The 144,179-nt window shown below is 43.7% G+C and overlaps 1 protein-coding gene and 1 long non-coding RNA gene across 2 annotated transcripts; one reads left to right on the top strand and one right to left on the bottom strand.

Annotated features, from left to right (window-relative positions):
- The first annotated feature begins 43,131 nt into the window (after positions 1-43,131).
- On the top strand, positions 43,132-116,366 carry MMRN2 (multimerin 2). Its single transcript, XM_073685892.1, has 7 exons — positions 43,132-43,744; positions 77,694-77,816; positions 80,254-80,360; positions 82,039-82,113; positions 109,337-109,492; positions 109,780-111,666; positions 112,601-116,366. Exons 1-7 carry the CDS (start codon positions 43,461-43,463, stop codon positions 112,978-112,980), a joined length of 3,012 nt encoding a protein of 1,003 aa, XP_073541993.1. The 5' UTR covers positions 43,132-43,460; the 3' UTR covers positions 112,981-116,366.
- Positions 116,367-126,731: 10,365 nt separating this feature from the next.
- On the bottom strand, positions 126,732-133,431 carry LOC141271339 (uncharacterized). The gene is made up of 3 exons (XR_012321901.1): positions 133,321-133,431; positions 130,395-130,438; positions 126,732-128,224 (listed from the first exon to the last, which is right to left on the bottom strand). It is a non-coding gene; the product is annotated as an uncharacterized lncRNA (long non-coding RNA).
- Positions 133,432-144,179: the final 10,748 nt, after the last annotated feature.

The following is a 144,179-nucleotide window of genomic DNA, read 5'->3' as shown; positions in this document are numbered from 1 at the left end:
GTCCTTCATTGGAGTCCAGCTGTGTTTAATTAAACTGATAGGACTTGATTTGGAAAGGCACATGTGGCGCCCCTGAGGGTTCGGTCGCCACAGAAGTACTGCATCTCACCCAGAGGTGTGGTATCTCACTCTCAGATAAGGATGGAGTACAGCTAAGGACCCTAACACCTGCATCCAACACACCACTCCAGGCCAGCGGGAGGGGCAAGATGCCTCCCACGTAATTGCTGAGCCCCTTCCCTTGCTGGAGTGGGGGGGGAACCTAGTAAAGGGGAACCTAGTAAAGGGGAACCATGTAGTGGGTGTGGGTGGAGGACGTAGTTAAGGGGAGCACATAGAAGAAAGATATAAAATTAGACACCATCTTAGATCAGGGTGTTCAGTCAGAGGAGGAGAAGTGACAGGAGCAGAGGCTCTGTATGAGCTCTGCTCCAGAGGCAGGCATGGACAGTGAGGCTCAAGTCTGAGAGGAGAAAGAGAAGAGAGGAGAGGGAGCGGAGAAGCTCCAGAAACGGAAGTAGGAACCCTAGGGGTACGGGCCGTGCAGAAGGCCACCCGTACGCCCGCATCTACCGGGAGGTGGAGGGGTCAGGCTGCATACAGGGTACCGGATCCCTCAACTAGCAAAAGATTGCACATCTTAACTAGAAACCAGATGCTGCGGAATTTCATGTCCTGTAGCCAACATTCCATGCCAGTCTCACCAGGAAGGTAGCTACATAGGACCCAGGGGACAGAACAGATGTCGCCCGCCAAGGCCCGCAGATACTGGACTGGGACACTTGGTATGAGGTTAAGGGGAGACAGCCAGAGAGAAGATACAGAAGGGGGTCCTGCTAAGTACTCCAGAGATATCTGAGGGTGAACTGAACCCCTCACTGAGTAAACGCAACACGACGTGGGCAGTTATACTGAGCTCTGTAACTTGGACTGCAATAACCGTGAGTAAAGAGCCTGAGGACTGCACCACACTGACTCTGTGTTTCTTGCTGCACCATCACTCCCTGCACTACAATGCCCAGCACAACCTGCATATCATCTACACTGCCCTGGAGCTAGCTCTTCCTGTGGAGAGCCACACCATCCCTGCTGCAGTAACATCAGCTTCATAGGACTGCTCCGCAGCGGCGGCTCCCTTTAGCTATATTCCACAGGTGGCGTAGTCGGACTCTTTAATAAAACCTATACATATAATTTCCCTTGGATTGACCGCCCTGGGTCACGGACCGGGTCACCGCCACTGTGACTACAACCCCCAGCATCAACCCGCCCGGCACCAGGTACCCCACGGCCCAGGGGGCACGTCACACACACCTGTCTATATAAGTCTTCACAGCTCACAATGCATGTCAGACCAAATGAGAATCATGAGCTCAAAGGAACTGCCCAAGATGCTCAGAGACAGAATTGTGGCAAGGCACAGATCTGGCCAAGGTTACAAAAGAATTTCTGTATTACTCAAAGTTCCTAAGAGTACACTGGCCTCCATAATCCTTAAATGGAAGATGTTTGGAGCCACCAGAAGTCTTCCTAGACCTGGCCATCCAGCCAAACTTAGCAATCGTTGGAGAAGAGCCTTGGTGAGAGAGGTAAAGAAGAACCCCAAGATCACTTGGGCTGAGCTCCAGAGATGCAGTAGGGAGATGAGAGAAAGTTTCACAAAGTCTACTATCACTGCAGCCCTCAACCAGTCTGACCTTTATGGCAGAGTGTCCCGACAGAAGCCTCTTCTCAATGAAAGACATATGAAAGCCTGCATGGAGTTTGCTAAAAAACACACAAAGGACTCCCAGACTATGAGAAATAATATTCTCTGGTCTGATGAGACAAAGATAGATCTTTTTGGTGATAATTCTAAGCGGTATGTGTGGAGAAAACCAGGCACTGCTCATCACCTGCCCAATACAATCCCAACAGTGAAACATGGTGGTGGCAGCCTCATGCTAAGGGGGTGTTTTTCAGCTGCAGGGACAGGACGATTGGTGCAATTGAAGGAAACATGAATACAGCGAAGTACAGAGATATCCTGGATGAAAACCTCTTCCAGAGTGCTCTGGACCTCAGACTTGGCCGAAGGTTCACCATCCAACAAGACAATGACCCTAAGCACACAGCTAAAATAATAAAGGAGTGGCTTCAGAACAACTCTGTGACCATTCTTGACTGGCCCAGCAAGAGCCCTGACCTAAACCCAAATGAGCATCTCTGGAGAGACTTGAAAATGGCTGTCCACCAACGTTCACCATCCAACCTGACGGAACTGAAGAAGATCTGCAAGGAAGAATGGCAGAGGATTCCCAAATCCAGGTGTGAAAAACTTGTTGCGTCATTCCCAAGAAGACTCATGGCTGTACTAGCTCAAAAGGGTGCTTCTACTCAATACTGAGCAAAGGGTCTGAATACTTATGACCATGTGATATTTCAGTTTTTCTTTTTTAATAAATTTGCAAAAATTTCTCTCTCTGTTTTTTTCAGTCAAGATGGGATGCAGAATGTACTTTAATGAGGAAAAAAAATTAACTTTTTCGAATTTACCAAATGGCTGCAATGAAACAAAGAGTGAAAAATTTAAAGCGGTCTGAATACTTTCCGTACCCACTGTATATGAGTTTTTATTCTTTTCCTCTGTAGAAATGCACTAAAAATGCATATGCATTTTTTGCCTGCATATTTTATGCATGTAATGCAATTCTATGGGGCAAATCAACACATAAAACTGAATTTACTTGCAACAGAAATTGACATGTTGCGCGTTTCAAAAAATGCACCGCAGGTCAGTTCACGTAGCATAAAACAAATCACAGAGGGCATGAGATTTCTGTAAATCCCATTCACTGTACTGGAACTGTAAAACCCTGCGTGTTTTGTGCAGCTCAAATTCTCAGAATAAAAAACTCTCCAAAAACTGTTCGTGGGAACTTAACGTTAAGGCTATGTGCCTATAATGCAGGAACACTCCGGATTTTTCCTAAGCGTTTCTGCATTTCCCTGGCAGAAAAAACGCATGCGGATTTTACATGTGTTTTTTCAGCCAGGGACAAGCGTTTGTCACGCATTTTGCACATGCGATTTCACATGCAGGTTGTCAAGCGCTTTCCAAGCGATTTTAGCATCGCTTGCAAAATTGCTTGACAACTTGGTCACGCCGGTTGCATGGATTTATATAGTGTGACCAAGTTAGTTAAAAAAAGAATAAAAATGGTAAAAAATTTAAAAAAACATTATACTCACCTTCCAATGGCCCCCGGTCTCCTTCTCCAGTCTCCCCGGTAGCTCGCGGTGGTGTAAAAGGACCTTCCATGACGCCATTTAGTCATGTGACAGGTCACGCCACCACCGACGTCAGTGGTCGCTTGACCCGTCACATGACTAAATGACATCATGGAAGATCCTTTTAGACCATCGCGAGCCGCCGGGGAGCCAGGACGCATCACTAAGGAGACCGGGGGCCATCAGAAGGTAAGTATAATGTTTTTTTTTATTTTAAATTATTTTTTATACAGGTACTATGGTACCCGGGTCTGGATGAGTGTCTCCTCTTCTCCAGACCAGGGTACCATCCACACATTGAATCGCTTAATATCCGCATGTGCACATGTAGTCATGCGGATATTAAGCGATTCAATGCAAGTGAATGGCGGCAAAATAATTGGTAGTTCTGCGGATTTTTCCGCAATGATAATCTGCAGCGGAAATTTTCGCAGCATGTGCACAGCACATGCAGATTATCACTGGGGAACATTGCAGACCTTCTACCAAGCATTTTTTAAGTGTTTCTGCGGCGGAATTGTCGCTGCGGAAACGCTTGAAAAATGAATAGTGTGTACACAGCCTAAGAGTTGCCATGAATCAATGGATAACCCTCCTCCCCTCTCACCCATATTACAAGACATTGTCCCAAATGTTAAAATAATATAAGATGTTTCCCTAATATAGTGGCATGTAAAAGTTTGCTCACCCCTGGTCAAAATTACTGTTATTGTGAACAGTTAAGCAAGTTGATGAAATAATCTCTAAAAGGCCTAAAGTTAAAGATGACACATTTCCTTTGTATTTTAGGCAAAAAATATATATATAAATATTTTCATCTTTTACAGTTAAAAATGAAAAAATTACAAAAAGGAAAATGGGCCAATGCAAAAGTTTGAGCACCCTGCATGGTTAGTACCTAGTAGCACCCTGTTTTGAAAGTATCACAGCTAGTAATTGCTGTTTCTAGTCAGCCAAGAGTCTTTCAATTCTTGTTTGAGGGATTTTCATCCAGTCTTCATTGGAAAATTCTTCCAGTTCTGTGAGATTCCTGGGTCATCTTGCATACACTGCTATTTTGAGGTCTAGCCACAGATTTTCAATAATGTTCAGATCAGGGGACTGTGAGGGCCATTGTAAAACCTTCAGCTTGCGCCTTTTGAGGTAGTCTATCGTGGATTCTTCCGGGTGTTTAGGAACATTACTAGTGATGAGCGAACGTGCTTGCCACTGCTCGGTGCTCGCCCTAGCATCACTGTGCTCGATGAGCTTGGTGCTCAGCGAGTATTTCCGGGTTGATTGGGCGGGAACTTGGGTCTGCTCCCTGCATGTTTGGCACTCTTTAGAGAGCCAATGAACATGCAGGGATTGCCTGCCATGCACTGTAATGCCGTAGCCATGTTGGTTGTGGGCATTACAGTGATTGGCTGGCCGCACAGCATCATCAGGTGTATATAAGACCAGGCGCCGCCATGCTCATCACAGTCTACCCCGGAATCAGGCAGATTAGGGAGAGCTGCTGCTGCGTCAGGGAGAGAGTTGCTTCTTCATAGTTAGTATAGGTATTCCACAACATTACAGAGTAATTTATTATTTTTTCCCCCTCCCCTTATCTCCACCCACAGGGACTCTACATTTTCATTAGATTCACATATATTCTCACGCTATATATATATTCTTCAGCCTCCATCTCCGAAATTAACACATCAGTCACAAGCTGGAAGCACTGAAGCACTGCTTCAGCCAAGTTGCAACAGGCTGTGCTGAAGCTAATATGCTTAGGTGGCAAACCTCACAACGCTGCAGAATTGTGGACAGCAGAAGGCAGAACTGTGGCTGACACTGCTGAACCTATAGCCAGGCATGGTCGTGTGTGACAATGGCCGGAACCTGGTGGCGGCTCTGAGGTGAGGCGAGCTCACACACGCACCATGCCTGGCCCATGTACTCGTGTTTCAGCGGTTTCTCAAAACCTACCCTAATCTGTCGGATCTGCTTGTCAAAGTACGCCGCCTGTGTGCCCATTTTAGAAAGTCAGCTACAGCTTCTGCCGCCCTTGCCGTGCTTCAGCAGCGTTTGAAGCTTCCAACTGATCTGCGATGTCCCCACGTGTTGGAACTCTACATTGCAGATGTTGGGAAGGATTTGTGAGCAGAAGAGGGCAGTTGTTGACTACCAGCATCAACAAGGCCATCGGTATTCAGTTCAGACTCCACTAATAAGACCTCAGGAGTGGACCTGGATGTCAGACATATGTATCATCCTCCACAACTTTGAGGATGCCACCAAGATGGTGAGCGGTGATGACGCTATAATTAGTGTCACCATCCCGCTTCTCTGTCTTCTGAAACGCTCTCTACTCATAATTAAAGAGGATGCAGTGTAGGCGGAGCACGATGAGATGGAGCCTCATCTCATCCCAACGTGCAATGTGGATTGGGTGACAATGAGGAAGAGGAGGAAGAAAAGGAGCTAGTTTCCTGCGCTATAGACAGTACTACCTGCACAACTGTTATACCGTCTGTTCAGCGTGGATGGCCTGAGGAAAAGGAGGAGGAGGAAGAGGAGGAGGATGAGGAGAGCATGGTCAGTTGTCTTCTTGGTGAGGACATGGAAGTCTTGCCTCTTTGCAGTCTGGCACACATGGCTGAGTTTATGTTATGCTGCCCTTCCCGTGACCCTCGCATTATCCCACTTTGGTGACAGTCATTATTGGTTGGTGAAACTTCTAGACCCACGCTACAAGGAGCACTTTCTGTCTCTTATTCCTTTGCAGAACAGGCCTAATAAAAAGGCCTAATAAAATGGTGCAGTACGAGAAGGCCCTTGTTGCGGAATTCTTAAAAAAATTCCCATCTGAAAACGCTGGCGGCAGAGGTCACAGTTTATTGGACAACCAAGTAGTACAGGCGAGAGACACAAATTGCAATCGAGCTGAGGCAGAGGAACACTGTCAAAGTTCTGGGACAGTTTTCTCAGACCCTCCCATTGCACAAGCCCTGATGCGCAGGGTACTCTCTCAAGAAAGGAAAAGTTTCAGAAGATAGTGAGTGAGTACCTTGCTGACCATACCAATGACCTCCGTGATTCCTCTGTGCCTTATAATTATTGGATATCCAAGATGGACACGAGGCATGAACTGGCTTGGAGGTCCTGGCATGCCCTAGCGTTTGTCAGAGCGGGTTTTTTGTGCCGCCGGTGGAATTATAACCGATAGGCACATTCGCCTGTCAGGCTGACTCTTATAAAAATGAACAAGGGTTGGATTGGGCCAGACTTCTCAATACCACCGAATAATAGCAGTGTAACATAAATTCAAATACAGGTTCTTTTTTGGGAGGTCTAACTCTATTCCCATGCACCTCTGTCTCCACACCCAGACATGGGTATACGCTTCCTGATTTTGTCTATTTGCTCTTGTCCTCCATCCTCATCCTGCACCACTACATGTACCATATCAACATATCAGTACCTCCAAATTTTTGGCAGCCGTTGCTTCACTGCATATGCAAACAGTATGGGAGACACACTCACTAATAATGGGAGAATTTTTTCAGGAGGCCCTCCAACTTCTCCATCTCTTGTAAGGGGCATTGGAGTTCCTCCAAATTTTTGGCAGCTGTTGCTTCACTGCATATGCAAACAGTGTGGGAGACACACTTCCTAATAATGGGAACATTGATTTCAGGAGGCCCTCCGACCTCTACATCTCTTGCAAGGGGCATTGGAGTTCCTCAAAATTGTTGGCAGCCGTTGATTCACTGCATAGGCAAACAGAATGGGAGACCCACTTACTAATAATGGGAGCATTTTTTGCAGGAGGCCCTCCGACCTCTACGTCTATTGCAAGGTGCATTGGAGTTCCTCCAAATTTTTGGCTGCCATTGCAGTCACTGTATATGCATTAACAGTATAGGAGACCCACTCGTTAATTATGGGAACAACAAAGCATAGCCAGCTCATGGCTCTCTAACAATAGCAAGGGCCAACTGCTGGCCCTTTAAGAATAGTAAGGGCCGCCTGATGGCCCTATAAAAATTTGCTTTGTGACTTTCAGAATCCCTCCATCATAAATGAAACATGATGTGTCTGATGATGTGTCACACACCACATGGCCAGATAAGGTTGTAAAATGTTAAAATGACATTTCCTGGTGAATGCATTTGTCTTGGTTGAAAGCAATGTAAAAGTGCAAAAACACATCAAAAATGCTGTGTGGAGGAGCATTTTTGTTTTTGTATATTTATTTTGCCTTATATACAAGTCATTCCCTTGGAATGGATGTTCCTTAACATATTTCCCTTGAAAATCCATTTTGGTTTTGTTTTTGCATGTTTTATTGTGAGTCCGTAAAAGTGGCATAATATCTCTGACAACGTTGTTGACGGCAGTGACCTGGGAGTCAGAAATGCTTCCAAGGATCTTCCCCATGCTGTTCCCATGTCATTTTAGCACTGTTCCCATCGATTAGGGCAATTTTTAGGCCCTCTGCAGACCGCCGGGGGGAGCTACCGGAAAAATGCTCGAGTTTCCCATAGACTTACATTGGGCTCGTTACTCAGTCTGAGCACTTCAGTTTGCTTGACTCGACCAATGAGTACCCGAGCATTTTAATGCTTGCTCATCACTAATCATTAGTCATTTGTAGATGCCATCCTCTTTTCAACTTCAGATTTTTTCAGATGGTGTAATGTTTGCATCAATAATTTGTTGAAATTTCATTGAATCCATTCTTCCCTCTACCAGTGAAATGTTCCCTGTGCCATTGACTGCAACACAACACTAAAGCATGATTGGTCTACCCCCATGCTTAATGGTTGGCGAGATGTTCTTTTCCTGCAATTCTGTGTCTTTTTTGCTCCAGACAAACCTTTGATTATTGTGGCCAAAGAGTTCTATTTTAACCTCACAGGACTAGTTTCTAAAATGCATCAAGCTTGTTTAGATGATCTTTTGCATACTTCTGGCGCCAAATTTTATGGTGAGAACGCAGGAGAGATTTTCTCCTGATGACTCTTCCATGAAGGCCCTATTTATGCAGGTGTCTCTGAACTGTAGAACAATGTACCACAACTCCAGAGTCTGCTAAATCTTTCTGAAGGTCTTTTGCAGTTAAGTGGGGGTTCTGATTTGCCTGTCTGGCAATCCTACAAGCAGCTCTCACTGAAATTTTGCTTGGTCTTCCAGACCTTATCTTGACCTCCACTGTTCCTGTTAACTGCCATTTCTTAATTACATTTCAAACTTAGGAAACGGTAACTTGAAAGCACTTTTCTATCTTCTTATAGACTTCTTCTACTGTGTGGGCCTCTAATATTTTCATTTTCAGAGTGCTAGGCAGCTGCATAGAAATTTTCATTGCTGCTGCTTTTTGGCACAAGGTTAGATGAGGCTTGGTTTTTTTTAAAGCTGGGAAATTTGCATCACCTGGCCTTTCCAGTCTATGATAGTGAGCAAGCCATAACAATAACAGGCTAATTAAGTTCTGAAACATTGGTCAAAGTTATTTGATCACACAAATCTCCAAGGGTGCCCAAACTTTTGCATCGGCCCGATTCCCTTTTTGTAATTTGTAAAATGAAAAAAAATACAATATTTTTTTTTTTGCCTAAAATACAAAGGAAATGTGTCATCTTTAACTTTAGGCCTTTTAGAGATAATTTCATCTTCAACTTGCTTAACTGTTCACAATAACAGTAATTTTGACCTGGGGTGCCCAAACTTTTACATGCCATTATATCTACATCAAAGTCTTCCTTAAAGAGGTTGTTCCACTCTACCAGTGACTATGGACAACATAGAGAGAAGTTTACCCTCTTAAGCAGGCAGCTAGCATGTAACGTATACATGACCGGAAAAATCCAATCTTTGTCAGGGGTTTTGGAGCTGATGGCCATAGGAGCTGAGACAGCATCTTTAAATTACCACAAAATCAGGGGAATGTCAGGGTTAAATGTAAGCTAGATTTTTTCTTAAATACCCACATAGTGTATTTTTTTTTTCTCATAGTTTTCCTGCTGATCGCCTATACTTTTTAGCCACAAACGTCCACATCCTTTCCTTAGTATTCCTTGAAAACTATAATATTGAGCAGCCTTTTCCTGTGGGAGTTGTAGGTTTAGTCTCTGGTCAGCCCCCTGTGAGTTTGTTGGTGAAATCCAATGCTGTAGACTTCCTTATTTGTATACATGGTCTTTTAAGTATATAATAATAGGTTCCTCTTCCTCTGACTCATATTATTTTCTTTTCATGAAGTCATACATGAGAACGCCAACTGTTTTCCTCTATTTTGTTGCTTTAGATGCTACCATATTGAAAACTGTCTTCATTTCGTGTTCAATTTCAAATTATTTGAAAGATATTAGTACCCAAAACTTCAAACATAGAGTGAAAAATCAGAAATAATACAGCTATGCCGGGGATTGGAGAATCAAAAAGACATTACAAAATTAATCAACCCAAAACTAACATGTTGATACATAGTGGAGATTCACTTTAAGCTAATTGAGAATATAAAAACGTAGTAACGATCAAAAAAAGTTACGATTTTGTGTTCTAGTGAATCAGATCAGTTGCCAAGAGTTGCCGTAAATTAAATGTTTTTTCATAGGTTTACATAAATTATCTCAAATCCACTGAATAGGTGATAATATTTAGATCACTGTGGATTCCACAGCTGGGACCACCATTGATCCACTGAACAGGAGACTTGAGTTCCATGGTTTTCTCCTGGCCAAAAAACTCTGACAAAGAGGAGTTGGAGCTTCTGATCATTAGTGTTGAGCCAACGCCTTAGTGTTCGAGTTCGGTTCGGTTCGTCGAACACCCGTATGTTCGCCGAATTGTTCGTCGTACTGTTCGTCGAACACCTTCGAACACCGTTAAAACCAATGGCAGGCAAACAAAAACACATAGAAACACATAGAAAACACATAGCAAACACTTCAAAGGTGTCCAAAAGCTGACAAACTGCTCAGAAGACACAACTAACACATGGAAAAGTGACAAGTACATATAGCCATGTGAAAAGAAAAGAGGTGGAGGAGTAAAAGGAGGGGGAGACACAGATATAGGCATGTCATGCCCTTCTAAAATCAAGAAAGGCTGGAGTAAAAATCTAAAATCAGCCTACCAACACCCAGACGTCGTGACAAGAAAATTAAAAAAAGAAATATCTTTAGGTAGAATGGCGGTTCCATTCAGAACACTTTCCTTACAAGACATAGTGGTATCCCCGTTGTGAGTTGTGCAAAAAACGGAACCCAATACATTCGGACTAATCCACCATTTGTCATATCCAAGGGGCAGGTCCGTAAACGACAACATCGACGCGGAACCAAGTACAGTAGTATATACTGTACATCCTTTGACAAGGTAATCAGGCAGATCAAGAAGTTGGGAAGGGTCACCCTAATGGCCAAAACAGACATTGATGCGGCGTTCCGGTTACTTACTACCTGTGCCTCCGAATAGTGTCCACCTATTGGGCTGCTTCTGGGAAGGAGCATACTATATAGATCGCTGTTTGCCCATGGGGTGCTCCAGATCCTGCTCACTATTTGAGGGGTTTAGTTGCTTCCTCGAATGGGTTGTAATGGACGTTTCTAAGGGGGCACATATTATCCATTACCTCGACAACTTCTTATGCCTGGGCCCAAAAGATTCGCCACAGTGTGAATACACACGGTAGTCCACCTGTGAGAAGGAGAGAGCTGGAGGGAGAGCGGACACCACAGAGCCGAGGGGTTAGATGAAGAACGGAAGAAGGAAAGAGGGCGAGGGAGGTAAGGGAGTACAGTGGAAGGCCGACCTGAGCTCCCCCACGTTCCTGCTGGGTGGGAAACAGCCCTGGGAAGAAAAGCCGCTTGCGCATCCCTTTGAGGTTACGTGCGCGAGCGGGCAGAGGGACTACGCTGGAGTGCCAAGCCGACACGGCCAGTCCGTTCCTGCCTGTGCGACCTCCGTGTCGCCGGGTTTGTGCCAGAGCCACGGTGGACCCTGACGGCCAGCCCCCCTCTCCCAATACTGGTGCCTGTCCGCTGGTGAGTCGAGCCCCCCTGCGGTGGGGGGGAGTAACATCTGCAGAAGAAAGACCATCTTCCAGCCAAACTAAGATGTCTACTTATTTTCGTGGACAATGTGATACGATCCCTTTCTTACGGACACGCCCATCGCTGCAAATTCCAGATGAGGCACAAAAACAGCAGGTGCTTCAACGGATATCAAGTGCTCCTTCAAGTGGGCTCTCCTCCACCTCAACTTCAACATCACAAATACTCCAGTCCTCAGAGGTGTCACCCCAATCGCACTTGCTTCCTCACATCTCCCAAGTCTCCAGCTGCCCGTCTGAGTATGGGGTAACACAAATGGTTGAGTCTGCACAGCTGTTTACTCATACTATAGCCTGGGAAACGGAGGTCTGCTCCAGAGCTTCTGTTAATCCAGACGAGGAAATGATCTGCACTGATGCCCAGAATCTTTATGAGTCGGATCCAAGACCAGATGAAGAAGGTTTTGAGCATAATGTAGACCCTCGTTCCCAAACTGTAACTCCTGTTCATGGAGACAATGATGATGACGATGATGAGACTCAAATACCTGATTGGAGCGACAACTTGACTTTTCGGTCAGGGCAGGAAGAGGTTGGCTCTGAGGATGACGGGTGTGAGAACACACAGGGTGATGATGGCGAGGTTGGAGATCCCACTTACTGTCAACCCACAGTCAGCCAGTCGATGAGGTCAGCAGAGGAGGTGGAGGAGGATGTGACTAGCCCAGGGGATGGGGATGACTCGGTACCCAGTCCTTTGCATGGCCTTTGGGATGTCGCGGTGGTCGGCTCCCAGGCCCGTACCCTGGGGTCACTCTTTAAAAGGGTGGATAATTGTTAATTTTATAAGAGTTCGTGACGCCACCTGTGGTATCTGGTGAGAAGCACCAGCGCTGCAGCAGTCCACTGAGGCCGGTGATAAGGCAGCTCGATGGTATAGCTCCCCACAGGTGGAGCTAGGCCTCAGAAAAGCGTATGCAGGGGGAATGCAGGACAGGCGAGACCCAGCTGGGTCAGAGCAAGAACGGGAACAGACACGGTAGTCACTTCAGTACCTTTTACTGGTGGAAATTCAGGCACATCCCGGAGCACTGTAGGGTGAAGGGTGCATATCAGGATCCTCCCCAATGAGCGGGTGTAGGGCCTCCTGTTTCTTGCCTCTGCGTAGTAAGTTTCTGACCTGCCTGGAGCTAGGCCTAACTTTCTCTCTGCCTCTGCCCTGCGCTGGCTGATCTTGTGGTAGGGCCTTGTCTTGGAGTTCACGCTCCCAGTATGCGGGGCCTAAGCGTCTCCTGGCTCTGTTACGTATCAGCACCTTAGCGATCCTGGGACTTGTAGTTCTCCAGGGATTCCTGTTATGCCTTACTGTGTCATAGAGATCCCAGTAAGCTCGGATCCGGTGTCCGGTAAATGCTTCGGAGTGAGCTGGTTAAGCTCCTCTGCCCCCTATATACTAACTCTTCACTCGCCTTCGGCCTACTCGGGCCCTCACTAGGCTATACACACTAATGGCAGCTTGCCGCGCTTCACCGATCTTATGGCACCGGCACACCTTAAGCTCTAACTGGGCTCCCTGAATCTAGCTAACAGGAGCCTCGTGCTCCACTGCTGAACTATTAACTGAGTTCTCTAGACTAGACTGAGCTCCACTGCAGACTGACCTCTCTTAGGCTTCTCTACTGCAGGAACTCTTCAGAGGAACTGAACTGCCTAGCTCCTCCATCACTATTTATATCCCTAACGGGCTCCCTCTGCTGGTCTGAGGAAGAAGGTAGAGATGTGTGAATGTTTATGGGGGCCTCTTGTGGAGGATTCCATCAATGCACTCTTGTAGGATCTGTGATACCAAGAGCAGCTGGGCGTCACAGATGCTATTGACGAAGAGGTTTGGTTGCGCCTTCCTGGACAGAGACGGAGTACTGGAAGCACGTCAACAACTGCATCCTCAACCACAACTCTGCTTCTGACCACAAGTCGTAGTGGCTCTTCAGGTCACATGGGCTCTAAGCCTTGCATAGCCTGGGCATTTTTTCAGATCGATAAGGATGACCCAACTTGTGTTATCTGTAATATTTGTCACCAAAAGCTAAGTAGAGGCCAAAAAATCCATAGTTTGCGTACTTCATGCATGAACCGTCACATGGATATGAAGCATAAGTTGCAGTGGGAAGCTCACTGTGCTACAATGCGGCCTAGCGGGCCGGGCCAACCACCGTCTGCCCCATCTTGTGCATCCGCGGCCTCTTCATCCTCTGTGACTGGGGGGACAGCAGTCACACATGTTTTTGGACGCAGACCTGCCACCTCTTTACCCGCAACAGCCTGTGTGATTGGCAGGTCATCATTTCATTTGGAAGTGGAAACACCAGCTGGTGTTGAGCGCTCTCCGACATCGAGAGCACCACCTTTGGATCAAGGCAACCTAAATTTTCCACCTGCATCTTCCTCACAGACCGGCAAGTTTGCCAGGGACACACCACTCAACCCCGTCTAAGCACAACAGCCAGCCCTCGGTCCCTCAGATGTGGACAAGTAAAAGACCATTTCCTCCTAGCCATGACAAAGCTAAGAGGTTGAAATTCACCATCTGTAAGCTGTTGGCTACAGAAATGCTGCCTTTCCGCCTGGTGGACACAGAGGATTTTCGAGACCTTATGTCCGTCGCAGTGCCCCAGTACCAGATGCCCAGTCGGCACTACTTCTCAAAGAAAGGTGTGCCTGCGCTTCACCAGCATGTCGCACACAACATCACCGCTTCTTTGAGAAACTCTGTGTGTGACAGGGTGCATTTCACCACAGACACTTGGGCGAGTAGGCATGGACAGGGGCGTTACATGTTGCTGACTGGGCACTGGCTAACTATGGTGACAGCAGGACAAGGGGCTGCTGTCCAAGTCTTGCCGCCCCCTCGAGTTGTACGTCAATCCTCTTTATCTAGAAGTTCCTCCACTGCTTCTGCCTTCTCACCCTCCTCTCAGTCCTCCACCTGCACCCAAAGCCTGTCTGGAAATGCCACCCGCTTTCTAACTGCGCAGAAGGAATCCTGCACACCTCCTTACTATGCTGGCAGCAGGGCTCAACTGCATCAGGCAGTGTTTACTTTGAAATGTCTGGGAAATGTGAGTCACACAGCTGAGAAGTTGTGGTCAGCTCTGGAGACCCAGTTTCATGAATGGTTGTCTCCACTGGACCTGCAACCAGGGAAGGCCATGTGCGACAATGCTGCAAACCTGGGTGCGGCCCTTAGCCAGGGCAATGTCACACACGTGCCTTGTATGGCTCACGTGTTGAACCTGGTTTTCCAGCAATTTTTAGCCCACTATCCCGGACTAGATGGCCTTCGGCAGAGGGCACGGTTGCTGTGTGCTCACTTCCGCCGTTCGCATCCCGCAGCTCAACGACTTACATCTCTACAGAAGTCGTTGGGCCTGCCAGTTCACCGGCTGAAATGCGATGTGCCGACACGGTGGAATTCAACTCTGCACATGTTGCAGCGACTGTGGCAGCACCGACAAGCCCTGGTGCAATACGTTCTGACGTATAGCCTGGGCCAACGAGATCCAGAGGTGGGGCAAATCACGCTGCAGGAGTGGTCTCAGATCAGGGACCTATGAAGTTGACGCGCCCCCTGGGCCGTGGGGTACCCAGAGCCGGGCCGGTAGACGCTAGGGGTTGTAGTCACTGTGGCGGCGACCCAGTCCGTGACCCAGGGCGGTCAATCCAAGGGTAATTTGTATATATGGGTTTTATAATGCCCGACTACGCCACCTGTGGAGTGTGGCCAAAAGGGCTGCCGCTGCGGAACAGTCCTCTGAAGCTGGTGGTTTTGCAGCAATGGTATTATTACTCCCCACAGGAAGAGTGTAGCTTCAGGGCAGTGTGGGTGGATGATGGTGGTTGTAGTGCAGGGAGTCAGTAATGAACACAGAGTCCGTGTGATGCAGCCCCAAGATCTTTACTCACAATTGTTGCAGTCCAGATTACAGGTACCAGAGCAATCTCCCCCGTCGTGCTGTGCATACTCAGTGAGGGGCTCAGTCCACCCCCAGATAGCTCCGGAGTACTTAGCAGGACCCCCTTCTGTGTGTCCTTTCTCTGGCCTTCTCCCTGTACCTCACACCCAGTGACACTTCTATCCGGTATCCTCGGGCCTTGGCGGGCGACGTGTGTTCCGTCCCCTGGGTCCTATGTGGCTATCTTCTTAGTGAGACTGGTGTGGACTTTGGCCTGCAGTACATGAAATGCTGCAGCCTCCGGTTTCTAGTTGAGCCTTGCTGTTTCTCCGCTAGTTGAGGGACCGGTTCCCCTTATCTGGCCTGACTCCTCTACCTCCTGGTAGCAGCGGGCATACGGGTGGCCTTCTGCACGGCCCGTGCCCCTAGGGTCCCTTCGGTTCCTGGAGCCTTCCTGCTCCCACTCCTCTCTTCTCTCCTTCAGTCCTGGGCCTCCCAGGCTAGGCCCGACTCCGGAGCAGAGCTCATGCAGAGCCTCTGCTCCTGTCACTTCTCCTCTGACTGGCTTGCTCTTTCTAAGATGGCTTCCTATTTATACTCTCCCTGTCATGTGCTCCCCTAAGCTGCTTTCTCCACCCACACCCACTACATAGGACCCTCCCACCAGCTAGGGACCTGGGACTGTGCTCTCCCTTAGGAGCAATCTCGCCCTACCCCACTGCGGGTATGTGTTGGATGCAGGTGTTAGGGTCCCGAGCCATACTCCTTCCTTACCTGAGGGTGAGATACCACACCTCTGGGTGAGATGCAGTACCTCTGTGGCGACTGAACCCTCAGGGGTGCAACACACCCTTCTGCACAGTTTTGAAATGGCGATGAAGATGTTAGTGCTGACGACGATGCCATTATCAGCATGACTATTCTGGTGATTTACATGCTGAAGCACACGTTAAACAGAATTCAGAGTCAGGTGGTGGGACAAGAGGAGGTGGAGGAAGTAGAGGAGGAGTCGTATGCAGAAGGGATAATATCTCCAAGGTCCAGACGGTTGGCAGCACCAAGGCGGCAGGCATGGGAGGGTGGGGGAGAGGGATTAACCAGGGCGCATGGTATCAGCCAAACTGTTGAGGAAGGTGCAGGAGCCGAGGAAGAAGTGGAGGACGAACTGGCGATGGGCATGTAAGACTCATCAGATGAGGGAGACCTTGATCACATTTCTGTTGTGTGAGGTTGGGGTGAGAGGGCAGAGGAAGGAAGCATGATTCTTACCTCGCTACCAACACAACAAGGACTTGGTCCTTCTGGATGCGCAAGACACATGAGTGTCTTCTTGCTGCACTACCTGCAACATGACCCTCGGATTGTTAGAATTCTAAGTAATCCCGACTACTGGGTTGCCACACTCTTAGATCCCCGGTGCAAAAGTAAATTTGCTGAAATAATACCTGCCATAAAAAGGGATTCACGCATGCAGGAGTTTCAGCAGAGGCTGTTGCAGAATTTTACATGTGCTTTTCCACAAAACACCAGTGGTACACGTAGTGAATCTCACAGTTCTAACTTGCAAACCATGGAACTGTCGAGTCTTCATCACTCAAACCGTAACAGTAACACAGTATCTGCTGGTAATAGCAATTTTGTGGAATCGTTTCACCACTTTTTTAGACCATCCTTTGCAAGGCCACAGGAGACAAGAAGTCTGACACATAGTCAACGCCTAGAGAGGATGGTACAGGAGTATCTCCAAGTGAACATCGAAGCTATGACTGTGTCACTGGACCCTTACTCATTTTGGGCTTCCAATCTGGAAAAATGGCTGGAGCTCGCCACTCACGCCTTGGAGATCTTGTCATGCCCTGTAGCCAGTGTTCTCTCTGAACGTGTGTTTAGCGCTGCTGGTGGTGTGCTGACAGATAAGCGCACGCGGCTGTCCACTGAGAATGTAGACAGACTCACGTTCATAAAGATGAACAAATCATGGATCCGCAAGGACTTTTCTACCCCTGTGTCATCCTGGGGAGACTAAAAGCTTGAGGATTTGGTAAAATCACCTCACCAACCGTTTTAAGCAACTGTGGGGCAATTGATGCCACTTAAGTGGTGTCTGTGCCACAATTTTTGGAAAAAATGGAGACTCTTTTTGGAGTCCCCTTGCTGTGTTTTACGTGATGTTGGCATCGTCAATTCCAGGTGGGTTGGGTCGCTCCCCCCACCTTTTAACTGTAAGAAACTACATACACTATGGCTTGGGGTAACTCAGATGGTTGAGTCTGAAGAGCTGTTTACTCAGAGGTCTGCTCCAAAGCTTCAGTGTCTGCTAGTCAGCGTAGAATTTTTAACTGCATCTAGCCTAGGCAATACTTTGGGCGTAGTAGCCCAGCTGCGAAGCAAGCTGCATCGCCTGTGTATCTAATAAGAATTTTTAAATGTATCAAGCCTAGGCAAATTGTGGGGACCCCCAACCAAACCCAGACGCTCAGCCCCCCTACCGCCCCCCTTTCCTTGACAATACAATAATGTAACTCTTACAACTGGATGGGTGAGGATCGGTCACAGCTTTATTAACTCTTTATACTCATTCCATTAGAAAGGCATTTTATTTCTAAAATAATTCAGCTTGTTGCAGCATGCCCTGGGTCTCCACACCTGCAAGTTGGCCAACAAGTGTAACTCTCTAACATGTCCTTTCTATTTCCAGGCCACGGAGGATACTGCGTACTCGTATGCAGGACTCTGACCCCCATCCATCACTCTTAACGCTTGTTCCACTCTGTCCTGGAGTAGTGACAGGAATATGTCCAGTCCAATATCCATTAAGTGAACACCGTCGGGCCGTATGAGGCCTGCTTTATCTCCTTCCAGTTGTCGTTGTTGTATCACTACACCACCTCTGTCTCTTCTAAATATTGCCATCCGAATATTTATTACCCGCCTTGTCCGTTCGATGGCCGTGATGTCTCGCGCACCTTGCCATACCGCTATCGGTACAATCTCTGACCATACTATAGTTAGTTTTGTGAAAAATTCTCTGAAGCGCTCAGATGTCTAGTTTCATTATTGCCATTAGTCATGCGCTCTTGTGATGACCTAGGTCGTTTCCCCCGGCCTGTATAACTAAGATGACCGGACCTCTTGCCTCTCTCCCTACCTTGATTACCTCCATTAGTACCTGTGGCCATAGCAGGCCTCTAATACCTCTCCAGTTGAAATATGTGTTATGAAACTCTAATTTCCTCCCACCTGGGTGGACTTTCGCCCTTTTTTCTGCCCAATATATATACGAGTGGCCTATCACCCACACTGTTGGCTTAGCGTCACCTGAAAAAGAAACAAACCACGTTAGGATAACAAGTCCGGTCTTATGTATCTCGCCAAACACGTGGATCGCCATCTCCCTATCCTCTGAACTTCCGTTTCTGACATTCCTGCTCTTGCTGCTTCCGTGGCCGTGCCTATGCGGAATGAGTGTGTCCCGTAATCTTTGGGGTGGTTCCCTGCCGATGTTATGCATTTATTAAATATAGCTTGGAACTGGTATCTTGATAATGGCGTTCCATCAATGTGTGATAGGAAGAAATTACTTTGTGATCTGATGGTTATATATGTTTTTACTATTGTTACCCGACTCAGTGTACCATTTGTGGGTTGTAGAAGTACCCAAGTGCCCCTGCCCGCTGGAACCATTTTCGATTGGCGTATGCGTAGACGTATTGCATTATTGGCTATGACTACGTCCTGGTGTAATAAGCCTCCACTGGTGGTAATTTTGGATTGAGGGACTATTTCGCTTATGCATAGCGCCCCGAAGAAGGCGATCGCAAATGCAGTAGACAGTAGTGTTGCTTCAAATTGTGAGTGTCATGTTAATGGTGTTAGGGATATGATGTGAGAAATCAGTTTTAGTGACACGGGACGGGACGTCTACACTCCTGACTTGGCTGACCCCTTTTCCACCCTTTTATGGATTGTCTGATGATGAATCTCTTTGTCACATCTCCCCAATTCAGTAGTTGGAAGTGTAATGCTACTCCGGTCAGACACCGCTGCGCTGACGCCCCTGATATGCCCCTCATCATTAGCTGGTGGAGAAATTCTATGGTGACTTGTAATCTGGCTTGTTCACATTGGTCAACCCATCTGCCTGCTACTAGTCGTGTCCACTCTTCCCATGCCTTACCATATGCTTGACACGTCGACGGGGCAACTGACGCTCTGATTAATGGCATCAACTATTCGCCACTAGATCCCATAGGGAGGGTGGGCAACTGTTGCCCGATGGGTGGGCGTTGGGGAGGAGCTCTGTGAAAATCTGCCAATTGAATTGTGATAAAGCGTTAGCAGCAGCTTTAGACCCCTCAACATCGTGGCTAGCGCGGACCCATACATTGTGTTTTAGGCACAGGAATGCTAGCCGGCATAGTAGGCCTAGCACTGGGAGAGATGATGATGCCATCTTATTAATGCAGTGCGCTAGGCTGGTGTTTTTTGTTATGAAGCGTATATTTTTGTTAGCCAGGTGCGCGCCACATATTTCTATTGCTACCACTATTGGGAAGAAAAATTATTTTCTGAGCTAGATGCAGCTAAAAATTATTATTTATTTCAAAGCTGGTGGAGCTTGGTATAGATGGCCTAATACAATGAGTACCACACACTGCTACTATGCCCAAAATTATTTTCCAGGCAAGATGCAGCTAAAAATTATTAGTAATTTGAAAGCTGGTGGAGCTTAGTATAGATGGCCTAATAGAATGAGTACCACACACTGCTAATATGCCCAAAATTAGTTTAGAGGCAAGATGCAGCTAAAAATTATTAGTAATTTGAAAGCTGGTGGAGCTTAGTATAGATGGCCTAATAGAATGAGTACCACACACTGCTAATATGCCCAAAATTATTTTACAGGCAAGATGCAGCTAAAAATTATTATTAATTTCAAAGCTGGTGGAGCTTGGTATAGATGGCCTAATACAATGAGTACCACACACTGCTACAAGCCAAAATATTTTTTTCAGAGCTAGATGCAGATAAAAATTATTTTGAATTTGCAACCTGGTGGAGGTTAGTATAGATGGACTAATAGAACAAGTCCCACACACTGCTACAAGCCCAAATATTTTTTCAGAGCTAGATGCAGATAAAACTTATTTTGAATTTGCAACCTGGTGGAGGTTAGTATAGATGGACTAATAGAATGATGCTATGCCCCAAAGGTTTTACTTCACTAGGTGCAGTAAAAAAATTTGTATTCTATACACAGATGGTGTAGCTTGCAACACAGATAGGCTACTCCACTGACTAACACACACTGCAAGAGGCCAAAAAGGATTTGCTTTGCTAGATTTAGCCAAATGCTGTGAAAAAAACTTGCACAGCACTGGCACAGACCTGCCTGGCAAAAAGTGATAGGAACTGATGTAACCTAGCCCTCAAAAGGACTGCAATTACAATTAGTCTTTACTCCCAACCTATCTATTTAAGAGCACAGACCTGCCTGATAAAAGTCGTAGGAAATGATGAACCTAGTCCTCAAAAGGACTGCAATCACAACTATTCCCTACTCCCAAGCTATCTGTAGATTTGTGCGAAAATTGGCTTGAAATTAGCACTCAAAGTATAGCGCACACAGCAACAGCGGTGCCGTCTAACACGCAGCTGCAGCAGTGAGAAAATGGTGGCTACGTGGAAAATGGCTGGGTCTTATAGGGCAAGGACTTGTGACATACACTGCCAATGACACATGCCCTTGCTTGTGTGAAAAAAAGCAGTTCGCTCCGTGTGTGCGCTGCTGATAGGCTGACAGATTGCACCTCCCCACTGCAAATGCGGGAAAGAGAAAAAAAAATGGAGATCTTCATTATTTATGCAGCCCCTGCCCCTCCCCCCGCCCCGCTGTACACTCAAACTGCGTATTAACATTAATTTTCAGCATTACTGAGAAAAAATCCAGTTATGATTTTGGTGCACGAACAGTTATCGAACATAACCTCGAACAGCCGAATTTTTTTCAAATTGTTTGTGTTCGCCGAACGGCTCGAACACCGCCCAAAACAGCTCGAATTTGAGATTGGCGAACAGTTCGAGTCGAACACCGCTCATCTCTACTGCTCATGCATGTACCATGTCGCTTCATTCTAAGTGTATGGCACTGACAAAGGCAGTCAAGAACGGCAACACACTTGGCTATCTTTGGATATTAAAAGCTGTAGACATAGTATTAGAGATGATAAAATCTTTTAAATTTCAAATTTACCAAGTTTTACGATTTTTTTTTTTTTTTAAATCTGATTTGTGTTGAATAAATTTGTCATGAAATAAGGTACTCCAATTTCCCTGAAAGGATATGTGTAACACTCTGAGGTCTCCTAAGACTGTATCCAACTGATTTCAATCTCTTTAATGCAAACACAGCCTTAGTAATGTTAAAGTGACTTCACCATAGAAACGGATGGTAACCAAGTAGTAACCAACGCCCATTTAATAACACAGTTCTTTAAAATAAAATAACAAAATTAAAAAAAACTGTTAGAAAAATATTCTTCTTAATCATTTTTGATCAGGCAGAATGCTATGTGCAGAACACTGATTTAACCCCTTACTGATATATGACATACAATTAAGTCATATGTCGACTCCTTGACTTTGATGCGGACTTGCATCTTTTGCCGGCAGATGATGGCTAAATTATCCAGCCATCATCTTCCTCTAACAGTGGGTGGAGTTTGCTTCATTGCGGCTGTTAACCTGTTGAATACTTCTGTCAATCTCTGATGCAAACTGGCTGGGCAGTGCGCCGTTCTATGCACCTGTGACATGATCGCTAGGTGCTGATGGGTTGACATGACAGTGAGGAGTCTGCTGAAGACTCCTTGCCTGCCATTACAGTACTCCTCTGAAAGCCAGCCTATACCTGGCGTTCATAGGAGACCAGGATATTCGCCATACATAGCAGTGCTGTAGCACTGCTGTGCATAGTACAAGTGATTGGATGATCACAAGTTCAAGTCCCCTGAGGGGATTAACAAATACAGTAGAAAGTGAAAAAAAATGTTTTTAAAAATATTTTAAAAGTTCAAATCACCCCCTTTTGCCCCATTAAAAATAAAACAATTAAAAAAAATACAAAATACAGATAATTGGTATTGCTGCATCTGTAAAAGTCCGCTCTATCAAAATATAAAATAAATTGATCCGACTGGTAAACGTCATAACGTGCAAAAAATAAAAACACTAAAATTATGTTTTATTTGCCGCCACAACATTGCAATAAGGCTATGTTCACACACGTTGGCTTTTGCAGCGTATTTTGCTGCAGATTTTTATGCAAATTTTCAGCTGTTTTGCAGTACCAGCAAAGTCTATGAGAAACCAGAATTCTCTGTTGCACATGTTGTTTTGTTTTTGCTACGTATTTTGTGACTTGGTTGTATTTTTGGAAAATAGAGCATGTCACTTCTTTCAGCGTTTTTGCAGCAGAAAACGCACCTGCGTTTCTACAATCTTTATTGTGCACATCGATTTACACCATTGAAATAAGTGTTTTTTCAAATACATTCTTTTTTTTCATATTTGCCTGTGAGTGGCGCTATCTCTGCTCGCTCAGTGCCGATCACGTGACCTCTGGCTGCAGCCAGCACTGATATCCGGTGATGTCATGTCAAATTCAAGACTTTGGAAGTTGAGATTGCATCACCGAGGCGTGACCCAGTCTCACAGACTGCTGCCTCTCCCCCTGATTGACTGGGCCCTGGGCTGCGTTTCACCGCACATCACAGCCCAGTATTGAACGCGCTGTGGAAGATTTTCCTCTCTACTTCTCTGCTTTCAGTGGCACATGATAGCGGGGCTCTGCCAATGAAAGCAGAGAAGGAGAGAGTAAAATATTCCACAGCGCGTTCAATACTGGACTGTGATGTGCGGTGAAACACTGCCCACAGCTCATCAATCAAGGGGAGTGTCCACAGTCTGTGTGAGATTGGGTCACGCCTCGGTGATGTAACCTCAACTTCCAGAGTTTCCGGATCAGCCAGTGTAGGGTCAGTTCTGCTGAGCTAGGGAGTGATTTATACTCCGAAATAGTTAGTGTAGGGTCTCTAAAGCCTGCCAAATCAAACAAACAGTCCTTCTCAGGTCTAATATCCATCCCAGATATCAGGCAGGCAGGCTGTATAGGAGACGCAGTGGTTATACCAACAAACGCTGCATTACAGTCCTGTGTGCTCCTGCTGGTCAAATTGCTAGATTTATTCCCCGGTCTCAGGGGCCAGGAAAAATCCTTTGTTTTTCATCTAAATCCTGTATTTTTTTTTTTCCTCAGTCAGACTGTACAAATACGCGTCTTATTAACCTGTTGGTTAAAAAATTGAGTGTGTCTGTGACTGTTCAGACACCAATATATCTGTTTAAAAGAGTCTGGTGTAGGCCTGATAACTAGAACTGTGGTTTGCAGTTCCACGGTTCAAATCTCTGTATTATCCTGCTTTTGCCATTTTTTCCGGAAAAAAAAACAGTAATAGTGTCTCCCTGACTGTTCAGACACAAATATATTTGTTTAAAAGAGTCTGGTGCAGGCCAGATAACTAGAACTGTGGTTTTGCAGTTCCATGGTTCAAATCTCTGTATTATCCTGCTTTTGGCCCTTTTTGCATAAAAAAATAAAAAAATTGAGTGTCTCGCTCAGTGGTTAGACACAAATATATCTGTTTAAAAGATTCTGGTGTAGGCCAGAGAAATAGAACTGTGGTTTTCCTCTTCCACGGTTCTAATCTCCTTTTTATTACCCTTTTGCCATGGATAGTGCGAGTGTAAGCTATTTTACTTCATTTACAATGGGCAAGGCGCGTGGCAAGGGACATGGAACTGGACGTTCTGGTGATGGTGCATGTAGAGGACAGGGCCGTGGCCAAGATGAAAATGTGCCACAACCAACAGCCACATTTTCTCGCTCCCACTTCTTGACCGAATTACTAGGGAAGCACACTACAACACCAGTATTGCGAACTGATCAGTGTGAACAGGTTATTAATTGAATAGCAGATAATACTTCCAGTTATCTGGACACCACCACCTCCAGTCTGTCTTCCACATGGTCAAGTTTTACTAGCCGTGAGTCTCGACCGCATACTCCTCCTCACCCTGATGCTCCATCCTCCCACCATGCCGAGTGTTGTCAGACAGCAACTGATCCCACACTTGGACACTCTGAAGAGCTGTTCATTGGTCCATTTCCATATTTGTGCCCCTCGGTTGCTCCGCTTGAAGTGGTGGAAGAGGAGATCCCATGTAGCGATGCCCAAATATTTGAACAGCCACGGCCAGAGGAAGTCGACGCTGGCAATTTGTCACGAGAGGTGGACGATGACGAGACACAATTGCCAGGAAGTGAGGAGGAGGATCGTGGGGCGCAAGTGGAAGAGGTGGTGGATGATCTAGTAACTGACCCAACATGGCAGGAGGACACGCAGAGCGAGGCCAGCAGCACACAGGGGGGAGGGAGGCAGAGTACCCCAACAGGCAGGAAGAAGCAGTGTGGTGGCTGCACACAGAAGGCGGGCAACAGTTCCCCTTAACACCAACACGAGGGACGTTGCCAGTACAACCGGTAGGTCTTCTAGAGTCTGGAATTTTTTTAAAGACTCTGCTGATAACCCCATTTGTACCACCTGCCATGCCAATGTGGCGCCCCTGAGGGTTCAGTCGCCACAGAGGTACTGCACCTCACCCAGAGGTGTGGTGTCTCCCTTAACTCAGATAAGATAGGAGTGCTGCGCGGAACCCCAAAACACCTGCATCCAACACTACACTGCTCCAGGCCGGCTGGAGGGGCAAGACGCAATGTATGTTTCTGCTGAGTCCTGACCCTGGCTGGAGTGGAGGGAACCCAAAGGTAGGGGGAACCAGTAGTGGGTGTGGGTGGAGGAAGTAGTAAGAGGGAGCACTTTAGTAGGAGTATAAATATGGAAGCCATCTTATGGTGGCGAGTTGAGTAGAAGTGTGAGTTCTAGGGAGCTGTTCAGAAGAACAGCTCGGGACTGTTCAGAAGAACAGTCCGGGAGCAGAGTCTCATTAGGGTCAAGATCTGCTCCACCAGTAGGGCCAGGTCAGAAGGCCCCGAAGGGGAGCAGGGAATAGGCTCCGTTCTACAGAAAGGATCCCAGGGGGTACGGCGCGTGCAGGACGGCACCTGTACGCCCCGCATCTGTCAGAAGACAGAGGGATCGCTGCAGCATTCTATTCCCCAGGAGGGTCAAGTAGGTCCCGGATCCGACGTACAGGAACGGTCTTCAGAGCACCCGAGCGGGATTGAGAGTGGGTAGCGTAGAGAAGGAGGGAGAAGGACCAGAGTAAAGACGGTCAAAATAGGAACACGAGAAAGTGGGGTTCTGCCAGGACAGGTGGACAAGTGCTTGTGGCCAGGGACGGTACATCTCCTTGACAGCACACTGGGTGAACATAGTGGAAGCCGTGACCCAGTCAGACCTTGGGACGGAACACATCCTCCCCACACCGAGGATTGCGGGCCCTATGTCAGTCAGAGTTGCCCCCACAGTGTACAGCTTCTGCGCATCCTCCTCCTCCTCCTCATGTTCAGCCTCCATCTCAGATATCACCACATCAGTTACAATCTGGAAGCACTGCAGTACTGCCTCCGCCAAGCGGCAACAGGCTGTGCTGAAATTCATAAGCTTAGGTGATAAACCTCACACTGCTTGTGAGTTGTGGACAGCTATGAAAGAGCAGGCAGATCTGTGGCTGAGACCGCTGAATCTACATCCAGGCATGGTCGTGTGTGCCAATGGCCGTAACCTGGTGGCGGCTCTGAGGCGAGGCGAGATCACACACGTACCATGCCTGGCTCATGTGCTTAACCTCGTGGTTCAGTGGTTTCTTAAATCGTACCCCAAGTTGCCAGATCTGCTCGTCAAAGTACGCCGCCTGTCAGCTCATTTTCGGCAGTCGGCTACAGCTTCCGCCGCCCTTACTGTGTTGCAGCAGTGTTTGCAGCTTCCGGCACACCGACTGGTGTGTGTAATCCCCACACGTTGGAACTCTACCCTCCACATGTTGCAAGGGATTTGTGAGCAGAAGAGAGCAGTTGTGGAGTACCAGCTGCAACTAGGCCGTAGATATTCAGGTCAGACTCCACACATAAGACCTCAGGAGTGGACCTGGATGTCTGACATATGTACCATCTTGACAAACTTTGAGGAGTCCACCAAGATGGTGAGTGGCAATGATGCCATCATTAGTGTCAGCATTCCACTTGTCTGTCTTTTGCAACGCTCTCTGCAGAGAATTAAAGAGGAGGCATTGCAGCCAGAGTATGATGAGAAGGATCAAGAAGCCGTAGCGGGCGATTACACACAGCCCAGCCTCATCTCGTCCCAACGTGCATTGGGGGACAATGAGGGAGAGGACGAGGAGGAGGAGGAAGAACAGGAACTGGTATCATGCGCTGTAGACGGTAGTACCTGTACAACTGTCATACCGTCGGTTCAGAGTGGGTGGCCTGAGGACAGGGGGGAAGAGGAGGAGAGCATCGTCAGTCGTCATCTTGGTGAGGACACAGAAGTCTTGCCCGTTACCAGTCTGGCACGCATGGCTGACTTTATGTTACACTGCCTTAACCGTGACCCTCGCATTGTCAAAATGTTGGGTGACAGTCATTACTGGTTGGTGACACTTTTAGACCCCCGCTACAAGGAGAACTTTCACTCTCTTATTCCTGAGGTGGAGAGGTCTACAAAAATGTGGCAGTACCAGAAGGCCCTTGCTGCAGAACTGTTAAAAAAATTCCCATCTGAACACGCTAGTGGCAGAGGTCACAGTTCGTTGACCAACCAAGGCGTACATGCGAGAGAGACGCAACTCCAATCCAGCAGAGGCAGGGGAACACTGTCAACATTCTGGGACAGTTTTCTGAGACTCGCCCAGCTTACAGGTCCTGAGGCTCGGAGTACTCTCATAAGGAGTGGAAAGTTTCAAAAGATGGTGAGGGAGTACCTTGCCGACCGTACCAGCGTCCTCCGTGATTCCTCTGTGCCTTGTAATTATTGGGTATCCAAGCTGGACACTTGGAATGAACTTGCTCTGTACGTCTTGGAGGTCCTGGCCTGCCCTGCCGCTAGCGTGTTATCGGAGCGTGTTTTTAGTGCCGCTGGGGGAATTATAACTGATAAGCGCACTCGCCTGTCAACTGACAATGCTGACAAGCTGACCCTTATCAAAATGAACAAGGGCTGGATTGGGCCAGACTTCTCATCACCACAAAATGACAGCAGAGTAACATAAAGTCAAATCCACTGTGTTATTTCGGGAGGTGTATTCCCATGCACCGCTTCACACCCACACATGGGTATACGCTTCCTCATTTCAGCTGATTTTTGCTCTTCTCCTTATCCTCAGCCTCCACCACCACTATACCACCAGGGTGACCGTGGTCCTTGTTGCCAGCATTGCAAGTTCTTCCGTCCTAATTTTTGGCAGCTTTTGCTTTGAAGACATAGGCAAAGACTATGGGAGACCTACTCCCCAATAATAGGAATAATGTTTTTAATATGCTGTACTGCATGGCTCTTGTAAGGGGCATTGCAAGTTCCTCCTTCCTAATTTTTGGCAGCTTTTGCTTTGAAGACAAAGGCAAAGACTATGGGAGACCCACTCCCTAATAATGGGAATAATGTTTTTAATATGCTGTACTGCATGGCTCTTGTAAGGGGCATTAAAACCATCTTGTTAAGCTACTGCGACCTCCACCACTTTTCCAAGGGGCATTAAAACCATCTTGTTAAGCTACTGCGACCTCCACCACTCTCCCAAGGGGCATTAAAACCATCTTGTTAAGCTACTGCGACCTCCACCACTTTTCCAAGGGGCATTAAAACCATCTTGTTAAGCTACTGCGACCTCCACCGCTATTCCAAGGGGCATTAAAATTGACTTGTTAAGCTACTGCGACCTCCACCACTCTTCCAAGGGGCATTAAAACCGTCTTGTTAAGCTACTGCGACCTCCACCACTTTTCCAAGGGGCATTAAAACCGTCTTGTTAAGCTACTGTGACCTCCACCACTCTTCCAAGGGGTATTAAAACCGTCTTTTTATTCCACTGAAGACAAAGGCAAAGACTATGGGAGACCCACTCCCTAATAATGGGAATAATGTTTTTAATATGCTGTACTGCATGGCTCTTGTAAGGGGCAATAAAATCATCTTGTTAAGCTACTGCGACCTCCACCACTCTTCCAAGGGGCATTAAAACCGTCTTGTTAAGCTACTGCAACCTCCACAACTTTTCCAAGGGGCATTAAAACAGTCTTGTTAAGATACTGCGACCTCCACCACTCTTCCAAGGGGCATTAAAATCGTCTTGTTAAGCTACTGTGACCTCCACCACTCTTCCAAGGGGCATTAAAACCGTCTTGTTAAGCTACTGTGACCTCCATCGCTCTTCCAAGGGGCATTAAAACCGTCTTGTTAAGCTACTGCGACCTCCACGTCTCTTCCAAGGGGCATTGATATTGTCTTTTTATTCCACTGCGACCTCCACCACTCTTCCAAGGGGCATTGAAATCGTCTTGTTAAGCTACTGCGACCTCCACCACTCTTCCAAAGGGCATTAAAATCGTCTTGTTAAACCACTCTGAACTCTACTTCTCTTCCAAGGAGCATTAAAATCATCTTGTTAAGCTACTGTGACCTCCACGTCTCTTCCAAGGGGCATTATATCCGTCTTGTTAAACCACTCTGAACTCCACAGCTCTTCCAAGGGGCATTGAAATGTTGTTTTTAATTACCTCTAACCTCCACGACTCTTCCAACAGGCATTTCATTTCCTCCTAATTTTAGTCAGCTTTTGCTTTTCAATGCATAGGCGAACACTAACGGAGACCCACTCCCCAATAATGGTTAGAAGGTTTTTAGTATGCTGTAATCCACGTCTGTTTCACGGGGCATTGCAGGTCCTCATAATTTTTGGAAAGCCTTCCATTCACTGCTTAGGCCAACAGTGTACAGGAGACCCAGTTGCTATAAATGGAAAAAATGGTTTAGTTAAGGCCCTCTGACCTCCATGTCACTTCCAAGGGGCATTGGAGTGCCTCGAAATTTTTGGTAGGCATTGCTCTCACTATATGCCCTATAACTGTGTAGCCGAACCACTCCTTTTGGTACAGAAATATATCTTACAAGACTTGTGTGGTTGACTGGCCTGATATTGATGTGAATGGTCCCTGTTCCTCCTGCTCTTTCTCCTTTGCCACCACCTCATCCATCATTCATCACCTGAAGCTTTGTTTTAACGGCAGTCATAGAACTGGGATTGTAGCAGGAAAACATCCAGCAATCCTCGGAGGAGGTAGGATATGCGCCAAAACGCTGACCACCTCAGGCCTAGCCGCTACTACTTACATGCGCTTGCATTCCAGGGAACAGAAAGCTAAGGAGATGGATTGTCTCATGATCATGAATAATTTACTCGTTGTGTAGGAGGCCGACCACTGCTGCTGTCTACCTTCTGAACTTTGTGTTGAAGCCTGATTGACCCAGGACCCGCAATCCTCTATGTCTGGAAGACGTGTTGCATCCCAGTGTCCAACTGTGTCCCGGCTTCCACAATATTAACCCAGTGTGAAGCGTCAGTGAGATGGACCATCCCTGGCCACATTCACTTGTCCACGTGTTTGTGGTTAGGCTGTCCTTCAAATAGGGGCGGCTGGGGACCGTTTATGGACACCCGGCCGCCCCCTGGTGGCTGGGGACCAAGCGTGGACACCCGGCCCCCTGACGGCTGGGGACCGAGTGTGGACACGCGGCCGCGGCTGGGGACCGAGTATGGAGTATGGCAGGCTGCAAACTTACGCTTGCATTCCAAGAAAACAAAGCAGATGCTAACTTCTATCATCATCATTCTCCTCACCTTGGCACTCTCAACTCCCCTGATGGAGAAGCCAGGGCCCACCGGAGGAGTCTGGTTGTCTGGTGTGCTCGGCAAATGCTTCGCTAAAGCAGGCCAGGCTAAGAAAAGTGTGGGGAAGATTACCAGGACAAATAGGGGCGGTTGGGGACCGTTTATGGACACCCGGCCGCACCCTGGCGGCTGGGGACGAAGCGTTGACACCCGGCCGCCGGGCGGCTGGAGACTGAGTATGGATACCAGGCCGCCAATGCAGTCATGACGTGGTGGCCAGATTCCGCCTCCACATGCCTAAAAGGCCCAATTTCAAGTGCAAGCAAGCTAGCAGTATGGTATTGCAGCCTGGGGGTGGGTGGGTGGGTGGGTGGCAGGCTGCACACTTACGCTTGCATTCCAAGAAAACAAAGCAGATGCTAACTTCTATCATCCTCATCATGCTCCTCACCTTGGCACTCTCAACTCCCCTGATGGAGAAGCCAGGGCCCACTGGAGGAGTCTGGTTGTCTGGTGTGCTCGGCCAATGCTGCCCTAAAGCAGGCCAGGCTAAGAAAAGTGTAGGAAAGATTACCGGGACAAATAAGGGCGGCTGGGAACCTTTTATGGACACCCGGCCGCCCCCTGGCGGTTGGGGACCAAGCGTGGACACCAGGCCGCCCCCTGGCGGTTGGGGACCAAGCGTGGACACCCGGCCGCCTGGCGGCCGGGGACTGAGTATGGATACCAGGCCGCCGACGCAGCCATGACGGGGTGGCCAGATTCCACTTTCACATGCCTAAAAGGCCCAATTTCAAGTGCAAGCAAGCAGTATGGTATTGCAGCCTGGGGGTGGGTGGGTGGCAGGCTGCATACTTGCGCTTGCATTGCAAGAAATGGGGGAGGTACAATTGAACACTGCCCTGGGACAAGGATTTGCAAGTCTGTTGCGGCAAGAATCACGTCTAATGGACACACTTTTAGGCAGTGACCTGGGTGTCAGAGATGCTTCCAGGGGTCTTCCCCATGCTGTTCCCATGTCTTTTCAGCACTGTATGCATGTGTCACAGAGCACATGACCAGATAAGGTTGTAAAATGTTAAAATTACATTTCCCAGTGAATGCATTTGTCACGGTTGAAAGCAATACAAAAGTGCAAAAACGCATAAAAAATGCTATTTGTGAACATAGCCCAAGGTGTGGAGGAGTATTTTTGTTTTGGTTATTTATTTTACCTTATACACAAGTCTTTACCCTGGAAAGGATGTTCCTTAACATATTTCACAGGAAAGCACTTTCAGTTTCATTTTTGAACTTTTTATTGTGAGCCCGTAAAAGTGGCTTAATACCTCTGATCACGTTGTTGACAGCAGTGACCTGGGGGTCAGAAATGCTTCCTGGGGCGATCCCCATGCTGTCCCCATGTCATTTGAGCACTGTCACTATCGTTTTGGGCACTTTTTAGGCTTTCTACAGACTGCCGGGGGTGCCGCCGCAAAAATGCTCGGGTCTCCCATAGACTAACATTGGGCTCGTTGCTCGGGTCGAGCACCCGAGTATCACGGTGAGCTCAGCCCGAGCTTAGAGCACTCGAGCATTTTAGTGCTCGCTCAACACTAATACTTACTGTACCTTCTGATGGCCCCCTGAGTCTTTATCCGATGCGTCCTGGCTTGCCGGCAGCTCGCGGTTCACTGAAAGGACCTGCCGACGTGAGCGGTCGCGTGACCCGTCACATGACTAAATGACGCCATGGCAGGTCCTTGAGTCCACCGCGATCTGCCGGCAAGCCAGGACAAAGACACCGGGGGCCATCAGAAGGTAAGTATAATGTTTATTTTTTATTTTATTCTTTGTTTTACAGGTTCTATGGTACCCGGGTCCGGAGGAGAGTCTCCTCTTCCCCAGACCCGGGTACCATCCGCACATTGAACGCATGTATTCCGCATGTGCTTATCTAGTGAAGCGGAATACATGCGCTCTAATGCAAGTCAATGGCGGCGAAAACGCAGCGCTTCCGCAAAATGATTGGCCGTGCTGCGTTTTTTTCCGCAATGATTATCCGCGGCGGAAATTTCCGCAGCATGTGTACAGCGCATGCAGATTATCATTGGGGAACATGGCAGACCTTCTACCAAGCGTTTTTTAAGCGTTTCTGCAGCGGAATTGCCTCTGCGGAAACGCTTAAAAAACGCATCGTGGGCACACAGCCTAACTTTTGACAATCTTTTCAACCCTAGTTATTTAACGCTTGCCAAAAAGGACATAATAAGAAATTCTAGGTTGCTAGGTACGTATACAGAAAGCAAAATGTGGTAGCAAGCCACAGTATAGATGTGGTGTGTATGGTGGTCAAATTTTACTAGCAAAACAGGTGTGAAAAAAACAGACATGCATAGTTAAATGTCTACATTTTTAAAACAAATGTTTCTATTTTTGTTTAATAAAATTCAACCTCCTCAAAAATAGTAATAAAAAATGCTAGGTATGTACAGTACATGTCCATAAAGCCAGCACCTGCACCTGCATTGTATTAGTGTGTCTTTGACTAGTAAAACAGATGTGCAAAAAAAATTGCTTAATGTCTGGATTTTGGGGAATTTTCTTTTGTATTTTTAAAAACAATTATTCTCCCCTTACACAAGAAATACAAAAACTCAGTACTTGTGACTAGTAAGCACACCGTCTGACATTGATTTCAGATTTTTTTTTTTCCGTAAAAAGTATTGTGCTGCCTTTCTGCTGCTTTGTAGTGCATTAAGAATGAAGAAAAAAATGTATAATTGTAATTCAAATGCAGCAGGATAAAAGCCAGCTAAGCAATTGGACTAAATAACTGATCAATCACACTGAGTCTGGCACTGCTGACTCGCACCTCTCATGTAAAATAAAAAATAAATCTTTATTTTTATATAGCGCTAACATATTCCGCAGCGCTTTACAGACATCATCATCACTGTCCCGATTGGGGCTCACAATCTACGTTCCCTATCAGTATGTCTTTGGAGTGTGGGAGGAAACCCACTCAAACATGAGGAGAACATACAAACTCCTTGCAGATGTTGTCCTTGGTGGGATTTGAACCCAGGACCCCAGCGCTGCAAGACTGTCTCTCTCTACCCTATCAATTGAATCGCTGTATTATTTACAGACTTGTCATTGCTTGGTTTGGGAATTCGATCCAGTGACCTGTTGCTTCGTGGTTGGTTCTTCTGCTTGTTGAGCTATTGCTCTTTTCCTTCCCTGTCAAAATGCTGATTGTTCCTATGTCCTTATTCTCCCTTATTGGTTTGCTCCTTTTGGTGTTTTCCATTTTCCCATTTTGGTTAGCTCTATCATGTTCAGGGTGGGTTTTTTTATAGTATATCTTCTCTTCACTTCCTTGCTGGCCATATTTCCTGGTGGATATATATTTAGGAGTTCCAGCTCTTTATCTTAGGGGTTTACCTTGTTAGGTAAACTCGAGTGTTACACTTGCAGTAAGTTGGCTTGCATTCCCTCCCAGCACCTTTTCCTTTTACCAGTGTTAGGTTCTTGGGAGGTCTTTCTTGTTTCCTATATTCTTGTTACTCCTTAACCTTCACCCCAACACCTTATTTGAATGTGTATTAGTTTCTCACCTTGGGTTCTCGTATTTCTCCTCACATTTTCCTTTCTCCTTGTTGGTACTTTGTTTCAGCCTCCTCTCTGGTTCCTCAGGAGGTACGAGAAACTCCTCGATGAATTTTTAGGGAGCCAGGTGGTGTTTTTAGCTGTGTGGCTAGGGTCTTTCTAGTCTTTACAGGAACCAGTTGGGTGTCATCCCTGGTGTGAGTATGAACATGTTCATAACAAGACTATTTCTCTCCTCTTCTTCACAGGTGCAGTTGTACAACACATTACCGTCCAGAGTATTTGCCCAATGTTTTTGGGCTTTCCCTTTCCATTTCTATTGCTGAGCAGTGAGCTCTGACAAACGTACTATCCTAAAATAACCTTAAAATGGTTGCTGCATTCACTGCTTAGGATTTTACAGTCTACGACAGTCCCTCCTTATTGGCTGTGCTAAGCCATGTGATTTGATAGCTGTAAGGCATTATGGTTAAGCCTAAGTGGTTATGCCTGAGGTCATGTCTGCCTTCTCTGGCTGATTCAGTGTTATGTAATGCATAAAAAGGCAGTGAACAATTTTTGGGGGACAAATTGCGTATTGCTGGAATTTGCCAGAATGTGTGAATTTCATAAAATTTTACACTGATTCAATTTGCATTGAATCATTTCAATCATCTCTACTTAGTATGGGAAGGTAGGGGAGAACCATTCCGGTGATCTGAAATGGTCCCAGTGGTAGTTTAAATAACTTTAATATATATTGCCTGTATGAATTTTCTGAGACAATATTGGACTAAACAATACTATTATCACGCCTCCTGATGAAACGCGCGTCGAGGCTGCCACACATCCCCAGCATCTCAGACTATGCTGCCCCAGACCTTATCCACATGGCCCAAGGTAATGGAAACCTTATGAGGCTGCTACTCTAGATCTGACAATAAGGGCATTCTCATAGTGCAACTTTTGAACTTATAGCCTACTATTGCCCCTTTTTTCATGTTACATGCTATACCCTGCATCGTCATAGACTCACCTTATAAGGTTATTGTCTTGACGATGCGGGGATTTCTATAATGCTACTTTTGAGGTTATAACCTATTATTGTATTCTCTACATGTTACATGCTATATTTACCCATTGTCATTGATTCCTCTTATGTGAAGGTACCATCTGGTACGATCTACAGTACAGACCAAAAGTTTGGACACACCTTTTGATTTAAAAATTTTTCTGTATTTTCATGACTATGAAAATTGTACATTTACACTGAAGGCATCAAAACTATGAATTAACACATGTGGAATTATATACTTTACAAAAAAGTGTGAAACAACTGAAAATATGTCTTATATTCTAGGTACTTCAAAGTAGCCACCTTTTGCTTTGATGACTGCTTTGCACATTTTTGGCATTCTCTTGATGAGCTTCAAGAGGTAGTCACCGGAAATGGTCTTCCAACAATCTTGAAGGACTACCCAGAGATGCTTAGCACATGTTGGCCCTTTTGCCTTCACTCTGCGGTCCAGCTCACCCCCAAACCATCTCAATTGGGTTCAAGTCTGGTGACTGTGGAGGCCAGGTCATCTGGCGTAGCACCCCGTCACTCTCCATCTTGGTCAAATAGCCTTTACACAGCCTGGAGGTGTGTTTGGGGTCATTGTCCTGTGGAAAAATAAATGATGGTCCAACTAAACGCAAACCGGATGGAATAGCATGCCGCTGCAAGATGCTGTGGTAGCCATGCTGGTTCAGTATGCCTTCAATTTTGAATAAATCCCCAACAGTGTCAACAGCAAAGCACCCCCACACCATCACACCTCCTCCTCCATGCTTCACGGTGGGAACCAGGCATGTAGAGTCCATCCGTTCACCTTTTCTGCGTTGCACAAAGACACAGTGGTTGGAGCCAAAGATCTCAAATTTGGACTCATCAGACCACAGCACAGATTTCCACTGGTCTAATGTCCATTCCTTGTTTTCTTTAGCCCAAAAAAGTCTCTTTTGCTTGTTGCCTGTCCATAGCTGTGGTTTCCTAGCAGCTATTTTACCATGAAGGCCTGCTGCACAAAGTCTCCTCTTAACAGTTGTTGAAGAGATGTGTCTGCTGCTAGAACTCTGTGTGGCATTGACCTGGTCTCTAATCTGAGCTGCTGTTAACCTGCGATTTCTGAGGCTGGTGACTCAGATAAACTTATCCTCAGAAGCAGAGGTGACTCTTGGTCTTCCTTTCCTGGGACGGTCCTCATGTGAGCCAGTTTCTTTGTAGCACTTGATGGTTTTTGTAACTGCACTTGGGGACACTTTCAAAGTTTTCCCAAATTTTCGCACTGGCTGACCTTCATTTCTTAAAGTAATGATGGGCACTCGTTTTTATTTACTTAGCTGCTTTTTTCTTGCCATAATACAAATTTTAACAGTCTATTCAGTAGGAGTATCAGCTGTGTATCCACCAGACTTCTGCACAACACAACTGATGGTCCCAACCCCATTTATAAGGCAAGAAATCCAACTTATTAAACATGACAGGGCACACCTGTGAAGTGAAAACCATTTCCGGTGACTACCTCTTGAAGCTCATCAAGAGAATGCCAAGAGTGTGCAAAGCAGTCATCAAAGCAAAAGGTGGCTACTTTGAAGAACCTAGAATATAAGATATATTTTCAGTTGTTTCACACTTTTTTGTTAAGTATATAATACCACATGTGTTAATTCATAGTTTTGATGCCTTCAGTGTGAATGTACAATTTTCATAGTCATGAAAATACAGAAAAATCTTTAAATGAGAAGGTGTGTCCAAACTTTTGGTCTGTACTGTATGCTAGGACTTTTTACTATTATATTACCTAGCTAGCAGCTTATACTTACATCTGTTATATTATCTATGCTGGTCTTGGGATGTTAGTCTCTTTGCAGGACTTTTTTCCATCTTATCCTGCTTCTATAGCTGTCCTCTCCTCTTCCTACCCTCTCCTTTTCTTATTTATTGTTTTTGAGTAACTAAATAAACATTGTTTAATAAAATTGATATTTTATGATATAAAATCCCTTCTATGTCATTTTGGGCCTACCTATAGGCGGACTGAGGCATTATCTATAACTAGGGGAGTCTTTCCCTTTACATTTAACCTCCCTCTTCCCCAAAATAGATCACATGTCGGTTTTCTAAACAATACTATTGTCAGTATTTATCAGTACAATACAAAAAAAATTGTTAAAAGTTCTGAAAATCTTTTGGCTCAGTAACAATTTTCATGACATCTGCAACCAGCTTTAGTAAAATATTCTCTATACTAAAGAATTAAACTTATGATATGGATTAACTTATTCTTTATTAATTAGGGTATCCTTTCTATTTGTAAATGAGAGCATCTGGACAATGAGTTTTCAGAATAGTTGTATGGCGTGACACATCAAGAAGCTTTTAGTAAGTATAGATTTGAACTTTGCTAAAACAAGCTTCCTTTGAAAGATATTGTGAAAGTCTTTGATAGTGGTAGCATTTCGAGACATAAATTAAGATAGAGAAGCTGGCTAATGTTTATGTGGGCTAGATTTGTCTTTGTCTTGCTTTTGGCTTTGTGACGCCATTGATCATTTTGTTTAACACTAAGGCACTTATTACAAACATTCCTAATAGGCAACACAGAGATCATGTGTCTTTTAATGTGATTTTCAGGAGATAACATCAAAGTTACATAAAATGTATTTCAGCTCAAATGCTAACAGGTGTTAAGGTTCAGTAGAAGACATTAAAGTGCTAATGGCCTCTTCACCAACAACATCCTAGCAAAAAAAATGATGTAGCCTGAAGATGATGCTCTATACAAAGTACAAATGTCTTAAAGGATTGTGTCCATGTCAAATAAGCGTCATTGTTCTGTGGTTTACCTTCATAAATGGTAAAATGAGCTTGTCCCAATGGTTTCCTGATAAAGTAATCAGACGAGTGGTTTTTGAAACGTTCCTCAAATAATGGTATGAGTATTAGGTCTAATGCATCTGCATGGGGCCTCTACATCGGTGTACAGGACAGTTTGGCATAAGTTGCATAGTTTCCAAGTGCTTTTAGACAGGGTGCATTGGAGGCGATAAGTATTGAGAATACATCTACACATGCAACTTTTGGTGGTTGGTGAATATCACTGTGGGGGGCGGGTTGTTGGATTTCTCTGTTTATTTCTTTAACCCTCCGTTCGATAATTCTTTTGGGCTTTTTTCTAGCTTTTCCATAGAAACAAAATCATGTTACAATTCAGGCTAAATTAATATTGGAAGATGAGGTAGTAATGAATATAAGTAGACCTACATTACTTCACTACCATGTCTTTCCAAAACATATGTTTTTGATTATAACATTATTGGGTTTTGAGTGCTTATAATAAGCTGTATATATTGATTAGTTCTCACACACCCAAATGGCAGAACAAAATGTGTCTGCTATATGATGCACTGAATTCTCTGTGAGCGCTCATTGAGATTATGCTTCAGAATAAATCAGGACTGTCTGACTTCAACTCGCCCCTCATAAAGACCGATGTAAATAAGGGCCATAACCTCTTATGTAATATGGGTGTGATGCACCCCCTGGGCCATGGGATACTCAGTAGCCAGGCCGGTCGATGCTGGGGGATGTCACAGTGGCAGTGACCCGGTGCGTGACCCAGGGCGGTCAATAAAAGGGGAATTGTAAAAGGGAATAAAGTTTTTATGTTTAGTGTCTGCGTTACCAGCGCCCGGGGTAGATGGTTCCGGGTCCAGGAGCAGATCTGGGGCGTGAGCGCCCAGGGACGGAGGGGGGACCAGAAATGGAGCAGAGCCAGCCGCATCCGGGACAGGGACTTCACTCCTACCTGCTCCCGCGACTGCTTCAATTCGGCCTGACACCGAGAGGTCTTTACGCAGCTCCGCCGGGGTGCTGCCGGTCACTTGCAGTGACGACTGCTGCCGGGTCATCATCTTCTCCACGAGCTCCGCTCTCCAGGCAGCAATTGCAGCTTGCTGGGCCTCCTCCATTCTCCTGCCCAGCTCCTTCATCTTATCTCGGAGGAATCCAGTATCCTCCAGTGACAATTTCAATAGCGTTCCCTCCAAGGTGAGGGGTGATGCACTCCTTTGCAGGCCACAAGACTGAGCTTCAAGCTGACCTCTCTCCATCTTGCCTGCCGGGTGCGGTCTGTCTAGACTCCTGCAGACTCCGCCCTGCCTCCAAGGTTTCTTCTCTCCTCTCCCCTTTCTGGGGCGGTCCCATGGCTGTTTGCTGTCGGCCACACCTGGGGGTGGCTTTCCCAGACTGACAGACAGATCCAGGTATATGGCCACAGGCGCAAGGGGCGGGTTGCACTTTTGGCGTCATTCTGGGACCCGGCCCACAATGGGAGGTTCTTTGTTGTCCTTGATAACGCACATAATGGCGCCCGTTCTTCTGGGGCGGGCACCACATTCAGTATACAACACAGTCTCTAGGCGCACAATATCCGGTGATAACGGGTGGGTTCATATCCTGTTCGTGACGCCAAAGCAATGACGCGCCCCCTGGGCCGTGGGGTACTCGGTAGCCGGGCCAGTGGATGCTGGGGGATGTCACAGTGGCAGTGACCCGGTCCGTGACCTAGAGCGGTCATTAAAAGGGAATTGCAAAGGGGGAATAAAGTTTTTATGTTTAGTGTCTGCGTTACCAGCGCCCGGGGTAGATGGTTCCGGGTCCAGGAGCAGATCTGGGGCGTGAGCGCCCAGGGACAGAGGTTCCTGCAGGGGGACCAGGAATGGAGCAGCGCCAGCTGCATCCGGGACAGGGACTTCACTCCTACCTGCTCCCGCGACTGCTTCAGCTCAGCCTGACACCTCCAGGTCTTTACGCAGCTCCGTCGGGGCGCTGCCGGTCACTTGCAGTGATGACTGCTGCCGGGTCATCATCTTCTCCACGAGCTCCGCTCTCCAGGCAGCAATTGCAGCTTGCTGGGCCTCCTCCATTCTCCTGCCCAGCTCCTTCATCTCATCTCGGAGGAATCCAGTATCCTCCAGTGACAATTTCAATAGCGTTCCCTCCAAGGTGAGGGGTGATGCACTCCTTTGCAGGCCACAAGACCGTGCTTCAGGCTGACCTCTCTCCATCTTGCATGCCGGGTGCAGTCTGTCTAGACTCCTGGAGACTCCGCCCAGTCTCCAAGCTTTCTTCTCTCCTCTCCCCTTTCTGGGGCAGTCCCATGGCTGCTTGTTGTCGGCCACACCTGGGGGTGGCTTCCCCAGACTGACGGAGAGATCCAGGTATATGGCCACAGGCGCATGGGGCAAGTTGCACTTTTGGCGTCATTCTGGGACCCGGCCCACAATGGGAGGTTCTTTGTTGTCCTTGATAACGTACATAATGGTGCCCGTTCTTCTGGGGCGGGCGCCACATTCAGTATACAACACAGTCTCTAGGCGCACAATACCCGGTGATAACGGGTGGGTTCATATCCTGTTCGTGACGCCAAAGCAATGACGCGCCCCCTGGGCCGTGGGGTACTCGGTAGCCAGGTCAGTCGATGCTGGGGGATGTCACAGTGGCAATGACCCGGTCCATGACCTAGGGTGGTCAATAAAAGGGAATTTCAAAAGGGGAATAAAGTTTTTATGTTTAATGTTCGTGACGCCACCTGTGGTATGCGGCTAAAGGGAGCCGCCGCTGCAGAGCAGGTCCTCTGGAGTTGTTGGTAATGCAGCAGAGTTGGTTCAGCTCTCCATCTTCACAGGTAGAGCTAAGCTCCAGGGCATTGCTGTGGTGATTATAGATGAAGTAGATGTTGTTGTGCAGTGTGGTGCAGGGGATGATGGCGCAGCAATAATTCACAGAGACAGTGGGGTGCAGTCTTCTGGGTTTACTCACGATTTTCATGTTGCTCCTGGTTACAACTGCAGATTATAACCACCCACATCGTCCTGCGTTCACCACGGGAGGGGTTCAGCAATCCCTCAGGTAATTCAAGAGCACTTAACAGGACCCCTTTCTGTGTGCCTTTCTCAGTCGTCTTCCTGCGCTGGCTCTCACCCTCCTGCCCTGCGCCTCGCAATCCGTGTCCCAAGCCGGTAACCTCAGATCTTGGCGGGCAACCTGGCATTCACTGGATCCTGTGCGGCTACCTTTTTGACGATTAATTGAGGCTGTGGCAACTACACCCTGGAAATGTAGAAGCCTCCAGTTTCTAGCTGAACATTGCAATTCTCACTAGTTAGGGGCAGGTCCCCTCTGCGGCTTGATCCCTCCACGTCCTGGTAGATTCGGGCGTATGGGTGGCCTCCAGCACTTCCCGTACCCCTAAAATCCCTTATTTCCTTCTGGAGCCTTCCTTCTTGCTCCTCTCCTCTCTTAAGTCAGTCTCACCTCCTGGGCCTCTCTCACTCAGGCCTGCTCCTCCTGAGCAGAGCTCCTGCGGAGCTCCTGCTCCACACACTCTCTCCTCACTGTTCTGACCACTCCCAAGATGGCTTCCCTTTTTATACTACTCCTGAAGTGCTCCCATAAACTACTTCCTCCACCCACACCCACTACATGGTTCCCCCTCTCTTGGTTCCCCCCATTCCAGCCAGGGACAGGGCTCAGCAGCGGAGCAGTGCATCTTGCCTCTCCTGCTGGTCTGGAAGGGTGTAGTGTTGGATGCAGGTGTTTGGATCCCGGGCAGTACTCCATCCTTACCTGAGAGTGGGATACCACACCCCTGGGTGAGATGCAGTATCTCAGTGGTGACTGAACCCACAGGGGCACCACAGGTGTATGAGTTGAATCCCCCTCACCATACATACTATTACCACTATTACCATTGCTATTTAACCTTACAGGAGGACCATTAGCAGGAAGTCTTGTGTAACATGAAAAATGGAAATGAATCAGGCTAGTCAAGCAAGAAATAACAATTACCTTGTCTGAGGATGATTTACTGCATCATTTGGAGGATTTAGGGAGACCTCACTGAGGTGCTGCATATACTACATCATTTTGCATAGATGCTTAGTTATAAGAAGATTCAGCCAACTCTGACGTTCTGACGTTTAGAAATATCCAGTGAGAAACTTAAATATTTATCTATACATTTTTACACAGATATAAACCATATATATTATAGAAATTTTAATTCTCAAATGCTAAAAATAGAAAAAATATTTGGAGAAATGTGGAAGGAGGACTCTATCTATCTAAGACTATGTAAGGCAGTGTACAGCTGATTAAAATATCTCTAACCATATTTTATATCTAAAGCAAATGTCACAGTTTTTGTTTAAACATCAAGATATACTACATACTAGAGTAGTAATAGTAGTAGTAGTAGTAGTAGTAGTAGTAGTAGCAGTAGTAGTAGTAGCAGTAGCAGCAGTGGTAGTAGTAAAAGTAGTTAGAAGATTGTTTATGAATTAATAATTGGGTGGGTAGATCTTTTGGATTGAAAGATATCCAATTTAGCATGTATCAGTAAAGAGGAGGCTGTCTCAAAATTAAAGCCAAATTCTCGACCTCAAAATCAAGCTGCAGAGGATCAGTTTAACCTGTGTAAATGTCCCAAATAAGGTCCCAAAAATAGAGGACAATGGCCTCAACTGATTATAGTTTATTTTTTCTCCAAAAGAATATGCTTTACTAGGATTTTCCCAGATTAATCATTACTTAGACAGGAAGGATTTTTTTTCTCCTTTTTGGAGCGGATTTGTTCCTATCTTTGAGTTTTTCTGCCTACCTTTGGAAAAAGTTATATAAAGTACCCCCCTTTAATGCCAGGCTTCAATTGCCTTCTGAAGGTCAATAAAATGTAGCATACTGCCCTAGTCTATCCAGGGATAAAATGGATAACTAACAGACACCTTCTAAAGCCAAAATAAGTTAATGGGCCTAAAAATGGATTACAACTGTCCATAACTAATCCATTAAATTAGATTTTAGCGACATTTGAGAGATATCAGATCCTTGGTATGTATTTTGAAAAAAGAAACGACACCGTTGTGAGCAAAAATTGAATGTCTCTAGATCCAATCTGATATACAGACAGCGTCTCTTCTAGAAGTCATGCATGGAAAATTCCATATCCTTACAGCCCTGTATCTGTATTATCAGAACAGAACATCTAAATAATAACATAACACCTAAGAAATGTTCTCAGATTTGACCAGTTTGTCATATATATATTTAGTATTAATTACTATATGGGAATTCAGAACACACCAGTGTTATATAGTTATTTTACAGCAGATGTATATGCTCAGGATATTATTTTGAAGTACTTTAATGTGCAGTATGAATGTCAATATACAGTATATGTTCTGGTTTTAAGGAAACCTAATGTAAACTTTACAATATTTGCTCTGTCTTGAACTAACATCCTTTTCCTCCCACTTACAGCGCAGTTTTACACAGAGCAGGCATAGGGGCTCTGATAAGACTGTCTTCCTGAGTGCAGTAGCTCAGTTGAGGCTGCCAACCAGCAGCACAGCTTCCTTGAAAAAATATTCCTTCTTTTTTTCTTCTCCAGACTCTCCTCTCTAAGTTTTGTGCTCACCACATAGGAACAGGCCTTCACATTGTCTGATGACCTTTCACATTTCCACAGTAGCTGGGAGGGATTGTGCGTTTTTTCCGTTCTTTGTTAAAAAAGTTCCCCCACCCCTAGTTTTAAACTTCAAGGCAATTGAAAGGGGCTTCTCAAAGTCACGCAGTTTCAGCACTTAGAAGTTCAAGTGGGTTTGTAAGGAGAAGACAGCGAGCCATGGCAGAGAAGCTGCATGTTACGATATGCTGTCTTGGACTACTGATTTTGGCCTCTTGTACTTTGGTGAGGACACATATCTACTCAGCTGGATCTTCTCCTATAGGCTCTATTTTTGAGGTCCATGGGGTATCGTCCTTTGTTCACGGATTGCCTGGTCAAGAAGAATCAATTGAAAAGGGGAATGTTCTGCTTCATAAGCATATACAGAAACCAAAGCCAGTTTTATCGGACACCACGGGGACACAGTCACCAGAAACAGAACATCCTAAACCAAGAACAGGGTAAGTAACATCACCAAAAGTATGGCATGTAGTCAGGTAAATCTGTATAGTGTTGCAGGATTGTGTGATTCCATTGTTATAATGTACTGTATTTCACTCGTATCATAAAAAAACTCTAAAATTAATGAAGAAAACTATATATATATATATATATATATATATATATATATATGTATATTCTGTAATGTTATTTATTAGTTCTATTTGTTTCATTATACTCTGTTGCACTCTATCCTATATAATTCTAAAATTAGGCAAATTTGCCATTTGGGAGCAAGAGAAAGCTGGGTGATGAATGTATGAACTGCAATGATGGTCACACTTGCTGTCAAGGAAATGAATGAAATATTTGAAGAAAAGTAATTGAGAGGAGTGTTGTCATCAGATTTCACAAATGTAATTAGATGAAGCTGGTGTACTTACTTTTGAAAAATCATTGTCAAATTTTTCCTGCCTGATATCAATGATGAGTCTAACTAACATATTTATTTTAGGGGGAATTTTTAGGAAGATTTAACTGCAATTTATTGAAGTGATTCCTAAATTACAATGTATTTATGTAAAGAACAATAATACGTATAAACAGTCTAATAGTTTATTAAGCTGATTTATTAATTGATCATGTTTGCTACTATGACTGTGAATACATACCACATGGTTGATTTCCATTTATATTTCGGCCATGTCAGCTTGCCATTGGATGCTATTCTCTACCTTATCCCCACCTTTTCTGTATGATGCACCTGCTGGAAGAGATGTCCGACTTACACTTGTTAGTAATAGAATCGTGAACTGTATGACACATTTACCATATGCCACCGATACATCAGTGATATGTTGGCATATATTGTATTTATTGTCGAGAAATATATAACTAATGGAATTTACTACAATGGATGTATATATGAGATACCACAATTTGGATGTGCCATTCACGAAAAAAAAATTCCATTTAGCTATATTCTTCACAAATAACCATGGGTACGGGTGAATTATTCCTGTTGCTATGGTAGCTTGACACCTGCACCAGAGTTGAGCCCCCCCATTGCCAGTCATAACAAGCTCCTCTTTTATTACTGGTGCCCAGTCTGAATTTCAATTAACAAAGGAATATAGTGGGCAATTCAAAAAAACTGCAAATCAATCAATGCATTCTTCACAAGTCTACTTTGGATAGATGGGGATGAATCTTAGAATGGTGCAAACTTTGGTATAAAAAAAAAACCATTCATTTCCATAATTCTTTAACTCAAAGAAGAAAAATACAGGAAATAAGTGGCAGGGCTTCATGATCCAAAATGTTGTAAAACAACCTGCATCATGTTAACGTGTGAAAAGTGGCCTGTTTTTGATCATTTTATTCCTGTTGGTCCTCTGAGTATTCCACCATATGGTTCCTGAGATATGGGCCTTATATTTTGTGATAGTTTTTATGGTCTTTATGAGGTGGCATGGCTCACAGAGTATCAAAGCAGAGGAGCCTAAGACACACCCCAGAGAATCCTGGGAGCCACGTCTACTTGGTAAGGACCATAAAAATAAGCACTAAATAAAAAAGCCCAATGAATAAAAAAGAAACAACAAAGAAAAAACTCAGATTAGCAATAACGTAACAGCAAACACTGCCACTGATCTAGTGAGAGGTCTTCTTTAAAGGGGTTGTTTGTGCATACTTCCTCACAGATTGTAAGCTCTCCTGTCCACAAAATGGCCTCTGGTGTTCGAGCATATGACCCGATCTGTCCACCTGCCTTGTCCAATTGTAAAAAAAAACCTCACAGGAAAAAGATGCTTTACTATTGGAGGAGGCTTATGGCAGGCCTGGTCACATGCTCCTCCAGGGCAGCCATTGTATGGACAGAAGAGCCGTGTGGTTTGGGAGGGGAGCTGCACTAACAAGAGAAAGTGGCTGAACGATTTAATTTCTCAGATTATTACTTTCAACTAAACACATCTAGAGTTATGCATGAAACAGTAGGTATTTCCTAAAATGTTAAAGCTTTTGTTTAGTTTTGTTAATTGTGGGGGTCAAATCTGAGACCCTTCCTTAGTCCTTAAATGAAAGGTTAGAATGAAGTGTATGAACCCTAGACAAAGTCCAGAGGTCTGTATACTACATTGTTCACACTCAAGGATGAGCTGAGTCTGGTCCTTGGTTTGAGAGCTCAGTGGGTGTTTCAGGACCTTGAGTCCCCCACCATTCAACACTACTAAACAGGGGCTAGATTATAATTTCCTCTGTATATAGAGTTTAGAGTTTTATGAAGAGAATGAGGCTACCCTTATCCACCTGATAAACATATTTAGGTGAAAACTGAAGGCAAATAGCATTGCACACATTTATTGCTCTATCCATTCCACTATATGATAGTAACAACCAAGTCAACATACTGGGGTGTTTCCTTAACCTTAAAGGGTTTGTCCTCTACTAGGACAACCCCTTCTCAATCTGAGTGTTTGCCCCTGTTAAAATGAAAACTCCTATACTCACCTCCAGTGCCAGCACCTTTCCAGTGGTGTCGGCAATCACATTCCCGGGGCTAATGTGAGGTTGTTCATCACGTGAACCCTGTGCCCAATCAGCGCTGGCGTCACTGTAGCCGCCTTCAAACATATAATTAATCAATAGGAGGTGAGAGCTGCGTCTGGCTGCTCACTGCCTGTTAATTATAAGTCTGAAGGCAGGGAAAGTGATGCCAGCACTGATTGGGCACAGGGCTCACTTTACGTAACAACCTCAAGTAAGCCCCAAGAAGGTGAGTGTCGACACTGCTGGAACGGTGCTGGCACTGGAGGTGAGTATACAGTCAGAAAGTGTTGGAACACTTGAATTTTTTCCATAAAATTAAGTATTACTCACAGAAAATTTTTGCAATTGCACGTTTTGTCATACACATGTTTATTTCCTTTGTGTGTATTGAAACATCACAAAAACCAGATACAAAAAGGCAAATTAGACATCATTTCACACAAAATCCTAAAAATGGGCTGGACAAAATTGTTGGCACCTTTCCAAAATTGTGGGTAAAAAACTTTGTTTAGCCGCTTTACCCCCGAGGGTGGTTTGCACGTTAATGACCAGGCCAATTTTTACAATTCTGACCACTGTCACTTTATGAGGTAATACCTCTGGAACGCTTCAACAGATCCCGCTGATTCTGAGAATGTTTTTTCGTGACATATTGTACTTCATGATAGTGGTAACATTTCTTTGATATGACTTGCATTTATTTGTGAAAAAATCGGAAATTTAGCGAAAATTTAGAAAATTTCACAATTTTTAAAATTAGAATTTTTATGCCCTTAAATCAGAGAGATATATCGCACAAAATAGTTAATAAATAACATTTCCCACATGTCTACTTTACATCAGCACAATTTTGGAACCAACATTTTTTTTTTATTAGGGAGCTATAAGGGTTAAAAGTTGACGAGCGATTTCTCATTTTTACAACAAAATTTGCAAAACCATTTTTTTAGGGACCACATCACATTTGAAGTGACTTTGAAGTGCCTTTATGACAAAAAAATTTGTTGTGCAATTTCCCCTGAGCACGCAGATACCCCATACGTGGGGAAAAAGCACTGTTAGGGCTCAGAAGGGAAGGAGAGCCATTTGACGTTTTGAATGTAAAATTTGCTTGAATAATTAGCGGATGCCATGTTGCGTTTAGAGAGCCCCTGATGTGCCTAAACAGTGGAAACCCCCCATAAGTGATACCATTTTGGAAACTAGACCCCTCAGGGAACTTATCTAGATGTATGGTGAGCACATTGAATCCAAAGGTGCTTCACAGAAGTTTATAACATGGAGCCATGAAAATAAAATTTTCAAATTTTTCCCACAAAAATGTTTTTCAGACCCCAGTTTTGCATTTTCATAAAGGTTAACAGGAGAAATTGAACCATGCAACTTGTTGTGCAATCTCTTCTGAGTAAGCTGATACCCCATATGAGGGAAAAAAAACACTGCTTGGGCGTACGGCAGGGTTCAGAAGGGAAGGAGTGCCATTTGACTTTTTGAATGTAAAATTTGATTGAATAATAAGCGGATGTGCCCCTGATGTGCCTAAACAATGGAAAACCCCCACAAGTGACACCATTTTGGAAACTAGACCCCTCAGGAAACATATCTAGATGTGTGGTGAGCACCCTTAACCCCCAGGTGCGTCACAGAAGTTTAGAACATGAAGCCATGAAAATAAAAAAGTTAACTTTTTCCACAAAAATGATTTTTTAGCCCCAAATTTTTTAGTTTCATAAGGGTAAGAGGAGAAAATGGAACCTAAAAACTGTTCTGCAATTTCTCCTGAGTACGCCAATACCCCATATGTGGGGAAAATACACTGTTTGGGCACACGTCACTGTTCAGAAGGGAAGGAGCACTGTGTGACTTTTTGAACACAAAATTGGCTGGAATCAAGAGCGGACGCCATGTCGCATTTCGGGAGCCCCTGATGTGCCTAAATAGTGGAAACCCCCACAATTGACTCCATTTTGGAAACTAGACCCTTCAAGGATTTTATCAAGGGGTATAGTGTACATTTTGAACCCAGAGGTACGACAGAATTTGATAACATTAGGTCATCATATTGAATAAGTTGTCATTAGTCTTGAGCGCAAGTGCTCTTGAGTTTGCATCGGGTACTCGGGTATGCACCATGTATCACGGGTGCTCGAGTGAGATGCTCGAGTCTCTGCCCTGCATGTTTTACGGTTGTTAGACACCCAAAAAAAAACATGCGGGGATTGCTCGTGCATGGTAGGCAATCCCAGAAATGTTTTTCTTGTCCACGAAGCATATGGGGCAGAGACTCGAGCATGTCACTCGAACACCTGCGATACTCAGTGCATACACGAGCACCTGATGCAAACTCAAGTAGCAAGCACTTGCGCTCAACACTGATCGCCATATCATCATCATTTTTTTTTCTTTACTTTTGAAAAAATCCCAACCCTAATACAACCCCAACCCTAACCCCAATCCCAACCCTAACCCTAGCCCAACCCTATCCCTAACCCCAACCCTATCCCTAACCCCAACCCTAACCCCAACCCTAACACTAGCCCAACCCTAACCCCAACCCTAATACAACCCTAACCCTAGCACAACCCTAACTCTAGAGTTTATTTTTTTACATCATTCTTCTTATGGTATAAGTCATTAGATGACTTTATTCTTCAGGTTGGTGCGATTACAGCGATACCAGATTCATATCGGGTTTTTATGATTGACAGCCGTCACACACTAAAAGACGCTTTTTTTACAAAGACTAGTTTTTGCATCACCATATTTTGAGAATTTTTCCATATTTTGTCCGACAGAGTCATGTGATGGCTTGTTTTTTTGCGGGACAAGTTGACGTTTTTATTTGTACCATTTTCTGGCATGTAACATGTTTGGATCGCTTTCTATTCTGATATTTGGGAGGCAGAATAAACAAAAAACAGCAATTCCGGAATTGTCTTTATGGGTTTTTTTTTATGCTGTTCCGTATGTGGTAAAATTGATAAGGCAGCTTTATTCTTCGGGTCAGTACGTTTGCAGTGGTACCGCATTTATACAGTTTATTTATGTTTTGGCGCTTTTGCACAATAAAAACTATTTTCTAGAAAAAATATTTTTTTTGTATCGCTTTATTCTGAGAGCTATAACTTTTTTATATTTCGGATGATGGAGCTGTATGGCGGCTTGTTTTTGCGGGACAAGATAACGTTTTCAGCGGTACCATTTTTATTTACATTCGTCTTTTTGATCGCATGTTATTCCATTTTTTGTTTGGCGGTATGATGATTAAGCATTATTTTTTGCTTCATTTTTTATTTATTTTTACTATGTTCACTGAAGGGGTTAACTAGTGGGACAGTTTTATAGGTCAGGTCGTTCCAGACGCGGCAATACCAAATATGTGTACTTTTATTGTTTTTTTGTTTTTTGTTTCATAATAAATAAATATTATGGGTTCAATATATTTTTATTTTTGGGGGATTCTTTTTTTTTAATTTTTTTTTATATTTTTACATTTTTTTTTTATTTTATTTTTTTCAGTTTTCTACTTTTTTTTTTACTCTTACACATTGTCCCACTATGGGACTTTCACTTTTTACAACCTGATCGGCTGCATGGCATAGAGATCAGCAGCTCCCTATGCCATGCAGCCCGTCAGCGCTGCACACAGGGGAGACATTACTTTGGTCATGCACTGCGCATGACCAAAGTAACGACAACATCCGGGTCACCAGGAGGCAGGACATCGGGTCGTCATGACAACATCCGGAAGTCGCTGCAGACATCGCTGGACTCCGGCAGGAGAGGTGAGTATAGCGATCACCTCCCCCCTTGCCACCGCAATGCTGCGATCGACTTCGATCGCAGCATTGCGGGGGTTAATGTGCAGGGAGCGGTGTGAGACCGCTCCCTGCACATAGCACCGGGTGTCAGCTGTGACAATCAGCTGACACCTGGCAGCGATCACCCCACACCGCTTGTGTGCGGGCACGATCGCCGCACTCGTAATAGTACGTAGCTGGTCCATAATCCCCCGGGCGCTGCTACGTATTATTACTGACCTCGTCGGAAAGGGGTTAAAGCATGTGATGCTCGTTCAAACACACCTTTGGTGAGTAACAGGTGTGGGCAAAATGAAAATCACACCTGAAACCAGATTAAAAGGGGAGAATTTGACTCAGTCTTTGCATGGTGTGTCTGTGTGTGCCACACTAAACATGGAGAACAGAAAGAGAGGAAGAGAACTGTCTGAGGACTTGAGAACCAAAATTGTTAAACAATATCAACAATCTCAAGGTTACAAGTCCATCACCAGAGATCTTGATGTTCCTTTGTCCACGGTGTCCAACATAATCAATAAGTTTACAACCGATGGCACTGTAGCTAATCTCCCTGGACGTGGATGGCAGAGAAAAATTGTTGAAAGTTGCAACGCAGGACAGTCTACATGGTGAATAAGCAGAGTCAATCAATTTCCAAAGAAATTCAAGCTGTTCTGCAGGCTCAGGGTGCATCAGTGTCAGCGCGATCTATCTGTCGACATTTGAATGAAATGAAACGTTATGACAGGTGACACAGAGACATAAAAATGCTAAAATGAAGTTTGCCCAAATTTAGGTGAATAAGCCAAAATCCTTCTGGGAAAGCATCTTGTAGACAGATGAGACCAAAATAGAGCTGTTCGTAGACCTCATTCCGTTTTTGGTAAACATTAGAATGATGTTCTCTACCAAAGAAAAGAACACAGAACCTACAGTCAAATATGGTGGAATTTAAAGATGGTTTGGGGTTATTTTGCTGCCCCTAGCACTCGGTGCCTTGACTGTGTGTAAGGCATCATGAAATGTGAAGATTTTCAAAGGACTTTGGGTTGCAATGTAGTGCCCAGTGTCAGAAAGTTGGGTTTGAGTCCTAGGTCATGGGTCTTCCAGCAGGACAATGACCTCAAAAATGCTTCAAGAAGCACCCAGAAATGTATGGAAACAAAGTGCTGGAGAGTTCTGAAGTGGCCAGCAATGAGTCTGGATCTAAATCCCATTGAACACCTCTGGAGAGACCTTAAATTTGCTGTTGGGAGAAGGCACCCTTCAAATATGAGAGACCTGGAGCAGTTTGCAAAAGAAGAGTGGTCCAAAATTCCAGTTGAGAGGTGTAAGAAGCTTGTTGATGGTTATAGGAAGTGATTGATTGCAGTTATTTATTCCAAAGGATGTGCAACCAAAGGGGGAAGGGAAACCATGCAGGGCGAAGGCAATAGCATTACACACACAAAGGAAATAAACGTGTGTATAACAAAACATGTGCAATTGCAATAATATTCTGGGAGAAATACTTCATTTTCTGGAACAATTTCAAGGTTGCCAACACTTTCGGCCATAACTGTAAGTATTTTTATTTTACCGGGGACAAACATTCAGATTGAGAAAGAGTTGTCCTTGTAGTGGACAACCCCTTTAACTATTGTAACCTAAAACAGGATCCCACTAATCAGTCATTTCTGACATATCTTTTTGCTTGACCTTAAAAGTTTCTTATTGTAAAACCCATTGTGGTTCTCTTGGGTCCTCTTAAATCATGTGCTATTAATAATACTAATATATTTTTATGTCGCAGAGTGGCTGCTGGACTTCCTATGATACTATAATCTGTATGTGACTGTTAACCCTGTAGCTGCGCTTGCTGAGTAAAGTGAAGAACCTTATAACAATAATTTCAGAAAACACAGATTAAGGCCAGTTTAACAATGCCTTGAAACACAGACTGTTCTCCGGTCGGAAGACTTGGCCCGACCACAGGGTCTCTCCCGACCTAAGCTAAGTGCTTCATATATGTCTATGAAACCGGTCAGGAGACCCGATGTTTAGGCCCACTCTTTGATGTGAGAGCAATCTGTGTTTCACAGAAGTGTGAAGCTGGCCTAACTGTGCCATCATATGTCTATAGTACATTCACTATACTATGACCTCCCACAGATGTACTGGACCAAACTTAGCACCATAGGCTGGGACAGTTTTAGACAAAGTGGGGCCCTGGACAAAAGTTTAAAGTGGGGCCCCAAATGCTAACATATTGCACCACTGCGCTGAGTTCAAGCCATTAAATAAGCGTGATCGAGAATATTGAATTCATTCGATGCTTATTTCCCGACCTCTTTACACCGACTGATGAAGAATGATGGGGACAGAATGATCACTAGTAAATCAATCTGTCCCCATACAGTATCATGTTATCATCTGCAGTTTTCACCGGGTGATGTGCTGCTGAGAATGTCTTTTTTTCCTGTATAAACTATCCAATCACCCGATGAATAGACAGCATTTTGCTCATTTAGTATAATGCATATAGTATATATGTGCCCCATAGTCCTTCATATAGGATAATGTTCCCCATAGTCCTTCACATAGTATAATACACTCCTCATAGTCCTCCATATAGTATAATACACCCCCCATAGTCCTCCATACAGTATGATCCACGCCCCTTAGTCCTCCATTTAGTATAATACACTCTCCATAGTCCTCAATATAGTATAATGCATCCGATAGTCCTCCATATTGTATAATGTACCCCTCATAGTCCTGCATTTAGTACAATGCACTCTCCATAGTATAATGCACCCCATAGTCCTTCATATAGCATAATGCATTCGCTTTAGTCTTCCATATAGTATAATGCAGCCCCCATATAGTACATACAGTATAATACACAGCCTATAGTACTTGATAGAGTATAATGCAGCCCCCATATAGTATAATGCAGCCTCAATATAGTACATATAGTATAATGAACTCCCCATGGTCCTCGATACAGAATAATGCAGCCCCCATATAGTACAAAGAGCATAATGCACTCCCCATAGTCCTCCATACAATATAATGAAACCTCCATATAGTACATAGAGTATAATGCACTCTCCATAGTCCTCCATAGAGTATAATGCAGCCCGATAGAGTTTAATGCAGCCCCCATAGAGTATAATTCAGCCCCATAGAGTATAATTCAGCCCTCATAGAGTATAATAAAGCCCCCATAGATTTCAATGCAGCCCCCATGGAGCATAATGCAGCCCCTATAGAGTATAATGCAGCCATATAGTCCTCCAGTATTATGGCCAACACATTCTCACTGATTTAAAAAAAAAAAATACCACACTCACCTTTCCTCATTCTCCCGCTGCCCTGGTCTCTGCAGTGTGTCTACTCGGCAGCTGCATTGCCCAGCACAGCGCGGCTAGAGATGAAGTGACGTCATCACGCTCACTGCATCAGACACAGAGGGAATACTGGGAATGATGGGAGAGGACGCATCACCCTACTCTCTCTCCTTCATCATTGCTTTCAACAGTATCAGTATATTTGATGATGATACAGTTGAATGCGCAATGTGGGGGGCGGAGTCGGCGGTTGTACCTGGCCCCCCGTCTCATGGGCAACATAGTGGCCGCATGGTGTGCCGCTATTAGCGGCATGCCACAGGCTTTGAACTCCTGAAATAGTGGGGGACCTAGGCCTAGTTTGCCTGCCCCTATCGCCAGCCCTGACCATAGGTTAAGTTGTCAGACAGTCTCCATAGTGAATTCACATTACAACCATCTGAATTTAAAACAAATAATCTTTTCTCATACAATTTATTTTTTTACTAATAATTGCTACTTAATTTACTTATGCTGGGACAAAGACTTTTTCCAATCAAGTCTGCAAGTTAATGGTCATATTGTATCATATATGTTTTATCTATTTAGGAATCCGTCTGTTTCATTTGGTTGGAATTTCTATTATTATTAAGGGTTGGGTATGTCTTATTCTAAATCTGGAAGCTGATCAAACCATGTAACGTTCATGCCCTTGTCAGAAAAAGTAACGGGAAATGAGAACAATGCAGTCTTTTCTACATGATTGCAATATATTGCTTTAGCCGGAAATGGCTTCAAGATGTGATGAAGATTTTCCTACAGTGTATTTTTGGTCGTACTTTAACCTTCCATGAGATGAGCTAATTATTATACTTTTCATTACCCGGAAAGTAATGCCAAACAGTTGCACTTATGTGCAATAAATTATTCTGCCATTTACTATTAGAAAAGAAAAGTCAGAATAGTGTAAGCTATTTTAAGAAAATCGGGAATGCATAATTGCGTTTAGCATATTAATTAGGTAATGTAATTAAAATAAATGATGTTTTCATCTTTGTTATTCATCATGATTTAGTTACATAAAGGTAATTCCTGGATATTTAAACATGCAGTCTCCATCTGTATATCCTAGAATAATATGCATTGATTTGAATACTTTTTACAGACTTATCTTTTATACTTTCCAGGTACATGGTCCAAGCATCACGTTTGCCATCTTGTTATTTTCTGGTGACTTTGCTTAAAGGGAACCGGTCATCTCCAAAAATGCTATTTACCTGCAGAAATAGGGTTAACCTTCAGGTAAATATAGGTAAAATCCTGTCTGTCTGCCATAGTGGAGGACCGGCTACAAGGAAAAAATGAATTTATACTCTACTTGTAGCAGATCGCTTCCAGTTATAGGGGGCGGTCCATAGGTTACAGTGATTGTTAAAGCACCACTCCAGCGTTTCTTTCTTTTTTAAGCGCTAGAGTGGTGCTTTAAATGTAAGCCACCTGCCCCCATTCTTATACTCTCCTTCTGACGCATTACCGTTTATTGATGCTGCTCTGGTCCCGCGGCGCCATTTTGTGCCCAGAACTTCGTACTGGCCGGAAGTCAGTTACGTCACAAGAACTCAATGCAAATTTATGAGAGCCAGAACGAGGCCACAACGAGGCACTCCTAGACCACTATTGAAAAGTGACCTCCGGCGAGCTCCATGAAACACTGGAGTTGCCCACAGGTTACTTTTCGCCAGATACGAACGGACGCTGGAAAAGGATGAAGGCACTGGCAGGTGAGTATGAGACAGGAGAGGGGAATTACATTTAAAGCACACTCCAGTGGTGCAATAAAAAAGAAGCTGCAGTGGGGCTTTAAAAACACATTGAACACAGCTGTATTCATTACCCTGGCACAATGATTGACAGCCAGCATATGTGTGCATGTGCAGAGAAGGCTGTCAATCAAAGTGCCAAGGAGTGATTACATCGCACACTCAGGATAATGTGCACTGACTGTACCCACTTCATACTCATTACTATGACTGGAAGAGAGCAGCTACAGCGAGGGTATACGTTTATTTTCTCCCTGTACCCGTGCTTTCTGTAAGTCGGCTACACAGGATTTAATAGCTATTTACCTGCAGATTAACCCTATATCTGTAGTTAAATAGTGATTTTGGATACAATAGGTTTCCTTTAAAGCGCTTGTCTGGCAACTTTGAAAACTTTCTGTAATTGTGATTACTATAACGTACTATAATACATTTTTATTCTAAAAATTGTCTCAATTTCAGACTTTCTTTTTTTGGTCCCAAAAGTGTAACTTCTGCTATCATTCTAATTCAGGCAAAGAGGTTCTTAAAGGGAATCTGTCAGCAGATTTTACAACCACAAGCCAAACACATCTATGTTAGATCACTGTAATTCTGATGCAATCCATACATTTGTTTTTGAAATCCTTCTTTGCTTTCCAAAGTAATCATCTATTAAATTTTTATGCTAATGAGCTGTAAGTTCAGGGGGCTTTTGCCTGCACTTACAGCTCTCCTTTTTCCAATTTTGCCCTCTCACTGCTGTCCTTTGCTCCATGATTGACAGGTCACTCTTGTCTGGGTGGCCTGCCTTCCTGTCAGAAATCTTGCGTAGACACGTCACAGTGAATGAACAATAAATTCCTGATTGGAACTATGGATCCGCGCATGCATCACTCCCTTTGAGAAGATGACCAGTGTGGGGAGTGATGGCACCTGCACAAGATTTCCGGCAAGGGAGGCAGGTAACTTAGATAGGAGTGACCTGTCAATCAGGGAACAAAAGACGGCAGTGGATGGGGAAAATTGGAAAGAGGACTGATGGTTATAATTGCATGGCAAAGTCCCCTGGACTTGAATCTTTTAGCATAAAAATTTAACAGAGGATTACTTTGGAAAGCAAAGAAGTTTTACAAAAATGGATTGATTCTGGGTTGTAGTGACATAATATAGATATGTATGCTTTGTGGTAGTAAAATCTGCTTCCAATTTCCCTTTAAAGGGATGAAGGAGGCTGGCTATCTGGTTCACTTCACAGCTGGTGCAGTCAGACAAGGGGGCTGACTTAGCCAATAAACTGAGCCAGACAGACAGCCCTTAATACACATAACCGACAAACAGGTAGGGGGAGAAATCTATCTGCCTATGTCAGAATAACAGTGGAACCTACACTGTAAGGACCATAAAACCACGTCTGATTTTGATCATCTTATAGTGTTAAAGTATATTAGTAAGTTTTATCCATTTACATTTGCAAAATAAAGGACTTTGAATCCTACTTTTTCGAGACTAGCTTACAGTATCCAATCATACATACTTAGTGCCACCATTGGACCAATCAGAAGTCAAATATTACAGGCTGATTGCTCTACAGATATACAGATACTGTACTAAGGTTATGGAAATGGCTGGAAAGTGCATTATTATGTGTCATATTTTACGACTTGCAGACCATACATGACCAAACTGCCTGAATATAATCTCCATCTCATAAACTTCTCTCACTGCTGCCGTCATGTACTAATGAATCTTTTCCAGATGGCTTTTTCTAAGCCGAAAATTAAGTAAAATGCTTTTATTCTTTGTATGCCAGGAGAAGTTAAATGGCTGCTATTGGAGTATATGTAACCAGAAATGTATTTTTATTGTCTGGATATGGCAGACCACAAACTTGCTTCATTACACAAGAGGTTTTATATTAAATGAATCAAAACAGTCATTCCATGATTTTACATTGACTCTAGTAGTACACCAGTAATAATCGGGATAAAAAATAAAATACATAAATCTATATTTAGGGCTAATTGGTTATATGGCCTCAACTGTACCTTCTGTTCCATATGACTCTGCTTTGTTTTTAGGAAGGGGGGACATCTTTGTACATACAGTGGGAAAAATAAGTATTTTATACACTGTCGATTTTGCAAGTTTTCCCAAAGAGAGGTCTGTAATTTTTATCACAAGTACACTTCAACTGTGAGAGACAGAATCTTAAAAAAAATCAGAAAATCACATTGTATTTTTACATAATTAATTTGCATTTTATTACAAGAAATAAGTATTTGATACAATAGAAAAACAGAACTTAATATTTGGTACAGAAACCTTTGTCCTGTCCCCTTTGCAGAAAAGCGCCCACAAAGAATGATGCTTCCCCCACCATACTTCACAGTTGGGACTGTGTTCTTGGGGTTGTACTCATCCTTCTTCCTCCAAACACAGAGAAAAGGTTCTATTTTGGTCTCAACTGACCACATGACCATCTCCCATGCATCCCCTGGATCATCCAGATGGTCATTGGAGAACTTCAAACAAGCCTGGACATGTGCTGGCGTGAATATTTTTTTGAAAAAACACAATATGAACTGCACAAGTGCGGTATATAAAATAGAAGGCAGGTCACTGAAGGTTCAGTGACCTGTCATTTAAGCCCATAAGGATGAATATGAGAATAGAACACTAAGAAAAACTCCACCCACAGGCTGCCCGGAAGCACAAGAATCTAATTAACTCCAAACTGCAAATAAAGATTAAACCACAACCAAAGGATGGATTTCATCAACCCAGATATCATTTTAATCAGTGTAACAGCGCCAACCTGACACTGTATGTAGTTTACTTAGAAAAATCTTGATGGCGGGTTTGCTTTAACCCCTTTCTGGCCCAGGGCATACTAATACATATCTATTCCCTGGGCCTTCTGGGCCTGATACGTATTAGTACTCCCTGGCGATTTCGCCTGCACACAAGCGGTGCAGGCGAGATCACCGCCGGGTGTCAGCTGATTGTTACAGCTGACACCCGGTGCTATATGCAGGGAGCGGTCCCGCACCGCTCCCGGCAAATTAACTCCCGAAATGCTGCGATCGAAATCGATCACAGCATTTCGGTGTCAAGAGGAGGTAAGTGCTATACTTACCTTCTCTGCCGGCATCCCACGGCGTCTGAGTCCGGTCCCAGATATTGCCATGGTGAGGCAGGAGGCAGGAAGTTGCTTTGGTCATGCACAGTGCACGACCAAAGTAACTTCCCCTTGTGCAGCGCGGACAGGCTGCATAGCACAGGGATGGTTCTGCATTCCTGTGCTATACAGCCAATCAGGCTGCAAAAAGTGAAAGTCCCATAGTGGGACAAAGTGTAAAAGTAATAAAAATGTCAGAAAGTAAAAAAAAAAATTTAAATTTTTTTAAAAAATATTTTAAAAAATGAAAAAAAAAAAAAAAAAAAAAATATATATTGTACCCATAAATAAATAATTTTATGGAAAAAAAATAAACCAATAAAAGTACACATATTTGGTATCGCTGCGTCCGGAACGACCTGACCTATAAAACTGTCCCACTAGTTAACCCCTTTAGTGAACACGGTAAAAAATAAAAATAAAAAACGAAAAAATCATCATACCGCCAAACAAAAAATGGAATAAAACGCGATCAAAAAGACGAATGTAAATAAAAATGGTACCGCTGAAAACTTCATCTTGTCCTGCAAAAAACAAGCCACCATACAGCTCCAACAACAGAAAAATAAAAAAATTATAGCTCTCAGAATAAAGCGATGCAAAAACAATTCTTTTTTCTATATAATAGGTTTTTTGTGTAAAAGCGCCAAAATATAAAAAAAATATAAATGCAGTACCACTGTAAATATACTGACCCGAAAAATAAAGCTGCCTTATCAATTTTACCACACGCAGAACGGCATAAAAAAAAAAAAATTCCTGAATTGTTGGTTTTTGTTTATTCTGCCTTCTAAAAATCAGAATAGAAAGCGATCAAAAAATGTCACATGCCCGAAAATGGTACCAATAAAAACGTCAACTTGTCCCGCAAAAAAACAAGCCGTCACCTGACTCTGTCGGCCAAAATATGTAAAAATTATAGCTCTCAAAATATGGCGATGCAAAAACTAGTCCTTGCAATAAAATGCGTCTTTTAGTGTGTGACAACTGTCAATCATAAAAACCCGATATGAATCTGGCATCGCTGTAATTGCACCGACCCGAAAAATAAAGACGTCTAATCACTTATACGGCACGAGGAACGGCGTAAAAAATAAACTTTAGGGTTAGGGTTGTGTTAGGGTTAGGGTTCTGCTAGGGTTTGGGTTAGGGTTGTGCTAGGGTTAGGGTTGTGCTAGGGTTAGGGTTAGGGTTGGGCTAGGGTTAGGGTTGGGCTAGGGTTGTGTTAGGGTTAGGTTAGGGTTGGGCTAGGGTTAGGTTAGGGTTGGGCTAGGGTTAGGTTAGGGTTGGGCTAGGGTTAGGGTTGGGCTAGGGTTAGGGTTGGGCAAGGGTTAGGGTTGTGCTAGGGTTAGGGTTGAGCTAGGGTTAGGGTTGGGCTAGGGTTGTGCTAGGGTTAGGGTTGGGCTAGGGTTGTGCTAGGGTTAGGGTTAGGGTAGGGTTAGGGTTGGGCTAGGGTTAGGGTTGGGCTAGGGTTAGGGCTGGGCTAGGGTTAGGCTATTGTTAGGGTTAGGCTAAGTTTATGGTTAGGATAGGGTTAGGCTAGGGTTAGAGTTGTGCAAGGGTTGGGCTAGGGTTAGGGTTGGGCTAAGGTTAGGTTTGGGGTTGGGATTTTTTAAGACGTAAAGAAAAAAAAAGACAACGATATGGCGACTAATGTTGAACGCAAGTGCTCGCTACTTGAGTTTGCATCGGGTGCTCGGGTATGCACCGAGTATAGCGGGTGCTCGAGTGATATGCTCGAGTCTCCGCCTCAAATGTTTTACAGCTGTTATACAGCCAAAAAAAACTCACGGGGATTGCCTGCCATGCACAAGCGATGCCCGCATGTTTTTTTTTGGGTGTCTAATAACCGGGAAACATGCGGGGCAGGGATTCGAGCATGTCACTAGAGCACCCACGATACTTGGTGCATACCCGAGCACCCGATGCAGGTTCAAATAGCGAGCACTTGCACTAAAGACTAATGACAACTAATTCAATATGATGACCTAATGTTATCAAATTCTGTTTCGTACCTCTTGGTTCAAAATGTTCCCTATACCCCTTGATAAAATCCTGGAGGGGTGTAGTTTCCAAAATGGAGTCCCTGGGGGAAGAAGGGGTGGTTTCCAACATTTAGGCACATCAGGGACTCCCCAAATGCAACATGGCGTCCGCTAATTATTCAAGCAAATTTTACATTCAAAAAGTCAAATGGCGCTCCTTCCCTTCCGAACCCTGCCGCGCGCCAAAACACTGGTTTTCCCCCACATATGGAGTATCAGCTTACTCAGGAGAAATTGCACAACAAATTGCATGGTACAATTTCTCCTGTTACTCTTATGAAAATGCAAAATTGGGGACTGAAAAACATTTTTGTTGAAAAAATGTGAAAATTGTATTTTTACGGTTCAATGTTATAAACTTCTGTGAAGCAACTTGGGGTTCAGGGTGCTCACCACACATCTAGATAAGTTCCCTAAGGGGTCTAGTTTCCAAAATGGGGTCACTTGTGAGGGGTTTCCACTGTTTAGGCACATCAGGGGCTCCCCAAATGCAACATGGCATCCGCTAATGATTCAAGCAAATTTTACATTCAAAAAGTCAAATGGCGCTCCTTCCCTTCTGAACCCTGCCGTGCGCCCAAACAATGGTTTTCCCCCACATATGGGGTATCGGCTTACTCAGGAGCAATTGCACAACAAATTGCATGGTGCAATTTCTCCTGTTACCCTTATGAAAATGCAAAATTGGGGGCTGAAAAACATTTTTGTTGAAAAAATGTGAAAATTTCATTTTTACGGTTCAATGTTATAAACTTCTGTGGAGCACCTGGGGGTTCAGGGTGCTCACCATACATCTAGATAAGTTCCCTGGGGGGTCTAATTTCCAAAATGATGTCACTTGTGAGGGGGTTTCCACTGTTTAGGCACATCAGGGACTCCCCAAACGCAACATGGTGTCTGCTAATTATTCAAGCAAATTTTGCATTCAAAAAGTCAAATGGCGCTCCTTCCCTTCCGAGCCCTGTCGTGCGCCCAAACAGTGTTTTTTCCTCACATATGGGGTATCTGTGTGCTCAGGGGAAATTGCACAACAAATTTTGGGGTCCATTTTTTTCTGTTACCCCTGCGAAAATAAAAAAAAATTGGGTCTAAAGTAACATTTTTGTGAAAAAAGTTAAATGTTCATTTTTTTCTTCCACATTTCAAAAATTCCTGTGAAGCACCTGAAGGGTTAATAAACTTCTTGAATGTGGTTTTGAGCACCTTGAGGGGTTCAGCTTTTAGAATGGTGTCACTTTTGGGTATTTTCTGTCATAAAGGCCCCTCAAAGTCATGTCAAATGTGATATGGTCCCTAAAAAAATGGTTTTGTAAATTTTGCTGTAAAAATGAGAAATTGCTGGTCAACTTTTAACCCTTATTGCTCCTTACTAAAAAAAAAATTTGGATCCAAAATTGTGCTGATGTAATGTGGGAAATGTTATTTATTAACTATTTTGTGTAACATATCTCTCTGATTTAAGGGCATAAAAATTAAAATTTTGAAAATTGCAAAATTTTCAAAATTTTCTCCAAATTTCCAATTTTTTCACAAATAAACGCAAGTGATATCGAAGAAATGTTACCACTATCATGAAGTACAATATGTCATGGATAAACAGTCTCAGAATCGGCAGGATCCGTTGAAGCGTTCCAGAGTAATTACCGCATAAAGTGACAGTGGTCAGAATTGTAAAAATTGGCCTGGTCATTAACGTGCAAACTACCCTCGGGGTAAAGGGCTTAAATATGCTAACAAAATTTTCTATGAGATAGAGAACTAAATGGCAAGAGATTTGTGTCATCTACAGTAGGTAGCTATGATAATTATTTAATGATAAATTGGGAATCTATGATTATTGATTGAATTAAAGGGGTTATCCACTACTCAGTCAACCCCTTCTCAATTACTATATTCCCCCATGTAAAAATAAAAGACAGACTATACCCACCTTCAGCATTGTTATTTGCCCCTAGCCTTGCAGCCACTGATGGGTGGCTTCACTCTCACTTCATTCTGACAAAACTGAGATCCAGAAGTGAGAGCGTGCTGTTGCTCTCTGACTTTCTCCAGATGTCAGTTACATCCCAAGAAGTGAGAGTGATGCCACCCATTGGTGGCAATTGATTGACTGAAGGGCTCACGTTACATCAGATTGTCACATGAGCCTCGGCAGACCCAGCGCCAACATCGTTGGAATGGTGCCAAATTCTGAGTTGAGTACAGGCTGTTTTTTTGCACATGGAGGAATATAGTAATTGAGAAAGGGTTGTCCGAGTAATTGACAACCCCTTTAAACAGGAATGGTATTGAGTTGCAATACGACAGTGTCGATGGCGCTGTTTCGGCACAAAAAATAGACCTTTTTCCTAAGCTCAAACTTTGAAGGTACCTTAAAAATAAGAAAGTACTGTGTAATGGAGAGTACTCATAGTATATTTTCACGTATACATTTTAACAGTTTTAAACACTATTTCTAGTGTATATATAACAGATTTCCCCTTCAGAGTGTATTGTGAAATCCATAAGATTACTTTTTCTCCTAAAGAAAATAGTTCATTACAGAAATGTGGTTGTGACGTGAGGTTTTCTGTGTGGGAATTGGCACACAACCCAGTTTAAATAAAGTTCTTATGTCCACACACTGTACTGGTGAGCTTCTGGGAAATGTGAAGACATAGCTGTAATCATAAACACACAATGACCTCCAAAAAGTCCCCATTTCCTTACATTGTTCCTTGTCCAGGCATCAGCAATTCCTTAAAAGTTGTGAGTGGGTGGTTAGTTAAGTGCAATGCTTTTCTAAATGAACCTTCTTATCCAAGTTTTTAAGTATCCCATATGTCACTTTTCTTATAAAAGATTAACAAAAATTGTTAAATGAAACTTTGGAGCTTTTAAAAGCTTGGTTAAAAAATTATGCAATGCAATTATGGATCTCTCAGCTCCACAAGCAAAAATTAAGGAAAGCACTGAAAGTGCACACTAAGCAGCCCAACGAAAGACTGACTAATCCGTAAACTTTAATGTAAAGCAAAGGTCGTGCAAATGTAGAAATGACCTCCAATATCACACATTCTTATGTGCCCATGAATGTCTAATATATTGCTGACATGTTTTATTTGAAAGTTTATGTGATTTTTTATGTTTTCACATATATGTTGCACTGCATTTTGCTCTTTACCTCCTTGGTGAGTACTTTCCCAGTTATGTGACCATCACAGTAGTCTCTGAGTAGTATGATACATGGTACCTAGAAATCTAGCTAATTATCCCAAGGTGTTGGAGATTGCTAAGCGAGTCCTCTATAAGGAATCCAGTGTGGTGTGGCACAACTTTTATCATCACCATAGAGTGTTGGACATGCACTATATAAGAATCAGAAAGCGTTGGACAGGAGTCTGTAGTATGACATGACCCATTGTCGCTTATCAATTCTATGGGGATGCTAGAAAATATCTCATCAGGTAATAAGTAAATTACGTTTGGCAATTAGTTTGTGTGTGGATTACAGGTTGGATTGAAAGGCTCCATGGACATAGATTCTCTCCTGTGGAAACCTCCAGACTTTATCCTCTTAGTCCACTTATGCAGCACTCCTTAACTATCTGGGACCATGTAAATTATTCTAGAAAATTAATTTCTGCTGTAGTGATGATCGAGCACTAAAATGCTCGAGTGCTCGGTACTCGAATCGAGCAGGTCGGACGCTCGGATGGGCTCAACTTGAGTACCGAGTTGCCTTGTCACATCTCTGACTTCCAGGTCGCTGCTGGGAACAATGTTGTCAGAGTATTACTCCACTTTTACGGACTGACAATAAAACATCCAAAACCGAAGATAGAAATTTTTCCTGTAAAATCAGTTTTAGGAAACATTCTTTTCTTTATAATGACTTGTATATAAGGTGAAAAAAAAAGCCTCCTCTGCACCTTAATAGCCGGGCCATCTCTCACCGTATTTCCTCGTCACCTGACTACAGTAGAGGGGGGAAATAAAACTACACCCACCGGTAGTGACCGGTAAATATAATTTTAAAATTCTACTACCTTACCTGGGTATGTGGTGTGTGTGACATGGTCAGACACATCCTGTTTAATTTATGAAGTAGGGACTCTGAAAGTCACAAAGCCTATGCAGACAATGCAAGAACTGCCAAAAAATAGAAGGAAGAGGGACTCTGATACACCCTGTATTAGACATAAAGGAAGACATGCAGAGGAGGGCCTCAGAAAAGGGCTGAAAAACATTTACCCCTGGGGAGTATATATATATATATATATATATATATATATATATATATATATATACTGCTCAAAAAATAAAGGGAACACTCAAATAACACATCCTAGATCTGAATGACTGAAATATTCTCATTGAATACTTTGTTCTGTACAAAATTGGTTGTTCTGACAACAAAATCACACGAAAATCATCAATGGAAATCAAATTTATTAACCAATGGAGGCCTGGATTTGGAGTCACCCCCAAAATTAGAGTGGAAAACACACTACAGGCTGATCCAAATTTGATGTAATGTCCTTAAAACAAGAAGTGCCTGTATGACCTCCCAACAACGCCTGGGCATGCTCCTGATGAGGTTGAGGATGGTCTCCTGTGGGATCTTGAGACCTGGACTAAAGCATCCACCAACTCCTGGACAGTCTGTGGTGCAATGTGACGTTGGTGGATGAAGCGAGACATGATGTCCCAGATGTGCTCAATCGGATTCAGGTCTGGGGAACGGGTGGGCCAGTCCATAGCTTCAATGCCTTCATCTTGCAGGAACTGCTGACACACCCCAGCCACATGAGGTCTGGCATTGTCCTGCATTAGGAGGAACCCAGGGCCAACCGCACCAGCATATGGTCTCACAAGGGGTCTGAGGATCTCATCTCGGTACCTAATGGCAGTCAGGCTACCTCTGGCGAGCACATGGAGAGCTGTGCGGCCCTTCAAAGAAATGCCACCCCACACCATTACTGACCCACTGCCAAACCGGACATGCTGAAGGATGTTGCAGGCAGCAGATCGCTGTCCACGGAGTCTCCAGACTCTGTCATGTCTGTCACATGTGCTCAGTGTGAACCTGCTTTCATCTGTGAAGAGCACAGGGCGCCAGTGGCAACTTTGCCAATCCTAGTGTTCTGTGGCAAATGCCAAGTGTCCTGCACGGTGTTGGGCTGTGAGCACAACCCCCATCTGTGGACGTCGAGCCCTCATACCACCCTCATGGAGTCGGTTTCTAACCATTTGTGCAGACACATGCACATTTGTGGCCTGCTGGAGGTCATTTTGCAGGGCTCTGGCAGTGCTCCTCCTGTTCCTCCTTGCACAAAGGCGGAGGTAGCGGTCCTGCTGCTGGGTTGTTGCCTTTCTACGGCCCCCTCCACGTCTCCTGGTGTACTGGCCTGTCTCCTGGTAGCGCCTCCAGCTTCTGGACACTATGCTAACAGACAGAGCAAACCTTCTTGCCACAGCTCGCATTGATGTGCCATCCTGGATGAGCTGCACTACCTGAGCAACTTCTGTGGGTTGTAGAGTCCGTCTCATGCTACCACGAGTGTGAAAGCACAACCAACATTCAAAAGTGACTAAAACATCAGCCAGAAAGCATTGGTACAGAGATGTGGGGTGTGGTCCCCACCTGCAGAACCACTCCGTTATTGAGGGTGTCTTGATAATTGTGTCAATAATTTCCATCTATTGTCTATTCCATTTGCACAACTGCATGTGAAATTGATTGTCAGTCAGTGTTGCTTCCTAAGTGGACGGTTTGGTTTCACAGAAGTTTGATTTACCTGGAGTTATATTCTGTTGTTTAAGTGTTCCCTTTATTTTTTTGAGCAGTGTGTGTATATATATATATATATATATATATATATATATATATATATATGAGAATTGTAGAGGTAGGCCTCATACACATCTTGTAAAAATCCTGAAGGGGTGCATCATACACACCCTGGAAAAATTAAGAGGGAGGCTCGCATGATGACCCTCTAAAAATTATGAGTGAGGGCCACCTGATGAACCTCCAAAAATTATAAGTGAGGGCCCCTCAGGGCCGCCTGATGACTCTCTAAAAATATGAGAAAGAGCCGAATGATGACCCTCTAAAAATAGGGAGCGAGGGCCGCATGATGAGTTGTTGATATGGTGGAGGAGGAGGATAAGAAAAAAAAGAAACCAGGAACCGTATACCCTTTTTGGCTGGGAAGGGGTGCATAGGAATACACCAGAAAAAAAAAAGAACATTTGAATTCACTTTATGTTCCACTGCTGTCATCCGGCGGGTTTGAGAAGTCTGGGCCACTCCATACCTTGTTCATTTTGATAAGATTCAGCCTGTCGGCATTTTCAGTTGACTGGTGGCGCATCGCCTATCAGTTAATATAAAAAACAGGGAGAGGTCAGCTCACCGGTTCTGTGATTTGCGATGCAGTCTGGATGTCCACAGGGAGAGCCTGGAACTTGGCTGAAGATAAATATAATAGTAGAAGAATCCAGGGGATAAAAAAGTAAAAAAAAGCTTTATTGTATCAAGTTAAAAATAGCAGCAGTGCACAATAGAAAGTAGCGAAACCTACACGTCTCAAGCTAAAGAGGTCTTAATCACGGCTGTCAGACCTATAACTATAGAATCAGTGTATAATGTCCTTATTAGGTTATATGGTACCAACCTGAATCACCACGCAGTTCCAGGTTTCTTTCCCGCTTTGTTTCCAAGGGTGTTGCCTACAAAGAGACAAGTTACATATTTGATGGTCATGTCTTAGACTGACTCGGTTTTAGTCTAGAGTATATGGTTACTCTTCTATATTGATTTCCCTAACAAAAATTTGGAATCCCTTTTGCATTTTAGAACAACCAGAGTTATAATCGCTCAATTAAAATTTTGCTCCTGTGTGTTTATAACTGCTAAGCAAATCATTGCTAAAGTTTGGAATTAACTCGTCCCATTTAACAAAATAAAATCCAGACTGGATGGGTTTTTAATAAATGAAAAGCTATGCAGCATTCTTACAGATACCCATGGCAAATTCACCAAAATCTGGTGGCCATGGATCACATACCCTCATCTACAACTTGCAACTGAGGATAAATCAAAGAATCTCACGGAAATTCCCTGTGGAGTACAGACCTGTGTAGAGTGTGTTCAAATAAAGGTAAAGTCAAGTGAATGGTAGCATAGGGCAAGTATAGCATAGGACTAACATGAGGCAACACCATGAAAAAACACACATCCAAAAAGAAAGAAATGGTAATACACCTCACAAGTATAGGAAAACTATCAGAAAAACATTATTGAATAGCAACATATTACATGTCTTGGGAGGGGACATAGCAGTAAAATGGCTACATAAATAGCAGGAGAAGGTATCTAATAAAAATACAAATGTTTGAAAACTCAAATTAGGGGGTGGTGTATGAATTGTAAAAACACAGTCATGGTCGAAAGTGTTGGCACTCTTGAAATTGTTCCAGAAAATTAAGTATTTATTCCGGAAAATTATTGCAATTACATATGTTTTGCTATACACCTGTTTATTTCCTTTTGTGTGTATTGGAAAAAAAAAAAAAAAAACTGAGAAAAAAAAGGCATTTTGGACATCATTTCACACAAAATCCCCAAAATGGACAGGACAAATTTGTTGACACCTTTCCAAAATTGTGGTTAACCCTAGAACGCATACCTGGGGCCTCGCAGGCCCGCCCTGTTAATTGTTTTCTATTTTCTGCAAGATTACTTTAGTTAGAATTTTGAAACTCTAGGTATTCCTCAGGTATATAGTTGTTTGTCATTTTTGTTTGAGTTATTCCATGTCATTTGCACACGGTCCTAAAAGGCCCCAGGTATGTGAAAAAGTAGATTTTTATGGTCATGCGTTCTAGGGTTAAACTATTTAGTTTCAAGCATGCGATGCTCGATCAAACTCACCTGTGGAAAGTAACAGGTGTAGGAAATATGAAAATCACACCTGAAATCAGAAAAAAAGGTAAGAAGTTGACTCAATCTTTGGATTGTGTGTTTGTGTGTGCCACGCTAAGCATGGAGAAAAGAAAAAGAAGAGAACTGTCTGTGAGAACCAAAATTGTTGAAAAGTAGTGACAATCTCAAGGTTACAAGTCCATCTCCAGAGATCTTGATGTTCCTTTGTCCACGGGAACAAAGTGTACAACATAATCAAGAAGTTTTCAACACATGGCACTGTAGCTAATCTAGAAAAATTAATGAAAGGTTGCAACGCAGGATGGTCTGGATGGTGGATAAGCAGTCCCATTCAAGTTCCAAAGAAATTCAAGCCGTCCTGCAGGATCAAGGTGCATCAGTGTCAGTGTGAACTATCCATGGACATTTGAATGAAATGAAACGCTATGGCAGGTGACCCAGGAGGACCCCACTGCTCACAAAGAGACATAAAAAAGCTAGACTGAAGGTTGCCAAAATGTACGTAAGCCAAAATGCTTCTAAGAAAGCTTCTTATGGACAGATGAGACCAAAATAGAACTTTTTAGTAAAGCAGATCTTTCTACTGTTTACCGAAAACGGAATGAGCCCTACAAAAAAAAGTACACAGTACCTACAGTCAAATATGGTAGAGGTTCAAAGATGTTTTGGTGTTGTTTTGCTGCCTCTGGCACTAAGTGCCTTGACTGTGTGTAAGACATCATGAAATCTGAAGATTACCAAAGGATTTTGGATCGCAATGTAGTGCCCAGAATCAGAAAGGTGGGTTTGCGTCCTAGGTCGTGGGTCATCCAGCAGGACAATGACCACAAGCATATTTCAAGAAGTACCCAGAAATGTATGGAAACAAAGCACTGGGGAGTTCTGAAGTGGCCAGCAATGAGTCCGGATCTAAATCCCATTGAACACCTGTGGAGCGATCTTAAGACTGTTGTTGGGAGAAAGAAGATTGGTCCAAAATTCCAGTTGAGAGGTGTAAGAAGCTTGTTGATGGTTATAGGAAGCGATTGATTGCCGTTATTTATTCCAAAGGGTTTACAACTAAATATTAAATTGAGGGTGGCAACAATTTTGTCCGCACATTTTGGGGATTTTGTGTGAAATTATATCCAATTTGCCTTTTTTTCCTCTGTTTTTTTTATTAATGTTCCAATATACACAAAGGAAATAAACGTACATAACAAAACTGGAAGAAATACTTCATTTTCTGGAACAATTTTTAAGGTGCCACACATTCGGCCATGACTGTAAATATACAAAGCCAAAGATGGTAGACAATAACACTGATATAAGACATAAACATACCCATAAAGTAGCCTTTCCCACTGGAAGAGTGGTAGTTCGACGTGCGTCTCGGCACTATGCCTTCGAGTGGGGGTGGCATCATCCCAGTAGGAAGCTGTTTTTAACACAAGGCCTACCAATCTGAAAGCTGTACAGAAAAGGATAATCCTGCCCTGCCAGCCACATCATTAGGCATCATGTGACCAAGAGGTATCACATGACCCCCTGCAGTGCGCACAGTGGAGTCATGAGCCGCGAAGAGGGTGAGAGGCAAAAAAAGGACTCGTGTCCTCAAACTCAGTATTATGAAGTGTAAGACAAGAACATGTAGTGAGGAAAAGTGGCCACAAGATGGTGCTAATTAATAAAGATATATAGAAAATAAAGTGTAGAGGAATTAGTGAAAAATAAAAAAAAGATTAAATGAAAAGGAAAAAAGTGGGTGAGTGTTGTGTGCATGATGAAAAGAATAGGGACAAATGCTGGGGAAAAGGGAAGGGAAAGAAAACAAAAGGCGGGATTGTGTAAATGAATAAACGAAAAGAACAGACTGCAAGGAGTGTGAGACACCAGCCCTTCTTTAGACGTCCAGGGCTGCATTGAGAATCCCCATCTTTAACCAGTAGAGAAAAAACACTGACAACACCAATGCGGATTAAATGGATTGGCCACAGCTTTATTTAACCAAAATTGTAACATTACATAACCAATCTCAATCCATGCCCATTTATTGTTTTACTTTATCCTGTTCTCCTAGTGGGAAACCGAAAGGCTGACCGCTGTTATACAGCGGGCCTTGCAATGCTGCAATTTCTCCTCTTTTTCCACCGGCAACTTAAAGACCATCTGTTCTGAGTCAATCTATACGCAAAAAGCTCAGCCGCGTGCACGGGCCTTCTGTTTTGGTAACAGACAGAGGAACTCCCAATTCCGCCAGCAAACTACTAAATATATGTAATAGATCTTAACAAACATTGGAATCCCCTGGACCTACGAACAAGAAATCATCCAGATAATGGGTTGACGAAGATATGCCAGTCTCATATCTAAACTTCCACTCTAAAAAACAGCTAAACATTTTGAAAAAATAACACGAGATGGAGCATCCCAGCGGTAAACACATGTCTACAAAAAATTCACCCTCGAGTTGACAACCCAATAAATGGAAACACTCATGGTGTATAAATGAAAAGCCGCTTCTATGTCCGATTTTGCTAGGAAAGCTCTTCTACCCACTCGGCGTACCAGAAAAATTGCGCTATTGAAAGATGTATATTTTACTATGGACTTGTCTTTAGAAACATCATTGTTAACTGAAGATCCCGGTGGATAGGACAAACGTTGAATAAGGCTGTAGTATCGGCGTCTCTGCCCCCTGACAGGCAGAGACGCCGTCCCACTCACCGCCGCGCTCCCTGCCTGGCGTCCTCCTGCGCTCCTGCCTCTCTTGCTGCCGGCACGCGCAGCTCCCCGGGCACTGTGCTTAGGGCGTGGTCGGTCCCTCCCTCTTAAAGGGGCCGCACGCGCCATCCTAAAAAGTCCCCAGCCAATGGCCGGAGGACTTCCCCTATAAAAGGCACCTCCTCCAATATGGAGGTGCCCGTGCAAGGTTGTTGCTCTGTATGCTAAACTCTGCTTCAGCCCACAGGTCCTGCTGCCTGTCTGACTACCAGTCTAGTCCGTCTATCAGTCCAGTCTGCCAGCCTGATTACCAGTCCAGCCCGACAGTCTGCTTACAGCCCAGTCCGCAGTCTGTCTATGGGCTTGGCCAGTCCACTTATCCGGAGCCTTCACCTGCTACCTGTCTCCGCCTGACAAGGACACTCTCCAACCCGACGGTCTGCCTATGGTCAAACCCGCCAGTCTGTCTATGGGCTAGGCTAGCATGCCTACTTGGAGAACTTGCCTGTTACCTGGAGGCTCCTGCCTGCACCTGCCGTGTATACCTAACAGCCTACCTAGAGGCACCTGCCTGCACCTGCCGTGTATACCTGACAGCCTACCTAGAGGCTCCTGCCTGCACCTGCCGTGTATACCTGACAGCCTACCTAGAGGCTCCTGCCCGTCACTTGCCGTGACCACCTGACAGCCTACCTAGAGGCTCCTGCCTGTCACCCTGTCACTTGCCGTGACCACCTGACAGCCTACCCAGAGGTTCCTGCATGTCACTTGCCGTGACCACCAGACAGCCTACCTAGAGGCTTCTGCTAGTTACCTGCCGTGCCTGCCAGCCCATCTGCCCGGATCTCCCGTCAGCCTGCCTGCCGTGCTCATCTGCTGTACCGGTCAGTCTCTGCCTTCTGACCCTTGGGAGTCACCTGCTCTCATACAAGGTCGGTCCCCAGAGTAGCACCTGGTCCCTCTGCTCGGTCCTTCCCTGGTCACGGAGCCAACTGGGCCGCCGTACGGCTTTGGTCGGTCCGAGTTGATACCTTTTTGCGCCCCTCTGGTCCCTCCTTGCACCGCAGCACAGAGGTTCCACCACCCGGATCTGTAACAAAGGCGGAATTTGCCTGACTCCTTTTTTGCTATTAAACCTAACAATGAAAGTCTGAAAATATCAAAAGGTGGCAACTTGAAAGGAACCGCCATTCTTCCTAAGGCAACTTCTTTCATCAATTTATCCTTAACCTAAGTTGCATGATCGCGGACTGATTTCAAATTTGAAAAGGAAATGGAAGCAGATGAAAATTTAATAGGTATCCTAAAACCTTCACAAAACCCCTCCTGCAATGTCTATTCTTCCTTTTCCCAGAGGTTCTGCCCGACTTTTTACCAGCATGAACTGAGCCCTATTTACTGACAACGATAAACGATACTTCAGGTACCGACCAGTAAACATGCTATCCAAAATAATAGCTGTATGATCTGGGGGTATTCCTTCAAGTCCATCTGCCCCTGATCTATTCTGTGACTGCCCGTGTCTGTTTGTTAGCTCCACTTCCGTCTCTGCCCTGGTGCTTTAGCTAAGGAGCTAAAATCATCCTGCTTAGCCCTATACACCCCTTCCTGTGATCCCTTGCCTCTGTTGGCTCTATAACACCCCCCCCCCCCCCAATGAACTCTGTGTCTTCTGCACTCGAACTTCTGTGCTCTGAGCTGCTGTCTTTTCAAGGTGCCCATCCATTGCTCAGATGAGCCCACCGGAACTACACTTCTTCCGTGTTCCTGTTGTGTGCCAAGATGCGCACTATGATCCCTGCGCTGACTTCTGATGTCATCATCTTGCACCTGACGTCTGTCGGTCTAGGAAACTGGGCTGAGGCTCAGACACCATGGAGGTCTTGCTCGGTGACTCGGCCGGCCGCGAGGGGAGCAGCTCTGAATGGTACCTCCAGCTTCCTGCTGCGATCCGGTCAGGAACCTTTGGATCCAACTGATGCCCTCTTGGGCAACCCTCACTTGCACCTGCTCTTCCAGGCATCCATATCCTGTCACTGATGTCTGGTGCACCACGCTCCGGTTAAGATAGCCGAAAACTGGCCATAGGCACCTTTTTCACCCTAAAAAGTCACACCCCCAAAACTTGAGGCAGTCCCCTACATGTTCCCACATTTTTATTAACCCCTACCTCCTCCCTTACAGTCTTAGGACCTATTTAATTTTTTTTTTTTTATTTGTTTTATTGAAAACTGAAACACAGCAATTTTACATACATTTCCACAAGACATTTACATATGCTTAAAATCAGTATACATGTGTAGGTACAGATATATGAACTTCTTTCATACACAAAACATAGTGTAGTTATATTACAATAAAACATATGAAACTATATCTGCAGTGAGGTAACATAAATACATTTTTTATGCTCCATTACCAGTAGCATTACCAAAATGCAATTTCAGAAGCTGAAATACATAAAACATATAAACCTGCAATAACAACAAAAAACAAACAAAATAAAACTCTTTTTGCTGCCATCTATAAAGTACTCCTGTATGTCCTATCTGTTCCTAACGGCAGCTAATAATTCGTATAGTGTACCTCAATTGCAAAAGACCGTAGCCCCTGAAGAGTTCCTCTATTATGATACACTGTTTTCTCATATGTAATCATTGTGTTTACTGACTCAATCCATGACCTTAGTGTTGGAGGAGAATTCCCCATCCATCTCGTAGCTATCAATTTCCTGGCAAGAAATAACGTTTCCCTAAGAAAAATTCTAATGTGGTGGTTCCACTCTTCCTCCTCGAGTAACCCAAATAAACATAAAATCGGATTTAGGGGAATCGGAATAGAGATCAAATAAGACAGGAATGTGACTCTGCTTTGCCAAAAGGAGTTAATAATTGGACACAACCATATCATGTGCCAAAAATCTGTATATAGAGCATGACATCTTAAATATTCTGAAGAGGGCAGTCTACCCATACGGTGCAGTCTTAAAGAAGTTAGGTAAGCTTGGTGAATAACGTATAATTGAGTAATTTTATTGTTCACGGTTTGGGAAACATAGAGAGGGGATTCCAATATCTCCTCCCAGTCTTCGTCGCTGATAGTAGGAATCAGCAGCTCCCACTTGTCCTTCATCTTTAGAGAAGCAGAGCTCGTGCCCAGTGATAGCAAGTAAGTGTACAGGGCCGATATGAGACCTTGCGGTCCTTGTGATTTAAGGATACCTTTCAGCGGAAAGGTGGATATAATAAACAGAGCATCTTGTATATGCAATTGTGCTTGGAGAGCAGATCTCAATTGAAGATTGATGATAAAAATATATTCTGATCGTACAGGTCACCTAGTAAAAGGATTTTATGGGAAATCCAAAATTGGGAGGATGGATGAGTTACCAGAGGTGGAAAATAGGGATACCCCCACAGAGGCATGTCTGCCAGAATATGGGTGAAATTTGACATTTGTCTCTCCTGTCTCCACACCAGACGGGCCATCTTTTGCATAGACAACATTTTTGGAGTATCAGGTTTATTCATCTCTAAGAATCCTAGCAGACAGCCAGTATTAGCCGCTACTGCCAGGTGACTGAGTTTGGCAGTTGAGAGCCTGGCATCCAACTACTTATTGCCTTTAGTTGACCTGCTATGTAGTAGAGGAGAAAATCTGGTAGAGCTGTACCCCCTAGCTTTTTGAGTCTTTGAAGCGTGGTTAATTTCAGTTTAGGACACGACCTTCCCCACACAAATGAGGACATCAACGAGTTCAGTGTTGTAAAAAAGGATTTGGGAACTGGTACCGCACTATGCTGTAACATATAACTGAATTTTGCCAGCAGTATCATCTTAATTAGATTTATGCGGCCTGGCACTGATAGAGGCAGCTTCCCCCATAGATTAAATTAACGTTTAGCATAATCCAATAGAGGCAGAATATTAATAGGAAAATCCATTTTACTATCCCGGTTAATATTAATCCCTAAGTATTTAAAATGTGTAACCACAGGAAGATTTGACAAGGAATGAAGTTGGGTATGAGGCCCACTTGAGAGGGGCAACAGCGCTGACTTGTTCCAGTTTATTGTGACGGACCTATTCTTATACAATTCAGGGCTTGCAATGTGTGAAAGTGATGAACACAGTGGCATGTGTAAATAATGTAAGTATGGCTACACTGTGTATGAGAAAGAAGAACCATCCAATACAATTGTGGTGTAAAGATAGATATAAAATAATATCATTAACGGAGGAATCAATAAAGGAGAATCAATTTTAAATTTACTCACTGATGTGCCGGCTTAGTTTTTTACCCTTTTGTCTGATGTTCAAGCTTGCCAGTAGAGAAGCAGCACCCATCTAAATTAGCATTGGAGCAACTAAATCAATGTGGTGAGTCCAGCCTCTTTAGGAAAAGTAAAGATTGTTTTTTCAATGTCAAATGCAGCTATTAGCTGAAATCATCCACATCCCTGTGCTTGACCAAGCTAATAGCTATCTCAGCACTGACACTGTAATCGTATGGTGCTACACTGTAGCTGTGCTACCTCATTTACAGTTTTCGGAGGGTATTACACAAAGATGTCTGCAGAGTGTGTGTGAATGAGAAGACAATGACTGTACATGGCTATCCCACTAGCATCTAAGTTTTACAAGAAGACAGAACTCTTAAAAAATTATAAGCATACATGTAAAGTTTAGTGACCACAGTTACATAGAGAGTTTACACAGTATACACTGTGTTCCAAATTATTATGCAAATAATATTTTCTCAGATTTTCCTAAATTACCTATATGAATTGCAGTCATTGTAATTTTCCAGTCAAATAACTATTAGAGTTCAATTGAAAGGTTTTTGTACAAACTGCCTATGATAACAGTATATTTTTGAAAAAATAAAACACTCAAACTGCACTCAAAATGCATGTTCCAAATTATTATGCACAGCAGAGTTTTCAACCTTTTCATTTTAATAAAGAACAAAAAAATTGTCATTTTTGAAATTTTAAGCATTAGCAGGTTATTACAAACTGAAATCAAACAGTTTTCAACTCAAAACTTTATTCTAGGTGATGTTACATTTGCACATAGGACCCCTTGTTCGAAAGGAGCTTCTGAACTCTCTCGTCCATTGAATTTGTCAGGTTTTGGATGGTTTCTGCTTTAATTGTTTTGCATGAGGACAGAATACCCTCCCAGAGCTGTTGCTTAGATGTGAACTGCCTCCCGCTATCATAGACACTCCTTTTGATGATACTCCAGAGGTTCTCAATGGGGTTGAGGTCAGGGGAGCATGGGGGCCACACCATAAGTTTGTCCCCTTTTATGCCCATAGCAGCCAGAGATGCAAATGTGTTATGTGCAGCATGAGACGGGGCATTATCATGCATGAAATGATCTCGATGGTCCAGATGGATGGAGTGGAGGATGGCTGGTTGATGGACACCCCATGCAAACACGGCTACGGCGCTAACAAGGAGGAGGTGGAGTAATGTTTTGGGCTGGAATCATGGGGAGAGAGATTGTCGGCCCTTTTAGGATCCCTGAAGGTGTAAAGATGAACTCCATAATATATGTTGAGTTTCTCAAACAGCACTTCCTTCCATGGTTCAAGAAGAAGAACCGTGTATTGTGCAGCAAGATCATTTTCATGCATGATAATGCTCCGTCTCATGCTGCACATAACACATCTGCATCTCTGGCTAATATGGGCATAAAAGGGGAAAAACTTATGGTGTGGCACCCATGCTCCCCTGACCTCAACCCCATTGAGAACCTCTGGAGCATCATCAAAAGGAGTGTCTATGATGGCGGGAGGCAGTTCACATCTAAGCAACAGCTCTGGGAGGGTATTCTGTCCTCATGCAAAACAATTGAAGCAGAAACCTTCCAAAACCTGACACATTCAATGGACGAGAGAGTTCAGAAGCTCCTTTCGAACAAGCGGTCCTATGTGCAAATGTAACATCACCTAGAATAAAGTTTTGAGTTGAAAACTGTTTGATATCAGTTTGTAATAACCTGCTAATGCTTATAATTTCAAAAATGACCATTTTTTTGTTCTTTATTAAAATGAAAAGGTTGAAAACTCTGCTGTGCATAATAATTTGGAACATGCATTTTGAGTGCAGTTTGAGTTTTTTATTTTTTTAACAATATACTGTTATCATAGGCAGTTTGTACAAAAACCTTTCAATTGTACTCTAATAGTTATTTGACTGGAAGATTACAATGACTGCAATTCATATAGGTAATTTGGGAAAATCTGAGAAAATATTATTTGCATAATAATTTGGAACACAGTGTAAACATGGCCAACGAAATGCCACCTGGATGCCCTGTCCAAATGTGTTCTAATAGAATTATTCCTACCCACTGTTCATCTGTTATTTAGTTTGTGGCCAAATAATTTCAAGATAATTCGTCTAGATAATGTTATAAAGAAGAAGTAAACAAGTAAAGGGTATTTTAGCAACTCACTTAGGATAGCAGTCTCTTGGGCATCATACATCTCTGCAATTCCATAACTGGTCTTTTCTATTTGCTGACTAATCAACCAAACTGCATACATAAAATTCCAATCAATATGCAAATGATCACAAATGACCAAGAAGACGTGAAGCAAATATAAAACGTTACATGTATGCTGATCTTTTTTAGGAAATGGTGTTCTTTCGTGCGCAACCGAATTGTGACCTATGTGGATGTTTGCAAAACTGAGAAATACGTCATAAGGTCCCAGCAGCCATGTCCGCATGGAACACCTGATTGTCAGAAAACTATGTGAGTATGAAGAATATTGTTATTATGTTCTTCCATGTGTATAAAAAGAAAGCCAAAGTAAATTTTGTAGATAAAAATTTGATAGGGATATTTGATTTGATGATCTCCATTCACCGATTCACTGGTGTGCCCAGAGATTTTGTTGCTGTCCCACTGCCCCAATTTTATTAAGATATTGTACATTCCAGCAAAACAGAAAAGGGGGTATAATGTTAAACAACCACTTGATAGAAGTAGGTCAAAGCAAAAATAGTGGTTAAGGGGTTAAAACGTATCCTTTATTTACATATATGGGTAAAATAGATACTAAAAGGTCACATGGACCGTAAGTAAAGTAAGTGCCTGCCAATCGTAGAGAAAAAACTATCACGATTTATCTATTCTCACTCCAGACAGGGATAATGTGGCAAAGTACTTATGTACTGCCCACCTGCCCACCAGAAAAGATAATGGCAGAAGGTTATAGAGCCGTCCCTATGAGCATCATCACACATGAACCGTAACAGACAATCAGTGATTTACAATGAGGGTTCACACTTTACACATAACAATGGAATAGCCTCACCATCTACAATGTCAGTTCATGCTCCTGCTCGGGACAGTTCACTGTTCTGGGGCGTCAAAACATCATCAGCCACCAGCCACGTATGGAACTGTCCCGAGCAGGAGCATGAACTGACATTGTAGATGGTGAGGCTATTCCATTGTTATGTGTAAAGTGTGAACCCTCATTGTAAATCACTGATTGTCTGTTACGGTTCATGTGTGATGATGCTCGTAGGGACGGCTCTATAACCTTCTGCCATTATCTTTTCTGGTGGGCAGGTGGGCAGTACATAAGTACTTTGCCACATTATCCCTGTCTGGAGTGAGAATAGATAAATCGTGATAGTTTTTTCTCTACGATTGGCAGGCACTTACTTTACTTACGGTCCATGTGACCTTTTAGTATCTATTTTACCCATATATGTAAATAAAGGTTACGTTTTAACCCCTGAACCACTATTTTTGCTTTGACCTATTGTACATTCCAAAAGAAAATTGTTGCAGCAGGTGAATGCAGCTAGTGGAACCATTTCAAACACTAAGCATAGTTTGAATTCACGTTTTTTTTTTAAATAATTATTAATTGCCATTTTCAGATTCACTACCAGACATAATCTTATGGTTGGACTTCATTGCCCAGTACAGTACCTGCTCTGCTTTACAGTGGTTTTTACACAGGAGGTAGTCATAGAATAGATGGTTCAAATTTGTGCCCTAAGGATCTCAGTCATTGAGTGCATTAAAGGGAATCTATCAGATGGTTTTTGTTATGCAATCTGAGGACAGTATGAAGTTATGGCTGAGACATAGATTTCAGCAATGTGTCACTTATTAGGCTGTGTGCTGTTGTTTCCATACAGTGAAGGTTTTATCACAAGGAGGTTATCACTGCCTGGACTACTTGACACATGAGTCCTGGTCCAACCTCTACTCCTTCTGTGATAAGCAGCTCCCTGTCAGTAGACAATGTACATACAGAGCCTGGCGTGGGCTGGGTCAGCTTTCTGAGCTCTGCTTCATGCTGCATCTAAAAACGCTTATTGTGTCACAACTGCTGCACCCAGTAAGCTAAGTGATACATCGCTGGAGTAAGGAACTCTTTTCCTACATTAGGCTGCTATCAGATGAGATAACAAAAACCTCGTGACAGATTCCCTTTAAATAACCAAGCAGGCAATTATGAGTTAAAGGGGTATCCCCATCTCCAAGATCCTATCTCAATATGTAGTAGGTGTAATAATAATAATATTAGCAAATACCTCCAATTAGAAATGTAGTATAGTTTTCCGGTTTTTCGTTGTCTCTTTCCTCATGTGCAGGGCATTGCAGGACCTTAGGCATCCATGGTTACGGCCATCAGCAATGAGCTAACTCACTATATCAATGGTCGTAACCATGGATACCTAAGGTCCTGCAATGCCTGCACATGAGATAAGTGACACAGAGAATCAGAAAAACTATACTACATTTCTAATTGTAGATATTTGCTAATATTATTATTATTACACCTACTACGTATTGGTATAGGATCTTGGAGATGGGAATACCCATTTAAACAGTGTATGCTAGCAGGAGGGGGCAATAATGAATAACCCCATCATACACTAAGCCAGTATGATCAGCGTGGAAAGACTAATGGCTCATGTAAATACTCACTACTGCCAGCACTCCATTATGCTTAAAATATGCTATAGTAATTCTAATAATGTTATTATACTTTTTACTACTTATAAGAATACTACTACAAATATTTGAATTTTTTAGTTAAAAGAATTACATTATTATAAAAGTGTATTGTTATTATTTCTATCATTATATTATTATTATTATTATTATCATCAAATAAATATTGCATACAATATATTTGCCATGTTTCATTCTTTCCCTTCAGGTACCGGATAGCACAAAAGCCAATTTATGAACTTAAACGGAAATTTATAACCAGCTTAGAATGGAAATGTTGTCCTGGATATTCTGGCTCTACTTGTGAATATGCTGGTAAGATCTCCTTAGGCTGATGATGCTGGTCCCAGTAGTACACTATAAGGTTGAACTAACCACCAATGATCTCAAATTGTATCTACTTACACTATTAGGCCATGGCCCCACTATCAGTATTTGGTCAGTATTTTTTTTTCTCAGGAGTGACAGCCAAAACCAGATGAGGAACAATCAGAGGAAAGGTATAATAGAAACAAGTCACCAATTCTGCATTTATCACCCACTCCTGGTTTAGGCTCCCACTCCTGAGAAAAAATACTGACCAAATACTGATAGTGAGGCCTTGGTCTAACAGAAATAGTCCCATCTAATGTGATTACATCATTGTGCAATTAGAATAGCAGGTTAGTTCGCTTCTTCCCTGCCCATTATTTTAGAGGTCTGATACATCTAGCAAACTCTTTTTTTTACCCAATATCCTATACCACTGTTCCTGTTATAAAAGAAGGTCTATCAGCAAAGGCTTACATACAATAAAGATAATACATATGGCTGCTATGGGGCCCCTGTAGTTAGAGGGCTAAGGCCTTGCTGGGCAAGTCTTTCATATGGACATTTACAACCTGTGCAGGCATTTCTTCTTAAAGAATATACAGTGTTCAGAAAGAAGTATCAATGCATCCTGTCCAAAATGGTTAGCTGTGCGGTGGTGTCAACCAGTACTAGAAGTCAAGCTCCTTTTTAATCTATACAAGCAGTCCCTGAGATACGAACATCTGACATATGTATGGTGCACAAAAGTAGACTAATCTGATATGACACTTACTCCTGGTAACTGCTCTCCTGAAGAGATGTCCTCTGCAGCCATGTCCACAAGAACAATATCAGTCCCTCTGAGGTCTTTCTGCACTAATTTGCTTAGTGCAGAAAGACCTGAGAGGGACTGATATTGTACATGCGGATGCTGAGGACATCATTTTAGGAGAGGAGTTACCAGGAGTAAGTTCTTTATCAGTTTTCCCTGCCTTGGTGCACCGCTTTGGTGTCCATAACTGTTATACTGCCCTTTGCTGTGATCAGAGCAAAGACCAGTGTGGCAGTGATGGACACCGAGGCAGTGCACAGAGGCAAGAAACTCACGTCTAAGGAGATACAGTAACTCTGTCCCTGGAAACAATTTCACACCACAGCCCTGAACATGATGTCTCTGCTCTAATGAGTGAGGTCACTTCCAGGGTGTGAAATGATGTAGTGCCGCTCTGAATGCTGGGAGCTGGTGGCATCTTTCTCCAGATTGTGGTATTTCCATACCAATGTACGCAAATGTTTTCACCTAGCGATTTTTTTTATTAATTCTATTTAGAAAAGCTTTTAATTTTTTATGTGTAATATAGTAAAATAATAAAAAGGAGGGGTCATTTTTGGTGATAGGTACTCTTTAAGAACAAACCTACAGAACCTATTTTGTTCACAACTTAGGGACTACATGTCTGAATTACAACATTTTATAATATACACACAGTATATACCATTCAACATATTATACTATTACTATATAAATAGAAAAGTTTTAAAATGAAACACTGATATAAACTGGGATATGTATCATTCTACACTTAAGATATTTTTTTTTCATGATGGATAAGAGCTGTCCCATGGGGCCCATGGAAAAATAATTTCATAAAAACCATAGTGCTATCTAACCATCATTGTAATAGTGACTTTACATTTACAGATCCTAATGCTATTCAGGTTCCTTTGGACCACATATCCAGTTCTGAGAAAACTGAAGAATCTCCACATAGCGCAGGTAAGGTTTTAAAGTATGTTGCATAAGTAATATAAAAGAAGCAAATGTAAAATAATGTGGTATAATATTTGTGAAACTCGTTTCAATCCTAATTTAAAGCAAAATTAAAAGAGCATATATCTAAAACCACAATCACAGTTTCAATCAAAATTATTAAACCCTTATTGCCCATAAAGATTATTACTAGTGTTGAGCGAGCACTAAAATGCTCGGGTGCTCGAAGCTCGGGCCGAGCTCACCGTGATACTCGGGTGCTCGACCCGAGCAACGAGCCCAATTTTAGTTTATTGGAGACCCGAGCATTTTTGCGGTGGCACCCACGGCAGTCTTTTAAAAGCCTAACAAGTGCCCAAAACGATAGTGACAGTGCTCAAATGACATGGGGACAGCATGGGGATCGCCCCAGGAAGCATTTCTGACCCCCAGGTCACTGCTGTCAACAACGTGGTCAGAGGTATTAAGCCACTTTTACAGGCTCACAATAAAACGAAAGTGAAACTTTTTTCCTGTGAAATATGTTAAGGAACATCCTTTCCAGGGAAAAGACTTGTGTATAAGTTAAAATAAATGACCAAAAGCAAAAATACTCCTCCACACTTTCGGCTATGTTCACAAGTAGCATTTTTTATGCGTTTTTGCACTTTTGTATTGCTTTCAACTATGACAAATGCATTCACCGGGAAATGTCATTTTAACATTTTACAACCTTATCTGGCCATGTGCTGTGTGACACATGCATAAAGTGCTGAAAAGACATGGGAACAGCATGGGGAAGACCCCTGGAAGCATCTCTGACTCCCAGGTCACTGTCTAAAAGTGTGCCCATCATAAGTGATCCTTGCCGCATCAGAAGATGCAGACTTGCAACTATCCCCATGCAAGTTCTAGTCCCAGGGCAGTGTTCAATTGTACCTCCCCCATTCCTTGCAATACAAGCGCAAGTATGCAGCCTGCCACCCACCCACCCCCAGGCTGCAATACCATACTGCTTGCTTGCTTGAACTTGAAATTGGGCCTTTTAGGCATGTGGAGGCGGAATCTGGCCACCACGTCATGGCTGTGTTGGCGGCCTGGAATCCATACTCAATCCCCAGCCGCCCGGCGGCCGGGTGTCCATACTCAGTCCCCAGCCGCCCCGCGGCCGAGTGTCCACACGGTCCCCAGCCGCCTGGGGGCAGTCGGGTGTCCATAAACGGTCCCCAGCCGCCCCCATTTCTCCTTGGAACATCCCCCCACACACTTTTCTTAGCCCGGCCTGCTTTAGGCAGCATTGGACGAGCCCACCAGAGAACCAGACTCCTCCGGTGGGCCCTGACTTCTCCATCGGTGGAGTTGAGAGTGCCAAGGTGAGGAACATGATGATGATGACAGAAGTTAGCATCTGCTATGTTTTCTTTTAATGCAAGTGTAAGTGTGCAGCCTGCCACCCACCCACCCCCAGACTACAATTCCATACTGCTAGCTTGCACTTGAAATGGGGCCTTTTAGTTTAGAGAAGGCCGAAGCTGGCCACTACCTCATGGCTGCTTCGGCAGCGAGGTATCCATACTCAGTCCCCAGCCGCCGCTATTTGTCCTGGTGTGCCTTATACATAAGATTAAGCGCGTATACCAAAACATTACCTGTGCCCTCCCCAGTGCATTTAGTGGGAAGGAGAGCGTATTCCGCTGTAGTGTGTGCATGCCAAACCCCTGTTCATGGTACATGCGAAGATGCCTCCCACCTTGCACCTGTCATTGCAGACTTGCAACTATCCCCATTCAAGTCCTTGTCCCAGGGCAGTGCTCAATTGTACCTCTCCCATTCCTTGCAATGCAAGCGCAAGTATGCAGCCTGCCACCCACCCACCACCAGGCTGCAATACCATACTGCTTGCTTGCTTGCACTTTAAATTGGGCCTTTTAGGCATGTGGAGGCGGAATCTGGCCACCACGCCATGGCTGTGTCGGCGGCCTGGTATCCATACTCAGTCCCCAGCCGCCTGGTGGCCGGGTGTCCCCGCTTGCTCCCCAGCCTCCAGGGGGTGGCCGGGTGTCCATACTCGGTCCCCAGCTACCCCTATTTGTACCGGTAACCTTTCCCACACTTTTCTTAGCCTGGCCTGCTTTAGGGCAGCATTGGCCGAGCCCACCGGACTGTCAGACTCCTCCAGTGGGCCCTGGCTTCTCCATCAGGGGAGTTGAGAGTGCCAAGGTGAGGAGCATGATGAGGATGATAGAAGTTAGCATCTGCTTTGTTTTGTTGTAATGCAAGCGCATGTATGTAGTAGCGGCTAGGCCTGAGGAGGTCAGCGTTTTGGCGCATATCCTACCTCCTCCGAGGATTGCTGGATGTTTTCCTGCTACTATCCAAGTTCTATGACTCCCGTTAAAACAAAGCTTCAGGTGATAAATGATGGATGAGGTAGTGGCAAAGGAGAAAGAGCAGGAGGAACAGGGACCATTCACATCAATATCAGGCCAGTCAACCAGATATGTCTTGTAGGATATGTTTCTGTAACAAAAGGAGCGGTTCGGCTACACAGTTATAGGGCATACAGTGAGTGCAATGCCTACCAAAAATTTCGAGGCACTCCAATGCCCCTTAGAAATGACATGGAGGTCAGAGGGCGTTAACTAAACCTTTTTTTCCATTTATAGCAACTGGGTCTCCTGTGCACTGTTGGCCTAAGCAGTGAATGGAAGGCTTTCCAAAAATTATGAGGTACTGCAATGCCCCTTACAAGAGCCATGTGTGGCACCCCAGGGGTCTGGTCACCACAGTAATAGAGATTACGTCGGAGAGCAAGTGGGAGGTTTCCTGGTCAGGATCCCTTAAACATTCAACATCCTCCTGCCCCAGTCCTGGGAGGGGAGAATTCTGCCCTTATAAACTGGATCTGGGGTGGGGTTGAGTGAGTCAGAGAACAGAGAACAGTCAGAGTCAGAGTGAGAGCAAGGGAAAGTAACAGCAAGGAGCTCTGTAGGAGCTAGGAGCTAAAGACGAGGGGCTGGAAGCTGAGCAGAGCTCGCCCTGGCAGAAGACAATAGGAACCGGACACAGGAGTCCGAAGCTGTGAGGACTTATATATCCAGCAGCAGAAACCAGCCGGCAGGGGATTTCAGGTCCTCTGGCCATAGAAGCCCGGAGGCTCAGTCACAAGCAAGGGACCAGCACCGCCGTCATGGAGCAGAGGCTAACAGAAGGCCCCAAGTCACCAGCCATACGGGTGAGCACTACACGGTACACTCAGGGACGTGGGCTACTTCTACCCGCTTACAGCAAGGTAGCCAGGAAGAGTGCAGACAGACGGGGAGGCCTACAACTCCACCTGGCCAGGGGAACTCCTGCTTGCTCACAGACTGACCAGGCCTCTTATGCTAGCCAGTACTCCCGGGAGGGTCTACCTTATAATCATCAGTAAAGACCCTGAACTGCACTGCAAAGACTCTGAGTCATTCCTGCTGCGCTCGTGCACCATCACCCCCACCATCCACACTCACTGCCCTGAGGCTATACTCCTCCCGAGGGGAGTTATCCCATTTTATGCTGCGCACACACCAGCCTCAGCGGTCTGCCTCGCAGCGGTGGTACTCCCTGACCGCAATCCACGGGTGGCGCAGTCAGACAATTAACCTCAAAACCTAAGAAAGATTGCCACTGGTTTGACCAGCCTGAGCCACGGGACCGGGTCACCGCCACGGAGACTACAGACCCCAGAGACCCGGCACCGGGTATCCCACACACGTGTACACACGGCCCAGGGGGCGCGTCACATGCAGTACAGCATATTACAAACATAAGTCCCATTATTGGGGAGTGGGTGTCCCATAGTATTTGCTTATGCCTTGCAAGCAAAAGCTGCCAAAAATTAGGACGGAGCAACTTGCAATGCCCTTTACAAGAGCCATGCAGTACAGCATATTACAAACATAAGTCCCATTATTGGGGAGTGGGTCTCCCATAATATTTGCTTATGCTTTCCCAGCAAAAGCTGCCAAAAATTAGGACGGAGCAACTTGCAATGCCCCTTACAAGAGCCATGCAGTACCGCATATTACAAACATAAGTCCCATTATTGGGGAGTGGGTCTCCCATAGTATTTGCTTATGCTTTCCCAGCAAAAGCTGCCAAAAATTAGGACGGAGCAACTTGCAATGCCCCTTACAAGAGCCATGCAGTACAGCATATTACAAACATAAGTCCCATTATTGGGGAGTGGGTCTCCCATAGTATTTGCTTAAGCTTTCCCAGCAAAAGCTGCCAAAAATTAGGACGGAGGAACTTGCAATGCTGGCACCCTGGTGGTATAGTGGTGGAGGAGGCTGAGGATAAGGAGAAGAAGATTAAACAGCCGAAACGAGGAAGCGTATACCCATGTGTGGGTGTGAAGCGGTGCATGTGAATACACCTCCCGAAATAACACAGTGGATTTGACTTTATGTTACTCTGCTGTCATTTGGTGGTGATGAGAAGTCTGGCCCAATCCAGCCCTTGTTCATTTTGATAAGGGTCAGCTTGTCAGCATTGTCAGTTGACAGGCGAGTGCACTTATCAGTTATAATTCCCCCAGCGGCACTAAAAACACGCTCCGATAACACGCTAGCGGCAGGGCAGGCCAGGACCTCCAAGGCGTACAGAGCGAGTTCATTCCAAGTGTCCAGCTTGGATACCCAATAATTAAAAGGCACAGAGGAATCACGGAGGACGCTGGTACGATCGGCAAGGTACTCCCTCACCATCTTTTGAAACTTTCCACTCCTTGTGAGAGTACCCCGCGCCTCAGGGCCTGTAAGCTGGGCGGGTGTCAGAAAACTGTCCCAGAACATTGACAGTGTTCCCCTGCCTCTGCTGGATTGGAGTTGCATCTCTCTCGCCTGTACGCCTTGGTTGGGCAACGAACTGTGACCTCTGCCGCTAGCGTGTTCAGATGGGAATTTTTTTAAGAGTTCTGCAGCAAGGGCCTTCTGGTATTGCCCCATTTTTGTAGACCTCTCCACCTCAGGAATAAGAGAGTGAAAGTTCTCCTTGTAGCGGGGGTCTACAAGTGTCACCAACCAGTAATGCCTGTCACGCAACATTTTGACAACGCGAGGGTCACGGTTAAGGCAGCGTAACATAAAGTCAGCCATGCGTGCCAGACTGGTAACGGGCAAGATTTCCGTGTCCTCACCAAGATGACGACTGACCATGCTCTCCTCCTCCTCCTCCTCTTCCTCCTCCCCCCTGTCCTCAGGCCACCCACGCTGAACCGACGGTATGACACTTGTACAGGTACTACCGTCTACAACGCATGTTAGCAGCTCCTGTTCTTCCTCCTCCACCTCCTCCTCCTCTCTCTCATTGTCCCCCAATGCACGTTGGGATGAGATGAGGCTGGGCTGTGTGTAATTGCCCGCTATGGCTTCTTGATCCATCTCATCATACTCTGGCTGCAATGCCTCCTCTTTAATTCTCTGCAGAGAGCGTTGCAAAAGACAGACAAGTGGGATGCTGACACTAATGATGGCGTCATCGCCACTCACCATCTTGGTGGCCTCCTCAAAGTTTGTCAGGATGGTACATATGTCAGACATCCAGGTCCACTCCTGAGGTCTTATGTGTGGAGTCTGACCTGAATATCGATGGCCTTGTTGCAGCTGGTACTCCAAACTGCTCTCTTCTGCTCACAAATCCTTTGCAACATGTGGAGGGTAGAGTTCCAACGTGTGGGGACATCACACACCAGTCGGTGTGCCGGAAGCTGCAAACGCTGCTGCAACACAGCAAGGGCGGCGGAAGCTGTAGCCGACTTGCGAAAATGAGCTGACAGGCGGCGTACTTTCACGAGCAGATCTGGCAACTCGGGGTACGATTTAAGAAACCGCTGAACCACGAGGTTAAGCACATGAGCCAGGCATGGTACGTGTGTGATCTCACCTCGCCTCAGAGCCGCCACCAGGTTACGGCCATTGTCACACACGACCATGCCGGGATGTAGGTTCAGCGGTCTCAGCCACAGCTCTGCCTGCTCTTTCACAGCTGTCCACAACTCACAAGCAGTGTGAGGTTTATCACCTAAGCTTATGAGTTTCATCACAGCCTGTTGCCGCTTGGCTGAGGCAGTACTGCAATGCTTCCAGCTTGTAACTGATGTGGTGATATCTGAGATGGAGGCTGAACATGAGGAGGAGGATGCGCAGGAGCTGTACACTGTGGGTGCAACTCTGACTGACATAGGGCCCTCAATCCTCGGTGTGGGGAGGATGTGTTCCGTCCCAAAGTCCGACTGGGTCCCGGCTTCCACTATGTTTAACCAGTGTGCCATCAGAGAGATGTACCGTCCCTGGCCACAAGCACTTGTCCACGTGTCCGTTGTCAGGTGGACTCTCCCAGTAACTGCGTTGTTGAGGGCACGGCAGATGCTTTGGGACACGTGCTTGTGTAGTGCGGGGATGGCACACCGGGCAAAATAGTGTCGGCTGGGGACCGAGTACCGAGGGACGGCCACCGCCATAAGATTGCGGAAGGATTCCGTCTCCACCAGCCTAAAAGGCAGCATTTCCAATGCAAGCAGTCATGAAATGTGCGAATTTAGGACTGTGGCCTGTGGGGCGCTAGCTGCGAATTTCCGCTTTCGTTCAAAGGTCTGGGATATGGACAAGTGAACGCTGCGGTGGGACGTGGACGTGGACGTTGATGCTGTTTCTTGAGAAACTGCCATAACAAGTGAAGACTGAGAGGAGGGGGCATCTTTACATGCAGTATGGACAGGGGATTGCCTTGCACACACAACAGGGGGTTCTATTGCATGCACAACAATGGAAGAAGCAGTTGTGATACCCGCTGACACTGGTCGTGGACCCTGGGTTTCACCCCACAAAGTCGGGTGCTTTGCTGCCATGTGCCTGATCATGCTGGTGGTGGTCAGGCTGGTAGTTTTGTCACCCCTGCTGATGCTGGCATGGCAGGTGGAACATATGGCCTTTTTGGGGTTATCAGCAGAGTCTTTAAAAAAATTCCAGACTCTGGAAGACCTACCGCTTGTACTGGCAACGTCCCTCGTGCTGGTGTTACGGGGAACGGTTGCCTGCCTTCTGTCTGTGGCCACCACACTGCTTCTTCCTGCCTGTTGGGGTACTCTGCCTCCCTCCCCCTGTGTGCTGCTGGCCTCACTCTGCATGACCTCCTTCCACGTTGGGTCAGTTACTAGATCATCCACCACCTCCTCCTCTTCCACTTGCGCACCACGATCCTCCTCCTCACTTCCTGGCAATTGTGTCTCGTCATCGTCCACCTCTTGTGACAGATTGCCAACGTCGACTTCCTGTGGCCGTGGCTGTTCAAATATTTGGGCATCGCAACATGGGATCTCCTCTTCCACCACTTCAAGCGTATCAGGCGAGGGGCCCAAATATGGAAATGGACCAGTGAACAGCTCTTCAGAGTGTCCAAGTGTGGGATCACTTGCTGTCTGACGACACTCGGCATGGTGGGAGGAAGGAGCATCAGGGTGAGGAGGAGTATGCAGTCGAGACTAACGGCTACTAAGAGTTGACTGTGTGGAAGACAGACCGGAGGTGGTGGTGCCCAGGTAACTGGAAGTATTGTCTGCTATCCAATTAATAACCTGTTCACACTGATCAGTTCTCAATACTGGTGTTGTTCTGTGCTTCCCTAGTAATTCGGTCGAGAAGATGTGGCTGTTGGTTGTGGCACATTTTCACCTTGGCCATGGCCCCGTCCTCTGCACGAACCATCACCAGAACGTCCACTTCCACGTCCCTTGCCACGCGCCTTGCCCATTGTAAATGAAGTAAAATAGCTTACACTTGCACTATCAATGGAAAAAGGGTAATAAAGAGTAGATTAGAACCGTGGAAGAGGAAAACCACAGTTATTGTTTACTGGGGTATACCACACTTTTTTAAATAGAGATATTTGCGGCTGAACAGTGAGCGACACACTCAAACTGTTTTTTTTAGATACAAATGGCCCAAAAGTGGATAATACAGAGGTTTGTACCGTGGAACTGCAAAACCACACTTGTATTTCTCGGGCCTACACCAGACTATTTTCAACAGATATATTTGTGTCTGAAAAATCAGGGAGACACTATTTTTTTTTTTTTACAGCAAAAAATGCAAAAAGCAGGTTAATAGAGATTTTTTACCGTGGAACAGCAAAAGCACACTTCTGTCTCTCTGGCCTACACCAGAATATTTTCAACAGATATATTTGTGTCTGAAAAATCAGGGAGACACTATTATTATTTTTATACAGCAAAAAATGCCAAAAACAGGATAATAGAGATGTTTTACCATGGAACATCAAAACCACAGTAATAATTTACTGGTGTATACCAGGCTTTTTAAAATATATATATATTTGCGGCTGAACAGTGAGCGACACACTCAAACTGTTTTTTTTAGATACAAATGGCCCAAAAGTGGATAATACAGAGGTTTGTACCGTGGAACTGCAAAACCACACTTGTATTTCTCGGGCATACACCAGACTATTTTCAACAGATATATTTGTGTCTGAAAAATCAGGGAGACACTATTTTTTTTTTTTACAGCAAAAAATGCAAAAAGCAGGATAATAGAGATTTTTTACCGTGGAACAGCAAAAGCACACTTCTGTCTCTCTGGCCTACACCAGACTATTTTCAACAGATATATTTGTGTCTGAAAACTCAGGGAGACACTATTATTATTTTTATACAGCAAAAAATGCCAAAAACAGGATAATAGAGATGTTTTACCGTGGAACATCAAAACCACAGTAATAATTTACTGGTGTATACCAGGCTTTTTAAAATATATATATATTTGCGGCTGAGAAGTGAGCGACACACTCAAACTGTTTTTTTTAGATACAAATGGCCCAAAAGTGGATAATACAGAGGTTTGTACCGTGGAACTACAAAACCACACTTGTATTTCTCGGGCCTACACCAGACTATTTTCAACAGATATATTTGTGTCTGAAAAATCAGGGAGACACTATTTATTTATTTTTTTACAGCAAAAAATGCAAAAAGCAGGATAATAGAGATTTTTTACCGTGGAACAGCAAAAGCACACTTCTGTCTCTCTGGCCTACACCAGACTATTTTCAACAGATATATTTGTGTCTGAAAAATCAGGGAGACACTATTATTATTTTTATACAGCAAAAAATGCCAAAAACAGGATAATAGAGATGTTTTACCGTGGAACATCAAAACCACAGTAATAATTTACTGGTGTATACCAGGCTTTTTAAAATATATATATATTTGCGGCTGAACAGTGAGCGACACACTCAAACTGTTTTTTTTAGATACAAATGGCCCATAGAACTGCAAAACCACACTTCTATTTCTCTGGCCTACACCAGACTATTTTCAACAGATATATTTGTGTCTGAAAAATCAGAGGCACACTTTTTTTTGGGGGGGAGGGGGGACACCAAAAGGTTAATAAGATGGGTATTTGTACATTGTGAAGGAGGAAAAAAAAAAGAGGATTTAGATTAAAAAAAAGGATTTTTCCTGGCCCCCGGGACCTGGAGCTAAGTCCAGCAATTTCAGCAACAGGAGCAGCACACAGAACTATAATGCAGCGTTTGCTGGTATAACCACTGCGTCTTCTATACAGCCTGCCTGCCTGCCTGCCTGATATACCTGGGATGGATATTAGTCCTGAGAAGGACTGTTTGTTTGATCTGGCAGCCTTTACAGACCCTACACTAACTATTTTGCAGGGTATATCTCTCCCTAAATCAGCAGCGCTGTCCCTACACTGTCTGATCCGGAGCGACTGTGTCCAAGATGGTGGCGCCCGGTTTTAAATACTCGAGGTGACGCTGTGCGGCCAGCCAATCACTGTAATGCCCACAAACAACATGGCTGCGGCATTACAGTGACTGGCTGGCAATCCCTGCATGTTCATTGGCTCTGTAAAGAGCGCCAAACATGCAGGGCGGAGACCCGAGCTCCCGCCCGAGTAACCCGGAAATGCTCGGTGCTCGCCGAACATCCCGAGTAGCGTGATGCTCGGGCGAGTACCGAGCAGTGTCGAGCATGTTCGCTCAACACTATTTATTACCAAAATGTACAAACTTTCTACTGTTTGCAAAAAATCAATCAAAGATAAATAATATAATAGCTTAACACAACTAATATAACAAGTGGTTTGTACAAATTCAACACCAAATGCCACATTTACTGACTACTGCAGTCTCAGAATTATTCAGCCCCTTTATGACAAGCTTTTTTAGCAATTAATAGAACACCCTTTAACTTTTATGACCTGCTGCAAATTTGATGCTTAACTAGACTGCAAATTCTGGCATCATTCCTGAGGAATCTTAGCCCATTCCTCATGTGCAATGGCCTCCAATTCACTTATGTTCTTGGGCTTCCATTCTACAATTGTCTTCTTTAAATACCACCAAAATATTTTATGAGGTTCAAGTCTGGGGACTGTGGAAGCCACTCCAGAATCTTCCAGGACTTCTTCTGAAACCAAACCTTGGTGGACTTTGAAGTATGCTAGGGATCATAACCCAGTTGGAAAGTCCAGTGTCGACCAAGCTTCAACATCCACACAGAAGGACATGATGTTTTCTCCTAGGATTTCCTGATACTTGATTGAATCCATTTTGTCCATCACATGCTGCAGGCTTATAATGCTAAATCAAGCAAAGCAGCATCAGAGCATCTTTAAAGAGTGAAGAGGAGGACGATCCAGCTTCTGAGTCTAGGTCAAATAATTTCTTTATTATAAACAATACAATGTGTAAGACATTACATATCCCAAGTACCTAAGACAAGGAGGGGTATGGGGAAACCATCGCAGCAACAAAACGCATTTTGAACGCACACTGCGTTCCTCAATATTGCAACTTGGGATTTGCTGTGTCTTCCACATTTTAATGCTTATAATAAAGAAATGACTTTACCTGAACTCAGAAGCTGGATCTTCCTACTCTTCATTCCTACAAGACGCTGTGCATCAGCCTGATCACAAGCTTCCTTGCTGGATGAATCTTCTGTGGGGTGAGCTGGTTGATTTTGTCTTCTTAATCATTAAAGAGTACCTATCATCAGTCTCAGGCTGTCCTTTTAATGACCCAGGCGCACAATGCTCAGTAGAAATTAATAGCCTGTATTCATAGTGGAATACACGCTCATACATTTTCCATTGAAATTAGGGGTCTTAAGAGTTAAGGTGTCTCCTTGTGAAGAGCGTCAACTCAGCGTGAGAAGACTTATAAGGCATGAAATGCTCCTTTGTGATTTTAAATAATTTTAAATAAGGCACGTGGCCAGTTCAGAGAGAGAGAGGATTTGAACTCTAGACCAACCCAATGGAAGTAGCAATCCTAAAAGTTTAAAGGAAATTGACAGCGGATACATGCTGCCTGATCTACAGGCAGGATGGATCAGACATTGGCTTCATTATTACAACCATATATATTTAACTCTGAAATGCTGCACAGGGAGGTTCCTGTCAGTCATTGGCTGCACACAGTGAGACCACCTGTCTGACTAGTCTGCCGTACGGCTCTGTGGCTTTTAAACAGTTTTTCTTTAAAATGCTGCAACATTTGAGAGTTAAACATACAGTATTTGGCTGAAATCATGCAGCCACTGTCTGATACATGCTGCCCATGGATCGAGCAGCATGTATCAGCTGTCAGGTTCTCTTTAATATCAAACCTTTAAAGGGCCTTGCCATATGACCTAGGATAAGAAGACAAACCAGAAACTTCAGTTGCAGACAAATGTTTTGGGGTGTTTGCACCTGACCAGTGCAAAGTAGTATAGAAGTGGTTTGGCTGTATGAGAGGCCCTTGACATGGAGTCTAATGTGAAGAGTACCAAGTTTGCATAATGAGAATTAAAGGACATGCAAGGCTCCTCTGGGAAGTTATATACACTGACGAGCAAAATGGTAACAATGTTTTGAACTTTTTACTTCCAGGCTCCATATCTCACCATCCACTGCTGCTTCAAACTTGAGACTACCATCATTTTATAGACAATCATCTTGGCTATCTCATACATAAATTTTACTTACAGCTATTTAGCATATGATTAGTTTTGCAGATAGCCATAAAGTCAAAAGATCAAAACATTCTTACCCTTTTGCTTGTCACTGTATGTGAATAGCCTCTTCAGAGAGAAAGAGGACTGTAACTCTGGTGCCAGCTTTAGGAAGTGGCAATTCTAAAAGTCAATATTGACCCTTTAATTCCCTAAATTTCCAGAGGAGCGATGCATGGCCTTGAGGTCTCTTTACTCTGACTTTGCATTGTCCACAAGGAAAAACATTTCCTATTAGACCAAAAGCCTCCAGACCAGACCAGTTCTTTCCTGCTTTGCACTGATAAGTGGTAAACACCCTGAAACACGTATCTGCAACTGGGGCAGGGCAGGCGTCAGCACCCGGCGCACCCGGGCAAGTGCCGGGGCCCTGAGCAGGCGGGGGGGCCCACTCGCCGTCGGGCACCCCGCTGCACTATGGGACCCATGAGCGGTGTAGTGCCAGCGTCAGCGCCCGCTCCCCCCCCCGCTTGCTCAGAGCTCCGGCAGCCGGCACTATACTTACCTCTCTTCGTGCCTCCGCAGCAGCTCCGGTCTCTTCTGCGTCCTCTGACCTTGACTCAGGTCAGAGGGTGCGGTGACGTCTTTCCACCGCGCTCTCTCCTGAGCCGTCACAGCGCAGGGGGGAGGTGACATCCTGCATGGGCATTAAAAGGGGAAGAAGTGACATCCTGCATGGGGCATTATATGGGGAGGAAGCGACATCCTGCATGGGGCATTATAAGGTGGGGGGGTGACATCCTGCATGGGGCATTATAAGGGGGGGTGACATCCAGCATGGGGAATTATAAGGGGGGTTGACATAATGCATGGGACATTATAAGGGGGGGGTGACATAATGCATGGGGCATTATAAGGGGGGGTGACATCCTGCATGGGGCATTATAAGGGGGGGTGACATCCTGCATGGGACATTATAGGGGGGGTGACATAATGCATGGGGCATTATAAGGTGGGTGACAATGCATGGGGCATTATAAGGGGGGTGACATAATGCATGGGGCATTACAAGGGGGGGTGACATCCTGCATGGGGCATTATAAGGGGGGGCGACGTGATGCATGGGGCATTATAAGGGGGGTGACATCCTGCTTGGGGCATGATATGGGGGGAAAAGCCTGCATGGGGCATTATAAGGGGGAAACAGCCTGCGTGGGGCATTATGTGGGGGGAACAGCCTGCATGGAGCATTATGTGGGGGCACAGCCTGCATGGAGCATTATAAGGGGACCAGTATCCTGTATGGAGCGTTATATGGGGGCCAGTATTCTGTATAGAGCGTTATATGGGGGCCAGTATCCTGTATGGAGCATTTTATGGGGTCCAGTATTCTGTATGGAGCTATTCGCCGGTTTCTGAGCTATTGTGGAATTTACAATAGATATCTGTCATGTAATGTAAGAAGTGAAATCTTTGGCATTGTACTATATATATATTTCTCTGTAGTATCTGTGCATCATGAATAGTGTTGAGCCACCCCCGTAGTGTTCGAGTTCGGTTCGGTTCGTCGAACACCCGTGTGTTCGCCGAACTGTTCGTCGAACTGTTCGTCGAACACCGTTAAAACCAATGGCAGGCAAACAAAAACACATAGAAACACATAGAAAACACCTTCAAAGGTGTCCAAAAGCTGACAAACTGCTCAGAAGACATAACTAACACATGGAAAAGTGACAAGTACATATAGTCATGCGAAAAGAAAAGAGGTGGAGGAGTAAAAGGAGGGGGAGACACAGATATAGGCATGTCATGCCCTTCTAAAATCCAAAAAGTGAGAAGCCGACACGGCCAGTCCGCTCCTGCCCGTGCCACCTCCGTGTCGCCGGGTTTGTGCCAGAGCCGCGGTGAACCCTGATGGCCAGCCCCCCTCTCCCAATACTGGTGCCTGTCCGCTGGTGGGTCGAGCGAGCCCCCCTGTGGTGGAGGCAGCTCTAAGCTTTTTAATTTAAATTGTCTCTCTAATTTGAATGAGTACACTTTAAATCCATTTACAAGGATCTATTGGAGGGCAAGTCTCATGCCAGCAGCCGCGTAATTCCAGCTCCAGTAGCGTCCACTAAGGCTGCTGCAGTTAAAAAGCTTTTATAAGGATCGAGCTCGGCTGTCCACCGCAAGGCATCCTACTGCCAGTCCCAGCCCCTATGCCTTGGGGTGCCTCCTGATGCTCTTCACTAAGTATCCCATGGTCCCGAAGCATTTCCTTTGAAAAAATTAAGTGACTAAACTACAGGTGGTGTAGCTTGCTTAACAGCCGGGATAATCCGCTGACTAGCAGACACTGCTACTAGGCACAAAGTATTTCCTGGGCTAGATGCAGTTAAAAATTTGTAATTAGATACTCTAGTTGGATGCTGAGAAAGCATTCCATAGAGTCTCCTGGCACGCCATATATAATTCTCTTAAAAAGCTTGGGGTAGGGGTCTAGGGGACCCTTTTATAGCCAAAATCACGGCCCTGTATCGCAATACGTCACCTAGGCTGAAGATAAATGGAACTGTAGCACCCTGAGGGCTCGGTTGCTACAGACGTATTGCACCTCACCCAGAGGTGTGATATCTCACTCTCAGGTAAGGATGGAGTGTGGATCAGGACCCGACACCTGCATGCATTACACCACATTGCCGTGGGGCAGGGCGACCAATATGCCCCTGAGATGGGCACGACAGTCCCTGTCCCTGGCTGGAGTGGGGGGAGGGAACACTGAGGAAGGGGAACCCGGTAGTGCAGGAGCAGGGAGGAAGCAGTTCCTGGGTGCATTGAGAAGGGAGTATAAAAGGTGGGCACCATCTTAGTTCAGTGCAGAGAAGTCTGAGCAGAAGTGGCAGGGAGCAGGGGCTCTGCATGAGCTCTGCTCCGGAGGCAGGCCTAGTAACAGAGGCCCAGGCCTGGAAGAGGGAGAAGGAAGGAAGAGGAGCGGAGAAGGCTCCAGGAACGAGGAATGAAGGGATCCCAGGGGTGCGGACGGGCGAGTCGCCACCGCACGCCCGAATTCACCTGCGTGGAGGGGTCAGGCCAAAGGGGGAGACCGGTCCCCGAACTAGTGGAGGCAGGAAACGACCCTCAGCTAGAAACCGGAGGCTCTGACATTTTATGTGGCGCAGCCCCTCGCTACACCCGCTAGGAAGGCACCACATAGGGTCAGGGAAACTGGCGCCAAGTTTACCAAGAGGAGGCCCGAGGCAGCCGGACAGAAGTGTTGGTAAGAAAGACCAGACAAAGGACACACAAAGGGGGTCCTGTGAAGTGCTCCAAAGTTATCTGGGAGTTGTCTGAGCCCCTCACCTGGTGAGCACAGTACGACGTGGGCAGCCGTTACCTGCAGACGTGGTCTGGATAATAAGAACTGTGAGTAAAGGCCCTGAACTGCATCACTGACTCCGTGTCGTTACTGCTGCTGCCCTGCACCATCACCCCCATCCTCCGCATACACTGCCCTGAGGCTATACTCCTCCCGTGGGGAGTTATGCTACGCTCTGCTGCACCCACAACACCAGCCTCAGCGGTCTGCCCTGTAGCGGCGGTTCACTCTGACCGAAATCCACGGGTGGCGTAGTCGTACATTTAAACATCAAAACCACATGAATAGTTCCGCCACTGGTTTGACTGCCCTGAGCCACGGAACCGGGTCGCCGCCACGAAGACTACAACCACCAGCATCCACCAAAAAGGGTCCGGCTCCGGGTGTCCCAAGGCCCAGGGGGTGTGTCAGAACATTTTCATCACCTTTCACAATCACCAATGGGACAAGGCAGGGATGTCCTCTGTCCCCTCTCTTATACATCCTAGTGACGGAGCACCTGCTCTCATCAATTCGCCATAACCCCAATATTAGGTGGATTGAGGTGGGAGGCACCGAGTACAAGTGCTCTCTATTTGCTGATGATGTCCTAGTATATATCACTCAATCACATATATCCATCCATGCTGTTATGGCTGAAATAGATCACTTTGTTACATGGTCAAATTTTAAAATCAATGCAGCGAAGTCTGAGGCCCTCGATGTCTCCCTCCCCAAATCCATATAGGATTCCATCCAGTCCAACTTTCCCTTTGCCTGTCCCTCACAGGGTATCAAATACTTAGGAATTCCTATTCATAGAGACCTCTCCCATCTATGTTATCTTAATTTTGGGCCCTTTATTGAACAACTCCATACAGACCACGGTTGGCAAGTTAGAACTGTAAGATTCACTACGTGAACCACTGGTGTTTTGTGGAAAAGCACATGTACACTGCGTTCCAAATTATTATGCAAAAAGTGTTTAGGAGTGATAAGGGAAGAATTTGTTTGTTTGTCAGTTAAACTCATTGATGGTGATGTGTGTCAGGGCTCTTTATATCACTGTAAGCAATTGCAGACACCTGTGCTAATTAGTTTGGCAGGTGTGTCCAATGAAAGGCAAGACTACTTAAGAAGGCTCTCTCACATTATTAAGCAGCCTACATTTTCTGCCAAAATGGGAAAGAAAAAGGATGTGTCGGCTGCTGAGAAGCAACAAATTGTGGAGTGTTTAGGTCAAGGCATGACTACAATCAACATTGTGCGATGATCAGGATGAAGTGCATTGGCAATCAAGAAGTATGTAGCTGATTCACAGTACACAAGTGTGCGTGCTGATAAGGGCAAATTGAGGACTCTTTCCTACAGGCAATTACGTCAGGTTGAAAGAGCAGCGGCAAAAAAGCCTTGTCATAGCAGCAGACAAGTTTTTGAAGCTGCTTGTGCCTCCAACGTCCCCCGAACAACAAGATGCAGGGTCCTTCAGAGGTTTGCAGCTGTGCATACGCCATCCTGTCGACCTCCTCTATCCACTTCACACAAGCAGAAACGGCTCCAGTGGGCCAAACATTACATGAAGACTGATTTCAAAACTGTTTTGTTCACGGATGAGTGCCGTGCAGCGCTCGATGGTCCAGATGGATGGAGTGGAGGATGGCTGGTTGATGGACACCCCACGCAAACACGACTACAGCGCCAACAAGGAGGAGGTGGAGTAATGTTTTGGGCTGGAATCATGGGGAGAGAGATTGTCGGCCCCTTTAGGATCCCTGAAGGCGCTAAAGATGAACTCCATAATGTATGTGGATTTTCTCAAACAGCACTTCCTGCCATGGTTCAAGAAGAAGAACCGTGTATTTCACAGCAAGATCATTTTTCTGCATGATAATGCACCATCTCATGCTGCACATAAAACATCTGCATCACTGGCTGATATGGGCATAAAAAGGGGGCAAACTTATGGTGTGACCCCCATGCTCCCCTGACCTCTACCCCATTCAGAACCTTTGGAGCATCATTAAAAGGAGTGTCTATGATGGCGGGAGGCAGTTCACATCTAAGCAACAGCTCTGGGAGGGTATTCTGTCCTCATGCAAAACAATTGAAGCAGAAACCATGCAAAACCTGACAAATTCAATGGACGAGAGAGTTCAGAAGCTCCTTTCGAACAAGGGGTCCTATGTGAAAATGTAACATCACCTAGAATAAAGTTTTGAGTTGAAAACTGTTTGATTTCAGTTTCTAACAACCTGCTAATGCTTATAATTTCAAAAATGACCATTTTTTTGGTCTTTATTAAAATGAAAAGGTTGATCGAAAAGTTTGGGGGATCTAAGAGTGTGGCAACCCAGTAGTCATGATTACTTCGAATTCTGACAATATGAGGGTCATGCTGCAGGTAGTGCAGCAAGAAGGCACTTATGTGTCTTGCGCATCTCGGAGCCCCAAAATTATTTTCCGGGCTAGATGCAGCTAAAAATTATTTTTAATTTTAAATCTGGTGAAGCTTTAGTATAGATGGCCTAATAGGATCAGTGCTGCACACTGCTACAAAGCCCAAATTATTTTCCAGTCAAGATACAGATAAACATGATTAGTAATTTGAAAGCTTAAAACGGTTGGTAGGGTGATTTTAACCAATCATCAAGCTTTTACTCTCCCCAGGATGACACAGGGGTAGAAAAGTCATTTCGGATCCATGATTTGTTCATCTTTATGAACGTGAGTCTGTCTACATTATCAGTGGAGAGCCGCGTGCGCTTATCTGTCAGCACACCACCAGCAGTGCTGAACACACGTTCAGACAGAACGCTGGCTGCGGGGCATGACAAGATCTCCAAGGCGTAAGTGGCTAGCTCCGGCCATTTATCCAGATTGGAAGCCCAAAAAGAGCAAGGGTCCAGTGACACAGTCGTGGCTTCAATGTTTACTTGGAGATACTCCTGTACCATCGTCTCTAGGCGTTGACTATGTGTCAGACTTCTTGTCTCCTGTGGCCTTGCAAAGGATGGGCTAAAAAAGTGGTGAAATGATTCCGCAAAATTGATGTTACCAGCAGATACTGTGGTTCTGTTACGGTTTGAGTGCTGAACACTTGACGGTCCCACGGTTGGCAAGTTGGAACTGTGAGATTCACTACGTGCACCACTGGTATTTTGTGGAAAAGCACATGTAAGATTCTGCAACAGTCTCTGCTGATACTCCTGCATGCGTGCATCCCTTTCTATGGCAGGAATAATTTCTGCAAATTTACTTTTGTACCGGGGATCTAACAGTGTGGCAACCCAGTAGTCAGGATTATTTCTAATTCTCACAATTCGAGGGTCATGTTGCAGGTAGTGCAGCAAGAAGGCACTCATGTGTGTTGCGCATCCAGGAGCACCAAGTCCCTGTTGTGTTGGTGGCGAGGTAACAATCATGCTTCCTTCCTCTGTCCTCTCCCCCCAACCTCGCACAACAGAAATGTGATCAAGGTCTCCCTCATCTGATGAGTCTTCCATCAGTTCGTCCTCCACTTCTTCCTGGGCTCCTGCACCTTCCTCACTAGTTTGGCTGCTACCATGCGCCCTGGTAAAACCATCTCCCCCACCCTCACATGCCTGCCGCCTTGGTGCTGCCGACCGTCTGGACCTTGCAGATGTTAGCCCTTCCGCATACAACTCCTCCTCCTCTACTTCCTCCACCTCCTCTTGTGCCACCACCTGACTCCGAATTCTGTTTAACATGTGCTCCAGCATGTAAATCACCGGAATAGTCATGCTGATAATGGCATCGTCAGCACTAAACATCTTCGTCGCCATTTCAAAACTGTGCAGATGGGTGCATAGGTCCCTGATCTGAGACCACTCCTCCAGCGTGATTTGCCCCACCTCTGAATCTCGTTGGCCCAGGTTATACGTCAGAACGTATTGCACCAGGGCTTGTCGGTGCTGCCACAGTCGCTGCAACATGTGCAGAGTTGAATTCCACCGGGTAGGCACATCGCATTTTAGCCGGTGAAGTGGCAGGCCCAACGACTTCTGTAGAGATGTAAGTCGCTGAGCTGCGGGATGCGAACGGCGGAAGTGAGCACACAGCGACCGTGCCCTCTGCAGAAGGCCATCTAGTCTGGGATAGTGGGCTAAAAATTGCTGGACAACCAGGTTCAACACGTGAGCCATACAAGGCACGTGTGCGACATTGCCCCGGCGAAGGGCCGCACCCAGGTTTGCAGCATTGTCGCACACGGCCTTCCCTGGTTTCAGGTCCAGTGGAGACAACCATTCATGAAATTGGTTCTCCAGAGCTGACCACAACTCCTCAGCTGTGTGACTCACATTTCCCAGACATTTCAATGTAAAAACCGCCTGATGACGTTGAGCCCTACTGCCAGCATAGTAAGGAGGTGTGCAGGATCCCTTCTGCGCAGTTAGAAAGCTTGTGGCATGACCAGACAGGCTTTGGGTGCAGGTGGAAGACCGAGAGGAGGTTGAGGAGGCAGAAGCAGTGGAGGAACTTTGACATAAAGAGGATTGACGCACAACTCGTGGGGACGGCAAGACTTGGACAGCAGCCCCTTGTCCTGCTGTCACCATAGTTACCCAGTGCCCAGTCAGCGACATGTAACGCCCCTGTCCATGCCTACTCGTCCAAGTGTCTGTGGTGAAATGCACCCTGTCACACACAGAGTTTCTCAAAGAAGCGGTGATGTTGTGTGCGACATGCTGGTGGAGCGCAGGCACACCTTTCTTTGAGAAGTAGTGCCGACTGGGCATCTGGTACTGGGGCACTGCGACGGACATAAGGTCTCGAAAATCCTCTGTGTCCACCAGGCGGAAAGGCAGCATTTCTGTAGCCAAGAGCTTGCAGATGGTGAAATTCAACCTCTTAGCTTTCTCATGGCTAGGAGGAAATGGTCTTTTACTTGTCCACATCTGAGGGACCGAGGGCTGGCTATTGTGCTTAGACGGGGTTGATAAGGGTGTCCCCGGCAAACTGCCGGTCTGTGAGGAAGATGCAGGCGGACATGTTAGGTTGCCTTGATCCAAAGGTGGTGCTATCGATGTCGGACAGCGCTCAACACCAGCTGGTGTTCCCACCTCCAAAGAAAATGATGACCTGCCAATCACGCTGGCTGTTGCGGGTAAAGAGGTGGCAGGTCTGCGCCCCAAAACAGGTGTGACTGCTGTCCCCCCAGTCACAGAGGATGAAGAGGCCGCGGATGCACAAGATATGGCAGACGGTGGTTGGCCCGGCCGGCTAGGCCGCATTGTAGCACACTGAGCTTCCCACTGCAACTTATGCTTCATGTCCATGTGCCGGTTCATGCATGAAGTACTCAAACTATGTATTTTTTGGCCTCTACTTAGCTTTTGCTGACAAATGTTACAGATAACACGAGTTGGGTCATCTTTATCGATCTGAAAAAATGCCCAGGCTATGCAAGGCTTAGCACCCATGCGACCTGAAGAGCCACCACGACTTGTGGTGAGAGGCAGAGTTGTGTTTGAGGATGCAGTTGTTGACGTGCTTCCAGTACTACGTCTCTGTCCAGGAAGGCGCAACCTGACCTCGTCGTCACTAGCTTCTTCCTCCACCTCCTCTGCTGACCTCATCTCTTGGCTGACTGTGGGTTGACAGTAAGTGGGATCTCCAACCTCATCATCATCACCCTGTGTGTTATCACACCCGTCGTCCTCAGAGCCAACCTGTTCCTGCCCTGACAAAAAACTAAAGTTGTCGCTCCAATCAGGTATTTGAGTCTTATCATCGTCTTCCTCATTGTCTCCACCAACAGGAGTTACAGTTTGGGAATGAGGGTCTACATTATGGTCAGAACCTTCTGCGTCTGGTCCTGGATCCGACTCATAAAGATTCTGGGCATCAGTGCAGATCATTTCCTCGTCTGGATTCACAGAAGCGCTGGAGTCGACCTCTGATTCCCAGGCTATAGTATGAGTAAACAGCTCTGCAGACTCAACCATCTGTTCTACCTCATACTCAGACGGGCAGCTGGAGATTTGGGAGCTCTGAGGAAGCAAGTGCGATTTGGGTGACACCTTTGAGGACTGGAGTATTTGTGATGTTGAAGTTGATGTGGAGGAGAGCCCACTTAAAGGAGCACTTGATATCCGTTGAAGCACCTGCTGTTTTTGTGCCTCATCTGGAATTTGTAGCGATTGGCGTGGCCGTAAGAAAGGGATCTTATCACATTGTCCGCTAAAAGAAGTAGACATTTTAGTTTGGCTGGAAGATGGTCTTTCTTCTGCAGATGTTACTGTTGCTTTAACACCTACCCCACGGACACAACCTTTTTTCCCCTTCCCAACACGCCTATTCCCCTTTCCACCAGCAGCAGGCCTTTTTCCACTCATTTTGGTGGTTAACTAATTCACAACTCTGGAGTTGTTTGCACAAAAAAACAATGGATGGTAACCGAGCAGAGCTGAGTGGCCAAACTGTGGTATTAGGCCAAAACTATTGGCTGGGTTAGATGCAGAAAAAAATTATATTCAATTTGCAACCTGATGGAGGTCAGTATAGATGGACTAATACAACAAGTCCCACACACAGCTAGAAGCCCAATATTTTTTCAGAGGTAGATGCAGAAAAAAATATATTCAGTTTGCAACCTGATGGAGGTCAGTATAGATGGACTAATACAACAAGTCCCACACACAGCTAGAAGCCCAATATTTTTTCAGAGGTAGATGCAGAAAAAAATATATTCAGTTTGCAACCTGATGGAGGTCAGTATAGATGGACTAATACAACAAGTCCCACACACAGCTAGAAGCCCAAATATTTTTTCAGAGGTACTGTAGATGCAGATAAAAATTATTTTTAATTTGCAACCTGATGGAGGTCAGTATAGATGGACTAATAGAGAAAGTCCGACACACTACTAGAAGGCCAAATATTTTTTCAGAGGTAGATGCAGAAAAAAATATATTCAGTTTGCAACCTGATGGAGGTCAGTATAGATGGACTAATACAACAAGTCCCACACGCAGCTAGAAGCCCAAATATTTTTTCAGAGATACTGTAGATGCAGATAAAAATTATTTTTAATTTGCAACCTGATGGAGGTCAGTATAGAAGAACTAATAGAGAAAGTCCGACTCACTACTAGAAGGCCAAATATTTTTTCAGAGCTAGATGCAGAAAAAAATTATATTCAGTTTGCAACCTGATGGAGGTCAGTATAGATGGATTAATAGAACAAGACCCACACACAGCTAGAAGCCCAATATTTTTTCAGAGGTAGATGCAGAAAAAAATATATTCAGTTTGCAACCTGATGGAGGTCAGTATAGATGGACTAACAGAGAAAGTCCCACACACTACTAGAAGGCCAAATATTTTTTCAGAGCTAGATGCAGAAAAAAATTATATTCAGTTTGCAACCTGATGGAGGTCAGTATAGATGGATTAATAGAACAAGACCCACACACAGCTAGAAGCCCAATATTTTTTCAGAGGTAGATGCAGAAAAAAATATATTCAGTTTGCAACCTGATGGAGGTCAGTATAGATGGACTAACAGAGAAAGTCCCACACACTACTAGAAGGCCAAATATTTTTTCAGAGCTAGATGCAGAAAAAAATTATATTCAGTTTGCAACCTGATGGAGGTCTGTATAGATGGATTAATAGAACAAGACCCACACACAGCTAGAAGCCCAATATTTTTTCAGAGGTAGATGCAGAAAAAAATATATTCAGTTTGCAACCTGATGGAGGTCAGTATAGATGGACTAATACAACAAGTCCCACACACAGCTAGAAGCCCAATATTTTTTCAGAGGTAGATGCAGAAAAAAATATATTCAGTTTGCAACCTGATGGAGGTCAGTATAGATGGACTAATACAACAAGTCCCACACACAGCTAGAAGCCCAAATATTTTTTCAGAGGTAGATGCAGAAAAAAATATATTCAGTTTGCAACCTGATGGAGGTCAGTATAGATGGACTAATAGAGAAAGTCCGACACACTACTAGAAGGCCAAATATTTTTTCAGAGCTAGATGCAGAAAAAAATTATATTCAGTTTGCAACCTGATGGAGGTCAGTATAGATGGATTAATAGAACAAGACCCACACACAGCTAGAAGCCCAATATTTTTTCAGAGGTAGATGCAGAAAAAAATATATTCAGTTTGCAACCTGATGGAGGTCAGTATAGATGGACTAACAGAGAAAGTCCCACACACTACTAGAAGGCCAAATATTTTTTCAGAGCTAGATGCAGAAAAAAATTATATTCAGTTTGCAACCTGATGGAGGTCTGTATAGATGGATTAATAGAAAAAGACCCACACACAGCTAGAAGCCCAATATTTTTTCAGAGGTAGATGCAGTAAAAAATATATTCAGTTTGCAACCTGATGGAGGTCAGTATAGATGGACTAACAGAGAAAGTCCCACACACTACTATAAGGCCAAATATTTTTTCAGAGCTAGATGCAGAAAAAAATTATATTCAGTTTGCAACCTGATGGAGGTCAGTATAGATGGATTAATAGAACAAGACCCACACACAGCTAGAAGCCCTATATTTTTTCAGAGGTAGATGCAGAAAAAAATATATTCAGTTTGCAACCTGATGGAGGTCAGTATAGATGGACTAACAGAGAAAGTCCCACACACTACTAGAAGGCCAAATATTTTTTCAGAGCTAGATGCAGAAAAAAATTATATTCAGTTTGCAACCTGATGGAGGTCAGTATAGATGGTTTAATAGAACAAGACCCACACACAGCTAGAAGCCCAATATTTTTTCATAGGTAGATGCAGAAAAAAATATATTCAGTTTGCAACCTGATGGAGGTCAGTATAGATGGATTAACAGAGAAAGTCCCACACACTACTAGAAGGCCAAATATTTTTTCAGAGCTAGATGCAGAAAAAAATTATATTCAGTTTGCAACCTGATGGAGGTCTGTATAGATGGATTAATAGAACAAGACCCACACACAGCTAGAAGCCCAATATTTTTTCAGAGGTAGATGCAGAAAAAAATATATTCAGTTTGCAACCTGATGGAGGTCAGTATAGATGGACTAACAGAGAAAGTCCCACACACTACTAGAAGGCCAAATATTTTTTCAGAGCTAGATGCAGAAAAAATTATATTCAGTTTGCAACCTGATGGAGGTCTGTATAGATGGATTAATAGAACAAGACCCACACACAGCTAGAAGCCCAATATTTTTTCAGAGGTAGATGCAGAAAAAAATATATTCAGTTTGCAACCTGATGGAGGTCAGTATAGATGGACTAATACAACAAGTCCCACACACAGCTAGAAGCCCAAATATTTTTTCAGAGGTACTGTAGATGCAGATAAAAATTATTTTTAATTTGCAACCTGATGGAGGTCAGTATAGATGGACTAATACAACAAGTCCCACACACAGCTAGAAGCCCAATATTTTTTCAGAGGTAGATGCAGAAAAAAATATATTCAGTTTGCAACCTGATGGAGGTCAGTATAGGTGGACTAATAGAACAAGTCCCACACACTGCTAGAAGGCCAAATATTTTTTCAGAGCTAGATGCAGAAAAAAATTATATTCAGTTTGCAACCTGATGGAGGTCAGTATAGATGGATTAATAGAACAAGACCCACACACAGCTAGAAGCCCAATATTTTTTCAGAGGTAGATGCAGAAAAAAATTATATTCAGTTTGCAACCTGATGGAGGTCAGTATAGATGGATTAATAGAACAAGACCCACACACAGCTAGAAGCCCAATATTTTTTCAGAGCTCGATGCAGAAAAAAATTATATTCAGTTTGCAACCTGATGGAGGTCAGTATAGATGGATTAATAGAACAAGACCCACACACAGCTAGAAGCCCAATATTTTTTCAGAGCTAGATGCAGAAAAAAATTAGATTCAGTTTGCAACCTGATGGAGGTCAGTATAGATGGACTAATAGAATGATGCTATGCCCAAAAGATTTTACTTCACTAGGTGCAGTAAAAAAATTGGTATTCTATACACAGGTGGTATATCTTGCAACACAGATAGGCTACTCCACTGACTAACACACTCTGCAATAGGCCAAAAAGGATTAGCTTTGCTAGATTCAGCCAAATGCTGTGAAAAAAACTTGCACAGCACTGGCACAGACCTGCCTGGCAAAAACTGATAGGAACTGATGTAACCTAGTCCTGAAAAGGACTCCAATTACAATTAGTCTTTACTCCCACAACCTATCTATTTAAGAGCACAGACCTGCCTGATAAAAGTCGTAGGAAATGCTGTAACCTAGTCCTTAAAAGGACTGCAATCACAACTATTCCCTACTCCCAAGCTATCTGTATATTTGTGCGAAAATTGGCTTGAAATTAACAAGGTATAGCGCACACAGCAACAGCGGTGCCGTCTAACACGCAGCTGCAGCAGTGAGAAAATGGTGGCGACGGGGAAAATGGCTTGGTCTTATAGGGCAAGGACATGTGACATACACTGCCAATGACACATGCCCTTGCTTGTGTGAAAAAAAGCACTTCGCTCCGTGTGTGCGCTGCTGATAGGCTGACAGATTGCACCTCTCCACTGTAAATGCGGGAAAGAGAAAAAAAAATGGAGATCTTCATTGTTCCTGCAGAGATCCATCCCCTGCCCCTCCCCCCACCCCGCTGTACACTCAAACTGCGTATTAACATTAATTTTCATCATTAGTGAGAAAAAATCCAGTTATGATTTTGGTGCACGAACAGTTATCGAACATAACCTCGAACAGCCGAATTTTTCTCAAATTGTTCGTGTTCGCCGAACGGCTCGAACACCGCCCAAAACAGCTCGAATTTGAGATTGGCGAACAGTTCGAGTAGAACAACCCTCATCTCTAATCATGAATCGTGGTATGTGTTAAAGGGGCCCACTGAGACTCTTTCGCCCAGGGCCCACAAAAACTTGGAGCCGGCCCTGAACTGGGGTTTCTGGTTTGGCTTCCTACTCTATGTTATGTAATAACAACTGGTTAGTAAATCTAGTGTCTATGCTTTTTAAACAAGTTTGGAAATACATTTTGAATTTCATGGTAACACTGGATTATTATTTGCTGGGTATAAAGGCCCCGTCACACTAAGCGATGCAACAGCGATCCCGATAACGATACGACCTGTCAGGGATCGTTGCTGCATCACTAATACATCGCTGGTGAGCTGTCAAACAGGCAGGCTCACCAGCGATGAGGGGAGCAGCGACATCGTGGAAAGAATCGTTCCACGATGTCCTGCTCCCTTTACCAGCCTGCTGCTTAAGCAGGAGCAGGCTGGTAACTATGGTAAATATCGGGTTACTAAGTGCGCGTGTGCCCCTAGTAACCCGCTGTTTACCATGGATACCACTCTGCTACGGTGCGCTGGAGCCTCCGCGCACCGTAGCAGAGTGGTATCTATGGTAAACAGCGGGTTACTAAGTGCGTGCGTGCCCCTAGTAACCCGATATTTATCATGGTTACCAGCCAGATCATTGGTCCCGCTGGTCACACACAGCGATGTGTGCTGGCCAGCGGGAGGCCAACGACCAAAAAATGGTCCAGGACACTTTGCAACGATCAGCGACCTCACAGCAGGGGCCTGATCGTTGCAAAGTGTCACACATAGCGACATCGCTGGTGAGGTCGCTGGTGAGTCACCAAAACCGTGACACAGCAGCGATCTCGCTAGCGATATCGCTTAGTGTGACGGGGCCTTTAAGCTTTTACAAAACTTTTGGAAGACACTTCAAGTATATGTATTAATTTAAAATATCCCATTAGTTTTTATGATGCTTAGCACAAATGTGGACAAACCCTTCCATCCCAATTTATAATAATTTTAAAATGTTATAATGATTTTTAAAATTTCTTGCATTGTCAACTTTCAATCTTTTTGTGCTGTTCCGCAGAGGTGACTGAAATGATTAAAGCTGTGGAAAGCCAAGAAAGTCTATTGGAAGATATCCAAAATGATATTCATCAGGCTGCTAGTCATCTTCAGGATCTTCAGAATGTACTGGGCAATAATGCAACCACTGCACTTGGGAACAGTCAGAATCAGTCAGGTATGCTGGTGGGTGGATAGTTATTTTTTATGTGAGTGAACGGGCAATAAGTATATAGGGTATTTTTTCAAAGACTACTGACTAAGGTAAAGTAATACAACCATTTCATTTTACCATAATTTATTTCTATTATCTTTTTGTCCAATGTACCCAACAGAGTGAGTGAAGGACGGTGTAAACATTACTATGTATACCAAGACCTAGGTTTAAAAGTCTGGGCCCAATTTCATTTATATTGTTCGGGTATTACAGTGCATTTATTTTAATAGTGAATATTTATGTTGCAGAAATAGATGACCGTGTTGTCCGTGAAGTAGTGCTACCACATGTGGAAAATTTCCTGAAAGCCCATTTTAGCCCCATATGGACCAGTTTTAATAAAAGTCTGCAAAATCTTAATAATATGGTGAAGAACCTTTCTGAAAGTGTTGAAATTAACAGACGAACATTGGACGTATTTCTGGAGAATTCTGTACCTAAAAAAGACCTTTATGAGCTAGGAACCAAATTTGAGTCAAAAATTCAGGGGAACGTTGACAAGCTTGAACAATTGAAACAACAAATAGATAACAACTTTCACACACAACAAACTGTGTTCCAGCATAATATGACCATGATAAAGGCTGATACAGATATAAAGTTGAAAAGGAATCTAAAGTTTCACCAGTCTCAGTATTCGTACTTGAATTTTAGTATTGGAGACCTTCGTAGAGAGCAGGAACAAATTCAAGATGATCTCATAGATTTGACTCAAAATATGACATTACTTTGCTCTCCAAGACAAGGAGAGGTTTCTTCCATAACGAATTACCAAGTGAATGAAACCCTAATGGTACACGAGAACCAGATTAAAGATTTACTGACTGAGTCAGAGGCAGCTTTTGAAAATATTAGTATTCTGGAGAAATGGATAAAGGAACTCCGTACCGATTATAAAGAAAACTCTGGGAAAGTTCAAATGCAGTTCATCGAGAAAAGCCTCATCATGGAAGAAATCAAAGACTTAATTCAGAGGCAGATAGTAGAACTCAATTTTACTATTCTGAGTATACAAAATGGTAGTGATGAGTTATTTAGGAATTGTGACTGTCACAAAATGAATTTAGACATAATTGCTCTTGAGGAAATACAAAGGAACTTCTCAAATCAATTCAGAGATGTTTTATATGGAATAGAAGATGTCAAGCAGAAGGAAGGAAGTTCAAAGACATATCTGCAGCATTCTGTAGAAGACCTAGCACAGGCCTTGCAATTTAATCGTCAATCTCTTGCTGCGCAACAAGAACAAGGACGAATGTTATTGTTGATAACTTCTCAGCTGCAAACTCAAATGAAAAACCTTACAGATGATGTTAGACATATTAGGGTGGACAATGTTCAGATCCACAAGCATATTAAACATCTAGATAGTTCTTTCAGTTCTCTTCTAGAAGATGCAACAAGACATGAACGAGTATTGGAAGCTCTACTTGGTGAAGAAGCTCTGGAACTTCTTTCTGAAGATAATCCTGAAGCTGTGTATATGACAGTTATAAAAATGAATGAAGTTCTGAACAGCACTTTCCATATGCTGGAAAAACAGCTGATCAGTACAAATTCATTGAGTGAGCGTCTCCAGTTCTTGGAGATGCAATATGGAAACCAAAATTCCCCTGAGTCTTCTGGCATTTACAATGTTGGTCAAAATAATGAAGGAAAAAACCCCTTCCAGAGTGGCGATTTAGTGCACATGGAGCCCAATCATGAAGCATTTAGAGATAATGATGCTGATGATTCTGAATACAATGATATAATGATCTTGAAAAAGGATCTTCAGCATCTCCGTGTTAAAGTGAATGAGCTGGAGTCTTCCTTCTTTAGTTTTCCTAATTCCATGAATGACACTATTGGAGATGCTTTAAAACCTCTTAATACTTTGACTACTTCCATGAAGTTTGACATTGAAAACTTTAGAGAGCTTTACAATAAACATATTCAGTTATTCCATAAAATATTTGGAAATTATGAAGCTCTCGTTTCATCAGACGCGTCTCTGGACATTGAAAAGCTCAAGGATTTCATTGATAAAAAAATGAAAAAAAGACAAAAAGGAGGAGAATCACAAAGGAAGTCAGACGCTAAAAAACATAACGATGAACAGTGGCAATCCGATGAAACAGCCTTACCCAATCAAGGTATGTTATTTATCTTCCTCATGCCTGTTTTACACTTGCTTGATATTAAAGCTACATTCAGAACCCCACCGGCTAATTTTCCTTGAGCAGTTAAAGCAGTTGCATTGCATTTGACCACTTAGTGGCAGAATGGAGTATTCAGGCAGATTGTGAAGAGTTCCTTTTCACCTACCATATTTACTATGATTAACCAAGGCCTATTAGTGACATCAGAACAGTCTAAAAATGACCATATACATTTCATTAATTTCAACTAAACCTGCTGGTTTTGGCAAGATTGGCTCACCATATAATGTGTATTGGGACATATACCTATTCTCAATGGCAGATGTTAGGAGAGAAAAGGATCAGGCAGATGTAATTCAACATGCTCAATCCGTTTGCCCTCAAAAGAGATAATCTGCCCTCAGAGTTGGGTGCTGAAGCCAGCTCTCATCATTGATGTCTGATCTCCCTGTGATCAGCACGACCATGCGACGCTGATGGGAGTTAGAGTCAGCACCCGCTGTTTGTATATCGTGTATTAAATAAATAAATAGAAAAAAATGGCATGGGGTCCCCCGTCATTTTCCTAACCAGCTGATGGAAATCTGACAGCTGAGGGCTGATGTTAATATTCTGGGAAGGGGCGAATAGCCATAAAGGTTGATTACACTTATGCGGCACACGGACGGCACACTGATGTTACACACAGACACATGGACACGGATAGCACCGATACCGGTTTTTCCAGTATCGGTAATATTAGGACATGTGAAGGCGGCCTTACACTGTCTCTCTGGTACGTCTGTCCTTTAATTACAGTATATATACCCATTTATGGAGGAACAAATCAGACATTTGTTGTAGAACTTTCTAGAATGTATAATTTGTGTGTTTTATCCTAAATGAGGTCCGAAAATGAACTTTCCATGGTTTGTGATTTCTCTTTTAGATCCTCTAGTTGCCTTCAGTGCAGGGTTTTCCAGTGGAGCTGAAGGATCTAACATGATTAAATTTAGCGATGTCCATTTGAATTATGGAGACGTATTTCCCTCAGATGGCTACTTCACAGCACCATACAGTGGAGTTTACGCCTTTTCAATAAGTGTGGATTTTGGCATCGGTAAAGGACTTGGACATCTGGTTTTCGGTGGACGGCACAGAATTGCCCTTCAGAACAGCAGCACTGGCCCCGCAGAAAGCCTAAAGCACCAATTTGCAGTTGTAGAGCTTAAGAAAGAGGAGAAGGTTTGGTTTGAACTTTATCAAGGGTCAATCAAAAAGAACACGCTGGGAACTTCGCTGTCTGGCTATCTGATATTTAAAACGTGAGCTCGGGACATGCAGACATTCACAAGATATTACGGATGAATTTGAAAAACAAAATATGGTTTGCTTTATTTTACCAATTCTATCTCTGACTGGTTGTGGATCCTCTGTTTGGGCTAACAGTTTTCATGGTTTGATTATCTATGCTATGGGATGGCAGGCACCAAACTCCCCTCCTCCCCTCACAACATTCCCAACTTACCAACTAAACTGAAACACCACACATAGTGTGTAGATAAAAGGCCGCGGTATTTATTAATGGTTACTCAAATATTAAACCAATAAATAACAAGAAAATTCATTACTCCATAGACACTAAAAACCATCCAGCCTCCACCCAGCATAGCTGAGCGAGAACCATCGAATAAATACCATGACGACTTTATAACTTAAGGGAGGGCGGGCGGGCAGCTGTTTCTTCAGAATCCCGGCTGTTGTGAGTCCCCTGACAGGAATGCAGGGCTTAAAAAGGCTCTTCTGCTTCGCGCCGAAATCTGTCCACCAATCAGGCTCCTGTCGCTCATTTCTGCTTGGCACCTGAAGACTAAGAAACCATTCTGCAAAAGGTAAGTACCATTAGTCAGGAATGGGGGGGAAGGAATGAAGCCCACTACTGAGAGAACTAACGGGACATACCAAGACTAAACCCTAACCAGACTAAGCTTTAGTAAACAGGTGGAGTTGGTGCCGCCATCCCATGAAGCCCCCACGCTATATGCTCTAAAGGGGAACTTGGACATTCTCAGTTCATTTGCTTTACAAATAGTTTTTTTTTTCAACATGCTACTTGCTTAAAGGGGTATTCTCTAGGTTGGAAGGTATCCCCTATCCATGGAACAGGGGATAACTTCCTGATTGCTGGTGGTCCGATTGTGTGGACGCTCACTGTTGGGACCCCACCGATCCAGAAAACCGTGGCTCTGCAGAGCAACATGTGAATGCAGTAGAGGTCTATCATGCACACTGCAGCTACATTTACTCTTATGGGAGTGCCAAGCTCAGCACTATGATATTTCCGATGGTCCCATTAAATTGATATAGGGACTGAGATTCTGATTCCAGTGATGTCACGTACTAGGCTGTGTGTTGTTGTTTCAATAAAATCAGTGTTTAATCAGCAGGAGATGATCACTGCCGGACTAGGTGCCTCTTACCTCCTAGTCAAATGCATTGTGTAACCTTGCCTCCATGACTAATTGGCAGCTTTCTGTCAAAGTACAGTGTACACAGCGAGCTGCCAATCAGGGGTGTGTGTGGTTGTACAGAGCTACAGGCTGACCACTGCTGGAACGTAATATGCTTCTCAATTTATATCTACATTAATTCTTAGTAGCAGAAAAAGCATGAAAATGGAGCTGTTTGACTGTCAGAAGTAAAAGAATAAGCCAGGCATATCATTTATATAGTCCGGTATACTGATGAGGAGAGCGCCTCTCCCATCTGCCCCAGCATGATTACCGTGATTGATGGATTGGTGTGTATGCACATACGTTGAGTGTATTTCTAGTTGCCAAACGGTGCAATATTCTTTATGCCATTTTGGCTACTAGATGCTCCAATCAGTAGCAGTGTGCTGCACTTATATAGGACAGCATATTATTCGGACAGATCCACTCTAAATGGTGGGAAACAAAGTAAGCTAAACGAGTGCGCCTGTGCAGATGAACGTGTCTCCAAGGTCACAGACTACAAAGAAACCTCCTGCCTTCTGACCCTGCCGTCATCTGCTGCTGAGTTTCATCAGCTCCCTCTTTTATTCTGATCTGCAGACGGTGAAACAAAAGTTAAATTGAGGAGGCAAGATCACATGACTGTAGGTTCCCTCTATACAGATATGTATGGATATACATAGGTCTGGCATAAGTAATAAAACATTGGGCCCGATTCATCAAGAATGGCGTTGTTCACTCCGGTCTTGATGAAGGGCCGTGCTGGAGTCAGACTCTTCTGATTCATGAATAGGTGCACACCCCTTCATGAATCTGGAGCATCTGACGAGTGGCGCGGGCCTCTATGCTCTTTATCAGTCAGGTGTAGAGTGAGGTTTCTGGCACAGGGAACGCCACAGCTCGGCATGAATTAGACAAGCTGTGGTGTCACGCCCTCTGCCGATGCCCCGTCCAGACCCTGCTCTGCCCATTTAGGCAGAGCTGAGAGAAACTGGCATGAAAACGCCAAAAGTCACAACATTTAGGTGCATCTTCGAGTTCCGTCTAAATTTTGCGACTTTTTAAAGTTTTTACACCAGAATTCTGGCGTGAAAGCTTTGATGAATCGGGCCAATGGTCTTTAGTCTGCACTAATGCTGTCACTTGTGAATTGTGCACTTCATATATTATGAACTAATATTATATTAATGTTTAATCCTAAACATAATACTGTGCACAAATATTAAGGCATTGACAATCAATAGAGAAGCCTAACATCATACAGACTGCTAAGTGATTTCTTCTAATGATATTCCCTATATTACCTACTCAATTTGGTGGGGATCTGAACTCCTAGTCACACATAATATATGAATTGTGAAAACCACTTCATTGAACACAAATGGTGAACTACTGCACATTTCTATATAAAACGCCTTCTACGACTAACTAGGCCTGAGAGTTACAAATGGGATCTCTGCTGTGCTTCCATTCATATATTGTTATGTACATATTCTCTAACTTGTTACTTTATTTTGATCATTGTTACTTGTCCATTTGTTTCTGTGCTCCTTCTACAGCTTTCTTTTCCTTCCCTTATTTATTGCATGTAGATAGCAGCTGAATAGAAATGCTGAGTACAATGTTTTATCATTTAATATATTTTCCTCTATTATTGACATGTGAAAAATAAGAATTTAGGGACCGAATCATCAAGCAGTATGAGACAGGAGGAAAACTGCTTGAAACTTTCTTTTTTGCAAAATTTGCAGTTGTGTAAAATTTTTGCAATTTTTGACGTTTTTACACCAGTCTCAGCTAACTTCGGCAACTTTTTAGAAAGTGAGCAAAGCTTGGCCGAGTACATCCGACAAATTTATAATAATTTATGCCAACATGGTAGTGTAAATTACGATGTATATGTATACCATTCACTGACTGGCATACATCTCTTTTGTTCTGCACGGCAGCTAAATCAAGCACCAAATTCAATAGGAGGCTCATACATCTTAATGAATTACACACATCTTACTCCAGAGCACGCTTCATTAAGACTGGTGTATAAGCGCCAGACATGATGAATTGGCCCTATGGTCCCTAAATTCTGTACTTGTAGGTAGATGTATGCAATGTCTGTTCTTCTTTGAAAATATTGTATGTATTCTGGATGTGCGGAAGTTATGCATCATTTATAAATAAAGTATACATATATAGGTGCTCTGGAAGCACTGAACCTGTTAATGTCATCTGTCCTCTCAGTTTTTGGAATAAAAAGCTATTGGCCATCTCTCAGCCTAGTGACCACTGGAGAACCTGGCACAACAGATAATTACAAATTTTAGCTAACATTGTTCCCACTCCAAACTTCAAGTACTACACTCACTAAATGGGAACCAAGACCTCCTTTTGGTCCCTTGCTAATGAAAAGGGAAAAGGGAAGTGGGACTTTTCAATACACTGAGATGCTGTAGGACAGGCACTATCCTATTGTTTTTTGTCTGCTGGTGCCACTCTGAGTCGTCATGGTGGCATCACCAGTTCCATCTTGAGGCTGATGGTAGGATATATATCTGAATATGAGTGCACCTAAACTTCTTTACCTACCTGAATACCAGGTAATCCCTCTCAGACATCAGATAGATGGCCTACTGTCTCTTCCCTTCTCACTGGATGCAAAGTTTGATTCAAGCTCATACTCTCACAGCAGACACTGGTTAGTATTACTGATCTCTCTCTACTGCATATTAGGAAATTACCAATATTTCCATTCATTGCCTCCAGCACTTACAGGGGTTATCTCATCTTATTAAATGTAAAGACAAGCAACTTTCCAATTTATCTCTTATTAAAAATCGTTTTCAGTTCTATAGTTTACTAGTCGCTGTCAAGGTTAAATCACAGATTATAATGGAAGTGTATAGTATTTAAGCAATTTCACCGAAAAATACACCTAAAATTTTATGTTTATTAGTATCATAAAAAATTCAGTTGTAACTGACCCTCAAAAAAACAAACAAAAAGCAACAAAAATGGTTAAAAGGCTGTAAAGTATTCACAGTCCAAAAAGAGATTCTCATAAAGTGGGGAAGGGGCAATGCCCTAAACTGACCCCTAATCTGGACCCTCTTGAATGCAAATGGCGCCCCTGCTCCTCCTCGGCTCCCCCTAAAGGACCCTATAAGTCCTTGATTAGGTGAGAGTGATGGAGTCAATTATCAGAGTAAGGGGACAAAAAAGGGTAATCACCATTCAATCCACAAGACAAATGGGCCACCACCACTGTACCTGCAGTGTACAGGTGTGGTAAATCAAAAAATAGGAAATTAATGGGTATTCATTGCCTAACAGTCAATTATCTTAATAGCCCAGATACTCAAGAGGATATCAATCATTAGTAGTGTTGAGCGATACCTTCCGATATCGGGAAATATCGGATCGGATTGGATCGGACCGATACCTAAAAATATCGGATATCGCCGATTCCGATACCGGAAACCAATGCAAGTCAATGGGACACAAATATCGGAATAAAAATAAACCCTTTCTTTCCTTGTAGGTTAATTCTACATGAAGTAAAACAACTAAGAATAATGTAGAATGTATTACATGAAAAGCCGGCAATTCAGCAGCGGCATACACCGGTACCCGACAATTTAGAGCAGAAAGAATATAACATCACACATAGATTAGATAGATAGAAACATGTCAGTCACATATATAAGAAGTACAGAGACAGTGTTGCTTACTGTACTTGTCATTTAGTGTAAAGGATTTATTAAAAAAAATAAAAGTGTTTTCATGCACCGTCTCTTTAAAAAAGCCGGCCGGCAATTCAGCAGCGGTACCCGACAATTTATAACAGAAAGAATAGAGCATCACACATAGATTAGATAGATAGAAACATGTCAGTCACATTTATAATAAAAACAGTGATAGTGTTGATTACTGTACTTGTCATTTAGTGTTAAAATAAAGGATTTATTAAAAAAAAAAAATCGGCGTGGGGTTCCCCGTAATTTTAGTCTCTAGAGGAGGTTAAGCAGACGGCTGGGGCCGATGATTGAAGCCTGGGAAGGGGGTAATACCCACGGAGCTTCCCAGGCTACTAATATCAGCCCCCAGCTGAATACCTAGCCTTTACTAGCTATTAAAATGGGGACCCAAAAAAAAATGACGTGGGATCCCCCCTATTTTAATAGCTAGCAAAGGCTAGGCAGACAGCTGGGGGCTGATATTAATAGCCCAGGAAGGGTGCCATGAATATTGGCCCCCTCCCAGGCTAGAAACACCAGCCGTCAGCCGCCCCAGAAGTGGTGCATCCATAGGATGCGCCAATTCTGGCACTTAGCCTCGCTCTTCCCACTGCCCTGTAGCGGTGGCAGTGGGGTAATAGGGCTGGGGTTGATGTCAGCTTATAATGCCAGCTGACATCAAGCCCAGGTTAGTAATGGAGAGGCGTCTATAAGACACCCCCATTACTAACCCCATAGTCAAAGTTAAAAAAAAAACACAAACACCCAGAATAAAGTCCTTTAATTGAAATAAAGACAATTCTTTATTGTTCTAAATTAAACCATACTTACCATCACGCCCATTCCAGCTGAAGCCAACGAGCTCCTGCAATAAAAGAAAAATAATAAAGCAACATCATCCTTACCTTTCCATGGTTCCCAGGACAGCTTCAGCTCTGCTACATTGACATGACAGGCTGGATCGCAGCCGAAAGCTGCCATCCAGCTTGCCATGCCGCAGACACTGAGAAGCGCAGGCATGCTTGCGCTCCTCAGTGTCTGGCCGTGACGGCATAAAGATGAGTCGAGGTCATGTCCAATGAACTCAGCTCACCTCATGCATTTCACTGACAGCGTGGGAAAATTCTTCTGCGCTCAGCGCTTGAGCAGGAGGATTTTCCCACGCTGTCAGTGATGTGCATGAGGTGAGCTGAGTTCATTGGACATGACCTCGGCTCATCTTTATGCCGTCACAGCCAGACACTGAGGAGCGCAAGCATGCCTGCGCTTCTCAGTGTTTGCGGCATGGCAAGCTGGATGGCAGCGTTCTGTTGCGATCCAGCCTGTCATGTCAATGTAGCAGAGCTGAAGCTGTCGTGGGAACCATGGAAAGGTAAGGATGATGTTGGTTTATTATTTTACTTTTATTGCAGAAGACATTGGCTTCAGCTGGAATGGGCGTGATGGTAAGTATGTTTTAATTTAGAACAATAAAGAATTGTGTGTTTATTTCAATTAAAGGACTTTATTCTGGGTGTTTGTGTTTTTTTTTTTTAACTTTCACTATGGGGTTAGTAATGGGGGTGTCTTATAGACGCCTCTCCATTACTAAACTGGGCTTGATGTCAGCTGGCATTATAAGCCGACATCAACTCCAGCCCTATTACCCCACTGCCACCGCTACAGGGCAGTGGGAAGAGCGAGGCTAAGTGCCAGAATTGGCGCATCCTATGGATGCGCCATTTCTGGGGCAACTGATGGCTGGTGTTTCTAGCCTGGGAGGGGGCCAATATTCATGGCACCCTTCCTGGGCTATTAATATCAGCCCCCAGCTGTCTGCCTAGCCTTTGCTAACTATTAAAATAGGGGGGACCCACGTAATTTTTATGGGGGGTCCTCCATTTTAATAGCTAGTAAAGGCTAGGTATTCAGCTGGGGGCTGATATTAGTAGCCTGGGAAGCTCCGTGGGTATTACCCCCTTCCCAGACTTCAAACAGCTGCCCCAGCCGTCTGCTTAACCTCCGCTAGAGACTAAAATTCCGGGGAACCCCACGCCAATTTTTTTTTTTAATAAATCCTTTATTTTAACACAAAATGACAAGTACAGTAATCAACACTATTACTGTACTTCTTATATATGTGACTGACATGTTTCTATGTATCTAATCTATGTGTGATGCTCTATTCTTTCTATTCTAAATTGTCGGGTACCGCTGCTGAATTGCAGGCTGGCTTTTTTTAAAGAGACGGTGCATGAAAACACTATTATTTTTTTTAATAAATCCTTTAACACTAAATGACAAGTACAGTAAGCTGAGCGCTGCCATCCAGCTTGTCATCCTTCAGAGACACTGCAGAGCGCAGGCATTATGGGAATTTCCAATTCCGGTATTCGATATTCTAAAAGTATCGGAACTCAGTATCGGAACTCCGATACCGCGAATATCGGCCGATACCCGATATTTCAGTATCGGAATGCTCAACACTAATCATCAGACAATCAATAATACTGCATATAAATCTCAATCTGACTGTGAATTCAATAATACTGTATATAGATCTCAATCTGGCTGTAAATACAGAAAAAGTATATATGTATTAGTAATAAAAATGGCATTTCGCAGGGAATATTCTTGCATCCCTCACCAAACCAGAAAATAGATGTCACTTTATAGCAATATATACAATAGACCAATCTTCAAGTACAATAAGCATAAGAAGATTGACTAGTCAGCCAGAAAGTTAAGATTTGTAGTATGGAGGTGTCCTTGGACCCTCCTATTCATAGGGACAAGATCAGAAATGCAAATAGACCAACCCCACAACTACACCGCTAAGTTCAAGTACAGATGCAGGTATGTATCGCTGGACGCAGGAGCGTTTCTCCTGCTAATCGGCTCATCCGGAGCCACAGACCCTATAAATTCAGATAAGACAATATGAATGCTTAATAAGAGAGACTTAGCTTAGATGAATCATGTTGGTATTCTCAGTAAAGTGCCTTGTGCAAACTGCTCTGCAGATGTGGCAGTGGAGATAGTGATAAAGTGATCAGTGCAAACAGGGGCGATAATGCCCCATTCCCATGAGGTTTGTGCCAAATGGCAACCACTCGCACTGACCCCCACCCGCACGTATATCTATTGTCATGGTGGCATCACCAGTTCCATCTTGAGGCTGGTGGTAGGATATATATCTGAATATGAGTGCACCTAAACTTCTTTATCGACCTGAATACCAGGTAATCCCTCTCAGACATCAGATAAATGGCCTACTGTCTCTTCACTTCTCACTGGATGCAAAGTTTGATTCAAGCTCATACTCTCACAGCAGACACTGGTTAGTATTACTGATCTCTCTCTACTGCATATTAGGAAATTACCAATATTTCCATTCATTGCCTCCAGCAATTAAAGGGGTTATCTCATCTTATTAAAGTAAAAACAAGCAACTTTGCAATTTACCTCTTATTAAAAATCCTCTCTGTTCTCAAAGGAGGGTTTTTTTGTTCTATAGTTTACTAGTCGCTGTCAAGGTTACTAGCAGCCTTGGCAGTCTAGCAGAGGTGGACTCTTTCCAAGGCAAAGAGCTATATGATATTTGCTATACAGCTTATAAGCGCTGCTCTGAAGCTGGCGGGTTTACTGGATCCAGCTGGCTGCTGTCACATCTCTCCTCTGATGCTGTAGAGGCAAAGATGCCTCTGCTAGGAGAATTGGAAAGTGCACAGTTCAGACCAGTGGCACATCCATGCCACTGGCCCAAACTGTCAATCATGAGTGCGCCGACCCCCAGCAAGCAGGAAGCCTGGAAACCGGTGCTCTTCTTAACAAAGGATCATGACTCATGAGACATCCCCTTAAAGATATCATTCACTCTCTACATTATTAGTCTGCCGTTTAAAGGGAATCTGTCACCACTTTGGAGATATCAGACCTCTACTATGGGCATACAGGGTATTGAAAAGTAAATCTATACTTACCTGTATGGCCAATAGTAGAGGTTTGATTGCAGAGAAAAGCGATTTAATCAATACTATTTTGTACAGGCTTGGCGTTTTTTTTTACTGAGGTTTCCACCCCTGGGACCCATTGTTACCAGATCAATGCCTTTAACTTTTAATAGATCTGGATTACTCTGATGGTATTGAAAAAAGTGTCCAGGTAATGTCTTGAGTAATCCTGGCTCTTCTCGATATTTCTCTCGTGCTCTCTGGTTCTGACCCGAAGCTCTCGTGTGGTAAGTCCAATGTATATTTTTTTACACGGACATTCTGCAAAATATACCACACCTTTTGAAGAGCATGTGATATGTTGTTTAATTTTATACATCCATTTCTAAAATCTTTGGAATTCACCATGTTGGAACAGGCTTTACAGTGTCCACAGGAATAAAATCCTGTTGTGGCTAGCCAGGTGTTGATACTGGTATTACCCACAGATTCATAATGGCTGCACACAAGAAGATCCCTGATGTATATATATACAGTGGGGGGAAATAAGTATTTGATCCCTTGCTGTTTTTGTAAGTTTTCCCATTGACAAAGACATGAACAGTCAATAATTTTAAGGGTATGTTAATTTTTAACATTGAGAGATAGAATATCCCAAAAAAAATCATGAAAATCACATTGTATAAATTAGATTTTTTTTTTTTGCATTTTGCAGTGAGAAATAAGTATTTGATCCCCTACAAACCATTATGAGTTCTGGCTGCTACAGACCAGTTAGATGCTCCTAATCAACTGGTTACCTGTATTAAAGATTGCTGTCTTACATACACACATACACAACAGCAAGGGATCAAATACTTATTTCCCCCACTGTATATACACTGCTCAAAAAAATAAAGGAAATGCTCAAATAACACATCCTAGATCTGAATGAATGAAATATTCTCATTGAATACTTTGTTCTGTACAAAGTTGAATGTGCTGACAACAAAATCACACAAAAATCATCAATGGAAGTCAAATTTATTAACCAATGGAGGCCTGGATTTGGAGTCACCCCCAAAAATAAAGTGGAAAAACACACTACAGGCTGATCCAACTTTGAAATAATGTCCTTAAAACAAGTCAAAATGAGGCTCAGTATTGTGTGTGGCCTCCACGTGCCTGTATGACCTCCCTACAACGCCTGGGCATGCTCCTGATGAGGTTGCGGATGGTCTCCTGTGGGATCTCCTCCCAGACCTGGACTAAAGCATCCGCCAACTCCTGGACAGTCTGTGGTGCAACGTGACGTTGGTGGATGGAGCGAGACATGATGTCCCAGATGTGCTCAATCGGATTCAGGTCTGGGGAACGAGCGGGCCAGTCCATAGCTTCAATGCCTTCATCTTGCAGGAACTGCTGACACACTCCAGCCACATGAGGTCTGGCATTGTCCTTGCATTAGGAGGAACCCAGGGCCAACCGCATCAGCATATGGTCTCACAAGGGGTCTGAGGATCTCATCTCGATACCTAATGGCAGTCAGGCTACCTCTGGCGAGTACATGGAGAGCTGTGCGGCCCTCCAAAGAAATGCCACCCCACACCATTACTGACCCACTGCCAAACCGGTCATGCTGAAGGATGTTGCAGGCAGCAGATCGCTCTCCACGGCGTCTCCAGACTCTGTCACGTCTGTCACATGTGCTCAGTGTGAACCTGCTTTCATCTGTGAAGAGCACAGGGCGCCAGTGGCGACTTTTCCAATCCTGGTGTTCTGTGGCAAATGCAAAGCGTCCTACACGGTGTTGGGCTGTGAGCACAACCCCCATCTGTGGACGTCGAGCCCTCATACCACCCTCATGGAGTCAGTTTCTAACCGTTTGTGCAGACACATGTATATTTGTGGTCTGCTGGAGGTCATTTGGCAGGGCTCTGGCAGTGCTCCTCCTGTTACTCCTTGCACAAAGGTGGAGGTATCGGTCCTGCAGCTGGGTTGTTGCCCTCCTACGACCCCCTCCACGTCTCCTGGTGTACTGGCCTGTCTCCTGGTAGCGCCTCCAGCCTCTGGAAACTACGCTGACAGACACAGCAAACCTTCTTGCCACAGCTCGCATTGATGTACCATCCTGGATGAGCTGCACTACCTGAGCAACTTCTGAGGGTTGTAGAGTCCGTCTCATGCTACCACGAGTGTGAAAGCACAACCAACATTCAAAAGTGACCAAAACATCAGCCAGAAAGCATTGGTACTGAGATGTGGTCTGTGGTCCCCACCTGCAAAACCACTCCTTTATTGAGTGTATCTTTATAATTTCCATCTATTGTCTATTTCATTTGCACAACAGCATGTGAAATTGATTGTCAATCAGTGTTGCTTCCTAAGTGGACAGTTTGATTTCACAGAAGTTTGATGTACTTGGAGTTATATTCTGTTGTTTAAGTGTTCCCTTTATTTTTTTGAGCAGTGCATTTAGCCATGAATGAAAGTGTTGGCACCCTTGAAATTATTCTAGAAAAATTAAGTATTTCTCCCAGAACATTATTGCAATTTCACATCTTTTGCTATTCACAGGTTTATTTCCTTTGTGTGTATTGGAACAACACAAAAAAAATGAGAAAAAAAGGCAAATTGGACATAATTTCACACAAAAAATGGGCATCAAGTCAACTGTCTAAGGACTTGAGAACCAAAATTGTTGAACAATATCAACAATCTCAAGGTTACAAGTCCATCTCCAGAGATGTTGATGTTCCTTTGTCCATGGTGCGCAACATAATCAAGAAGTTTACAATACATGGCACTGTAGCTAATCTCCCTGGACGTGGACGGCAGAGAAAAAATGATGAAAGATTACAACAAAGGATAATTCAAATGGTGGATAAGCAGCCCCAATCAAGTTCCAAAGAAATTCAAGCAGTCCTGCAGGCTCAGGGTGCATCAGTGTCAGCGCAAACTATCCATCGACATTTGAATGAAATCAAACTCTATTGCAGGAGACCCAGGAGGACCACACTGCTCACGCAGAGACATAAAAAAGCTAGACTGCAGTTTGCCAAAATTTATGTAAGTAAGCCAAAATCCTTCTGGGAAAGCGTTTTGTGGATAAATGAGACCAAGATAGAGCTTTTTGGTAAACCACATCATTCTACTGTTTATCAAAAGTGGGATGAGACCTACAAAGAAAAGAACACAGTACCTACGGTCAAAGATGGTGGAGGTTAAAGATGTTTTGGGGTTGTTTTGCTGCCTCTGGCACTGAGTGCCTTGACTGTGTGCAAGGCATCATGAAATTTGAAGATTACCAAAAGATTTTTGGTCACAATGTAGTGCCCAGTGTCAGAAAGCTGGGTTTGTGTCCTAGGTCATGGGTCTTCTAGCAGGACAATGGTCCCAAGCATACTTCAAGAATCACCCATAAATGGATGGAAACAAAGCTCTGGAGAGTTCTGATGTAGCCAACAATGAGTCCAGATCTAAATCCCATTTAACACCTGTGGAGAGATCTTAAAATTACTGTTGGGAGAAGACACCCTTCAAATATGTGAGACCTGGTTCAGTTTGCAAAAGAAGAGTAGTCTAAAATTCCAGTTGAGAGGTGTAAGAAGCTTGTTGATGGTTATAGGAAGTGATTGATTGCAGTTATCTATTCCACAGGGTGTGCAACCAAATATTAAGTTGAGGGAGCCAACAATTTTGTCCGGCCCAGTTCTGGGTTTTTGTGTGAAATTATTATATAATTTGCTTTTTTTCCTGTTTTTTTGTGTTGTTCCAATACACAAAAAGGAAATAAACTTGCGTATATCAAAACATGTGTAATTGCAATAATTTTCTGGGAGAAATACTTCATTTTCACATGTAAAGTGCCATGGAATAAATGGCGCTATAATAATAAATAATAATCATTTTCTGGAACAACTACAGATTCATACAGCATAAACATTTCTAATAAAGAAAGATAAAATCAAGTTATTTCAAAGCTGGTCATCGGCATATTTAGTCCATTGCTGAATTTCAGAAAAAGAACTGCCCTTATGCGATAAATCTGAGTAATGAAAATCAGCATTTGAACATTCCTGCAGATTAGATGGATGCTCCTGTGGCCATAAGAAACAATATCAATAACAAGAATATATTATAAAATTGCTATTCATGCAGTTCCACAATAGATTATCCAAACTTTCTCAAATTTATAGGATTCCTGATTTTACATCGGGTTAGCAATTCATTTAGCAAGAGCCCATATAAAATAACTGTGATGTTTTTAGTCTGAGATCGCACAAGAAGGATAAAATCCTTTTCAAAGCCCAATATTGGGAAAGGCATTATGGTGGACTTTATAAAGAAACCATAGAAGTTGCTGCGCAGTCATCCTTTTATGTGGAGACCATATACCTGTACAGATTCTCACCACTAGAACAACCTGGAATGGACCCAGTTTCTCTAGGAGGCCTACAGCCACCACTTAAGTTATTCCTTTGGTACTTCTGTCCTTTAATTTTAGGAACTATGCAGTGTGGAAGAAAACCGGAGTACCTGGCAGAAACCCCTACTAACATGGGGAGAACATATAATCTGCTTAAAGAAGTTCTGATGGGATTCGAACCTAGGACCGAACGCTGCTAGGCCATCCTGCTCCCTTTAGTTGGTACTACTGTTGAGGTTGCATCACTAGCAATTCTCAGCCTATTAGTACATGACCAGTTTTAATATGGGTCCAATTTTTGGTCCAAGCAATGAGGATTTTTCTACAAAAATGTTAACTGCAAATCATTTACTTTTGTGAAAAATGTTAATTAAACCGTAGACATTTAAATATTTATCTACTGCATATTTATTGAACAGTGTGCCTTTAAAATGTTGTTAACCTTCTCTAAAATGGCTCAATGCTGCCACTAAGTGGCTAAATGTAAGTTCATCACACTTGAAAGTATGTTACTTTTAATGTCATTCTTTTCTTCTACAAAAATATACGGCAATTATATATTACAAAATCCAATGAGATTATAATTAGTGCATTTTACCAGAAATTGTGTATTGTTCAATAAAATCAATTGATTCCACAAAGGATCAATCCCTGTATCTTCCCAGGGTAAGGATATGTTCACATGTTAAAGAAAACTGACTGTATATCCATCCGGATAAGGTTTATGAAAATCCATGAACATACTGCAGAACTAACAACTGTTCTGATGTATTTAACAGATTATCAGTTGCTGAAATGTCTAAAACAAATCTGACTGCTTTTAATACAGGGTTGATACAGTCCATAATGTAATTACTAGAAATGATCGAATGCTTTAAAATTCGAATTAGGTAGGTTTGACACATTTTTCCAAAAAATGTAATTTGCAGTGAATTGCTATACTGCAGAGCCCTGAAAACGTGTGTAACCTTCTGAGGTTTATGACTGTATCCAACCCCTTTCACAATCTTTAACACAAACACAGCCTTAGTGATAAAAAAGTGACCTCACCATAGAAAACTATGGTAACCATTAGCAACCAACAGCCCATTTAACAACACAGCGCACTGACAGACTTTTCATGTTTTTTTTTTAAACTAAACAACAGTCCAAAAATTATCCCTCTTAGTCATTTGAGGTCAGGTCGACCTTTCTGTGCATAACATTGATGGAGACTCAAACCAGTGTAGTTGCTGTCAGACATATCATCCTGCTGTGACTGAAAGGACATATGTGCTTATCTTCCATAACAACCTCTGCTTCTTTTGCTAGTCATAGGTCAAGTATTGATTTTTTGGACCTTAACTTAAAAAATGATCCATTATTTAAAAAGGTCATTTCAGCTACCTTAAACCCACAGCTGGGAACATGATTTTTCAGGCTACTTCTTGTCACCCAAGATACATGTTAATAACATACCTGTGGGTGAATTCACAAAAATAAAACACAATTGTTCTGATCATAATGATTACAAAGGTGAATGTACGAAGTTGGAGAAACGCCTTTTTATGAGAGGTTATCCTAAATAGCCCATTGACCGTGTGAAAAGTATTGTTTCTTAGAAGAACTATAGTTCTGCCAGGTGGTGGTGGTAAAGCGGCTGCCAGGTGGTGGTGGCGGTGGTGGTAAAGCGGCTGCCAGGTGGTGGTGGCAGTGGTGGTAAAGGGGATGCCAGGTGGTGGTAAAGCGTCTGCCAGGTGGCGGTGGTGGTAAAGTGGCTGCCAGATGGTAGTGGCGGTGATGGTAAAGCAGTTGTCAGGTGGTGGTGGCGGTGGTGGCGGTGATGGTAAAGTGGCTGCCAGATGGTAGTGGCGGTGATGGTAAAGCAGTTGTCAGGTGGTGGTGGCGGTGGTGGCGGTGATGGTAAAGAGGCTGCCAGGTGGTGGTGGCGTTGGTGGTAAAGCGGCTGCCAGGTGGTGATGGCGGTGATGGTATAGAGGCTGCCAGGTGGTGGTGGCAGAGTTTTTCCTATATAGAGTGGAGATATAACAAATAATAATGTTAATGCGCATTCCATTCACAAGATATTGATGCACCATCATCAGGACCTACAGTATATCACAAAAGTGAGTACACTCCTCACATTTTTGTAAATATTTTATGATACGTTTTTATGGGACAACACTGAAGATATGACACTTTGACACAATGTAAAGTGGTCTCTGTATAGCTTGTATAACAGTATAAATTTGGTGTTTCCTCTAAATATCTCAACATACAGCCAATAATCTCTAAACTGCTGGCAGCAAAGCTAAGTACACCCCTAAGTGATAATGGCCAAATTGTGATCAATTAACCATTTTTCCCTCCCCGGTTTCATGTGACTCATTAGTGTTACAAGTTGCAGCATGGTGGCAAAGCCTGCATCAGCATGTGTTTACCCCGACGCGCATTTCGGCGCTTGTGCTGATGCAGGCTTTGTCTCCCTACTAAGGTAATGACTGCCGATGGTGGCCATGTATGATGTGAGGGACATTGATATATAGGTATAATAGTATGCTATTCATCATGTGAATTTGTCCCCTCCTTCTCTTTGTTAGCACTCTCTTTATCCTATTTATAGCTGTGGCTCAGTACGATTTCAGAGAGGTGTCTTACCTGCGTCTTACATGTTACATATCTGCTTTTAATTATTTTTAATGCAAATGTATGTACTTTTTGCTCCCCTCCTCCCCACATTTCCTGTGCAATATTTACAGTAAAGTCGTTTCATCCTTTTCACTATAATGGGCCATTTGATCGGTTTTTTCTGCCTTCGGCACCCTCCTGTTACCAAGAGAGTTAAGGCAGTGCTTCAAAATAATGGTGGCCACACAAAATATTGACACTTTGGGCACAATTTGGCCATTTTCACTTAGAGGTGTACTCACATTTGCCAGCGGTTTACACATTAATGGCTGTGTGTTGAGTTATTTATAGGGCCCACCAACTGTTATACAAACTGTACACTGACTACTTTACAATGTATTACAGGGTCACATCTTCAGTGTTGTCCCATGAAAAGATATAATAAAATATGTACTCACTTTTGTGATATACTGTATCCCCAAAGATCAGCTGTTATAAGCTGTTCCAGGACCTGCATTGTCTGGTGATGACGGCTATACATTCACTGGGACTACATATTGGAACTCTATTCCATATGTTTATATTAAGCCGGAGCTTATAATAGCTGATCATTGGGGATGCCGGGGGTGCGACCCCCCCCCCACTAATCTGATATTGATGATGATCTATACTAAGCATAGGAATCAATATCTTGTGACATGACAAGACAACCCCTTTAAGTAACAGACAAGATATATTTTTATGATAGTTATAACATCTAACTATCCTGGTTAAGAATGAATACATTATTTACTACATAATTTGCTATAACTGCAGGATGTCATTTAATGCTGAAACCATTCCTGCATGTGATGACTTAATGGTGCATGATTTTGCAGAAGTAAATTAAGGAAATGCCTTTAAAATTATGTGGTCATTAGCAACTGCATTCACTGTAAAAATACAAATATGTTTTAATAATCGTTCACTTAAAAAAGCACTCCCAAAATCATAATATGTATGTACAAAATTAAGACCATGTTTATTTATGTCTGCCAATGCAACTTATATTTAAATCCTCCCCTTTGGAAATTGCCCCTCATGTTGCCATCCCAAGGCTCCAATGCTATCAGTGGAGCATGCACAGTGTTGTCTCTTCATTTCTCTATAGGCAGTTTGGCCGAGTATGCGCAGCTAGCTGGCCTGAAGCACCAAGGAGAAACCGTGTGCTTCTGGGAAATCACATTTTGGAAAGAACAGGATGGTCCGCTCAGCTCTGTTAAGCAGAATACACGGAGGGGCTGAAGCAGAATAAAAAAAATGCAAAAACATGTAAAAAAGAAAGCTCATGTTGGGCTTTTCTGTATAGTAACAATAATTATACAGATTTGGAGCTTTGTGCCATTGGGGGGAATAATGTGTTAAATGCCCAAATACAGACATACTGACTACAATGGCTTATACTAGCTAGTAATAAGTTAGTAAAAATGTATCAAAGTAGAAATTTCAATCTTAAAGCTGGAGGCAGCATGTTACAGAATGACGGTAAGACCTGGGGGTGACATGTAAAGAAAGGACCTTGTATACTCACTGTTTTAGTTTTTTCTGAAGACACATGAGAAGAAAGACCGAAGCCTAAAAATCAGATATAAACAAGGTAACATGAGTGTTAAGAAAAACATCCTCCCTTTCCAGAGATCCCATGATAATTGAGTTCACTCGCTTACTCTACAAATATGTCCAGAAGACTCATGAAATATGAGGGGGTCTCCTGAACTCCTGGGACAGTAGACAAGTAGCACAGTTTATAGTCTGTCCTGGTCACCGTCCGAATGTATGGAAGTGCCGGGTACTGCAGCTCGCACCATTCAAGAGAATAAAACCGCCATCATTACCTCTTTACCGACATCCACTATACATGTACGGTGCAAGGCGGTAGCGGGTGCATGGAGCAGGCTCACCAGGTGGTCCACCCCTTTACCCGGCAGATAATGGCTGTGACACACAGCCAGAACTTACCTCTAACAGCTGAGACTTTTCATCTATTAACCCCTTCACGACGTATATTTATGTGATATGTTGTGCGCCTGCCTTTGATGTGGGCTCACACGCTGAGCCAGCATCTTTCCCTGAACATGATGGCTGATTTTAATCAGCCATCATGTGCCTTAACAGCCACGGGTGGAGCGATGCGGCTGTTAAACAGTTAAATCTCGCTGTCAATCACTGCCAGCGTGGTTTAACACGTGCCGGCCAAAAGCGCGTCATTCATCCCGCTTCTCAGCGCCAATGGGTTGTCATTACAGCTGGGGGTCTGCTGATGACCCCCGTGACTGTCATTACAATCCTACTGTGACCACCAGCCCATGACCGGCTGATCATGATTTCTGCTATATACTAGTGCTTCAGCACTGCTATGTATAGCACAAGAGATCAGAGAATCGCAGCTTCAAGTTCCCTACAGGTACTATTAAATAAAGTAAAAAAAAAAAAGTTTTTAAAAATATGAAAAAAAAAACAAGCTCAAATCACCCCCATTTTGCCCCATTGATACAAGCAATAAAAAATAAAAAATACACATTTTAAAATAAATTAATCTGATTGGTAAACGGCATAACGAGAAAAAAAAAATAGAAACGCCAGAATTACGTTCTTATGGCCGCCGCAACATTGTAATAAAATGCAAGAACAGGCGAACAAAACATCATACGTATCCCAAAGTGGTATCAGTAAAAATATCAGCTCAGGGCGTGAAAAATAAGCCTTCACCCTGCCGCATATCCCGAGAAATGAAAATGCTACAGGTCTCGGAAAATAGCGACAAAAGCAAAAAAAAAAAATTCATACAAATTTCTGAATTTTTTTTCCACCACTTTTTACGTTTAATATATTCATACTCGTACAGACCTGGGGAACCATATTGTCAGGTCAGTTTTACCATATAGTGAACGTGGTAAATAAAAAACAATGGAATTGTGCTTTTTTTTGCAATTTCACAGCACTTGTAATTTTTTTCTGCTTTCTAGTACAACATGTAGTAAAACCAATGGTGTAATTCAAAAGTACAACTCGTCATGCAGGAAACAAGCCCTCATACGGCCATATTGACAGAAAAATAAAAAAGTTATGGTTCTTGGAAGGGGAGGAAAGAAACAGTAAATGGCCATAGCATGAAAGGGTTAAATGGGTTAAAAGGGTTAAATGCAGCGATCAAACTCTGACAGTGGTATTAATAGTGCCTCGGCATGGGGCACATCATTATATGCGCCCATGTAAAGTGATGGCAGGACGCTGATGAAGGCTTCCATGCTCGTCATCATGGAGCTCCTGTGATACCCAGCCAGTGGCTCGGCTTCACAGGAGAGTGTGATTTTTACTCTCTGCAGCAATACTGTGGTATTACTGTGTACCGTACAAGCGATCAGACCATCACATGTTCAAGTCCTTTAAGTTGTCTAACAAATACAGTAAAAAGTCTCCAATTTTTTTTTTTTTTAAAAATGTAATTAAAAAAAGCATTAGTTCGAATCACTGCATTTATCCCCCATTTAAATTAAAGAATAATAAATGATACTATCTGTGGTATCACCACTTCCATAAATGTCCAATCCATCAAAGCTTAAAAATAATTAAACTGATCGGTAAACGCCATAAACACTAAAAAATTAAAAATGGCAAAATTGTGTCTTTTTTGTTGCTGCAACACTGTAAAAAAATGCTGTACGAAGCAATCAAAATGTCACATCTATCAAAAATCAATAAAAACCATCTCACTGAGCAAAAAATAAGTCCTCACACAGCTCTATCGACCGAAAAATGAAAACATTATCAGTTTTAGAAAATGATGACACAATTCTCCCCCCTCCCTATTTTTTTTCCTACAAATATCTGAAAAAAATATCTTTTTTTCACCGCTAAAATAATGAAAAAACTGTACAAGCTTAGTATCGCCGTAATCATACTGATGAGGAGAATCATGTCGGTAGGTCATTTTCTACCACACAAAGTTTGCTGTAAAAACAATGGGAGAATTGCGTTTTTTTTGCAACGTTTCCGCACTTGGAATTTTCTTCCTGTTTTCTAGTACACTTTGTGGTAAAATAAATGTCATTCAAGAGTACAACTCATCCAACAAAACAACAAGCCCTCATACGTCTATGTGGGCAGAAAAGAGAGGAATGGCAATTGGAAGAAGGGGAGGAAAATAAGAATCCGGAAGGGGTTAAACAATGCTTATCTATTCCAGAGATAGGACATGAACGTTATATAGTCCTGGAGAAGCCTTTTAAGGCCACGGCCCCACTATCAGTATTTGGTCAGTATTCGGTCAGTATTTTTTCTCAGGAGTAGGAACCAAAACCAGAAGTGGGTGATAAATGCAGAAGTGGTGACGTGTTTCTATTATACCTTTTCCTCTGATTGTTCCTCACCTGGTTTTGGCTTACAAATACTGATGTAAAATACTGATCCAATACTGAATGTGTGACCATAGCTTAACAGTAAATATCTGCACTTACCTAACTATGATGCTCTCATTCGTTGTCTCTTCTTTGTTAACCTGTTTGTCAGTTTCCGCCCTATAGTACATGAAACCTGAATGTTAAGCGAGAGCTTCACTGACACTCTTCGTAATACTAATAATTGATTTTAACTATATATTGTGCAATACACACGCTATACACTGTATACATATAGACACCCACACTATATACTACATACATACATACGCACCCTATATACTGTATATGTATGAACTCTACATACTGCATACATACACACACTATATGTTACATACACACAATATAGTCTAAACATATACACATACTATGTGTGTATATACAGTACAGACCAAAAGTTTGGACACACCTTCTCATTTAAAGATTTTTCTGTATTTTCATGACTATGAAGATTGTACATTCACACTGAAGGCATCAAAACTATGAATTAACACATGTGGAATTATATACTTAACAAAAAAGTGTGAAACAACTGAAAATATGTCTTATATTCTAGGTTCTTCAAAGTAGCCAACTTTTGATTTGATGACTGCTTTGCACACTCTTGGCATTCTCTTGATGAGCTTCAAGAGGCAGTCACCGGAAATGGTTTTCACTTCACAGGTGTGACCTGTCAGGTTTAATAAGTGGGATTTCTTGCCTTATAAATGGGGTTGGGACCATCAGTTGTGTTGTGCAGAAGTCTGGTGGATAAAATTTTCATAGTCATGAAAATATAGAAAAATCTTTAAATGAGGTGTGTCCAAACTTATGTTCTGTACTGTATGTATATATACACATACATTCATATATATATTACATACAGTACACACACAATATAGACTAAACATATACACACATACATATATATATACACATACATACATACATATATACAGTGCCTACAAGTAGTATTCAACCCCCTGTAGATTTAGCTGGTTTGATAAGATGCAAATAAGTTAGAGCCTTCAAACTGCAAACGAGAGGTTTTATGAACAGAAGCATAAATCTTACAAACCAAAAAGTTATGTTGCTCAGTTGAATTTTATTAAATTTTAAACATAAAAGTGTGGGTCAATTATTATACAACCCCTATGTTTAATATTTTGTGGAATAACCCTTGTTTGCAATTACAGCTAATAATCGTCTTTTATAAGACCTGATCAGGCCGGCACAGGTCTGTGGAGTTATCTTGGCTCACTCCTCCATGCAGATCTTCTCCAAGTTATCTAGGTTCTTTGGGTGTCTCATGTGGACTTTATTCTTGAGCTCCTTCCACAAGTTTTCAATTGGGTTAAGGTCAGGAGACTGACTAGGCCACTCCAACACCTTGACTTTTTCCCTCTTGAACCAGGCCTTGGTTTTCTTGGCTGTGTGCTTTGGGTCGTTGTCTTGTTGGAAGATGAAATTACGACCCATCTTAAGATCCTTGATGGAGGAGCGGAGGTTTTTGGCCAAAATCTCCAGGTAGGCAGTGCTATCCATCTTCCCATGGATGCGGACCAGATGGCCAGGCCCCTTGGCTGAGAAACAGCCCCACAGCATGATGCTGCCACCACCATGCTTGACTGTAGGGATGGTATTCTTGGGGTCGTATGCAGTGCCATCCAGTCTCCAAACGTCACGTGTGTGGTTGGCACCAAAGATCTCGATCTTGGTCTCATCAGACCATAGAACCTTGAACCAGTCTGTCTCAGAGTCCTCCAAGTGATCATGAGCAAACTGTAGACGAGCCTTGACATGACGCTTTGAAAGTAAAGGTACCTTACGGGCTCGTCTGGAACGGAGACCATTGCGGTGGAGTACGTTACTTATGGTATTGACTGAAAACAATGTCCCCACTGCCATGAGATCTTCCCGGAGCTCCTTCCTTGTTGTCCTTGGGTTAGCCTTGACTCTACGGACAAGCCTGGCCTCGGCACGGGAGGACACTTTCAAAGGCTGTCCAGGCCGTGGAAGGCTAACAGTAGTTCCATAAGCCTTCCACTTACGGATGATGCTCCCAACAGTGGAGACAGGTAGGCCCAACTCCTTGGAAAGGGTTTTGTACCCCTTGCCAGCCTTGTGACCCTCCACGATCTTGTCTCTGATGGCCTTGGAATGCTCCTTTGTCTTTCCCATGTTGACCATGTCTGAGTGCTGTTCACAAGTTTGGTGAGGGTCTTAAATAGTCAGAAAAGGCTGGCAAAAGAGATCTTTAATCCACACATGTGAAGCTCATTATTCTTGGTGCCTGAACTACTTCTTAATACTTTAGGGGGACCAAACAGAATTCTTGTGGTTTGAGGGGTTGAATAATAAATGACACTCTGAATTTACTTTTAACGTTTTAAAAAAAAAAAAAAAAATTTGCTGCAGTGCATTTCCCACTTCCAGGCTGATCTACAGTACAAATGTCACAATGCCAAGTTAATTCCACATGTGTCAACCAGCTAAATCTGCAGGGGGTTGAATACTACTTGTAGGCACTGTATATATATATATATATATATATATATATATATATATACAGTCATATGAAAAAGTTTGGGCACCCCTATTAATCTTAAGCTTAATGTTCTATAAAAATTGGTGTTTTTGCAACAGCTATTTCAGTTTGATATATGTAATAACTGTTGGATACAGTAATGTTTCTGCCTTGAAATGAGGTTCATTGTACTAACAGAAAATGTGCAATCTGCATTCAAACAAAATTTGACAGGTGCATAAGTATGGGCACCTCACCAGAAAAGTGACATTAATAGTTAGTAGATCCTCCTTTTTCAAAAATAACAGCCTCTAGTCGCTTCCTGTAGCTTTTAATGAGTTCCTGGATCCTGGATGAAGGTATTTTTGACCATTCCTCTTTACAAAACAATTCCAGTTCAGTTAAGTTTGATGGTCGCCGAGCATGGACAGCCCTCTTCAAATGATCCCACAGATGTTCAATGATATTCAGGTCTGGGGACTGGGATGGCCATTCCAGAACATTGTAGTTGTTCCTCTGCATGAATGCCTGAGTAGATTTGGAGCGGTGTTTTGGATCATTGTCTTGCTGAAAGATCCATCCACTTTGTAACTTCATATTTATCACTGATTCTTGAACACTATTGTCAAGAATCTGCTGATACTGAGTGGAATCCATGCGTCCCTCAACTTTAACAAGATTCCCAGTGCCAGCATTGACCACACAGCCCCAAAGCATGATGGAACCTCCACCAAATTTTACTGTGGGTAGCAAGTGTTTTTCTTGGAATGCTGTGTTTTTTTGCCACCATGCATAACGCCTTTTTGTATGACCAAATAACTCAATCTTGATTTCATCAGTCCACAGGACCTTCTTCCAAAAAGAAATTGGCTTCTCCAAATGTGCTTTTGCATACCTCAGCCAACTCTGTTTGTGGCGTGCTTGCAGAAACGGCTTCTTTCGCATCACTCTCCCATACAGCTTCTCCTTGTGCAAAGTGCCTTGTATAGTTGACCGATGCACAGTGACACCATCTGCAGCAAGTTGATGCTGCAGCTCTCTGGAGGTGGTCTGAGGATTGTCCTTGACTGATCTCACCATTCTTCTTCTCTGCCTTTCTGATGTTTTTCTTGGCCTGCCACTTCTGGCCTTAACAAGAACTGTCCCTGTGTTCTTTCATTTCCTTACTATGTTCCTCACAGTGGAAACTGACAGGTTAAATCTCTGAGACAGCTTTTTGTATGCTTCCCCTGAACAACTATGTTGAATAATCTTTGTTTTCAGATCATTTGACAGTTGTTTTGAGGAGCACATGATGCCACTCTTCAGAGGAGATTCAAACAGGAGAACAACTTGCAAGTGGCCACTTTAAGTAGCTTTTCTCATGATTGCATACACCTGGCTATAAAGTTCAAAGCTCCATGAGGTTACAAAACCAAAAAAAGTGCTTTAGTAAGTCAGTAAAAAGTAGGTAGGAGTATTTAAAACAAGAAAATGATAAGGGTGCCCATACTTATGCACCTTTCAAATTTTGTTTGAATGCAGATTGCACATTTTCTGTTAGTACAATAAACCTCATTTCAAGGCAGAAACATTACTGTGTCCAACAGTTATTACATATATCAAACTGAAATAGCTGTTGCAAAAACACCAATTTTTATAAAACATTAAGCTTAAGATTAATAGGGGTGCCCAAACTTTTTCATATGACTGTATGTACACACACACACATACATTCATTCATCTATGTTATAGCTGCTGCCCTTCACTTCCAAGACTCATCCCAGGACAGTCGTGGAGGGGGTGACATCATGAAGAGGAGGGGGACACAGTACAGATAGGGCTGAAGGCTGTTTCCTGTCCTGTCTGCACACCGCTGTGGTGTGAACCCTTCTCCTCCCCCCAATTTTTAGCTTCTGACCCGAAGTTGGCAGGAAGCTGAGAATGATGTGACAAGGCAATGGAGGAAGCGCAGAATAAACTGTAAGTAATGCTGTGCATCCTCTGTTCACTTCATAGAGTAGATGCAGATTTTTAACCCTCTTAACGCTAACCCTAAATAATAATAATAAGCAGAATTAATTTTAGCCTATTGGTTTAACCCTCCACAACAGTCAATGGTCTCTTGTGTGGACCCTCAGGAAAATTTAATTGTCTACCGCTGGGAAGAAGGAATCAAAACGATTGATATAGAAGAGTATATAGTGCTTTTAAATTATATATCCCAGTCATCTCTACTCACATCTGGCAGTGTTTTTTACAATGCAGGCCCTTTAATATAAAATTCCTGAGAAACCAGGTATGCTATTAAGCTGAGCTACTAGAAATAGCCAGCCAGGTGGATCGTCTATGGTGGTAAAACAAGTACTGGGACAACTAGGGAGTAAAAGAAAGCACTGGACCAGCGGGTGTGAGCAATAAATAGCTGGGTCACTACAAATACTGTACTCCACCAACGGGTCAAGCGGAAACACAACCTTGTATAATACATCAGACTGGTCAAATAGTATTATATTTCCAGAAATAACATACGTACTGGATGGTTTCCTGGGAAGGGTGGCAGATTCTTTTTTTAATCCTGTATGGCCTGAAAGCTGGTGGTGTGACTTGGATTTTGTTGATCCATCTGTTGGAGAAGTGAAGAAAAGAAAAGTAATGATAAAGATTTCACAACAGCGAATGTATCACAGCGACCTCAGACCCACAATGATCCGAAAAAAGTAACATACACCTCTTCATGGATCAGGGACTGCAATACACCCTCTCATCAAGGCCGGTGAGAAAATCACTGGTCTTGATGCATTGGGGACTTTTTTTTTTTTTTCTTAATATAACTCCGATCCAGTTTTTCGTTCCATTAAAAAATGGAACTTGTTCTTAAAGATAAAAATAATCATGTCATTAAGGGGTTAAAGTGCACCTAAGGCAGATGAGTAATGTGCCTACTGTGTTCACTTAATGCATTAATAATGTATGTCCATACGGTATGATGGCCCAATGGTGCATTCCCACCCACAGGATAATACCCCAACACACACACACACATTACAATGCCCCTACACATTATACCCTAAAAAGGTGCACCCCAACACAGTATGTTGTACCAAGATATTTCCCTTGCACAATGAGCCCCCACAGCATGCCCCATGAGCTCCTTCACACTCAGTGCAATGCCTCAAAATGCCCACCCCAGTGCCCACCTCACGACACTCAGAATAGAGCAATGGCTTAAAAAAAAACCTCACAAATTCTTGTTCCCTTGATAAGCATGAATCTACAGGCTGCTCTGTTCTATGCTGCGTGTGGCTGGGGGCTACAAGCATGATCTAGTGACATCATTATGTCTCCTGCACCAGAGCTTAGACAGCACACAGAGCATAGGCCATGTGGTGGTGCAGGGAGCTGACGGCTCTCTGCTCCACCATTATATTCAACCATATCTATGAGGATACAGATTGGACATGTGCCGACCTCCTGAGACAGCTTCCCAAATCCGGCATCCTAGACAGGAGGTATGTCTTTCTAAATGAGCCATATAAATGCTGAGTCATGTTTTATTTTTCCTGGTACATAATTTAAACAGTCAAATAATTAGAATTCATCTAATTCATGTGTCCTATAAACCTCCTAAACTGAGAAATGACTTTCAGCCACTGAATGACAGCGTAGATAGATATATAGTATGGCAGACAGGTTTTATATTATCTCTACTTGGGAAAAAACACTTACAAAGTTTCCTCTATTGTGTCCAGGTCTTTGCACATCTCTTCTATTTCGTTTTCTACCATCTGTTTGTTGTACTCCCTGTTGTACATGGAACATATATCATCATGTCATATGTAAATGTATAAATATCAGTAATTTGAAGAGCATTAGTGAACAAATTCTGCCCCTTGGCCTCCATCCCAAATACTTTACCAACATTTTCCATCTACATCACACAAATGATACAATTTTGTCTACACGGAGCTACCACTAGAGGGTGCTCACTGTATAGGGACAGAAGAAACCTAGAAGGTAGGCGGCATAAATAGACCTCATAGTCCATCTGCCCATATTATTTACTTTTGATTTACGTCTATCTCAGACTTATTTAATGCTTTAATGATTGGAAAATTTTCTATTTTTGAGCCTTCAATTTTTACTCCCTTCTTCCTAGAGCCATACTATTTTATTTTGTGGTCTACATACTCATTTGACTAATTGATTTTTTGCGGATCGAGTTGTACTTTTGACTGACACCAATCATTTTACCATATAATATCCTGAAAAACAGTAAAAAATTTCAAAAGTGATAAAATGGTGAAAAAAAACGCAATTCATTACAGCATTCATTATTTGGTAAAAATGGCCTGCCAGTATAATTCTTTAGGTCAGTTAGAATACGGTGATACTAAACTTATAAGGATTTTTTTTACAATTTAGTGGTTAAAAATAATTCCAAACTTTGTAAATTGTAACTGAGACTTGTAACTGGAGACCGGAGCTTTCATTGTTATGGATATCATTTTGGAGCACGGTGGCTCAGTGGTTAGCAGCGCTGGGATCCTTGGTTCAAATCCCACCAAGGATAACCTCTATAAGGAGTTTGTATGTTCTCCCCGTGTTTGTGTGGGTTTCCTCCGGGTTCTCCAGTTTCCTCCCCCACTCTAAAGACATACTGATAGGGGATGTAGATTGTGAGCCCCAATGGGGACAATGCTGATAATGTCTGTAAATTGTCTGTATTGTAAAGCGCTGCGGAATATGTTGGTGCTATATAAATAAAAAGATTATTATTATTACATACAATGTTATATTCTTGCACTTCTACTCTTATTTTTGGTGTCTATTGTGTGGTGAAAATAATTTAATATCTTGATAGATTGGACTTTTAAGGATGCAGAGATATTTTATTTATTAAATATGAAAAGAGCGATGATTGAAACTTTTTCTATGTATTTTTTTAAAAACTTCTTGGAAAATGGCAACACAAGAAATATGTTTTTTTTTTTACAAATTTGCTATTTTTTCATCACTTAAATAAGAAAGAAACTTTGCATTTTTGGTATCTCCATAATCATACTGACCTGGAGAATCATATTGGCAGGTAATTTTTACCATATAATGAACACTGTAGTAAAACCCCAAAAAGACAATAGTGGAATTTCCTTTTTCTTTTCACAATTTTCACTTGGAACTTTTATCCAACTTTCTAGTACATCACATGATACATTGAATAGTGTTATTCAAAATTACAACTCCTCCCACTAAAAACAAGCCCCAATATGGCTATGTTGATGGAAAAATAAAAAACTTATGGCAGGTTCGCAGGTAGCGCTCACTCCGGCTGCAGCTCTTATAGGCTGATGACCGCTGTATAACACAACGGGTAGTTACCTGGTAAGGTGCGGGCTCAAATCCTCCTGTTGCAACTTTATACCGTCATCATCGGGTTAAAGCAACTTTCCAACTCACAATTAAAGAATCACAATATATACATAACGCATATATAAAATACCTAGTGCTCTCCTTTTTTGATCTTTCTGGCACTAATCCTCTGATTTCTAGACCTACTCTTCATGTATGATTGTTCGGATTCTTAACGCAGTGTGCTTTAGAAGTCTGAGACACTCCCCCTGTTCTGGGCTGATCCATCTAAGAGCAGGAGGGAGTATTTCAGTCCAGCATAGAACAGTGTGCATACTCCAGCCTAATACGTCACCTCCTGCTCTTAGATGGACAAGCCCACAGCAGGGGGAGTGTCTCAGTCCACAATAGAACAGTGTGCATATTCCAGCCTGATACATTACCTCCTGCTCTTATATGGACTAGCTCACAGCAGGGGGAGTGTCTCAGTCCACCATAAAAAAGTGTGCATACTCCAGCCTGATATGTCACCTCCTGCTCTTATATGAACCAGCCCACAGCAGGGGGAGTGTCTCAGTCCACCATAGAACAGTGTGCATACTCCAGCCTGATACGTCACCTCCTGCTCTTATATGAACCAGCCCACAGCAGGGGGAGTGTCTCAGTCCACCATAGAACAGTGTGCATACTCCAGCCTGATACGTCACCTCCTGCTCTTAGATGGACAAGCCCACAGCAGGGGGAGTGTCTCAGTCCACAATAGAACAGTGTGCATATTCCAGCCTGATACATTACCTCCTGCTCTTATATGGACCAGCCCACAGCAGAGGCAGTGTCTCAGTCCGCCATAGAACAGTGCGCATACTCCAGCCTGATACATTACCTCCTGCTCTTAGATGAACCAGCCCACAGCAGAGGCAGTGTCTCAGTCCGCCATAGAACAGTGCGCATACTCCAGCCTGATACGTCACCTCCTGCTCTTAGATGGACCAGCCCACAGCAGGGGGAGTGTCTCAGTCCACCATAAAAAAGTGTGCATACTCCAGCCTGATACGTCACCTCCTGCACTTAGATGGACCAGCCCACAGCAGGGGGAGCGTCTCAGTCCACCATAAAACAGTGTGCATACTCCAGCTTGATACGTCACCTCCTGCTCTTATATGGACCAGCCCACAGCAGGGGGAGTGTCTCAGTCCACCATAGAACAGTGTGCATACTCCAGCCTGATACGTCACCACCTCCTGCTCTTATATGGACTAGCCCACAGCAGGGGGAGTGTCTCAGTCCACCATACAACAGTGTGCATACTCCAGCCTGATACGTCACCTCCTACTCTTATATGGACCAGCCCACAGCAGGGGGAGTGTCTCAGTCCACCATACAACAGTGTGCATACTCCAGCCTGATACGTCACCTCCTGCTCTTATATGGACCAGCCCACAGCAGGGGGAGTGTCTCAGTCCACCATACAACAGTGTGCATACTCCAGCCTGATACGTCACCTCCTGCTCTTATATGGACCAGCCCACAGCAGGGGGAGTGTCTCAGTCCACCATACAACAGTGTGCATACTCCAGTCTGATACGTCACCTCCTGCTCTTAGATGGACAAGCCCACAGCAGGGGGAGTGTCTCAGTCCACAATAGAACAGTGTGCATATTCCAGCCTGATACATTACCTCCTGCTCTTATATGGACTAGCTCACAGCAGGGGGAGTGTCTCAGTCCACCATAAAAAAGTGTGCATACTCCAGCCTGATATGTCACCTCCTGCTCTTAAATGAACCAGCCCACAGCAGGGGGAGTGTCTCAGTCCACCATAGAACAGTGTGCATACTCCAGCCTGATACGTCACCTCCTATTCTTAGATGAACCAGCCCACAGCAGGGGGAGTGTCTCAGTCCACCATAGAACAGTGTGCATACTCCAGCCTGATACGTCACCTCCTGCTCTTATACGGACCAGCCCACAGCAGAGGCAGTGTCTCAGTCCGCCATAGAACAGTGCGCATACTCCAGCCTGATACATTACCTCCTGCTCTTAGATGAACCAGCCCACAGCAGGGGGAGTGTCTCAGTCCACCATAAAAAAGTGTGCATACTCCAGCCTGATACGTCACCTCCTGCACTTAGATGGACCAGCCCACAGCAGGGGGAGCGTCTCAGTCCACCATAAAACAGTGTGCATACTCCAGCTTGATACGTCACCTCCTGCTCTTATATGGACCAGCCCACAGCAGGGGGAGTGTCTCAGTCCACCATAGAACAGTGTGCATACTCCAGCCTGATACGTCACCACCTCCTGCTCTTATATGGACCAGCCCACAGCAGGGGGAGTGTCTCAGTCCACCATACAACAGTGTGCATACTCCAGCCTGATACGTCACCTCCTACTCTTATATGGACTAGCCCACAGCAGGGGGAGTGTCTCAGTCCACCATACAACAGTGTGCATACTCCAGCCTGATACGTCACCTCCTACTCTTATATGGACTAGCCCACAGCAGGGGGAGTGTCTCAGTCCACCATACAACAGTGTGCATACTCCAGCCTGATACGTCACCTCCTACTCTTATATGGACCAGCCCACAGCAGGGGGAGTGTCTCAGTCCACCATACAACAGTGTGCATACTCCAGCCTGATACGTCACCTCCTGCTCTTATATGGACCAGCCCACAGCAGGGGGAGTGTCTCAGTCCACCATACAACAGTGTGCATACTCCAGCCTGATACGTCACCTCCTGCTCTTATATGGACCAGCCCACAGCAGGGGGAGTGTCTCAGTCCACCATACAACAGTGTGCATACTCCAGCCTGATACGTCACCTCCTGCTCTTATATGGACCAGCCCACAGCAGGGGGAGTGTCTCAGTCCACCATAGAACAGTGTGCATACTCCAGCCTGATACGTCACCACCTCCTGCTCTTATATGGACCAGCCCACAGCAGGGGGAGTGTCTCAGTCCACCATACAACAGTGTGCATACTCCAGCCTGATACGTCACCTCCTGCACTTAGATGGACCAGCCCACAGCAGGGGGAGCGTCTCAGTCCACCATAAAACAGTGTGCATACTCCAGCTTGAT

The sequence above is a fragment of the Phyllobates terribilis genome, unplaced genomic scaffold, assembly GCF_046119375.1.
Source record: "Phyllobates terribilis strain yellow unplaced genomic scaffold, ASM4611937v1 Scaffold_5__5_contigs__length_657084704, whole genome shotgun sequence".
Lineage (NCBI taxonomy): Eukaryota > Metazoa > Chordata > Amphibia > Anura > Dendrobatidae > Phyllobates > Phyllobates terribilis.
Note: the sequence above shows the minus strand (reverse complement) of the source record. Positions and strands in the feature narration are given on the sequence as shown.

Bases quoted from the DNA above. Each gene is read 5' to 3' on its own strand.
- MMRN2 (XM_073685892.1), top strand. From the start codon at position 43,461: ATGGCAGAGAAGCTGCATGTTACGATATGCTGTCTTGGACTACTGATT. The intron at 109,493-109,779 runs GTATGCTGGTGG...TTTATGTTGCAG, and splicing joins GAACAGTCAGAATCAGTCAG to AAATAGATGACCGTGTTGTC. The intron at 111,667-112,600 runs GTATGTTATTTA...TTTCTCTTTTAG, and splicing joins AACAGCCTTACCCAATCAAG to ATCCTCTAGTTGCCTTCAGT.